The sequence below is a fragment of the Tympanuchus pallidicinctus genome, unplaced genomic scaffold (genome assembly GCF_026119805.1).
Source record: "Tympanuchus pallidicinctus isolate F22 unplaced genomic scaffold, pur_lepc_1.0 scaffold5, whole genome shotgun sequence".
Classification (NCBI taxonomy): domain Eukaryota; kingdom Metazoa; phylum Chordata; class Aves; order Galliformes; family Phasianidae; genus Tympanuchus; species Tympanuchus pallidicinctus.
This window is the reverse complement of record NW_026294769.1, coordinates 29,861,878-30,006,056: the sequence shown is the minus strand read 5'-3', so window position 1 is coordinate 30,006,056 and position 144,179 is coordinate 29,861,878. Positions and strand designations below refer to the sequence as shown.

The 144,179-nt window shown below is 40.0% G+C and overlaps 4 protein-coding genes and 2 long non-coding RNA genes across 7 annotated transcripts; 3 read left to right on the top strand and 3 right to left on the bottom strand.

The window, feature by feature from the left end:
- Positions 1-20,150: 20,150 nt before the first annotated feature.
- CLUL1 (clusterin like 1) lies at positions 20,151-32,671 on the top strand. The gene is made up of 9 exons (XM_052704385.1): positions 20,151-20,348; positions 21,282-21,391; positions 22,654-22,802; positions 24,370-24,537; positions 26,042-26,486; positions 27,361-27,498; positions 28,727-28,941; positions 30,086-30,256; positions 31,856-32,671. Exons 2-8 carry the CDS (start codon positions 21,289-21,291, stop codon positions 30,251-30,253), a joined length of 1,386 nt encoding a protein of 461 aa, XP_052560345.1. The 5' UTR covers positions 20,151-20,348; positions 21,282-21,288; the 3' UTR covers positions 30,254-30,256; positions 31,856-32,671.
- Positions 32,672-34,003: 1,332 nt separating this feature from the next.
- TYMS (thymidylate synthetase) lies at positions 34,004-42,329 on the top strand. Its single transcript, XM_052704384.1, has 7 exons — positions 34,004-34,418; positions 35,286-35,359; positions 36,529-36,703; positions 39,131-39,232; positions 40,421-40,596; positions 41,207-41,278; positions 42,177-42,329. The coding sequence occupies exons 1-7, from the start codon at positions 34,019-34,021 to the stop codon at positions 42,312-42,314; spliced, it is 1,137 nt and encodes a 378-aa protein (XP_052560344.1). The 5' UTR covers positions 34,004-34,018; the 3' UTR covers positions 42,315-42,329.
- Positions 42,330-44,842: 2,513 nt separating this feature from the next.
- On the bottom strand, positions 44,843-47,038 carry LOC128091414 (uncharacterized). 2 transcript variants are annotated; one of them, XR_008211395.1, is made up of 3 exons: positions 47,001-47,038; positions 46,446-46,562; positions 44,843-45,698 (listed from the first exon to the last, which is right to left on the bottom strand). It is a non-coding gene; the product is annotated as an uncharacterized LOC128091414 (long non-coding RNA). The 2 variants fall into 2 exon arrangements; XR_008211396.1 differs by lacking the exon at positions 46,446-46,562.
- A 6,285-nt stretch (positions 47,039-53,323) lies between these two features.
- YES1 (YES proto-oncogene 1, Src family tyrosine kinase) lies at positions 53,324-105,140 on the bottom strand. Its single transcript, XM_052703802.1, has 12 exons — positions 105,009-105,140; positions 69,479-69,751; positions 64,828-64,927; positions 63,804-63,902; positions 60,783-60,886; positions 60,271-60,420; positions 59,854-60,009; positions 59,399-59,578; positions 57,580-57,656; positions 57,084-57,237; positions 56,424-56,555; positions 53,324-55,626 (listed from the first exon to the last, which is right to left on the bottom strand). Exons 2-12 carry the CDS (start codon positions 69,741-69,743, stop codon positions 55,418-55,420), a joined length of 1,626 nt encoding a protein of 541 aa, XP_052559762.1. The 5' UTR covers positions 69,744-69,751; positions 105,009-105,140; the 3' UTR covers positions 53,324-55,417.
- Positions 87,387-138,026, top strand: LOC128091252 (translation initiation factor IF-2-like). Its single transcript, XM_052704305.1, has 5 exons — positions 87,387-87,478; positions 104,592-104,851; positions 105,134-105,489; positions 108,000-108,085; positions 136,878-138,026. The coding sequence occupies exons 1-5, from the start codon at positions 87,387-87,389 to the stop codon at positions 136,906-136,908; spliced, it is 825 nt and encodes a 274-aa protein (XP_052560265.1). The 3' UTR covers positions 136,909-138,026.
- On the bottom strand, positions 122,037-134,255 carry LOC128090971 (uncharacterized). The gene is made up of 4 exons (XR_008211176.1): positions 133,964-134,255; positions 132,796-132,886; positions 126,681-126,886; positions 122,037-125,341 (listed from the first exon to the last, which is right to left on the bottom strand). It is a non-coding gene; the product is annotated as an uncharacterized LOC128090971 (long non-coding RNA).
- Positions 138,027-144,179: the final 6,153 nt, after the last annotated feature.

The following is a 144,179-nucleotide window of genomic DNA, read 5'->3' as shown; positions in this document are numbered from 1 at the left end:
TGAATGTGTGTTGGGAAAATAACACCACTTTAGCATTTTTTTATAAGTCACTTTGATTCTCCTTTGTTATGCCAGAGATTTAATGTTTCTTTCGACATCGTAATGGCTGTTTTTGCAAGGACTGCCTGGGATGACAGAAAAGTGACCTCAGCAGTTCCCATTCTCACGCATGGAACTAAAAACTAACAGGTACCAAGCAGTTCTGACGTATCATAGGTGGGGAACAAGGAACTAGCGAAATCCCACAAAATTCTCACTGAGAAAAGGAAGCAAAGTTATCCAGAAACAACACCATTCAGTTTGGGACCAAAGCAAAGAGTAGCCTCTCGGATTTCTTTGGGAGGCCATCACTTGGGATCAGGTGTTCTATGGGCTGTGTGCTGCAGGCCAAGATTTTTTCCCAAGACGTGTGTGGGACTGCCTTTGCTTTCCTCAGTGGAAATATTGCCCAAAGGGCTGAACTTGCTTTTTCAAGGACACATGAGTGGGCAGGAGTGCTATTTCCCCTAAGAAAGTGGGTTATCTGTCAGCAAGAGAGCCATCTCTCTGCAAACAGTAGCTCTTTCATTGCAGAGCTACTTTGTGGAATCCTGTGGTTTCAGATGATTTCCACAGAAACCTCTAATGGTAAATTCAGCAGACAGTGCACTGATAATGCTCTTTGCTCAGAAATCCAAGCCTGAGCCTGGAGAACAGGTACTTTCCATTCCTTTTGCACAAGTTCTTACAGGGGCACTAGGATTAAACACTTATGACTTCCTTATGAGGTTACTCTGGTTAGAGATACAAGAAAAAGTACATTTTGCTTTTAGGAAAATGAATTCAAAAGTTTTCAGCCAAAATGCATTACTTCCATCATCCAAACTGATAGAAAGAAAACACATTTTAAAAATATGATGAAGAAAACAGCAAAGCAGGTGGCCTCAAACTCAGGGTTATGGAAAATCTGACAATGGGCAGAAATACCTTTATTTCTGGCATATCAGACTGTGTAAATTTTCCAATACCAGCTAACATGAATTGGATGTACTAAGCAATTTTTGTTGTACGGCAGCTAACATTGCAGGCAAAGCAGAGCAGGACAGGGCACTGCATATATTCTGAGTTACTTGAAGAAGAGCTAACAAGAAACCAGACAGCACAGTGATAGCATGCAGCCACTGTAGTGTGCTAGCAAAACCACACAAGCGCTGAGAAGTAGAATGGAGAAGAAAACATCTTGTTTGATGAAGGGAACAAGAAGAGATGGACAAGGACAATATGCTTACTTGTGTAATAGATTTCTGGTCTTATCTACAGCACTGCTCCTTCATGGGCAGGAGAGCAGCACGGTCTCTCACTCAGTGGGTGATATCATCGTTGCGGCCCAGCAACATTCAATATTGTACTAATAGCTCAAAGCATTTCATAAAGGCTATGGAAGGAGGACAACTCATGAATCCAGCTCCCAGTCCCAAGATTTCTCCTGGGAAGTCATGTTCCCCCATCACACCAAAGGTTCTGTCTTTGCCATACAGACGAGTGCAGTCTCTGTCAACTTGCAGGGATTAGCTCAGTTTTTAGTAGAGGAGCAGATCCCCTGGCAGTTCCCTGACAGTGAAACTGCCAGATGATTTACAGAGAACATTTGAGGAACACTCTGATTGCTGAGGCTATGAGGGGTGTCTTACAAAATCTGCTCTGGCAAGCATAGCCACATAACTGGATTCCTACTAAAACTGCCTCCAGTTCCATATGCAGATAGCACTTTCACACAGTTACAAAATGGAAGCTGACAGTGAATCTGTCGTTTTGACATCAGTGATGTAGCCACATCAGTGGCTACTAGGACAAAATGGATAAGAAATAGAAAAGGACTCAATTGATACGTAAGAATTAGAAAAAACACATGCTAAGATATAAATTTGGCATTTCTGGCAAATGTTCACATTTAAGTGGACTACTCATACTACTCTGGATAAATTGTGCTGTGAATAGAAGACAAAATTTCACTTTTTTCTTTTTTTTTTTTTTAACAATAAATCCATACTTAAAAGTATGTTAATCACTAAATGCTATTTAACTACCAGCAAACTTTACCGACAGAAGTGAAGTTTACATGTGTTCTTTTTGTGTGTGTGTGAAAAGCAACTGCTTTAAGTGCATTTAGTAGAATAAATGCAACACTTGGAGGACTCCCGATATAAATTTCTCTTTCACTTTGATCAGTGTTGAAATAAGTAGATTGTGAGCCTTTATCCTCTAATCTGGTCTTTGCTCTGACAACAGTGACAAATTGAGATGAATAAAAGATAAGCAAGCACTTTGTATGGCTATTTCTGTCCCAAATAACACTTGCTGGATTGCCACAGGGGTGTCCTTCGGACACAGGTATGTCTGAAGATCCTCAGGGCACAAAAGACAAGTGCACATTAATTGCTTACAGCCTTTGGGCAGAAGAAAAAGCATTTTCTTGATGAAGTTTCTGTCATAATGTCTCTACATTCATTTCTCTGAACAAAAAAGAGATATCTGTTAGTTCTGAAGATATGAAAGGAGGGAAGATCTCCCTTTAGCTGAAGTGAATGGAGAGAGAACTTTCCATTGCGGGCATAAAGCATGAAGCTTTCTCTGATTGAAATATTTCAGTTTTAGGCCTGAATGCTAAAAACTGGGGCAGAACCTTGTCCTGGCACTCCAAGCATGTGGCAGAATGAGGCACAGAGCTTCCATTTCTAGAACCACCTCCATTGTTCAAGAAAAATAGAAGGGGGCTCTGGGCACAGTCTAACATTGAAACAGCTAAAATTTTCAAAGGTCACACAGAGCATGATTTTTTTTATGATGGTTTCTTTGATAGATGTTCCATTCTGAATTTCACGAGTGTGTATGCTTCTTCAGTGACCAAAAAGCCTAACTCGCATATGTGAGAATTGAAGCCTTACTTGGATAGTACAGTGGTTATCATGTTTACAGAGAATAGAGTTAGGTGCGGTTTCAACGGCAGTAAGTCCTTCATTATCACAGTGACACACCTGGAAGGAAAGTGGAGAGCCCTTGCTACTTACCAACGTGATAGCACCACTTATTAATCCACTGTGCCCTCAAACATGCAGCTGTTTTAACATAAACACTTCAGACAGATGGGGCATTGTCATAAACGTTTTTTTCTGATTAATGATCCAGTAAATTATGTTAAAAATTATGTTAAAATTATGTTAAAAAAATTATGTTAAAAATATGCATCTGATGTCACCCAGGTCTCCACCTCTAGAAATGTACAGCTGTATTGTAATAAGAGATTATGCTATCTTATGGATGTTATGAGATTGCAGCAAGGGGCTATGGCTGTTCTGATTTTGGCTGGAACAGAGTTAACTTTTTGCTAGTAGCTGGTATGGTTCTGTGTTGTGGATTTAGGATGTGAATAATGTTAATAGCACACCAACAGTTGTTGCTGAGCAGTGCCCACACACCTGAGACCTTGGGCTGCTCGTTTCATCATAGAATCACAGAATCACAGAATCACAAGGTTGGAAACGACCTGCAAGATCATCTAGTCTAACCACCCTCCCATTCCTATTAGTGCCACAAGCTACTAAACCATCTCTCATATGAAGATGCAGCTCTCAGTTGCAGTTTGTTACTTGGCTGGTGGCTAAAAGCAAGGCCTAAACATCAGCCATTGTGTAAAGAGAAAAGGAGAAAACACAATACTTATGTTGTGTTTTTCTGGGCTAACGGTTCAGAGATAGAACCATTTTCCTAGGAAAGATGGAACGGGGGAAACTGCTGCTAGGTTCCCAAGGATTCAGCCCAGGCTTTTTCAGAACTAGAGCTGATAGCTGAGAGAAGGTATGCACAGAAATATCCACATTTCTGCTCCTTCGGGGAGCCACAGATAACACTTGTCAGTTAGACCTTGCGAGGAAGCTGTTACAGAAAGGAAAACTAAAGCCAAACGCTGTCAGTGGATGCCCACATCCTGACTTACTGTCTCTGCATGAGTCATTGTTGGATTAAATTATTTGTGTTATGAAATTGATGAATACTGATGGAATGTGAGTTCCAAGTAATTGATTCTATTTCGGAGGTAGCCAATTATTTGCATTTATTTAATCTGAAAATATAAAGTTTGATTTTACCTCTCTTTTCAAGGTTTTATCCTTCTCCTATGAAACTGACAGAAATCTATTTTTTTGCTGATTGTCTTAATTTCATTAGATTGCATTTAATGTCTGAGCTGAGATCATAATTTTCCAGATAAGTACATCATATAGGGTGAGCAGAGCACGTAGTTTGGATATATATATGATCATATTCCATGAGAACAACAGCATCACTTCAGGCTCTACCTGACCAAGCTACAACAAAGCAGCTGACATAGAACCATTGAATCCTCAGAGGATTGAATCCTCAGAATGGATCTTTAAAGGTCATCTGGTCCAACTCCCTTGCAGTGAACAGGGCCACCACAGCTACATCAGGTTGCTCAGAGCCCCCTTGAAAGTCTCCAGGGATGGGGCATTCATGCCATCTCTCAGCAACCCATTCCAGTACTTCACCACCCTCACAGTAAAAGACTTTCTTTATAACCTAAACATACCTTCTTATAGAAATCAGAAAAACAAAAAATATTCTTAAAAAAAAATAATCTCAGTTTCATGTGTACTTTGCTCAGCCAGGAAGAATTCTCCTCCCAAACTGAAGAAATAAAAATTAAATGAAAATTACTGTATTTTACTTTGGAAAGGTTCATCTGGTTTAACCTATTCTGTATGTGTATGTGCCTACCCCCAGTATTCCAGACAAAGATTAATGGAATAATGATGCTGCCTTCACTATTAATAGCATGAGTTCAGGCTGATTAGTCAAGCTTAACCTACTTGTTTTGACAAGGTCTTCAAGTTTACTTCAGTTTAAACAAGAATAGAAAGCTCCTTAATGATGTTTATTAAGTATGAAGCTATATTTTTCTGTATTGGCAGAGAGGAGAAATGAATAGCTCAAAGATGTCAAACAAACATTTTAAAGTGTGCTCCGTAGAATAAGTGACCCATCTGGTTTGTTTCTTTAGATTTAGTCAAAATACCTCATCCATGTAATAACAGGAAGAGATTTCAGCATCAAATTCCTTTGTTAGAAGGTGAGCAAGAAATATCGTTTTATGCATTTCTTAGTCAAAAGAATTAATCATAAGCATTATTTACTGGAAAGATTGACTTTACTATCAGAAAGCTCTAAGTTGCAGTTCTGTATAGTGAATACAAATTAATGTCGCTTGATCTTTAAGAAAAGAAGCCTAAACCTTAAATGCAAGTCCAGGTCAGATGCACACAAGATAATTAAGAATTGCAAGCTCTTTTAGTGACTGAATTTAATGTACTGACCAGATACTTTGGTTTCCACCAAATTTCCTAAGACCGCTTCTCTGCTATATCCTCCTCCTTCAGGCAGCAATAGCTATGGAGACAATTAAGCCCTTAGAGGAGGAATGTCACTGATGCAGATCAGGACAGGAGCCCTTTTATTTGATAATGCAGAACAGTGGGTAGTGGAGGGACACTTTCCCCTGGAGCTATGGCTTTTAAAACAAAACTACATGAGTTCCTGTGCAGTTTCTACAGCTGTTACTCATCTCCCCTAGGCTCATCACTCAATTAGCAAAAGTTTTCATAGAGAGTATCATGATGTTATATTTCATACCACACTTCCTCATGTGTGCTGCAGCTTATGTTGACCAGCACAACCTAGAACCAGTCCTAGGCTGTGTAGATTGTGCAGATGTATTAGGGTTTGGTGGAATGGCAAGCTGATGCTCACCTGTGTCTAATGTCAATCTGGAAACAGATAGCAGCCCAGTTCCAGAAACTGAAAGTGAAGACAGATCTGATAGCTTACATATTGCCCAAGCATCCTCATCTGCAATGAAAGCATTACTTATCAGTCTGAAAAGACACATAGCTCCATAACAATCCAATTCTCCACAGCCCTGAACCATCAGCCTGAAACTTACTTGCCCTGACTAATACCATCAACCTGGTGGAGTGGCAATGAGGAGCATGGAGGACTGGATCTGAGGTCTTATGTGATGGGCACAGGGCAGAGGGGGAGCTGTCTGTGCAGCCAACCACAGGCAATTCAGCTCCCTGGAGAAGCTTGCTGGAGACAGCCTGTAACATCTGGGTTGAGAAACAGCTGTGATTTGCTGATCCGCATAATTGAGATGCCTCCCTGGAATTCAGTGTCTCCAGAGGAAACTCAGCATCTGAGCAAACAAGACAACCAGGAAGGATGTGGGATTGAAATAGATGGGAGTCAGGTCTCCCCTCCCTCTAGCTGTGTGCTGAACGCTGTTCTTAGGTGCCTTGCTTCTTTGCAGGAGATTTATAACAGGCAGCCTCAGTGCTGCAGCCTCCTGGGATCACCATGTGGAAGTTAGTAGCTTATGACTAATCTTGTGTCTCTGGTCATGGTATTTGGGCTGACAGACACACATCCATCTCCCTGTCAGTGCAGAATTCTTGCCCAGGAAGCATTTCTTGCCTTTTGTCCAGTCTCTGTCTTCAGACACTGAGTTTTCCCTTTGGATTCTATTCCAGTCCAACAATACCAGGATGTTTTCCCCCACATTTTAAGTAACTTTTAATTACTTTGAAGTTTTTGTACTACTCCATACCACTCAGCTGCCCCCTCAGCTGCTGGCCCCCATGGCACTGTTCCAGCATTTCACTCCACACTCCTGTATCAAATGCTCATTTCTCCTGTTAAGAATTTTCTTGGAAAAGCCCATTTCTCTGGTCTCTATCAATATATATTCCTGAAGAAACTCTGTATGAAAGCTTTATATATGTATTTCCAATAAATAGCTTTCTTGACCTAAATGCAGCTTTGGGTAGTGAGGGGAATAGGAGAAAGAGGAGGCTGGGATCAGGGGAAAGGAAAGAAACAAGAGTGAAATATTTCACATTCCCCCAAAATCATGCAAATGTGCCTATTTCACCAGTAAGGGTGGGACTTAGCTGCCTTAACTGATAGCGTTTTGAAATGACAGGTGTAGTTTTTACAGTTTGGATACTGCTGAGAATAAAATGCTATTTCTAAAATATATCATACAGCAAAGGCATCATTTGCTGGAATTTTTTACAAAGACATTTTTATGTAGCAGCTAATTGCTTATTAAAACAATCTTCATCAATGACATTGACAGTGGGATTGAGTGCACCCTCAGCAAGTTTGCAGATGACACCAAGCTGTGGGGTGCACACTTTGACACACCGAAGGGATGGGATGCCATTTACAGGGACTTAGACAAGCTTGAGCAGTGGGTCCAGGTAAACCTCATGAGGTTCAAAAAATCCAAATGAACAATCTTGCACCTGGGTCGAGGCAATCCCCACTACCAATATAAACCGGGGTATTAAAGGATCAAGCACAGCTCTGCCAAAAAACATATGCATCTATGTCTCATTTTTCATTTAAGAATCTTGGCCTCACCTGAAATATGTAGATTCAGTGAAAAACCATGTATCCCCCCCTATACCATGGCTGTAGTACCAACAGCTCAGTCAGTAACAGCATATAATTAGTGCGTACAGCTAAATTATTTGATTCTAGAAAATATCTGCAAAAGAGGAATTCCCCTACATCTTCATTCTTTCATCAGTAGGGAACTGGTGGATGGCAAGCTGGACATAAGCCAGCAACGTGCACTTATAACCCAGAAAGTCAACCATTTTCTGGACTGCATCAAAAGAAGTGTGGCCAGCAGTGTGAGGAGGTGATTCTGCCCCTCTGCTCTGCGCTGGTGAGGCCTCACACGGAGTACTGCATCCAGATGTGGAGTCCTCAGTAAAGGAGAGACATGGAGCTGTTGGCATGCATCCAGAGGAGTGCCACAAAAATGATGCAAGAGATAGAACCACTTCCCTGTGAGGACAGGCTGAGAGAGCTGGGGCTCTTCAGCGTGGAGGAGAGAAGGCTCCCAGGCGACCTGACAGTGGCCTTTCAATATCTAAAGGGCAGCTAAAGGAAAGAAGGAGACAGACTCTTTAGCAGGGTCTGTGGTGACAGAACAAGAGGAAATGGTTTCAAGCTTAAAAAGGGAAGATTTAGGTTAGATATAAGGAAAAAGCATTTTACAGTGAGGGTGGTGAGGCATTGGAACAGGTTGGCCAGAGATGTGGTGGATGCCCCATCCTTGGAGACTTTCAAGGACAGGCTGGACCGGACCCTGGGCAACCTGATCTAGCTGTGTTCATTGCAGAGAAGACAGACTAGGTGGCCTTTAAAGGTTCCTTCCTACTTTAAGGATTTCGTGACTCTACAATCCTAATCTTTATATGCTTTATCATTTTTGGACTTGCCTGTGGGAATTTTGAACTACCAAGTAGAACGAAGTTGTATCTCCAGTTACCTTTGCCCCATGAAGTCCTGAGCATTTGTATTTTTAGGATGGAAAGTGCAGAATACAAATCTACCCACAAGAACACAAAACTATTACATGCAATTCTTCCCTCCTGTGGCTATGCCCAAAGACAATAATGTCACAAAGTTGCCTGGATGTTTCTGATTTCAGTTTGTAAAAGGTAGAATATTCCTTATTCCTCTATTAACACTCCTAAATATTTTATTTACATATAAATGGCAGCCACAGGAGCACTGTATTAACACTTATCTAATGACAAATGTGACTTTATAGGCAATTATGCATCAGTTCCTCATCCACTCTATATGCCTGCATAAACAAGAGTAGGAGAATTACACCTCAGTGCTTGTCAAAAAGCCTAACATTTAAACTAGGATCATCTCAATGCCATGAAAAATACAGAAGTCTTAAAAAGGTGATATTTTTGGGAGAAGTGCACAGTTAATTATTCCCTGCACTCAGTGTACGTCCTGGGTTTAAAGCTGCCATACTGAAACTTGCAGGAGTTCTGGCTTAAAACTGCAGCAAAACATTTCTGCTATGAACTGGTTCCTCACAGTTATACCAGCTGTGCTTCTGGCCCAGAACAAGAGCCTTTTTCTCATTTAAAACGCAGCCAATACTCATGTAAGAATGTGGGCTGATCTCAGTTTTGTTTTGGGAAATGGACAAACTGTGGTGAAACAGCTTTTCTCCAGTGGCTGAATTCTGCAAGGGCTTAGACCATGCTAAACTTCTCTCCCACAGGCAACTTTCAAAGCTTTTCACTTCAATGAACCTTTAATAGTAAGTGACATAAGAATATACCCTGAAGATATCTTTGATCGAGTATTCACACATTTAATTTCTGCAAAGGTGCTGTGACTGTGGTTGGTCACATAGGTACATGTATTTATCAGAAGCTGAGCTGCATTCTCTTTAAACTCCTGTTGACTTGGGCAGAAGCTGTATATTTAGCTGAAGTCTTGTTCACACACAGAGAAGTCAATAGGATTATTTTCAGGGACTTTTATGGTCCTTAATGGCCCTGGCCCAGGATAAGAGTTTATAGTCTTTGCAGCCAGAAAAAACTGAATGAGATCATCTGATTTGATATCTGGTTAATCACAGGACATGCAAGTTTTACACAGATATGCCAGTACTGCGAGAACATTCTTTTCCTCAGGATATAGGGAAGCCTTCAGCATGATGAGGAGGAGTGGAGGTGCCTTTCTCTCCATATTACCCTCACCCCATTGCCAGCAGGACTGCCAGGGAAGACTGCAAACACTGGCCAGCCTCCTCCTCTCACAGCGTGTGTGTGCTTCATGCAGTCTCAAAATAAGTACAATTGTAGTAGATTAAATCAAAAATACATGTAGCCCAGTACTACTTCCAAATGTAGCAGATGCTTTCAAAAAATGCAAAAAGCTGGGCAATATAAAATCATCCTTCTAATAATCAGTGGCTTAGGAATCTCTTGAACCAGGGGTTGGTGCTGGATCATCATACTGGAATAATCTGGTGGAGGGGTCTCTCCTCCAGGAGCTGCCTATTTTATTTTTTTTTTAACCCATTAATTTTGCTCCCAGAATCTATATTAATCCCCTTTTCCTTATAAGATATTATATCTCATTGGAAGAACTTTGGGGGTAAATCCGTTTCCTTCATATAAGCTGTCTCAATATTTTCCGCACAGCTATTAGGAAATTTCTCATTTCAAGGCTGGATTTTTCCAATTCTAACTTCCCGGAGCTAGATGTTATCAGACTTTCATCAGCACACTTGAAGCAGTGGATGGAAAACAGATTTTTCTCTTTCCCTTTCCCTATTGTACTGTATCCATCTTTAAGTAATAGCTACTCTGAATTTTAACATCCTGATCCAGAGGCGAGTGATTTACTTTAAGCGCATAAGCAATCCCATTGACTTCAGTGTAACTACTCTCTGGCTAAAAGTTAAATGTGTTTTTAAGTGCTCTGCTTGAATAGTATTTAAGTTCTCATTAATTCCTAATTCACTTTCATTCCTTGCTCATGATACTTGATCCCTGCAATGAGTTGGAAGCGCAGTGTTTAAGTAAATAGTTCAGCGTGGGATCACGTAAGTAGCTCACAACACAGCAATTTCCATTGTAGCCTTTTGTCTAGTACTAAAGGAATTCCGACCGATGGAGACCAAGGGCTCTTCTGATGTTATTTTCTCCGAGGAGCTAATGCTCTTCATTCTTGTTAATTCCCTCTGCTGCCTGGTTTATTTGTTCAGCAGTGCCCTAAACAAGAAAGGTTTTCTTCAAACAATAGTCTGCTTTGCACTCTGTTCTGTGTGTGGTTTACTGAATCCAGACCTAGAGAAAATGTGCTGGTCTTCAGCTGGTATGAATCAAAGCTGTTTGCAGAGATGAGGGAGATATGCTTATTTACATCAGCTAAGGATCTGACAAGCTGTCTACAGTATTAATATACAAATGCGTGCATTCGTGCACACATTAGGACCTAGGCAAATCAATAGACCTTCAGCAATGTGTTCTTAGGATATGAGACATTTTATTAGAAATGTAAAGGCAAAAGAAAGAAATGAAGGCTTATTTCTTCCTGAGGTCAAGTAGGAGAATATATAGTATGATACTATCTCCCATTGCTAATAGCAAAATACATCTGAGTAATGTTAACAACAAAGTCTCATGGGTGCTGCAGACCTCCTGGAGCTTTCTAGCACTTATGTTGTTTCAGATGAATCTGCTTTATTTCAGAATTTTTGATACTGTCCGTTCCTATGTCCTACATATACGTGACTAGAGATTCTGGCTCCCTTTGTAGGCAGCACGAAGTGGACACCAGCCAAATTAGGAAGTTAAATACTGCCTAGCTCATGGTTTCAATAATTTTCTTCTGTATCTCTCTGTTGACCAGATGCAGAGCTAAATCCCTTCTGTAAGGTGCACAGAAGTACATCTTAATGTACAGTACTTGCCCAGTACTCTGGACTTTTGTCAATATTCCGGAGTAAAATGTTTTTAATGCAATTGCCTGTTACTGATTTGCATACACTAGCTGTATTGCACGTAAAGGTGCAGTTCTTAAAGAACTAAAAAAAACTTGACTTGGGTGAACAAATGGTTATGTTTTAGTGTACAGTTTCCAGCTGGAACTAAGCACATTTTTTACTACCTCTTCAAATCTTACAAAAAATCTCAATGTAGATGGATAAAATTGCCTTCACAGGCAGAGGAGATACCTTAGTTTTCCAAAGCTCAGGAAAAAACGGTGAAGTATCTAGCATTAGCACTTTTGTGAGAAAATAATTATCTCCTGTGTAAATACATAAATAAGAATCTACAATTAACATCATTCCAGCAGCAGTAGAGACAGCATTTTCTCCATTGCGCTGAAAACCACAATGAGTCTATGCCCCATGATTATTTTTATGTCCTTTATATATAGGAAATAAAGTAAAAACATAGAATCATAGAATGGCTTGGGTTGGAAGGGACCTCAAGGATCACTGAATTCCAAAGCCCCCACCACAAGCAGGGTTGCAGGCTGCTAGACTGGCCCAGGACCCCGTGCAAGCTGGCTCTAAACACTTCCAGGGACAGGGCACAACCACAACCTCTCTGGGCAACATGTCCCAGCACCTCACCACTCTCTTAGTAAACAACTTTCCCTTGACATCCAATCTTAATTTCCTTTCCTTCAGTTTAAAACCATTCCCCCTTGTCCTATCACTACCTGCTCACATCAAAAGTTGATTTTCCCCAGTTTTATAAATTCCCATTAAATATTGGAAGGCCACAATGAAATCTCTCTTCAGCCTTCTGTTTTCCAAGCTGAACAAGACCAGTTCCTTCAGTCTGTCCTCATAGGAAGAGTACTTCAGCCCTTGGATCATCTTTGTCGCCCTCCGCTGGACCTTCTCCAAAAGCTCCACATCTTTTTTGTGTGGAGGGCTCCAGACTTAGAGTCTCACAAATGCAGAAGACAGGGGAACAATCACCTCTCTGCTCCTGCTGGCCATCCCTCTTCTGATGGAATCTGGGATACCATTGGCCTTTTAGGCTGCAAGTGCACACTGCTGGCTCATGTTAAGTTTTTCATCTACCAGGACCCCTAAGTCCTTCTCAGCAGAGCTACTCTCAAAGATTTCTTCTCCCCATTTGTATACATATCTGGAATTACCTCAACCCAGGTGCTAAACTCTCTGGAGAGCATCCCTTCTTTTTGCTGTATCAACCCTACCGGTTAGCTTGATGTTGTCAGCAAATATATGCACCTCAATTCCATCATCTATGTAATCAATGAAGATGTCAAAGAGTACTGGTCCCAACACAGAGCCCTGGGGGATGACACCTGCCACCAGCCTCCACCTGGACCTAGAGACATTGACCCAACCCCATGGCTGTGACCTTCCAACCAATTCCTTATCCAATGAGTAGTCCACATTTAAATCCGTATCCCTCCAATTCAGCAATAAGGATGCAGTGGGAGACCATGCCAAAGGCCTTGCAGAAGTTCGGGTAGATGATACCAGTTGCCTCAGGAACTGCATCATGAATCACAACTAGCCATTGTCAAGTAGTTAGGATGTCTGATACCATGCTGGATACTAATAAATGTATCTGACCCAAAATCTAAGTGAAAATCTAGCAAGACTTTGAATTGTTATGGTCTAATCCTGAAGTAAATTACTGCTTTAGGTTATGCTAAAAATGAGTTTTCCTTTATCTTTTATGACTTTAACACTTTGATTCAAGTTTTAAGAAAGATGATGGCTTAGATATGGTAGCTGCCATCTCAGCTAACCGCAGATGGTGCTAGGAAATGGTAGACAGGAACTTGTACAGCTTGAAATAATTCCTAACATCATTATGCTCTAAGTGTGAGTGCTCAGATTCTGCCAACTTCCATGCATGCCAGAAGTTACACATAGCGGACTATAAATCCAATTTTGGCTTATATTGGGTTTATATTATACAAATATAAACAGGAAATGAGAGAACAGCTGAGGCTGGAAGGGACCTCTCAAGATTATCTGGTCCAACCCCTGTGCAAGTAAGACCATTTAGAGGTGGTCGCCCGTGACCATATCCCATCAGATTTCAAATGCCTTCACAGATGTAGACTCCACAGCCTCTCTGGGTAACCTCTTTCAGTATTTGACTGCCCTCATGATTAAAAAAAAAAAGTTTTCTTGCATTCACTTTGCATTTAATGTGTTTAGTTTATGCCCAATGACTTTTGTTCCGTCACTGGCATCACTGAGTCTCACTCTTTTATCTGCATTCCCTGCATCAGGTATTTATCTGTAACTGGATCCCTATCAGCCTTCTCAAAGTTGAGGAGCCCCAGTTCTCCTGATATCTCCTCACATAGAAGATGCTCCTGTCCCTTAATAATATTTATGGCCCTGCACTGGATTTACTCCAGGGTCTCCATGTCTCTTGTACTGACGAGCCCAGAACTGGATCCTGCATTCCAGATGTGGCCTCACTAGTGCCAGTTAGGGAACAAAGATCAACTTCCTTGGCCTGCTGGCAATCCTGTTCTTAATATAGAACAGGATACCACTGGCAAAGACTTACAGACAAACCAGGTCAAGTTTAAGCTGTATGTCCTATCAATTAGATTAATGTGTCCCAGTTTTAGAGCCCTACGTCTAGGTTAGTCTGCTATGTCCAGTTTCCACTCGGGACAAAAAACAAGGTTTTCCAAAGTGTGACTCATCTAATTCTGAGGTCAAGGTCTACAGCAGATCAGCTGAATGGCAGCTCAGTAAAAAACTGCTGGCTCAAGTGCACACCTTACAAACTCAAATCCAGACTGGTAAGTCCCATATTCTTTTCCTAGTACTTACTATTTCACAGCACCTGCAAAAGTATTAAGAAAGTTGAAGCTCAGGCAAATATGAGGATTTACCTGAATGGTTTCATAATGGAGAAGAAAACAACAGAGAAAGTATTTTAAGGTTTGTGTGTTTGTCTTGTTATATCACATGTCCATCTTCATGGGCTTCATTTCCATTAATTGCAAATACTTATCTGTTGGTAGGGGATATGGAAATGTAATTAATTTCATGTATTTGCAATTAGAGGGACAGTTCTCTTCAGCGTCTTCCCTGATGTTTTGGTACTTTGGTTTTTCATGTCTTACCTCCATTTCCTTCCCTGCCTTTTTGTCTCACTGCTAATTCTCATTTGCTCAGAACTCAGTGTTTCTTCTTTATTTTCCTCCCATTTGTCAGGTCTCTGTAACTGATTTGTTGTTGTTTCTTTGTAGATCTTTAAAAGTTGTGAGTACTGAGGCAGCTGCATGGGGCAGTGTACTAGTTATATAAAAGGACAGCTGTAAAAACACGTGCAGTGACAATTAAGCAAGAACTGTTAGGAGCATGAAGTCATTAATTCTAATTGCAGCAAAGCTCTTCTTAAAAATTGTTTCTAATATCTGAAATGGTGAAAAAGCTCCTGGAAGCATTCCAGATTTACTTCCTCCATTTCTGTGCTACTGCAAATAAGGGGGCTGTGTTTGCCTTATTACTGACTGTATTGTGGAACTTTTATCTTCAGACATCCCTCTTTTGTCTTCTGATCTCTCAGGCACCTTTGCGGGCTCCACTTTAGATGCAGCAGAAGCAAAAAGTTAAGTTTCCAGCCAAAGCAACTCACCAAAGCAACTTCCACGTTCTTCACTGATTATTATTATAAAGGCTATACTGTGAATGCATTCAACAATCTTTTCAGGAAACCAGCATATTGGGGCAGTTAGCAGCATCTTCAAGAGTTCTTCAGCACCTCACAAACTGTTCACTCATTATTCAGCCATTAATGTCGTTAAAATCCAGAGTAGTTTCCAACAAGCAACCACTCTTTAACTAGCAGATACAGAGCTGAATGACAAAGATGCTTAAGCAAACCAGATGAAAATACACAAGAACCCTGCTCTTTTCAGTTGCAGGATGAAAGCTGATATATTACATGTCTGCATGCAATAAAACTTTTTTGTTTTAATGTTCCTAGGGAAGCTTGAAACTAAATCCTTGCAAAACATCTGGTTGAAAACTTCAGCATTTTCATATTAAATGCTTCCTGAAATCTGTTTGTGTAACTGTACCATGCAGATTTGCTTCACAGCTTTATAATAAATTGTTTCTAACTCATTTTGTTATCTTTGCACTGACTTTGATATCTCCTGCTGATAACATAACACCAGTAATAGTGCTACTCCAAGTTCAATAGTTAACTGATATCCCATGCACAAATCCTAAAGACAACCATATAATTTCTAGCTTTCAGCTTCGTACTTTCTTACGTTCAGTCCTAAAGCTTTCATTCTCTGTTCCTTAAAAGTATTTTAATCCTGTTACCCCATAGGTTTATCTCTCCAAATGTGGTGTTCAGTATCTTGTTACAACTTTGTTGGCACAATAGATCCCTGTGTAGTATCTTTGGATAAGACGTTAAGAAACTTTGCACACCTCTGTGAACAACAGATGGCACTTTACTGCTGGCATTTGGAGCTTTGTGTCAAAATCCTGGAGGGCCTGGGAAAGAAATCAGCAGCAAAGTGGAAGATTTTTTGAAACCAAATAATCTTCCTGAGTGACCACGGATAGGCAACCAAAGGGAAATCCGAAGAGACTCATGCATTCAAGGAATATTTGGACACTGTCAGACATTGAGTTTGGATTTTGGGTGGTGGATTTTGGCTCCTGTATGGAGCCGGGAATTGGACTCCATGATCCTTATGAGTCCCTTCCAAATTAGGATATTCTATGGTTCTATGATTTTAAAGCACACTAAACATTGTGAGGATGATTCCTCTGATCTCAAAAGCTGTAGCTTAGCAGTTCCAAATAAAGACATACTGAAGTGCAGCCATGTCCAACCTGCGGCCCAACTGGCAGTGTGGCTGGCCCTGCCTCACGCCGTCATGGCGGCAGCTCTTCCCGCCGTGCAGCCCAGCCCTCAACACCAACCTTGGTGTGCTGTGAGCCCCTTCTGTGTTGAAACCAGGGCACGGGGCGTTGTGCAGTGCCAGCCCAAGTCGTAGCCAGTAAGGTCATGAGCTTTGATACATTGGCTAAACACAGCCCTGTGAACAGCAAAACAGATGCAGCATGCTTTACATTTTCATAAAGAAATATGAGTTTTAAGATTGCAAAAAAAAAAAAAAAAGTAAGTTCTTTGGTTTATTTGTGACTCCACTTTCAGTTGACATAAATACATTACCTGCTAATTTTCACATCGAATGTACAGAGCTGCAATCAGATACAACTTAAAAGAAAATGTGACCGTGTCTCTCTACCAGACTTCTATGAGCCCCTTCTTACTAGAAAGAAATACTCCTCACTTCACAGCCAGACCTCGTTCATGTAACCACTTTTTGGCAGTACGTACATTTGCGAATCAACGATGACGTACAGAAAGAGTAAAATTTCATCAGAAATCTCTGATGAACACCTTGAGATCTCACTGCGGCTTGCAATCACTGCCACTGAACTGGACTGATGTGTTAGTTTCACAAAAACAAGGTTACGTACCTCATAAGTTCTATGGTTTTATTTCTCTCTTTTTTATATGTTTTAGTAAAAAGCACTAAAACTAAAGTAAGTTTTGTTACCTTCTATACATTAACCTTATTGTATGTTTAATGAGAGTTGATCAGAAAGTAATGCCTCCCATTTTATGATGTTTGCCCACAGTGTTAGAGGCAGATGTTGGTGTTACGGCAGTAGAGGTTGAATCTTCCCACCACCATTCCATTAAATGTTGTTGCCGTGTGACAGATGGTAGCAGAGGGGCAGTCTGACAGAATGGGGTCTGACATGGAAGTGCGTATGAAGCAAAGGCATGTCACTGAATTCTTCCATGCTGAAAAAGTGGCACCTACTGACATTCGTCAGCACCTACTGAACGTTCATAGAGTCCAACGAGTGGATGTGAGCATGGTGAGGCATGGACAGTGCATTTCAGCAGTGACCACAGCAACAGTGGATCACCTCCGCTGGTACAGATTTTTACAAGTGCACCATGCAGTCTCTTGTTCATTGCTGGCAAAAATGCATAGCTAATGGTGTTGACTATGTTAGAAAACAATGTTTGATAGCTGAGAATCCTGTTCAATCGGTGTCATTGTGCTCTTTGTATCTTTTGTTGTTTCCATGGAAATAAATGGGAGGCATTTCTTTTGAAGTGGCTTACATACATGTGCCCAAGACAAACCTTCTTCACTCAGTACGGCCCAGGCAAGCCAACAGTTTGGATACCCATGGCTTAACATGATGCAACAAGCTATGCACGCTGATTTCATGCCTTCAGCTGGTTTCACATTTGTTTTGAGTGCAGTGCAGAGCTCGAGCATGACTGATGGCATCTCAGGTGCTGCCTCTCTCCAAAGGCCTTTTATCCTAACTTTGGCTACTCAGGTAAAGATCAAAGGCAGACTGAGTACAAACTGAAGGAGGACTCCAATCACCTCTGAAATACACAGGGAAATAGAAGGCACTTAAGAGCTCCTGAAGTACTGGAAAGGATTAAAAACAAAACAAGAGAAAAATTTGAATTTCTATAGCCTCAAAAACCATACCAACTTTTAACAAAGTTTTGAGCCTGCTTTAGATTAGCCACGTAATTTGACAATAGGACTCCATTAAGTTTTAATTTCAATGGAAAGCAGTGGACCTAGTGGTGTGCTTACAAAAAAAAACTAGCTAAGATTTTGTACAACTGGAGACTATTTCATAAAAGTACCAAGAGATTTAGCACTGCATGACTCATAGGGTCTGTAAGTGCATCCACATATTCTCAGTCTGATCGTTATATGACTGGCCTGTCTCAGACATAGTAGAAAACAACTCTTCCAAACAGCAAATAATTGTATAAATATATAACTGGAACAAAACCCTACAGCTGAAGTACAACACAGGAAATTCCATTTCAACATATTTCTTGATTCTTAATCCTGCCAGGTGGAATGGATCAACAAAAAAGGGAGAAGTCACTGTACATTGTAAAAAATGTTATACATTTTTGGAGGTCATCCAGTAGGACAGAAGGAAACTCCAGAAATCAGCTGCAATTTCCATTGCTAGAGTTCAATTAGGTTCAAGTTTAGTGTCTATGTGAATCACTGCAATTATTCAGTTTGAATTTATTAGTGTCTTGCAAAAAGCCATTTTTTCCTGAAATCCATTCTCAAGTTATTTTCTTATTTTTTCCAATGTATACATATTAATTTCAGTAAGAATACAAGTGTACTGGAATAATAGTTGGGCAGGAGAGAAACACTCTTTCTAACATTTGCTCCTTCAGATTGTCTCCTGTATGAGAGCTGTTACAAGGCTACCTCATAATCTGCAACCACAGCAGTGAGCACTGCTTGTGAAAATCATCTGATTGTGAAAAAACAAACATGTCAGTACCATACTGTGGTGAAATGGCACACTATGGGTGATTGATCCATTAAAATTTAGAGGAAAATAAAATGTTAAGGGGAAACAGCTGAACACATCAGCTAACATTAAAATTGTAGGTATTCGTGACAACTCATTGCAAACCAGATTTAAAACATTAAAAGAAAATAGAGTGGATATTTGATATGTAACCTGATTTTTATTTTTTTAGACTTCTGCTTAATTAAGTTCAAAATTGAAATGAACTGGAAAAGATTTCCAGAGTGATCACTACTTGCAATTACATTTAAAGAACAGTGTTGAGTTCCAAAGTGCATTTCAAAGGTTAAATTTAAAAGATTAACTTTATCAGGCATACTAGCTATGGATAATTTTGTCCTCAGGTTGAAATTTCCTAAGTTCCTTTGTGTATTGTCACAAAAGGGATCTTGAAAGATTCTGTGTACTAAGGAATCTTGCTCAAGAATTCAGCAGCATTTCAGTGAACCATAAATTCATATATATTCCCCGTCATTTTCAGAAAGTGAGACAAATTCCTATAGCTCCAATTGGAATTTGTAATGCAAGCTGAGGACTTCCAGCTTCCATCAAGTGCTAATTGGTCATCCATTCTTCCTGATACACCTCCTGACCAAGTAGAACTAATCATGTTGGATCTTGATCATCAGTCATCAACTGACTCTTATGAACTATGAGGTAAATTTAAAAAAAGGGGGGTTATTTTAAAACTGATGTTACAGAGCATGAGCTGTAGACATTCCCTGTCTACTCTTCTGCTTTACTGGGGTAATATTGGTGAACATCACAGGTGGGATATAACCTGGTAACAATACTTGTGCATATTTTATATCAAGCATCTGCTATTACTTAAGCATTTCATTTCAAAACACTTAAGACTTTGTGCAGGTCAGGTCCCAGACATATTTCACACACATGGATTATCTGAAGAAAATCATTGAAGGGCAAGGCCCCGAAACGTGAACAAGTTTAATGATGTACAAAATGCCAAAATTTGCTTATCTTATTTCTGAGTCTACTTGCATGACAGCCTACACCTAAGTTTCCCAATTCTTTTGATTTCCTTCAGAAAAGAACCCTCAGAAGTTACATGAAAAAGGCCTTTCCGTAATCCAATGTTTCTTATAGCAAAATAAGCTACACTGAAGATTAAATGTTGGAAGCTACTTTTAGCCATGCTACTTGTAATATTTTCACTAAGAACATAAGCTGCAGATGCCTCCTAAGGTAAAAGGCAAGATGATGAAAGATCTGGAAAGACGAAAAGACTACCAAGATACAGCGTTTCATTACGTAATTCTATCCAGCGCTCCCCCTAGTGGCTTTACTCACACATCTGAGCATGAAGTCCCTTACGCACAAATACGCCCCAGCCTAATGACAGAATGTACCACTAATAGGATTAAATACCTTGTCATCAGATAAGTCGAACATGGCAAAATCCCTGTCACTCCCAGCAATTAGATCAGAGCACAGCCCCAGCGCTTCCCGACGCGGGCAGCAATTTTGCAGAAGAGGTGTTTCAGTATTAATGGTAAATATGTTGGTTTTTTACTTATCTTTTGTAGGGGGTTTGTTCCTTTGCAAAGTTGATCAATCTTTCACTATAAATGTAAGTTTACAATGTGCAAGTGACTAAATAAGTAAATCCAGGCTATAAATAAATGCAGGCTTTTAATTTACATATGCATTTGCAGCTGCTATATGCATCTTCAAGAAGGCTGCACTGGCTAGCAAAAAGGAACTTAAACACTGCATTCACTCAATGAGATGAAAACTATAAAGTGTAGTTGAATGGTTCCTAAAAAACAAATCTTTCTCATTAAACTGTTTCTGGGAGGGAAATAAAATAAATGGCATTTCTTCCCCTTATTTTGCAGGAGTTTCTTTTAATTTCTGATGTGTTTATTTTTAAGACTGATCTAATTGCCAGTTTCTTAGCACACCTATTACTGCCTTTGCTATGTTAAGTATTATCCTGGAGGACAATGCGTATTTGGAGATACGGATAGGAACAACATTCTAGAAATTTCCCTATTTAAATCTGGCAGCAGTGTTTAGCATAGAAACACTTGTAACATGAAATAACGATAAAAAGAGTAAAAGGATTTCATTATAGCACTGAGCATGTTTTGAAAGGTAAGAAAGAGAAAGAGTGAGCTCTATAAGCCTGCAGTTTTATTTATCTGTGTCCTGGTTCTATTACACCGCTGTGTAAACTCAGTAGAATGAATCTATTTAGACCTGTTTGGAATTAATCTATTAATAGAAACATAATGAATGAGGTCAGCTTCTTACTCATGTGTTTTCACTAGGAGTATCATTTAAGAGCATGTTATAGATCTGAGAAGTTACAGTTAGAGAAAAAAATAACAGGATTGTATTATACTTAGTAAAAACTGCACCTAGGCATTTGAGCACCATCAAGATGCTTACATTTAACTGTTTCAACTTGCTTCTTTAACAGAAAGAACATGAAGTCCTCTTGGTTATTTATAATACACTTGCTATGGCTGAATGGTCACCAGTGTGCACCGACCAGGCAGGAGGAAATGAACCTCCGGGAAAACCTGAAGAGTAAGTATGCAGAGGTGTGCTGGAAGCCTTCAGGCCCAGGTCTCCACCGAGGCTTGCTCTGGTTTGCTTTGCCTTCCACGCTCACTGGAGTCAAGAGGTTCTGTTTTTAAGTGTGGGCTGACTTTTGTGGAAGCAAAGTGTCCACGTGTGTGACTGGGAGATAACATCTGAAATGAGAAACTAGAGGGATTAACAGAGCCTCCCTTATAGAAACTGTTTGCAACATTTTAATAGGTTATTTGCTCCATCATAGATCATTAGAGTATAAATCAAACCTAACAATTAAACCACGTGATTTACATTTTATTATGCTAAGCTATAAAATGTAGTTAGTAGAAATAATTGCAATAGAATGACTTAATAAAGAAAAAAAACCCAGCTGTTATGCATGTACTCACCTTGAAGCATGGCTTTATTGTGTAGGTCAGAATCCCAGCAGGATCAGCCATGAAATATTCCTTAGCTTCAATGTATTTTAAAAATATTTCTGTGACAAATAGAATGCTAGGAGAGAGGAAGAAGGCTAAAGTAGAAGACATGAATGACACGTGCATGCAAGTAATGTGCACTTTAGTTGTTTTTATAGCCTCAGTAATATTCATAGCACTTTTGCAAAGAGAACAAGGGATTTGCACTCAGGCAGAGACTCGAGGTCCAATGTGAAGAACCACCTGCCTTTCACCAAAACTCTACGGCCATTATCTCACAGGAAGTCTAGAGATTATATTTTAGGAAAGTAGGTTGAAGACTCCTGTAATCCACATTTTCAAGCTGTTATGTGAAACTGTCACTGATTGATTTCAGATTAAGAATAACTATGTAGGTTATGTCACCAAGAAACTGATGAGCAATCCTAGGAGATTCCCAAAACCCAGGCTGAGGCCTTGAGCATCCTGCGCTCCTTGACCCTGCTCTCATCAACTCTTCTCTCAGCAAGGAGTTGAACTTTGTGATCTCCAGGGTTGCCTTCCAGTCTCAACTATTCTGGGGTTCAGAGATCAGAAATGGGATAGCTAAATACATAGACTGAGCTGCACACAGCTAATCACTGGACACGGCTCTGCGCCAGATTCTTATCTGATAGAAATTGTCTTGGCTCTGTTATTCAGCATTCACTATCCCATGAGTTGGCTCTGCATTCAGCATTCACTTCCCCATGAGTTGTAGGGAAACATAAAGCTGTTTCACTGTGTCATTAGAGAATAGTCATTTGTGCTAGTATTAAAATTGGATTAACTCGCTATATAATTTGGGTTTTTTAGCTTTATCTGAAGTTGGGGAGAAATACGTAGATGAAGAGGTAAAGAAAGCTTTGATTGGTATTAAGCACATGAAAATTATGATGGAAAGAAATGAAGATAAGCACATAGATCTGATGAAAACTTTGAAGAAGAGCAGTGAAGAAAAACAGGTAACAAGTGCATCTGTTTTCATTTGTCTGTTTGCTTCCTTGTTCTTAAAGTTGCACCTATTTTTAATCCAAGATGAAGCAGGTTGTACATAGATTTTAGTGCACCTTCTTGAAGAGGTAGAGTATGGGTAGACTCCCTTGGAGTCTCCCTTTTTCTGGGAAGAATGAAAACCACACTGTATGTACACTCTGAGGAGCAATCACATAGCAAAGCCAGGAGTAATAGGAAATCCCAGCTTCTGCTTTCCCTCCCTAGCAGAAGAAAAATCTTACAGCAGCTTTGTAAAAGTTCTCACTGCCTTTGTCCCTGAAGCAGGAGCTGGGCCAACAGACACCATTTTCTAGCCTTGATTCACATTTCTGAAAAAGTGAACATTGTTTTACTTTTTGCAGTTTCTTAAGAAAGAGTTTGAGTGTTTGCAGGAACATGGCATTCTAAGGCTCCAGTTCTCACTGAAGCTTTCAGTCTGCACTGACTATTAGTTCCAGTGAACTTAGAGGAAAATTCCATCTTGGCCCAGCTTGGAGATTAGTTTGAACTGTTCATATTATCAAATCTAAAAGCACATAGTAACTTGTTAACTTTAGGTACACTGGTACACTCCCATTATCCAGTCTGTTGTTGGTTCTTGCTGCATGAATTCATTTACCCAGAACTTATCCCCACAGTAAAAGTTTATGAAACCCTGAATAAGTATATTTAGAAAGATCAGAAATAATTAAACACAGACCATGAATATCACAATTACCAGCACTACCAAGGGCATTCTGACAGAAGTTTTCTTTTCTGTGAGACTTTTCTGTTCATGAAATACTGCCAGAAAGGAATACGACTGATGAATTAAAAGGTTTCTGCCATGCTTGGGAACAACTTGGAATATTGTTTGGAAACATAAAGTGTTAAAATATATTGCACTGGGAGAAAGAAATTAATGATGTGCAATCTACTTTTACTAAAAAGTTTTCTGTCTTTCCGTTGCCCAATCTGTTCTAAAATGCTTATTGCAATTGTTACTTATGCTTCTGCAGCAGAGGCAAGAAATCCCTTCCCTACAGCCTTTCCATTAGAATAATCCCCAAAAGATGGAGTTATGTACTTTTGAATACTTCTGCATTAGAGAAGGAATTTATGTATGGCAAGGACCTAAATTTGTGAAGTATCACAGGCCCTTGCAGAACAGAGCAGAGTAACAGAAAAGACTGTTTGGGGAACAGATGAATACTCAGTGTGGAGATAAAAGACTTGCATTGACTCCTGACCTTGTGAGAGCTTGAATGCTTTTTGCACAGAAAGCTTCATGGTTTTTTCACAGCCTCAACAATCCAGGTAGGCCGTAGAGATCTGTTTGGTTATGTAGGCTGCACTATGTTGTTGAGAGAACATCAGGAAGACTCCGTAAGGAAAAGCTTTTCAATTTTCAGTTCCTCCATATGTGATTGCAGCTGAGAAAACATCCTACCCCAGTAGTGAAGGATTAAATAACAAAAATGAGCAATCAGCTCTGGAATTAACATTCCCAATATTAACCTGAAAACTGCAATCAGCAGAATCTTTTTTCTTATTCAGGAAGCCTTGCGACTTATGGATGAAGTAAAGGAAAGATTAGAAGAAGAAGAAAGACAATGCCAAGTATCTTTGAAAAATCTATGGGATGAATGTGAATCTTGCTTAGAAAGTACCTGCATGCGATTCTATACGACTTGCAGACGTGGTTTATCAACATTTAGAAGCAAGGTAAGAAGAAATTTTGTATCTGGCAAGTGTTCTTGAATTTACCCAACAGTTTTAGAGAGAGCACAGCTTATGTTTGCAGTGGCCAGTCTGTCAGTGACATCAACTTACTAAAACTGATTGAATTTGGAAGGTCTGGAAATGCGAAGTAACCAGGCACAGCCTATAGTAAATTACATTTATTGAACACAGAGCTAAAACAAGTTCTGGGGCACCCTGTTGTGACACCGTGGACACTGATCATTTCCCTCCTGTGGAGTCTCACCAGATATACAGTGACGTATCTCACAGTAGGAGTTGCACTGCAATGCTCAATAGCTGTTTGGAAAAAATAATGCATAGACTATTTATGTTATGAACTGTTACTGTCTTTGACACTATTGATAACTTCCTCTGTGAGCTCAGTGTACAGGTATACATGTACACATGTATTTGGCACAGTGTTTCTTAACTCTTACCAGCTTTCTAATGCCGTAAAGCATGGCTCCACACAGCACTGCACCTGCTCAGTCAAAGGCACTGTGTCACAGCATGAAGCAGGGATGAGTAGCTGAGGTGTAGGGAACAGGAACTTCCCAGAGCTGAACTGTTGTTCAGTCTCTTCCATCATCAAATCATGGACTCAGAGACACTGTTTTATTGCTTTTAATGGGTTTCGGTTTGCAGAGGAATTTGAGCACTTGGCCATTGGTGAGACACAAGGGCGTTTATAGGTCACGGTGAGAACAATTGCCCTCTGTTCTCTACATGACACAAAACTACCACAGAAAAGTTTCCAAGATAAAGTCCAAACTGTTTGTTGGATAAAACCCAGAAGCCAGTACTAACTTTGAGCCTCAACAGACTGAACCAATTTTTCTCCAGATCAGATTTGTATCTAATGATTTAGACTAAATGAACTTTCACTAGCATCTTAAATTTCTTTGGAGAATATGCTGTGATTATGGTTATTGAAAGAGTCCCTTGTTTCTAGAGGTACTTGAAAAAAAATTTAGAGCTACTTCTCTGAGAGAAGAAAAACTGATAAGGCTGAGGGAGCCAGGCTTGTTCAGCCTGGAGAAGAGAAGGCTGAGGGGTGACCTCATTGCAGCATTTCAGTACCTAAAGGGAGCCTATAAACAGGAGGGGAATCAACTCTTTACAAGGGTAGATAACAGCAGTAAAAGGGGAAATGGTTTTAAGTTGAGGGAGGGAAAATATAGGTTGGATGTCAGGAGGAAGTTCTTTACCAAGAGAGTGGTGAAGAGCACACAGAGGCTGTGGATGCCCTGTCCCTGGAGGTGTTCAAGTGCAGGTTGGATGGGGCACTGGGCAGCCTGCTCTAGTATTAGATATGGAGGTTGGAGGCCCTGCCTGCCGTAGGGGGATTGGAGATTCATGATCCTTGAGGTCCCTTCCAATCCAAGCCATTCTATGATGCTATGATTCTATGATTCTTTGATTCTGTGATTCCATGACTCTGTGATTCTATAAACTACCAAGCAGCTGATCTCTTTCTTGTATGCAGGTTGAAGATTTTTTGAGGAAAATACCTCCACTTATTTTCCCTTTTCATGAAGATCAAGGAAAAGACATCCAGATTAATGAAAAGCCTGAGAAAGAGGATACTCAACTAGTAAAAATGGAAGACCTATTTAGCCAACTGTTATCAGACATGGGCTCAGTGTTTGACAGAAGTTTCATGTTTTTCAAGCAGATGCAAAAAGAATTTGACCAATCCTTTCAAACATATTTCATGTCTGATCTGGATTTGAGTGAATCCCCCAGCATGCCTGCTTTACCCGAGGCCACTACCAGAAATGATGGCTTACAGAAAGACTGGGGTATACCCGCCTTCCTGCAGACAGTCTTTGATTTCAGCAAGACAGTGTTTGAAGGTGTCAGTGAGGTGATTACTGAGGTATTCGATGAATACAGAGATAATAGAAGAGATTTGCCAGAACAAGCCAAAGGCAAGTGTTGGAAATAAAAATCAGCTGCGCTGTCAATGACATCAAACCTCTCAGGACAGCTGACTCAGGGCTAGTGGATCAGTCTGTGGTGCATTAATTTTACATCCTGTATGGGAGCTCTGGGGGCTTACTTGGTTAAATAGGCATGGGTTAAGCATAAATTCATTGGTTAAATTAAAAGGTAAAAATCATCTGGAAAACTCATAGAAATACTGCAGTGTGACTTGGGTGTCCTACACAGTCTGATTTTCATGGCATTGCTCTAAGTGTCTGCAGGAGTTTCTCAGGAGTTCCTGAATTCATAGCAGATGCAGGTTTTCAAAAGATTGACTGATAGGTCTGATATCAGCATTTGTCAGGAAGACTTGTATATCATATCATACTGACATGTCTCCAGCTCTAAAAATTCTGTGAGATGTCACAACATATCCCTGCCCTTGCCTGACAGCCGCAAGTCTTGCCCAAAGCTCCTGCAGCAATGTCATGTACCAGTCACATACAAACCAGCCAAGTGATTTTCCAGTAACCAGGAAAATTCTGGGCATAACTTTAGTATCAGGTGATAATTCTCAATGGGGGAAACAATCCTCAGTCAACATCTAGAATGCAAATAAGCTTTATCTTTCCTATCTTATTAATAAAAATAGAAATAAAAAATAATTGGCTGTCAGTGGGGAATACGCTACCATTTATAAGGGAATTATACAGTGACATGAATTCTTTGGAAGAAAACATGGTTTGCATCTTCTCCCAACCTCTGCTTTTGGAAGTTTAACTCCTATATTTTGCTTGGCACTCATATTAGGTAACAAACATGTATTTGTCAGGATGTTCAACTTAATGACAGTCTAAAAATACTGTAATTTCATCCTAGGTTCTGACAGGGGTGGCATGTTCTCGAAAATTGTGTCAGGACGTCAAAGGACTCTGTGCAAAGAGCTTCGAGAGAATTCCTCTGGATGCACACAGTTTCATGAGAGATGTCAGAAATGTCAAGACAATCTTTTGCATGGTAAATAGATATTTCTTGATGTATTTCTGCAGCGTGTTGGCCATTGGTTTGTACACCTTCAGGCTGTCACCTTCTACTGTGCTCTTTCCGTATTTATGGAATTAACATTCAGTCACAGACTTTTGACTGTGATTATAAATTCAAAACGTCCAGAAGATTTCAATTACCTTTCCCTGCTGTCTCCACACAGTGTCAGTATAACTCAGTTGTTAGCATACTGATGGAGATCCAAAGTTGTATACTCTATAACAAAATACCTATGGACATCGCTAGAGTTGCCATTCTCCAGCAGAGCAAGAGGTGAGGCAGCAATTGATCCTGCCTGGTGCAGAAGCGCCGAGCAGAAAGCGAGGAGAAGTCAACATTCCTGATGCTGGTTTCTCCTGCAGACAACATGGGCAGCTGGAAAAAATTCAGACTGCAATACCTAGAAATACTCTCAGGACTCCTGCTGTAGCATAACGTTACGGCTTATCCAGAGTTATTTATATCTTCAAAGTCACAGAAAACGCTTAAACTGAGATATCAGAGTATCTCCAGTGTGGCAGATGTTAATCATCCAGTGACATTTTGAAAAGAGTGTTGGACCATTTCCAACTCACTAAAATATCCTTTTGTCCACAGTTGTGTATTACACATAACAGTGTAGGACAAAGGGGAATGGTTTTAAACTAAAAGAGGGGAAATTGACATCAGATTTCAGGAGGAAAATTTTCACTGAGAGGGTGGTGAGATGCAGAAACGGACTGCCCAGAGAGGTTGTGGGCATCCCATCCCTGGAGGTGTTTAAGGCCAGGTTGTGTGGGGCCATGAGCAACCCGATCTAGTGCCCAATTTAGTGGGAGGTATCCCTGCCTGTGGCAGGGGGTTGGAACCGATGAACTTTGGGATCCCTTCCAACCCAAGCTATTCTATGATTCTTTAGCATGCTTGAAGATCTATTGCCAAGCAGCATGGTACAAACCTTAAAGAACTTAGCAAGTTGTAATACAGCAAATAGGATAATTAATCCATTCAGTCATTGCAAGCCTAAACGAAACCTACCAACATAGGTCAGTAAGAATTTGTTTGTTTTGTTTAGCATAGTTTAACCATGAACTCAGAAATATGACCCATTGCTAGACTTTTTTTGTAGTTTTCCTATATTTCTGTACTTCATATAGAGAAAAGCAAGTACAAGACATCTTGTTTTCTTATAAGCTTCACGTTGGCTGGTGTTTTTAAACAGATTGCCCAAATGTTCCTGAACTGCACATGAAGTTTGATGAAGCCTTTAAGCTGGTTAATCTCTCTGGTGAGCAGTACGAGCAGATTCTCCAGATGGTTCAGCGTCATACAGAAGACACTTCCTACTTGCTGAACAAAATGAAAGAAAGATTTGGGTGGGTGTCTGAGTTATCCAATATGACCATCGGACCAGAAAATATTTTCAATATAGTCAAGGTAAGGGTTACCTACTAAGGGGACCTATTGCACAGTACTGTCTTCCATCTAAGCCTTGCTCTTAGGTGTATTCTTGAGAACTGTGGATGTTCATATACATGTAAGTTTTGGTTTTACAAGATACAGTCCCTAATCATCTCATCTTGAATATACATTAATAATGTATTAATAATCCCTCAATGAGCTTAATAATCCTTCAGTGAGCTGAATCTCCAGAGATTAGAAACTATTTTCCTCTAAATCCTTTTAGTCAGGTGGATGGCTGACAGGCTAACCTAAATAATTGCTGAGAAGAGTAAATTGACACTAGCAGCTTTGACAGGCCTGCAATTACCTTCCTGGATAAATGTCACTGTACTAGCCAGCAATGCATCCTTACTGGATTGCTGAATATATAGCTACGTGTCTGTGTCTGTACCTATATATCACAAAGCTCAAAGAAAGCAAATGCTATGCAGGTTATTGCAGTGGAAGCTGCATATCATAAGCAGCAGCTGTCAATATGACTTGAAGTACATCATGATTATCTACATCTCACCCACATGAAGACATCCAAAGTAAATTAAATTGATTTTACTGGGCTGGGGACAAATTCTGTTCTCCCTTTCAACTCAGAAATCCAGTGCACTACTATTACTACATGACCTTTATGAAAATCCAGAAAACAAAACACAAGATCAGGAACAAGGGAATAGGCAATATTTAAGCATACTTTCCCAACCAAGTCTAAGCTATCTGCTCAGGAAAATAAAGCTACGGAACTAAGTCTGGTTTAGAAAAACACATAGGAATGCATAACTTCAGTCAAGCAAACCTCTTGAAATCAGTGAGAACAACTCACACACAGGTTTTCAGTACATGATCAGAAGCTTTTTGTAAATGTAGTTTATGGTTTAAATATTAACTTGCAGTTCTTAAGCTGGTCTTGCAGTGCCATATCACATCTTCCCACCACTTACAATAGTCTTTGGCATAAATTCGAGGCATCCACTGTCTTTTCATAAGAAAGTAATTTAAAGAAGGTAGACAAGATTAAAATACTTTTCTATCTAATTTTCCCTTACTAAATATGAAAGTAACCATAAACAAAACGGAAAGCACACAGCTATTTGTAGTGCTAATGTACTGATTTGCTCTCTTCAAGGTGGTACCTGGAGATGTTTCTGGAACAAACGAAACCGTGGTAGATGTGAATATTTTGACTTCACCTACTTTCACCATTAAAGTTCCTCCCCACTTAGACCCAAAGAGTGCAGAATTCATTGAATACGTAGCTGGAAAAGCACTGCAACTATATAAGCAGAATTTTTAAGTGGTAAGTTCATTTTCTCTCTTGTTTTACAGAGAATGCAGCTCTTCATAAGAGACGTTTACACTGCAATAAACATTAGTTGGAACAGGATTCTGTCATGCTATATTCAAGACTGTCTCTTTGGAAACAACACTTTGATTGAAAGACAAACACAAGTGTTACAGAAAACAAAAATAAATGCTCAGTGTTCTAGCCTGCAAAACACAGACATTATGATATTAAAAGACTTCACTTATTTAACTGTGAAAACCCTCAATCTTTAAGTAACATCTGGGATGAGGTAATTCAATGACAAATATTCCATCAGAAAAGAATTGCCTCACAACCACAATCCGGAGCTTTGGCATCAGATAGCATGTCTTTGCATTCATTAATCAAGTATAAAATGGAATTACCACTGCTCATCTTTTTTTCTCCTTTAATTTTAGGTTGTGTTTAATAGCATGTTCCATATTATTTTTGACAAAAAATGGGCTGCAATGTTGAATCAACATCATGATTTGAAAGAGCTGTTTTGCCTTAAAATTTTCACTTTATCAGTGCTCTACTCAGTGTAACATGTTAACGCTGCTAACAGAATCTGCAATTTGACTTGCAGGAGTGTTCACAGAAAGATCTTTCCCATGGCCTTCTAAATAATTTTGTAGGAAGGGCTCATGGAGATCCTTCTCCATGCTTAAGAGATTGGGGAGGGAAGAAACAGGCTGCAAGAATGAACAAATTTTGTATTCTCTAATCTCATGGAGAAACTCCAGGAAAGGTAGCAGAGTTCTTAAGTGGCATCATGTTGCTACTGGCATCACACTGCCATGGAGCTAGCCACAAAGTCCCAGCGAAGTCTCCAAGATGTGCAGCTCTGGTGGACTCCAATGCTCACAAACAGATCTTCTAGAGGACATTCTTGTCATTTTTTGTCATTCTTTTGATGAGAGATTCACAATTTTTCAACAGATGAGATAAATCTCTACCATCAGAGAGGCTGAGGTGGCCTACAGAATTTAGACAGAATATGATAAGCCTCACCATGAACTCTGATTTAGGTTTATGCTGGTGAAATTATATGAGTATTATACTCAAAACATATATTTTCCAATAGTTAGAAGCGTATAAAGTGAAATGCTCAGCATCATTTATGTACTGCTTTCCTTCAAAATTCTTTCTAACTTATACTTGGTATTGATAGCATATACTCTTTCAGATAATGTAAGGCTAAACTTCGTGGTCTAATGATGACAATATAAATTTCCTTAGTGTGATTATGATTTTTAGCCTCAATCTCTAGTGCAACACAACTTGTGTAGCCATCTCATGCCTGAGAAAGTGTGGTAGCACTTATCTCCAAATCGCAGTACCATTTTCTGTTCTGTTTGTGCAACAGATTTGGGCTATGTGGAAGCATGACAAAAGGAAAGAATAGGAACTCCGCAAGAAAAGAGGAAGATCTACAGGAAGGGAAAAAGAGAGAGAAAATCGTTTCAGTCTTTCTTATGTGTCATATACGTTTCCACAGCAGGATATTTGTACATTCCCCATATACAGATTTTTCCAAATCTTTCTATCAAAAAATAAAAAAAAATGATCATTTATTTTCTTTTCTCCTAGGAACGAAGATGTGGGAAATCTCAATCCCCGAACTCTCCTTAGGTGAAATACTCCTAAACTAAATGTTCAGCTATTTGTTAAATAACTACAGTTAAAATAGTTGCATATAAATAAAACTTTGCTTAATAAATACCGTGACATATGAGCTAGCAACCGATGACTGTAGCAATCTTTTAATTGAAATACAAATTCAAGCCCACTTTGAGAGACATTTATTTAAATAAAATGTTGTTTATGTTATGTATTAGGTGATCTTTGAGGAATCATGTATGGCTCCGGTTATGCAAAGATTTAAGGAAATAATTAGCTGTAAACATGCAAATAACTCCTATTTGCATACTTAAATTCAAGGCAAATTTTTAAGCCTTTTCAAAATTGTTCCCTAAAGATACTGCGTATTCAGCTAAGCCTGAAACAACCAGATTACCATATGCATATAGCATATTATTTTCCAATGAAAATGCCCCATTTCTTCTTCCAGTTGCTTTTGATGTTTGTAACACACATTAAATGACTTTTCTGAATATGCATAAATGAATAAGTCTTCTGCCTTTAGCACTTTTTACTTGCAGTTTGCCTTTGGAGCCATAATTAACAGGGAACCCTTTATCAGAAAAGATGTTTGTCTTTTCCTACATTGTTGTCTTTAGCTTGCATGGTATTTGCAAATTATATTCACTAAAACAGATACAGCTCTCAGAAGCAAAGCTCTAGGTGTTTTGGTTTTATTGGCTGTGATTGAACATTTTTGCACACATTTACATTCACCATTTCCAACTGTATCTTTGCAAAATAAAATGTATGCATTTCAAAATGTATAAAGCCACACAGGAGACAAAAGGGAAATGGCAATTTAATTGTTTTAAGTAGTGGAAATGATCCGTTTTCCTGTCTACAGGACAAATATATGGGAAAAAAAACGTTTTCTAGCATACAGTTCCTGTTCCTTCAACTTCTTTTATATTACGGAACACTAATCTTGAGAGATTAAGCAGCTGTAACTCCTGGAATCACACCTGTTGTTAGAAAGTCGGGCTCTATCTGAGAGATGTGCATACCTCAACCAAACACTTAACTACTAAGATCTCCTATTACAAAGAAATATTCAGAGAAGAGCTGGTCTGTTTTGGCCAACAGAGAGAATAAACCTCGTAAATCTTCAGATGACACTATATCAGGAACTGTGCAGAAAGCAAAATTCAGAACATAAAACTATGCTGAAAAACAGGCGAGATGAGTGGATACTGGCAAGGTGAAACTCAACTACAGCCAGCACTGAGTGTTGCCCTTAGAGAGAAGGTACAGCATAAAAGCAGCCCAAGAGGAGTGACACTGGAGGCCAACTTGAGTGGGGGCCTGGGATCCTCAGTTCAAGAAAGACAGGAAGCTTCTAAAGAGGGCCCAGGGGAAGGCTACAAAGATGATGAGGGGCCTTATGAGGAAAGGCTGAGAGACCTGGGGATGCCTAACCTGGAGAAGACAGAGAGGAACCTCATCACAGTTTATAAATATCTAATGGGGGGAGTCAAGTGAATGGGGCCAGGATCTTGTCCGTGATGTGCAGTGACGGGACAAGGGGCAATGGGCACAGACTAGAACACAGGAAGTTCCATAAAAACATGAAGAAGAACCTCTGTACTTTGTGGGTGATGCATTGGAACAGGCTGCCCAGAGGGGCTGTGGAGTCTCCTTCTCTGGAGATACTCAAGGCCCCCCTGGATGCTTTCCTGTGCAACCTACTGTGGGGAACCTGCTTTAGCAGAGGCTTGGGCTGGATGATCCCTTCCAACTCTTGTGATTCTGTGACTGATGAAGCAACATTCAGAATCTCTTGACTGGTTAGGCAGCCAAGTGGAAACTAGATTCTCCCATACTTATCTCAGAACCCCCCCTCCCCACAGCTGCATTTGCTGTCTGAAAATGTCAGCCTCACAGGAGAACCGGATGTGTTTTCTTCCAGTTTTGCTTGCACTGCCCTTAGCCCAAATAACGTTCACTTCAGGCATGTATTTTTACGAAGACAGGCTGCTACAAGCTCTGAGTGTAGGCTTTGAGAATCCTCTGTGTGCCAAGGACGCATTTAGCTAAACGTATGAGATGCACGATGTTAGCACGCACCTTTATAAATGTTAATACAATAGTTGCCGCTGCTATACCGCCCCAATGCCCTTGCAGCCCTCACACCTCGCCCACCGCGATGAGGACCAGACAACGGGCGGCCGCGGTCCCGCCCTGAGCAGAAGGCGGCGCGTAGGGCGCCTCCCGGATGGGGCGGGGAGAGGAGAGGGAGGCGGCAGCCCGCCCCTGCGTGCCTCTGCGCGGGAAGGAAGGGTTTTGGCGGGCTCGGCGGGCGGCAGGAACGCGCCCGGCCGCGCGGACCGCTCAGGTCGCCTCCCACCCGCCATGCCGGCCGCGGAGGAGCCGTCGAGCGGCCTGGAGGGCGGCGAGCCGCAGTACCTGCAGCAGGTCCGGCACATCCTGCAGCACGGCCACCGAAAGGAGGACCGCACGGGCACCGGCACCATCTCCGTCTTCGGCATGCAGGCGCGGTACAGTCTGAGAGGTCGGCATCTCCGGGACCCGCGGTCCCTCCGGCTGCAGGCTGCCCCGGGAGCTGCCCGCAGCCCCCTCAGCCCCTCCCGTGCTCGCCCCCGTTCTCTCTGAGAGGCGACTTCTCGCCCCGAGGCTCGGCCGCCATCTTCTGCCGCCCGGCTGCAGGGCTGCACGGAGCTGCACGGAGCGGGGCCGGCTCGGCGCCCCCCGCGATGTTTTCTGCATTGCGGGAAGAAGCAGGCGGTGGTTGTGGGTCTGGAGCCCGGCCCCGCTGCTCTCATCACTGATAAAGTAAGCAGGGGACCTCAGTGCAGGGAGAGCCGTCAGTGCGATAGATCCTTATAATATTACCTTAAGGCTCTGCTTCCCGTTGCGAATACATCTGCGGCCTTGTGTGCTGAACGCGTGTAGGTCCACACCTCCATCTAGCGCTGCAGTGCCCCTGTCAGTCTTGGTCCCAGTAAGAGCATGGCACGTCCCTTCCCAGCAGCAAACCTCTGTGTCAGACAGGGGCATTGCCTTCCGTGTGCTGAAAAATGTCAGTTATTTGGGCAGATGGGATCAGGCTCTTATAAGCAGTGCCTGGTGACAAAACAAGGGGCAGTGGGCACAAGCTGGGACACATGAAGTTCCATCTGAGAAAAACATGCATTAGTCTGAGGTTGACAGCGCTGGAACGAGCTGCCCAGAGGGGCTGCAGAGTCTCCTTCTCTGGAGATTTCGAACTGACCTGGGTGCTTTCCTGTGTAATCTACCGTAGGGAACCTTTAACTGGGGGTTGGAATAGGTGATCTCCAGATATCCCTTCTAACCCCTAGGATTATCTGTTTTCATCCCAACAAATCTGATCATCTCTGACACCTTGTAACTTTTTCAGATCAGTTCCCACTGCTGACAACAAAGAGAGTGTTCTGGAAAGGAGTGCTGGAGGAGCTGCTGTGGTTTATCAAGGTGCTGTATCTGGATGGCTCTATCAGTAGTAGGCCTGAGAATGGCATCAATCTGATGTGCTGGTGTGAGATGGGTTAAGGAATTTGATGTAAGTGCAGGTGCTTCTGTTCGTACAGCAGAGCAGCCCATGTGTACAAGATTGTTGTTTTCAAAACATTCCATGTATTTCAGTGAATACTATTGCATTGCTACAAATCAGAACATTTTTTACTTCTCTTTCTTTTTAAGGGAAACAGTCTGGTACAGGGAGAGCTTTTGCTGCAGTTAAAAAGAGAGTTTTGCTGCCTGATGGAGTCTTTTATTAGTGTTTACGTAAGAAATAATAAGAAATAATATTGTAATTTGCAAACAGTCTAATAATTTGCTTTTCAATAGGTAGGTAGCTTGTATTGATTTGAACAGAAGCAAGCAGTGAGGAAACACAGGTGCAGTAAGACTGAAGTAAACACTGGTCTATTAAGTAGTAAAAAATGACATCCAGTAGGGCTAATTGCAGCAGTTAAGAATACTAAAATTCTGTAGATAATATGTTGCAGTACAAGTGTTCCTTGAAATGTTAGCGATTACTTGAAATAGTAGCGATGTACTGATGTGGGAAAACCTAGACCAGGGCTTGCTAGACAGCAGGACTCACATACACAGATATTTTTTAAAGTATCTTTTTTTCAAAGATAAAAGACTGTGCACTCCCCAAACAGAACAGTTGTTATATTGGATTTTTGAGTGTGCTGTTTGGCACTCACTACAGAATTCAGTGAAACTTTTCTAGTTCATTTTGCCATGTTTTTCATTTTTGTCATGTTAACAAAAGGGACTTTAACTTCATTAGAAGTGGCTTGGGAAAGACACTGTCTAGGCCATACTTTGATTTTACGAGAGTAAAATCTTGTTCTCTGTAGATGTGTATGTGAAATTGTATACAGCAGGTGACCTTGAGACTGTACTTTTTGTGAGTTAAACAACAGCTTCGCACCTCAGGCTGAAGTCTGGTAAGGTATTTATAAGTTTTGTTCTGCCCAAGTGCGAGGGCAGCAACTAGTACATTAATCAGATTGTCCATCTTTTATGTTAAAAAAGGAGGAATATTGCTGAGTAGCAAAGCTTAATGCTTCTGCATCTAATCGTGTTCTGGGATTAGAAGGTAACTTCATACTGTCTGTATTTTGTAGGGTTCTACAAATGCCAAAGAGCTCTCTGCAAAAGGTGTGAAGATTTGGGATGCCAATGGATCACGTGAGTTCCTGGATAAGCAGGGGTTTTGCACCAGAGAAGAGGGGGACTTGGGACCAGTTTATGGTTTCCAGTGGAGGCACTTTGGAGCAGAATACAAAGACATGCACACAGGTAATCACATAAAAATGCAGCCTTGATTACTTAGTGGGATGACTGGAACCTCACTTCCAGAAGTCTGTGGGTGGGTTGTACTGTTAAAAGGACTGTTCACGCTGTGGAATGAAAACAAGAATGAATAATCTGGGAGTGAATTTTGCTTTATACTTTTAAATTAGCTGAATCTAATTATTGTGAAAAATTTAGCTTTGTATGTGATAGTTTAGTATTTATAGAACAGAGGAATCATACATAATGTATACGTTATTTTTGCTTTAATGTAGAGATGGTATGGTCACCAGTAGGTGGAGAGATGCATTTCTGTACTGCAGTCCAGAACCATAATCTAGCTCAGTGACAGCAGTGGAACAAAGGCTGCACTCTCTGAGTGCCAACAAAGGATGCTAATTCCACAATGAAGTAATGTTAATTCCATGATGCACTTGTGCTGGTAGGAAGTGGTGTTAGTTCTGTATGTTCATGGGACATTGTGGAAATTAAATCATAGAATCACAGAATGGCCTGGGTTGAAAAGGACCACAATGATCATCCAGTTTCAACCCCCTGCTGTGTGCAGGGTCACCAACCAGCAGACCAGGCTGCCCAGAGCCACATCCAGGCTGGCCTTGAATGCCTCCAGGGATGGGGCATCCACAACCTCCTTGGGCAACCTGTTCCAGTGCGTCACCACCCTCTGTGTGAAAAACTTCCTCCTAATATCCAACCTAAACCTCCCCTGTCTCAGTTTAAAACCATTCCTCCTTCTCCTATCACTATCCATCCTTGTAAACAGCCATTCCCCCTCCTGTTTATATGCTCCCTTCAAGTATTGGAAAGCCACAATGTGGTGAAGTTGTGGGGTTTTTGCGTTTTACAGTTAGAACAAAGCACGATGATACTATAGATAGAACAGCTGTAATGAACTACAGCATGATGCAGCTTCTATTATTTTCAGTGGAATTAATTCATTAAACTTACTTTGAAGTGTTTGGGTGGTTCTTTCTAAACCGTTGAAGGAGAGGATGTCAAAAACAAAACTTAGGACTGCCATTAAAAGAAAAGTAAAAAAAAAAAAATATATATATATATATATGTACATCTGGTAGAATACAATTTATTTTTTCCTCTTGTATTTTTTTGTCAATATGTTCTCAAAGTTGACATTAGTTACAGTTACTGTACTTACTATTGGCATATTGACTACTGGCAGAGTACAGTTTTACCCTACCATAAGTGGTGCAAACAGTGAACTAACAAATGTAAAAACTTAGTAAAACGTTTTAGCTTTCCTAACTTAAAAGATCTGAGTTACTCGTGTACTACAGAAAAATAAATGAGATAAATTTCCATTGCTAATGGATTTCATTATGTTGCGCTACTAATGCATGAATAATTAGCTTCAGGATCTAACAAAACCATTTGAAAAAGTTTCTGGCACAGTGCTGCTGGTATATTACCATGTTGTTTGCCAACCAGCTTGGGTCTCTCTCTGCAACTGTAATTTGGTGTTGGGTTGCAAGAAGAGTTATTAGAAAAAATTAGTTACCAGCCACGCTAATTCACTGGCATGAGTCAGAATAATGAATAACAACTAATGACTCTTTTTATGGTGGTATCCATTCTGCTGTTAATTCCAGTGAGATTCTCTATAATTGACATCGAGCCTAAAATCAGCCAGCAAGGGTCACTGGGTGAATTGTAATATCCTGTGCCTTCTGGCTCCGAGTGTTTTGGAAATTTAGTTTTCATAAATGACCTTGGTGAGTGCTAGATAGATGTATGTATTTACTTGTTAAAAGCTTTCTTCTTTTAAGCATTCAAAGAATGCATGGCATTCTGTGTTACTGGTCTGGATGTGATTTTTGAATTTTTTTTTGAGTAGGAGTACTATAGCACATAAATTTAAGCTGCAGACAAAGGCATGTACTACAGAAACAGGATGGGAGAATTACTTTAAAAAGCATGAATATGAGGTTTTCATTTCTGTTGCTCATTCCAATTCAGCTCTGTCCTTTTTAGGTATCATGAATGTCATCATTCATCGTCATAACGCGTTTTGTGCAATTAATATATTTGTATCACAACCTTTGTTTCCTGGGATGTAGTGTAAGTGCAGACTTCTAGTTTTTGATGCTTGGAAGAAGACTTTTTAGATAGGAATCGTCCCATTTCAGTGGATGCTAAAGGTAGTGGAAGCACTCAAAAGAGATAGTTGGACATATTGTAATACAGAAATGAGAACTTCACAAACCTTAGAGCAGCCAAAGAAAGACCAAGCATAACCTACGCTTGGTGAGTGCCAACAGATAAATTTAGTTGCCTTCAAAGTTTCAGTAAGATCTTCAGAGGCTGTCATTTGCTTTCCAGTGGGATGTGGGCTGGGCTTTAAAAATAGATAATGATTTGAATCTGACTTAGATCATATTTGGTATCTTTCTTCAGATTATTCCAACCAAGGAGTTGATCAGTTACAAAAAGTGATTGAGATGATCAAAACCAATCCAGATGACAGAAGAATCATCATGTGTGCTTGGAATCCCAAAGGTACTGAACCGTGCATAAAGGGAACATTATAAAGTATATAGACTGTATTCTAAGTACTGTGTCAGCATCAGTTCCATGTTACTGCATTTCCTTATTCTTTGTAAAACTAGCAGAAATGTAGGTCACCAAGTATAATTGGTCAGGGGTTGTCAGTTCTCCTCCTGCTTAATTCTTGTGCTCAAACCTCGAAACTTTTCAACTATTACTTCCAAGTTTTTATCTCCAGGTTAAAGTGAGGGATCTACATGGCTACCAGTGCCTTTTGACATACAGTCTCTGTTCAGAGACAGAAGTTACGTTAACAAGGTTAAAAAACAACAAAAATAAATATACCAAAGCAATGTTGTTGTTGTTGGATTTTCTTTTTTAGCCATATATTAAATAGTAAACTTAGAAAAAAACATAGAATTTGAGAACAGAAGTGTTATTTTTAGTGCAGTCCTTCTTCTTGGGCATACGTTAGCCTGTTCACTTTGAAGGATTATTTCTAAATAAGAGCTAGGGCTAGTGGTTGTTTTACTTTAGCAGCAGTAGATCCATACACCAAAAAAAAATAATAATCCCCCAACATTCTCCTTTAGTGTCTCTGAAAGGGGATTCCACATGCTGCTGCTGCTATTTTTAAGGCTAAATGTTCTCGCATATTGGGAGTGAGTTCAAGTTTTACTTAAACTAGCTGTAGGTTTACTGTCTTCACTTTAAGTGTAAACACTCTTATTTTATTTTCTGAATTTATTTACCAATGATTAGTCAGTTTTAAATCTCAACAAGCAATAAAGTTACATTGCAGTGAGAAATGTGTAAGGTAAAGCGGCTGTAAGTTGCTTTAGGATGCATGCTTAATTTTGCTCTCAAAGTCTTCCTTTAGGGAAATAAATTGGCTCCCCTAGGTGAGTAAGGCTAAACTGCTGTGCAGCATTATGGCAGAAATCTGTTCTATAGAATATCTGTTTATGACTTTTCTGATCAAAAAGCCCAGGAGACAGCTGGTCATGACCCGCTCTTAATTGCTTAGGCAGCAGGTGCTCTCTTGTCTAAAGAGAAGCAGCAACAGAATGATGGCCGTATCAAGCTGCACTACCTCCTGTATCTCGCTGTGTTTGTTCAGTTTTTGCATTTTCTAAGTTTCTGACACTAATGTGGTTTTATTTCTTCCCCCCTCCCTTCTTCCTGTATTGTAATTCTTAGATATTTCTCTGATGGCCTTGCCACCTTGCCATGCTCTTTGCCAGTTCTATGTTCTAAATGGCGAACTGTCTTGTCAACTGTATCAGAGGTCTGGAGATATGGGACTAGGAGTGCCTTTCAATATTGCCAGCTATTCACTGCTCACATACATGATAGCCCATGTCACAGGGCTGAAGGTAGGCTGTTTAATCATTTTATTTGAGACTGTCTGAAGAGTGAGGGATTAAAAGACTCCAGTGTCATATTCAGGACAAACTGAAATCGTAGAATCACAAGGTTGGAAAGAACCTACAGGATCATCTAGTCCAACCACCCTCTTGTTACCATTGCTACCACAAGCCACTAAACCATGAAATGAATGTACTGTTCAGGATCTTGTGTGTGTGTGTATATATATATATATATATATATATATATATATATATATATATATATATATACGTATATATATATATATAAAAAAAACTACATTGTTTAGGAATTGCTAAGTCACAGAACTTGCAAGCCTGCAAATTGTATGTGGATGCTCTTGAAGCGCTTTGGAGTTTATCTTGTTGCTGACACCTCTGCTTCCACAATGTACATTGTTCAGCAGTGGCTAAAGATGCTAGTTTGAAACAGCTTGAGCAAGTAATACATATGAGATGTGAAACAAAGCTGGATACCACTGCTACATCTGTTTGCAATGGATGAGCTATCTAGTGATCATGGATGATCAACTACTGACTGAGATCAGTAGTATTTGTTCAGTCACTGTAGCTATCATGTATTCTCCTTCCTTTTCAGCCTGGAGAATTCATACACACCTTAGGAGATGCTCACATATATCTGAATCACGTGGAGCCTCTAAAAGTTCAAGTAAGTACTCATTTTGTGTTCTTATACTTTATTTTCCACAGTGCTCATCAAATACCAAATTGTCTCAATATTGTACGTACTGTTTTCCAGATGCTAATTTGCATGGCTTTTTTTTTTTTCTTCCCCATTTCTGCCCTAAAAATTGCATTTCCTGAACTGGTCTTTAACCTATGTAGAATTTGTATTTATTCTTGTTTGTAACAAACATGACTGAAATGAACATCTGTATGCGACTCCAGATCAAAATGGACTATTCTAGAACTAAGTTAAAGATCTTGAGTCCATACCCCTATTTTTGACTTTGTCATTACAGAATTTTAGAAAATCATTCTGCCCAAGAGGATAAACACAATAAAATGTCTTTTTAGGTATATCAGGAAACGATAATTTCATCAATTCAAATTAGTTACTCAGTTTCCTTGGATAAGGCCGTATTTTCTTCAGGAAATAATTTAGTGCAGGAGAAGAAAATAAGAATTTTAGTTGGATTGAGTATCCTCACCATTCATAGAGCTCAAAACCACCTCAGGAAGTAGCTATTGGATTGGGCCCTAATGTTCCTGTGAGAAATTGCAGCGCATTTGATGCACGTCTTCATCAGAATTTCCAATTTAGTTTTGTCTGGAAGGAATCTAATTTGCATCCACTAGAATAGCTCTGCAAACTCATACTGCTCACAGTGCAGTTGGATGCTGCTGCACTCAGTCAAAATACTAAAGTAGATTATGTCAAATTGTATTGTAATAATTTTTTTTTAATGCTTTCTTGGGAAAGAAGGAGAATCTACGTGGGGAAACCTGAATTTAGATTAATGAGATCTAATTTATAACATAAAGTCCTTGTCTCTTAAGTATGTATTACTTTTGTGCAATTAACCTAGGACATGCTTTTATTTTAGCTTCAAAGGGAGCCCAGACCTTTACCTAAACTCAAAATCCTTCGTAAGGTTGAAGACATCAGTGACTTTAAGGCAGAAGACTTTCAGATTGAAGATTATAACCCTCATCCACCTATTAAGATGGAGATGGCTGTTTAATGCTATTAAACATCTTCTATTAATATGGAAATCTACTTAAGCTACTTTGCTTCCTTTGTTCTTAAATTTACAGAGTTTTTTAAATATAGTTCTAAAGGCATATGCTTTAGTATTGAAAAATAGACCAATGTTTTCTTCATTACTAAGTTGTAAGAACAAATATGTAGGCATGGAATTTACTGCTGTTTTTTCTATCTGCTATGAAGCAGAGTAGAATTCCTGGCTTCTGCTTATCGGACAATGAATTTGGATTATTTATTCCTCTCTAAATAATGCATTTAGTATGCAAGTGTTGTTTGGGAGATACTTTTCTACTGGTTATTTCATTTGACTGTGGCTGTTTCAGTTACTATTCAGCTATTATTTCTGAGCTGTATTTGCTTACATGCTTTATTTAGGACCGAAAAAAAGAGCCTTTATGTACAACAGAAGATTCTTTCATAGAGGTCCTTAAAATAATTTGTTTAATAAAACTTTATTTTTTAAAAAAATCTTTTGGAATCCATGTTTAATTTTAATATGCTTGCAGTAAATAAGAGTTGGAAAGCAAAGGGGCTACAGGAGAGCTAGGGAGGGACTTGGTGTAATGGCATGGAGTGACAGGACAGGGGAAATTGGCTTTAAAGTAGAAGAAGGTAGATTTAGAGTAGATATTAGGAAGAAATTCTTTACTGTGAGTGTGGTGAGACACTGGAACTGGTTGCACAGTGAGGTTGTGGATACCCCCTCCCTGAATAGGGCTGTGAGCAACTTGGTCTAGAGGGAGGTGTCCCTGCCTACAGCAGGGAGGTTGGAACTAGATGATGTTAAGGGTCCAATTCAAACCATTCTGATTCTAGGATTATGTTTGAGCAATCCAATACACGCTACCATGGGCAAGAATTTCCTGTATGTCCTTACATAGAACAGTCAACTTCTACTATTAAACTAGTTGCATCTTTCTACCCTTATTTCCTACTGAAACTATGTTCAGGATATTAATACTAATCATTGTGTTTTGATTTCCAGCTAGTAGGACTAAACCTAAATTATTGCTGTTTTTTCTCTGATGTAGCCCAACCAATTCCAGAAAGAGGATATCATTGCCTTTTTAAGTGCATCAAATGTAAGCAAGCCACTGCTTCTCAGAGAGGTTCTCCTTATTTCTTAGTCTTTCTTGAACAGAGATGAGCAGACCATACATGTTATTCCAGCTGAGGTCAACCTAGAAACATGAAAGGATCAAGCTGATTTTTTTCTGAGGCTGCTTAGTGTGGGTGCTCAGTAACCAACTTAAACAAACTTGGGCCTTTGCCTTCTTTCAAATTGCTGAACTCAGAGATTCATTCAAGCAGTTACTTGTTACTGTGCCTAAAAGCCATGTCACATGCTCTTCCCTGTACATTTTGTTCCAACCCTAATAGTCTTACATTTAGAAGTAATCTAGTTAGGCTATTCAAGACCATCTCCATTAGTTAGGATGTCACCCATCTCGTATCATGACCATACTCTTGTAAGTTAGCAACTGTTGAGCATATTTACAGTCCTCCTAAAGTACAGGGAAACAGAGTAAGTTGCAAGTTCACTTAACCGTGCTGTCCACACTTAGCAAGTTAAGTTCCTTCTGCTGGAAACCAATTTATGCAACACTTCAGATAAGATGCAATCTGCAGGGTGTTCTAGCAAGCGTAGCCAGAGGGAATGCATAACAAAATGACTAATGGCTTGAGTGAAGTGAATGAGTCTCAGTGAAATGAACCAGTACAGGAGAAGAAAGAATTAAAGAGTAGTCCAACTGGAAAAAAAAAATATAAATCTTAAGTACTACCTTTGTGAAAATGGTGTATTCTTGCGTATGTATGTACATACACAGCATGCTTTAACGCAGTAACAGACCAGTATACATCTGGAAGAGCTACAGCTTTTCTGTGAAGGAATCAACTGAAATATCACCTTTATCAGGACAGTTTACTACCGATAGCAGTTGCTGAAATGATACACACACTTTTGAGTCCAAGGTAGTTTATGCTGCTCCAGAGATGAAAAATATGTAAGGTAGAAATGTTTTACTATGCAGCAGGCTTGATTGAGAATAAAAACGTAAGCACACTTTAAATTAATAAGCATTAGACTTCTATATTTTCAGGCCAAGAAAATGAATATTCAAAGAATCTGAATACATAGACTTAAACATGAGGTACTCAAAGGATTTACAGGGCGTGAAGCTCGTTCAGTTCTGGCAAACAGGACTGGTATGACTGAAGGCTGTATTTAGAACACTGGTGTAGACAAAACACAGGACACTGCTAGATCTTTTGGGAATCCCTGAAAGGAACCCAAAGGCCTTTTGAGAGAAGGATGTGTTCTTACACTTAATTCCTGATAAATAAGCTTCCTACCCCTCGTGTTTTCTATCTGCTGACTTAAAGAGTTCTTCAGGTGGCACTGAAAATCTGTTCACTACAAGCTCTGTGCATCCACAGCATTTCTGAGTCCTTGCCATTTGCCCTGTTGACTGCTACTCATTCTACCTCAGAATCTGGCCCTTTTTCCATTCTTGTCATTCATTCTCTGAATGCATCCTTCTGTAATTTCTTCCCCCTTTCTTGGCCTTACTGTAATAGCTGCAAGAATATTATCTAGTCAGATGAGGGGTCAAAAAAGAAGAAACTCTCTTGTCAGCCATCAAAATCCACACTTAACTTCCCTTTGGCCCACAGTGACAACAAGACACGCATGCTGGGAACACCAAATAGCCGCATCCTTTTAAAAGGGAAAAAAAATAGCCACCTCACAGTCAGTTCTTACAGCTGTGTTTTGTACAGTCAGCATGCTTTCAGGATTTCTGGATGCTGAGTTATCATCGAGTGTCATCAATTGCTGGACTCATTAATGGAAACCAGCACTCTCAGCATGAGGGCAAATAGGAACTGAAAACAAAACAGTGCAATGTGTGGATTTACTTAAGTGAAGAACATGAGAGGAATGACTAAAAGGTAAAGATGAACAGCATTCCTATCCTTTCATATTCTAACACAACTCCTGAAAACTGTCAAAGCAGTTTCTGCTGGAGAAAAAGTGCCCAAGGCCAAAAGGTCAAAAGCCTTTTGGTGCAGCCCTATAGTACGACATGAAACAAACAAAAATTACTGCACTGCATACAAGCTTATGCTTACAAATCACAGGCATGACAGCTGAAGAAACTAAACAGGCCAAGTTGGAAAGTAGGGAGAAATAGATTTTCTTACTACTGCTGCATTTTGAAGAACCTTATTCTGGATCTTGTTGCTGATCAGCGGCATAGACAAGGTTTCATTCACTCTTCCCTGCCTGCAGCTGACAATCTGAAGATAACTGAAGGCTCTAGCTTGTAGAAGCTCTTTAAAATATCACTCTATTGTAGATCTGCAAGGGAAAAAAATAACAAGGTCTGAAGTCTCCCAAATTAACACATTACAAGAACTGCTAAAAGAGCTGCTGGCAACTGATAACAAAACATTTGTACGGTATCCCTTCTGTGTGGTTCAGTGAAGCCAAGTTATTTTATTACTCAATTTAAATGAAAGAGAGTGCGAGTATTTGGATGAAACAACATTCAAGGATGTTATGGATCCTTGAAAGAGCCACATTATGCTTGTAAGCTATTAAGAGAGCTATAAGTGACACAAGTGGATGAAATGAGCTAGTCACACATAAAAAAAAAAATACATCTGTGCATGTGGGCATAGTGTTTAGAAATTAGTGCCCCTTTACTGGATGCTGAACTGCACAAGTGAAAAGTGAAGTGGAAATGGTTCCTCCATTCAAGGACAGGGGGCTTAGCCCAAGCAAATAAGACTGACTTTGCACTGAAGATTATATAAACGCTCACACAGCTCTGCCAAGTAATGCCTCACACATTCCTCAAAATCTTTGTAAGATTTGCTCCTTTAGGAGCCAGTTCAACCCCCTCCCATCACTCAACATCCACGTTCCCATTCCAGGACTGCAGATGCAGTGAGGCCTGGGCTGTCAGCCCTCCTTCAGCATGCTAAGCACTGCGCAGCTCTGGGACGTGATTGAACAGCTATCCGGATTTTGAGACAGCCAAAGTGATTGCTCTGCAGAAAATCACTCTTGCACTTGGATAAGAGTCAGGCTTCAATTTCTAACCGTGCTGCAGAATATCCTGCCTGGAGCTTGGCTAAGTTGCTGTCACTTCAGGCTTCACATTCATTTCCCAAGGTTTGTAGTACTGATAATACTATTCCTTCTATTCACAGGGGAGTCCTATGGACAAACAACAAACACATCATTTGCAGGTGTTACAGTGAAAAGAAGAAAAAGATAATAGAAACCATCAATTAAAATCAATACTCAGGACTAGCATTTAGTTTATAAATCTCAGCTATATTAAAACTCAAGCCCTTCCTACTAGACCTTCCCCCTGAATTCACTGCCTTATCTACTTGTAGAGAATACTGACAGTGAGAAGCACAATGAAATATGCTGATGGTAGGACTTGGAATCAGAAATGGGCAGCAGGGAAGCTACACAAATACAATCACTTTGATTCCAGTTGTCATAGAGAACTGAGGGTTGGTTAAATCACACTGTTGAGCTGTTCTCATGAAGAAGCAAAAGTACGTCTGACTGGTTCTTGGTGATACCAGGCAAAGTACTAGCAACAAAGCCAATTGTTATACACAGAAAAAAAGTCAAACTCACCCCACTGGCAAAAGCACTCTCTGGTTATAAAGCACTCTCTGGTTATACAGCACTCCTCAGGAAGCAACCTAGGACTAAGAAACACCCCCCCCTCCAGTGGCTGCCCTTATATGAGCCCAGCATGCCTCCACCATGGGTCCACCCTTTCTGGGCACATGGAGAGCACAGGTGCTAACAATCTGCCTTTGCTTCCCTGGTTTAGGGATTCCCCTTCACCAGGTGCTCAATCACCAGCTCAAGCCCTGACCTAACAGTTTCCCTACTCTGCAGATTTAATGTCAAGACTTGGCAAGAAGATGGCTGCAGTAAAAAAGCATTTACTTGAGCTTGAAGTCTGCTGTTCTGAAAGGTACCAGCCTGACTGTTGGCACTTCACTATTAGTGATATAGTGTGATACAGTTATTACATTTATTAGTTTTGGTCTTTGAACTCATTGAAGTATTTAATGTGAAAAGTGTTCAAGTGTAGCTGATGACAGAGACTCCAACACAAATGCTGGCAAGGAGTTTCCTTGAGGGAAAGGGAAGGCTATTTACGACCTTATAAAGCTGCACAGATGCCACCCAAGTGTGCTGCAAGGAGCAGCCAGCCCTCACTGCACCCTGACCGGGACACAGCATGCCATCTTTCTTCCAGCTCTCCATCTTTGAAGTGGCTGCCAGCACGGCAGAGCTGGCCGCAGGGGATGTGTGCCCATTCTCCATCCCATTCTGCAGTCAGAGGAGCTGACATGGTGAGCTCTGAGACCAGCACCAAGTGGCCTAGCCTTTCTGAGCAAAACCTGCTTGGGGTAGAGGCCAAATGGCTGATGGGGTGATGTGGAGGCTGGGCTCTGCATCTGCAGTGAGCATGAGCTGAGTATAGTGCACTGAGTTTATGAGCACATAGCAAAGAGACCTCCATTTCTACCCGATACCCAGTTCTCAGTACTCACATTCTCTGGGTATATCCCAAGGAATAGACAGGATTGCAACACTCTGCCTTACTGGGAGAATTAGTTAAATGACACTGGACATGGTTATCACCTCCCAAAACCTACTTGCAAAGTTACATTTCTACTCAGTCCAGGAAAGCTTCTCAGTGTTGAGGAGCTAGCAGTGAGAACTGACCACTGGCTGTCAGCATTTCTGTGTCTCTCACACCGTTTAAAACCTTGCTTTTGTCAGACCAAGCATTCAGACCCATTTCACCTGTTAGGACAGTGCAGGCAACGTAGGGTACTGTCTGGGCCGGATTTCAGTGCTTCAGCTTCTGCTTCTTCTGAAGCATTTGTGTTAAATGGCCCACCAAAGGCTGCTCCTTGGAGAAACTGAAAGAGTACAGGCTTTTTAACCTCTTTCTTTTTTTTTCTTTTTTCTTGAAAGCCATAATTTTGATCAAATGGATCAATTTTGCTGAATTAGCCCTCTGTCTTCTCCTCAGTTATTTCACTGTAAGAGAATTGCAAATCAGAAATATCCTTGGAAGCAGCAGAGAACAGCACAATCTCCTTGCTAATCCACCACAAACAGCCTTACAGCAAAAAGTCACCAGTACATGGTGAACTACATGGCTGACTGCGCTCCTGGGACACAAGGAAATGCTGGCATTCACCACGCTCTATCTCACACGGCCCCTTCCCATTCTCTAGGGCCTGTGGAGTAATGGTTCTTATCAGGTGCAGTTCTGCTTTAGCTCACCCCCTTTTCCCAAGCAGGCAGTTTTGGAAAGTTTCTGTTGGAGAGCAAGCGAATATACCAAGTGACACTGAAGAAGAATTTCTTCTCGCTCTGTGGATTTCATCTTTATGGCTGCCTCTCCAGCCTAAGTCCCTCAGACTGGTGTTGCATTCCGGAGCTGCTCCCACCTGAACTGATGAAACAGTTCAAGAACGAGGAAGAGGGAGGGTACCAAGGTCCTCCTTTGAAGGACAGATGGCTCTCCATGACTTCTATTAGCACATCAGTGGTATATCTGAAATTTGTGTCACATTGGTTTAAGGATGATGAATAAAATAAAAAAAGCACAGCATAATAGAAACGTATTAAAACAGATGAAGTGAGGCTCGCCACTTGAGGCACAGCTATTAGTCTTTTCCCTTTACCCTTGATCCAGCAGGGAGCCAAGGCAGAATAGCTCTTCTGTCCCAGCTATCAGCCTGTGATGTGCTGCCAAACATAGACTCATAGAATCATTAAGATTGGAAAAGACCTCCAATATCATCTAGTTCAGTCATCAACTCTTCCCGACCATGCCCACTGACCACGTCCCTCAGTGCCACATCCACACAGTTCTTCAACACTTCCAGAGACAGTGGTTCTACCACCTTCCTGGGCAGCCTGTGCCACTGCCCAACCACTCTTTCGGAGAAGAAATTTCTCCTAATATCCAACCTGAACCACCCCTGGTACAACTTGAGGTCATTTCTTCATGTCCTGTTGCAGCCACCTGGGAACAGAGGCTGACCCCCACCTCACCACAACCTCCTTTCAGGTCAATTGTAGAGAGAGATAAGGTCTCCCCTTAGCCTCCTCCTCTTCAAACTGAACAATCCCAGTTCTCTCAGTTGCTCCTCACAGCTTTGCTGCCCTTCTCTGAACATGCTCCAGGGCTTTCTTGTAGTGAGGGTCCCAAAACACAGTACTTGAGATGCAGCCTCATTAGTGCTCTTTGTGTGATTCTGGGCAAGTCACATCAACAGCCAGTGCCTCTTTGTTTGCATTGTGGGGAGAATACCCCACCCACATGCCCTGGGTGCAGTGAAGGCTGTCTTACCGAGGCTGATGTCCTGTAGCTTTCTCAGCAGGCTGCAGCAAGCTCATCTCACTCATGAAGACCAAAGGGCGTTCAGCATCTTATATCACTGGGTCTGGAGCAGAAAGTAACAAACCAGAGACGTGCAAACTCGCATCTGAGGGTGACTAAGAATAATGACGAATCCTTGAAGAAGCTTAAAATAATAGAGTATGTACTTGGCAGATTACTAATTAGTATACATATATGTATATATATATTTCTATAAGAAAGAATTACAGATGTAAACTAAGAGAGGAAAAGCCTTATTACCAGGTCACAGTTTTGAGGGTGAACATCTGATGGCTTGGAGGTTTTTGACATATGCAGCAGTGACAGTGAAACACTAGACTGAGCAGCAAAGGAGGAATTGCTCATTTCCATGGTCTGGGGCACCCACTTCTGCTTCAGAAGTGCAGCTGCAAACAGGGCAGGGAATGAACAACTGCCTGGAGGAAGAGCTCTGTATAAACAAAGCTGATGCTTACATAAGCAAGAACACTCAGTATTTAGAAAACCCATTCAACTCTGATCATACTTAAATGGCTGGTGCTATTCTGACAACAGCAGCACACAGATTATACTTAGCCTATTAGTGGTCTAATTACTATAATCTTAAACTCAGTGTAGCTAATGAACTTTGGTATCAAATGAAAAAAAAAACAACTCTCCTTTGCAAATGACAATCCATCAGTCCATTGATAAATACAGCAAGGTGAAATATACAGATTTAAGGTAGTGCCCTTAACAAACAGCAACAAATATAAATGCTGTAAACCATTTCTATTGCTCTTGCAGTCCTTTAGCTTAAGGGAAAGAATGCCCACGCTGGACACAAGCCAGTTTGAATCATTCCTCAGTGCTTCCGAACACCCAAAGCCGATAAGCATGAACAGCCACCAAGGCACTGGATGACTGTCAAAACGTGAATGAGTGTGGGGACACCAAGCAAAGGGTGAGTGCAGCCCCTGCTGAGGTTCAGGAAAAAACAAGTTGTGAGCAAGCACAGGATGGATTTTCAGGAGTCCATCCATCAGCATGTACATACCAGTAACTGCAAGAGACTTGGAGGCTGGGCAGCAGGGCACAAAGGGGCGAAGGGCTCCCACAGAGAGGGGATTTTGATGAAGAAGAATGCTTTCACAGCAGCTCGCTGCAGTGCTGGTGCATGACTGATTCACCAGGAATGCTGCACTCAGGTTTCCCTTTTAAACCTGCAGCCTGCTCTTCGGGCCCCACTGAGTTTAATGGGGTAACTGGCTCCTCTCCATTAGGAAGCACAAATTGAAAGCAACACAAGGGCCAATTTCTCTGTACTAAAACAAAATACTTGAAGGAGATGGACCATGTTTTGCAAAAGTATGCAGTGCTGGGAATACTTTGATCTCCTCAATAAAGTGGTTATTACAATTTTTAAAAAATCTGACTTAAAAGAGAATGTTAAAATTAACCAACATGCTGTGCACAAGCAGCAAATACTTGTATTCAAAACTGACATGGGAAATTTGTTCAGAGTGGATTCACTGAAGGACCTATGGGGAATGCCAGAATGAACTCCAGTAGATTCCTGGGCACTGTGCACCAAATGCAGAGGAAGGAAACCTAATCTAGACAACTCATACATACACAGGGAAAGAGACACCAAGTTAAGCCAGAGTGCAATCGCTCAGGCCAAACTCCAGCAGCAAGCAGCCCTGTCAACTCAGGATTCAGACACCAGCACCTCTCTGCACCATTTTTTCCTATGAAACGCTTCAGGCTTATTCTGGAAAATGCTGCTCTTTTTATACAGGGACTCCCTAACCAACACCAAGAGCTGCAAGGAAGCAGGCACAGTGAGCTGAGCAGACACAACCACCACAGAAAACAGAAACACTTGGTGTTAGCTTTTCTCCATTTCCACTGTGCAGGGGGAGAAGCAGCTCTTCAGTGCCTTGTGTGGCAGTTCTAATCCTTTCCAAAGCGTAAGGAGAAGAGATGACACCTGCAGTGTCATACCTCTGCTCTCTGACTTTTCTGCACAGCTGCCGCGAGGCCTACAAGGCAACGGCAGTCTTGCTCTCATTCCTGCTCTTTTAGACATTCACTCTCATATCTACTGCACAGTGCAAAAGCTAGGCAGACAGATATCCATCCAGACCTGCCTGCATGATAATTTGAGCCACTGCTTGCAAGAGAATACTCTGTTTAAGAAGAGAGCGCTCTTGGGGTTTCAACCCAACACAGCTGTGTGATTCCACAGCAGTCTTGTGTGCTGGGGGGGAGGGGGGGGAAGCTGTCACAAACACCTGCAGCATCTTCCCAAAAGGAAAATGAAAATAATGAAATAAATAAAACCCAAGGATTTTATTGGATTAAACAGATAAACACAAATAACAAGAGCAGGGACTCACTACGTTTAGTTTGTATTCACTTTCCACGTTTCAGGTTTCTCAGTACGGTGTAGATAGTGCACTTCAGAACAGAGAGCATTCTTATAGATGGCTGTGGGTAAGGCAGCATTCTGCCTGGGAGGCTCCAGGAGACTTTCTTTGTTTAAGGTCCTTTTTCTCAGGTTAATGATCAGTGGTAAGAGATAGTCACAGCCCCAGAGAGATGACAATTCAGTGGGAAGGATAAGAACACATCAGGTTCTTTTCATTTTATCTAAACAGTAGAATCATAGACGTTTTTATGTTTGGAAGTTTACTCAAAAATATGAAAATATTCTGACAACACTACAGTTTGAAAGAATGAATGACAGAAACAACCTGCAGGCCTCTCACAAAGAGCAGACGTGGTAATGGTGGGATGGACAACAGGGAGATTACCAGAAATTACACGATTGTTACCATTAAAAGTAGAAAACATCAATTACATTACAGGACATACTTAAAGTACAGTACATGTTGCGGGTCATAGAATCTGTAAAAATGTTCTTAGTGCTCTGTTACGAGTCGTTAGTGAAACAAAACCAGCCGCCGACAACACAGCTGCCTCATCTATAGTGGCACTGCTCATGAACTTCAGGATCTGTGATCCCAGTTGTACTGGCCTTTAAGACAGGTAACATTCAATGAAGTTGAGATAAAACACCAGCTACCACAAGAACAGATTTAGAAAATTCCCTGAAAGAATTGTGCAGAAGCCACCAGAGGCTGCCAACAGCAGATAAAAGAGGAAGGGAAGGCCCCTGCCCCACAGCCCAGCTGCCAGTTGGGAGCCCACTCTCTCTACTGAGAACCCCAAGCCTGTCTGTCCATCCAGCTGTTAAAAGAGACTCAAAATAAGTCTAGACAAAATTATTCTAGCCAATTCCTGCCAAGGACTTCTGAACTGCTCTGGAAAATATCTCCCCTTTGACACCAATAGTTTATAACACATCACGAAGTCAGCATCTTTAAAGTACACTGGAACAGTTTACAGTGGATAAAAATACATCCCAAAGTCAACAAGACAGCTACAGCTTCTAAGTTCAGTCTCCCCTTTTATTCCACTCCTTTTCCCCTCAATATGAAGACCACTCTACTTTTGTTCCCCCTTGTGTCTCTTCCCCTCCCAAATAAGCAGATGCAATCAAGGAGAAATTTATTTTGAACCAATTCTGCAAAACAGTTCAACAATGCCATACTTTATAAAAATACTTAGTTACATAATTAAACTTATTACTATTTATATAAAAAGTGTGAATGTGAATTTTAAATTCTGTTAGGGTAAGAACCACATCATCAAGATCTTCTGGTGAAACAAATAAATTTTCATAAACATACAAACTCTTTTGGAGAAGTCTTATAATACACAACCATTTACAATGAACACGTTCATTAAGTTAGTGTTTTATTCCTTTACTATACAAGTGTTATTACAATGAACTGTTCCATTCTGTAATTAAAATCCAAACAATGCCAATGTCATTTTTGGCATTTTTTGTTATAGCTGTATTAATACATAAACTCACATGATTGTGTTACTTATTTTAAAATACTTAGAAAAATTAAAATTCCATCATATATATTTTTTTAAATTTTTGTTGGTTTTTTTTGTGGGTTTTTTGTTTCTTTGTTTTGTTTTTCTTACATAAAGCCCTTTTAAAATTTGATAACCACAGATGTATAGGTGATGAGTGATGATGACAGAAAATGGAAAATGATGGCACTGTTCTTACAAAGATCTGTTTGGTAGCTGGATTCAACTGAGTACAAACTCATGAAAAATGATAGGTTTAGTACCAGAACTATATCATCAGCTTTTCTGAAAATCATTTGTTGGATAGCTTTACAATGCTAATATGAATTCAAACCTGACAGCTGTGTAAGAGTTTAGTGTTTCAAAATTAAAGTATATAAGCTCAATCAGAAATTCAAAAACGTCATGCAAATTGCTGAATAAAAGACATGATGTTATTGCTTGATATGTCAGTAGCCAAAGAAAATAAATTTGGATGTAGTGTGAGCTGGGCCAACTGCCAGCAAATTTCCACGTCACTATATCTGGACAACATTAAATATATTTTCTCCCTTTAGTTTTTAAGTTTTCACATTTTCTTTTGTTTATTTTTAGTTAAATAATTCTGGGGGCGTAAGAGGGAAGAGCAACTGTGTCTAGGGTGTCTTAATAGTCAAGAAAAGCAAAAGTGCAATCAAATCCCTGAACTAGTGACATCTAACATTTGTGGCACCCACCCTTACTAACACACGAGCCACATACAACAGTACCAAATCTGTCTCTGCAAAAGGACTAAGAAGTGTCCATTTACCACCTCCAGCCTAGCTCTCAAGGTGAGCTTTGTTCAGGTAGTCTTCCCACTTAAGAGCTCACTGTAGGATAGGAACTTAGAATTTTTAAAGGATTTCCTCCCCTGATTGTATCACATAGTTTCAAGTTCAAATATCACCATACTTTATCACATAATTTTATAAAATATTACCTCATTTTCTAGTTACCTTCATTACTCTTAATTAGCTACGCAGAAAGAGAAAAAGAAAAATCTCTCATGCTACTTTCCAGTTATATTAATACAAGTATTAACACAGTGTGTTACGCTCTCTAATTTCACTATTGAGGTGTACCATTCAGATCAAGATCGTCACTCACCATTCCAATTTCTTTTTTAACCTGCCTACCCAAATTCAGACCATGCAAGAGGAAGCTTAAAGATCAAGACTATGCATCAAATATGGTGGTACCATATTTGGGCATGGGGAGGGGGGACATAATTTTGGACATAGGAAATTTTATAGAACTGGAATGGAATTGCTTGGTCCCACAAAGTTCTTTTGCTTTAAAAACGTCCTCCCTCAAGATCACTTCCAGACAATTCCCTCTTTCAGAAGATGATTAAATGTTGGACAAATAAAATATATGAAACATTTTTTTTCCTGCTACCGTTCACACCAACACTCATTTTACTACCTCACATTTTCAGTAAGCTTCCTTTGGACCCTGAAATAAGTCGGGAAATAGGAAATAAAGACATGTCATTGGTAAATTAGGTTATAACACTTGAAAAGTGGTCTTGTGCAACTGTATTATGAAATTCCAGTTTGCCATTAAGAGCATGCAAAGTAGCGAAGATTTTCTTTCCTTTGATTCCTTACAGACGTCAGGAATTCTTTGCAAGTCTTTTACATTTGGCAGATTTGTGCATGTTATATAGACTGTTGGCTTATAAATTGTCCCCAGGCTGGTACTGTGGTTCTGTAGCAGTAAAGTAGTCCTCCAGGAAAGACTGTATATATTCAAATGTTGGTCTCTCATCAGGGTCTTTCTTCCAACATAGTTTCATTAACTCATGGAGGGATTCTGGGCAGCCCTGTGGGCAAGGCATCCTATATCCACGTTCCACTTGTTCCAGAACTTCCCGATTCACCATTCCTAATAAAAAGAAAGCATGTTAGCTTCGAATGACATTAAACAAAGAACAGATAAACAGAAAGCTTTTCCAAGTCTTCCTCTACCCCTCCTCCACCACAATGTTGTTCATGATGTGCATGTGACTCTACCACATCAGCACTTTATAAAGAATGAATTTTTTTAAATCTTGGTTTAAACACATTTTCTAAAAATCATTTCACCGTGCTGATAATTCCTTACTCCTTGTTTCTTGTTCATTTTTATAGTTACTAATATGTTTTATTATAGAACATTTACCAGTGCCTTGGGCCCATTCTTTCAAAAAGGAAGACTTAAGCACAAATACCTTCTGTCTCCCTTGGGTTCTATTCAATTTGAAACAAGGCCAAGAAAAAGGCATTATATGCCTAGCAGGACTGCCTTATAATTCTATTCATGGCAAAATATCCAGTAGATCACGTTGCATACTTCTAGTTTCAAAAACTGGTCTGGTACGTTCACTCTGGGATGCTTACTGGAAAATGTATGAAGTGAGATTTTCAAGAACAGATAGATAGGAAAACATAAGATCACCCACTAATCTTAAAAGAACTACCAGTCATATTCACAAATGCTATAATTTTAAAATACTTTAAAAATCATTGTAACAGTTAATCTGTAAATCAAACAAGTACTTTGAGAACAAAGGAAGCAGTGAAGTGTGACCAGGTTTTTATCTCTGCTAATCTACTGTGGGCTCTGGATGGAAGTAAGAAAAGTACAAAAGGTAATTTCAGAAGCACAGAATACCACAAAGAGAAGAAAAAATTTCCTCTTACCTGGATATGGTACTCTCCCCTTTGTTACCAGCTCGGTCAGTAAAATTCCAAATGACCACACATCTGACTTGATTGTAAACCGACCATACAATGCTGCTTCTGGAGCAGTCCATTTAATTGGAAATTTAGCTCCTGCAAACATTAAAAAGACAGATATCTGACTTCACGGGTGATTTGCTTACACTTTAAAATATTTTAAATAAAAGAGTGCACTCAAAGTATTTTTTACAGTTTTCTTTGTTGGCCAAATTCAAGGTGGTTAAGTATTTCAGTATTTCAAATGGGAAATCAAACTTGAGCAGTCTATAATTTTTGGAAGCAGGTAAGACCTCTGAGATTCGTAAACACGTTTCAAAATGTGGGGTAATTTTCAGAAAGCAATGGAGATCTGTTCTGGAACTGCAGTTCTCTTCAAACTATAGTAAAGTTTTTATCTGAAAAAAATAATTTTAAATGTTTTTTGAAAAATCTGACAATTTACTTAAAACAGTAAAAATTCACAAAAACCTGCATTTAGGCAGAATGACATCCAAAAACAGCTGCAAAAGCACATGTAATCTTTATCCATGCATACACAGTATAATGACCTGCTAAATGTAATTGTTCTAAATAATTTTAAGGCAACTGGACTTACCTAATCAGTAAATAAATTGGTCTTACCTTGCCTTGCAGTGTACTCATTGTCCTCTATTAACCTTGCTAGACCAAAGTCTGCTATTTTACACACAAGATTGTCTCCTACAAGAATGTTAGCTGCCCGGAGATCCCTGTGGATGTAGTTCATTCTTTCAATGTAAGCCATGCCATCAGCAATCTTAAAAATAAAGTTTTATTACAGTTACTTCTCATGACTGTGCACATTTATCCCAAGCATTAAGCTATATCCTTTTATTTTAGTTCCATTCTCACTGTGTAAGTACAGGAAGTAGAGCATAGCAAGAACTTGCTGCTCTAACAGCAAGCCAGACAGGTGCTTATCTAAATTCTAAGTTTTGTAATTTGTTGAAAAGAAATCACCAAGTTACAACAGAAGATGTAAGAAAGAACAGCATACAATAGCTGGAGTGTTCAATATTTAACCTTAGTTGATATCTGATACAGCTTTAAGTCTTCTCTCTAAGTACAAAACACAGTTTTCTTGTCTTCTATGCAGTACCTGAGCAGCCATGTCCACCAGCTGTGGGAGTTTTAAGAACTTCCCTTCTCCTTCTTTCAGGAAGTCTAGTAAGCTGCCTGTAAAAGACACAATTCAGTGAAAAAACTACAGAAGAGCACACATTAACCTCACCTGAAAACACAAACTTGAGGGTTTTTTTTCTCCACTAGACATTACAGTTAATGCATTCAGCTTCCAATACCTGAGTTGGAAAAGCCCTCATTTTCCAGAACACAACTCAGTGATTATACCCCTAGTCAACTGTGCCCTGGTACTCAGTGCAAGTTTTAGCCAGGCATTTTGGTATTCATTTTATTAATTCAGATTACTGAACACTAATAAAGCAAACTGCCATTTAATAACTATTTGCCTGAAGATTTTGCCTAATATTCCAGGCATCCTAGTTGATTTTTTTTCCCCATGATAATTAAACAAACAACAGAAAAAAAAAAACCAAACCCACCCTCGTAGTTAAATTCCAATTTAGTTAAATTCCAATTCCAGCTCCAATTATATACAAGATAAATGATTCTGAAACTGGTATTATTTTGATGCTTCTTCTTCCATATACAGGAGAAAACGAAAGTATTTTCCATTCCTTACAACATGCTACCTTCTCCCATTTTCAGAATGAAACAGAATGATGCCCACAAAATTACATTAGTTACATTAGAAATGAATTCCAAGGATTTGTGCTTGTTTTAAAACAACAATTTTCACAAGTATGTTAAAATCTCATCTCTGACAACAGAAGCTTTCAATGCTATTTCAAATGTATGGTTTAAAGAAACATGTAACTACTTCACCATTTCTTTCATTCTGCTTTTATAACGTCCCTAGAAAGCAATTGTTTATCTTGACTGTCTTGCCAAAACCTGATTTCTGAACGATGAAAACTGATTTTGCACAGCTGCTAAAGATCCAGCAAAGAGATTGGCTACTGTTATTTAGGAATAACAACACAGAAGTAACCTTAAAGATTTTCTATTTCTCTCTCTGTTTTAAAGCTTACAAAACATTCAAAAAATATATATCCATTCAAACATGGAAAAAAAATTACCCAAGCAAGATATCTGTAGTGGAATAATGAATGCAAGTTGTTACTCTCTTGGGTTTTGGCATTATTCCTATTTCCTACCAGGATAGCAAGATTTCTCTGAGGTAAAGAGAAATTGACATTTTTCACAAACTGGAAGAAATGATTTAAGAATCTGCTTCTTCTTAATACTAATATGCTTATACAGTTTATTTCCATATTCAGCCTAAATCTCTTAAGTCTCCATATCAGGAGCCGGAGGAAGGAAAAAAGAGCAAGGGAAGAAGGATGAAGGACTGAAATCAAGGAGATATAAAGGCTAGATTCTGCTATTTTTAAAAGCCAACCTTAAAAAAAAAATATTATAGAAAATAAAACCAAAGTGAATAAACAAAGAAAGAAAACCACAAGCAACTGGTTCTGTGGTCATGAGCACAACCTATCTACAAGGCAAGCATATTAGTTATAATGGTATTCCCAGCTATATCACCCAATTTAAATGTACCAGGCACTATTCACTAAAAACAAAGGGAAAAAAAAAATCAACCATGAACTTGGAAGATTAGCAAGGGTGACACAGATGTGCAAAAAAAATCATGTCTCCACCCATGATCTAAATCAGAACTGCTTCAAGTAGGTCAACCGTTGCTCATTTTAATTTAATCAGAATTATCACTTATACTTCAGCTTCCTTAAACTTAACATTAATTAAACATATCATTTGTTGCTGTGATCTTAAATAATCTTTTGAACGTAATATCTTTAGACCATTCTGTCACACACCTTTTGTCATGAATTCAGTGACTATGTAGATTGGTTCCTCAGAAACAACGGCATACAGTGGAACAAGCTTGTCATGTCGTAATTTCTTCATGATCTGAGCCTCCTGAAGGAAAGCTTCAGGCATCATTGTACCGGGCTTAAGTGTCTTAATTGCTACTTTTGTGGTTCCATTCCAGGTTCCTAGAGAAGCAAATAAAATGTTATTCCCCACTATAAAATCAGAGATTTTCTGCTAAAAGTTTTTTTCTTTTTTTCCCCTTCTGTTTTGTTAAGTAACAGAATAATCTTAGATCGTTAACTACGTTGAACTACAATGAACATCATTCAAATACGTGTATGTGTAATTGGCATTCTTTTTTCCTTTGGTTGTTTATGAGATCATATTTAAAGACTCTGAAAATTACTTACTGGAAATACTATTAAAACCATTCACAGAGATAACATTAAGCTCTTACCCATCCACACTTCACCAAAACATCCTTGGCCCAACTTAACTTCCAGCCTCAAAGACTCTCTAGGAATTTCCCAGGCATCTTTTGCTAGTCCCTGTGTTTGTGGTTTCACTGTGGGACAAACAGTTGTCAGCTTATGACACAGTCCATCAGCATGTTCTGGAAAATGGAAAATATAAGCTTCAGAGATAAACAACGGTAATGCTACAGCAAAAGCAACATCCTCATGTTGATAAAAGAACTATTGTATTTACTGTTAATCAAAATTAAAAAAAAGTTTAGAATAGTCAATTTGAAAAGCAGCCTACACATGACGTTTTTATTCCTCATCATATGCAAATCAATATATTGATATCTCAAATATGCATATGCGTATCTCATCATATGCATATCTCAAATCAAATTAGAATTTAGGCTTACCTCTGTAGTGCTTCACCAACTTCTGTAGAGATTCAAATTGTGCTCTGGTTGTGATATAGTATCCACCATTGTCAAGTTTTCTGATTTTGTAGTGTTTCACATTATCACCTCTGACCTCATCCCAGTCACGTATGGAAAGGGAGTAAGCACCTAGAAAACAAGTCATATGTGCTGCTTTACAAAAAAATTAGAAGCACAGAATCGTAGAACCATACAATAGGTTGGTTTGGAAAGCACCTTAAAGCCCACCCAGTCCCACCCCGTGCCATGGGCAGGGCTGCCCCCCAGCAGTTCAGCTGCCCAGGGCCCCATCCAACCTGGCCTTGAGTGCCTGCAGGGATGGGGCACCACAGCTTACATGGGCAGCTGTGCCAATGCCTCACCTACACAAACAACACACTCTCCCCAGTGTTTTTATATATGTACATATAATGTAACAGATATAAAAATGACCATCCTGTTCACCTTTGCAGGGGTGGGAGAGGAAGAAGAAGAGACAGTGATACACGTACCTTTAGTGGTTTCGCTCTCTCTTACTAAGAAAATACCACGCTGGTTCCCAGGATTTAAAAGTAGTCTTTCTGCATCTTTCCTGCCCATTTTACCAAAATACCACCTAGAAGAAGTCAAAGAAAATACATCTAAATAAAAGCTGCCTACACTTTGATAGTCACGTAAAGAGAAGATCTGGAAGTCTCAAGCACTGACTAGATTACTAATATTACAAAGCAGTTACAGATCAACAAAAGTAATGACATCCATATAATCAGGAGATTAAGATGACCTATTTCTACATGACTAATTTCTATTGCTAGCAAAATACTTAAGAGGCTTCTGTCTGCAAATATTTTGTATGGTTCAATAATAAGCATCAACAGCATTTATTACTGGAAGGAACACTGTCCTTGTGGTAAAGAAACTAATAGGTCAAGCTAAATCAGATGACAATGAAATTCTATTGGTAGTATTCTCAAAACACTGCAGCAGTCCAAAATGCTTTCTTTAAGAAATTTCAGCCATATGTTGAAGAACATACGTATTTAATATAGAGGAGGTGTGTGGCAGTATCATGCAATTACAGGTTCATTCAGACTGGAAGAGTGTCTGGGAGGTCTCTTGTCCAGCCTCTCACTACAGGCAGGGCAGCTGTGAGATCAGACCTGGATGTTGGGTGTCATCCAGTCCCCTTAAAAACCCTCAAGGATGGATCCTGCACAATGTCCAGGCCCTGTGACTCTGCTAGGCTGCCCATCCTCAAGGTGAAAGGCTTTTTCTTACTTCGTTGGATCCTCCTGTTCTAACTTCAGCTGTGCCTCATCCTTCAGTAGAGGGAGCACTTTTTTCTGACATTCATGTAGAAACACTCCTATGGCAGTGAACGCACTTTTCTCCATCTTTGTTGCATCATTCTAATATTGAAAAATACACGGATGTTTTAACACACCTGCTGTTTTTCTTGCCTAAGTTCTTTCAGAAAAAGGATTTCTCCTACATCCTTGAAGATCTGACCAACAGGCAGCATAAATCATTTTAACATCCAGACTTTGTAATAACACATTTTCTAAATATATTTTGATTGCATGCCTTTGAAGTAATAGAATGGTGTAAAGTGTAAATTTCCAACATTTTAATTTGGGACTGTTGTAGCATCAAGCAGATCCGGCACTGTAAGCGTTGGAAAGTTGGCAAAAACGTAGGTAAGAAGGGATCATTTTGCTGACATGTAATCAGAATGGCCTCTGTGATCACTTAGAGATTTTAAACTTATTTTTACATTTGTGTTTTCAGTTTGACTGCTGAAGTTGACCTGCAAATTTAGAATTGGTCGTGAAAGGATACACACACCTGAGACAACTTGGACGTAACATTTAGTCTTACTAAAGCAAACCTGAACCCCAGTAATTACTTCACATGAAAATGTCTCTTCTCAACACTATGTCAATTTACAAATTATATTGTAAAGTGTTATTATATAAAATAAAATAATAGCAGGATTAACTTGTTCTTTTATGAGCTTTTAACATTTATACTATAGCAGCATTCAAAAACCATAAGGATAGTATGGATCCTATCTCAAGCAGTATATAATTTGCAACATAAACATCTTCAGGCTTAGGAAAGACCACTTAAAGAAAATCCTGGTAACTTAAAGCTGTATACTGCTTTTTTATTTGCAACTCCAGCTGTAATTACAACAAAATCTATAAATACAATCAAAGCTAAGGGCTATCAAATGAGTTCTAAAGCAAATGAACTATATTTCAGATAGCGAGGCAATACTAAATAAAATTAGCATTGGTTCTTTAAAATAATGTCAGCTTTAAAAAGCTTTCTTGTTTTTTGCCCCTCACTCTCACCTCCATCCATGACATAAACCTATGACAAACCCCAACCACTCGGTCTCTCCTTAGCAGCAATACTCTGTGCAGAAGCACTGCATTCTTACTTTGCAAAGGGCCACCATTTCCATTTTAACACCACTGTAGCCAGAATGATGATATATTTTTATTGCATAGTTTAAGACGATAATAACAATAATTTTATGTATATATAGATATATATATATAAACTTCAATTATAAAAACAGCTGAAATGCAAGGGCCTGCATTGTATATAATAAATAACAGCAAGCCTTTGACACAATCATTTTTAAATGACAAAGGACCAGGTGAGAGCAGCAACAACATGCAATGTTCTCAGCTTGAAATTCAGGAAATATCCTGGAAATTGGGCAGTTTTCCCAGAAGTGCAGTAGGAAACACAGAAGTGCCCAGATAACATGTCAGGGAATTGCTTATTGGCAGAACCATGTCTGTGTATCACATCAAGAGCTGCAGAGCTTCACATTGGTAGTAGAGTAAACACAATTATTCCCTTGAAACAAGGATCATCTGAAAGTTATATTCCAACTCATTATTCTTAAAATAACTTCAATTCTGTAAGCTCTTGGGGGTTTTTGTTTTTAAATAAATGTGGGATTTATTGGTACCCAAATTAATGCAATTTTCCCAACTTATGATTGTTCTTGACGTCCCTAACCATTTTGTCAATAGGAAGCCTTTATAGATGAATAGATTAGCAATAGCTGTCAATATGAATGTTACTTCTATAATGTGACATTGGGCACTACCAGAGATACAGCTGATTTTGAGTTAGGTTTTAACAAACAAAAATACAGATAAAAGCCTAGACTTGAGGATGTGCGAACTCTTAATTAAAAGATCACGCATTTTTGCTCTTAATGAAATATAGAACACGTCTCCCAGTTCTCATCTTCATTACTGCACTGTTCCATCCTTTCTCCTTTAGCTACACGTTGCAAGCAAGCATAAAACATTCGCAGAAGCATCTACCTCACATCCACTAACAATTATACCTTTGACAACACCCACATAGCCTTCCTATCCTTTAATTAGTGGCATAATCCCACTACACCTTTAAATGCTGCGTGCAGTAACTGAAGTGAATGTTCTTACAGGGCACTAAATGCAGAATGGATAATAAGAACAGATTGACAGGATGCAATGTCTTACTCTTCCGCTTGAATGGAGTCTGCAGGAGCTACATAATTGCTTGGGATGTAGCCTGTTTTTCCTGTAGCAATGGATCTTGCTTCCCACCAGTCACCTTCCCTGCAATGTAAGATCAGTTACATTTTCCACACATGAACAATACATCAGTCCTGAACTGCTGAAGCATCTTCACATGTCGTATTTTAATTGAGAAGGCAATGATTATAATTTGTGCTGCAGCTGAATATATTTTTCTTTTCACTATAAACAATGTGAGTGCCTTGCCTTTTACAGGAATTTTTATTTTAAAGGTTTTTTTTTTTGATGTTTAATGTAGGATAAATAAACAAATATATGTTATATATATATAATATTTTATATATATATATATAAAATGCAAACTTGCAGCAAAACATTTTATGGCAGAGACGTATAACAGACTTTCCAGTTCTCTAGTCTTAATCTACCTCAGTCCTACCATTTTGCCTGTATGCTGACAGTAAGCAACACACAAAGCAGGAAGTGAGCTAATAAAATTAGAGAACTGGGTGAGTGAAAACTGCTCCATCTACGTATTAGAGTATTTACATCAGCTTTTGGCTGTGCTAAGAAGTCTTCAAGGTGAAAAAACACTTTCCTCTTTTCCAGGCTTCTATAAATCAGGCTATAAGATCAGAATAGCGCTGCAATTAAACTAGAAAATCAAACATGCATCCCTGATGGATGTGGAAGCCCATAACACACAGAACCTGATAGACTGTGCTTTTCCCCTCTGCTCTGCTTCACTGTAGAAGGGAATGAAAGGATGCAGCTTTGGGATTCCCCAGCCACTACATCTTGACATCTGCCCCCAAACATGACCTCAGCCCAAAAGCATCATCTAACCAGTATCACTATTTCAGCCCCCATCTGTGTTGAGTCTCTCATTTAAGAAAAAAATTCCAATCACTCTTTACTGAAACATGACACTTAAATTTCAAGAAGTGCCAAGGATCTATTTATTCCCAACAACACCCTAGAGAAGTTTGTCAACGAGAACACTTACGTGTTGTTTATTATCTGGAACCGTTCACCTTTCTTAAATGAAAGGTCATCTGTAGTTCTAGCTTCATAATCGTATAAGGCCACAAATACAGTAACACCACCTTGAAAAAGAAAGTAAAAACAAAAAGATATAGCATTAATGCTGCAGAACTTGAATTAAGGACTTCTCTGTGAAAACAACTCGTCAATTTTAATTCAGAAGCAACTGAAGGCTTCGAGTTCCATCTCATTCTGGCAGCTGTGATCAATAACCAGCTCATTCCTCAAAATTAAGGAAAGTCTATAAGCAAAAAGTGCTAAAAAGTATATTATTTCCACAGCAAAGAAAGTATTTAGATATATCATTAGAAGTACACTAACGATTAGAGCACTTACAGAGAGACATTTGCAGAACACATTGACATTAGAAAAAAAAAGTAATCTTCTTAAGAAATTCAATGAAGAAATCACTAAAGCCTACATTTGCTGAAAATCAGTCAGTGCATTCTTCCATAAAACAATGATTAAGTTCTATACGTTGTTCTGAAAGCAATGTCTCCTATTTATTTTCATGGAAATGACAACAGATACAAAGAGCACAATAACACTATTTGTTTGAGCAAATTCTCAACTACAAAACTATTTTCGAAAGTTGCCACCATTAGCTGTGTGTTCATACCAGTGAAAAACAAAAGCCTGCATGCCATTCTCATAAAAATCTGCATGGCCATCCTGAACATGGCTTGTCTTTCATTTTGCTGTTGTCACTGCTGAAATGCACCATCCACAGCCTCACTGTGCTCACATTCACTGGTTGGTCTCCATAAATGCTAAGCAAGTGTTGATGAATGTCAGCAGGTACAATTTTTTTTTAATTTTATTTATTTTTTTTTTTGCACAGAGGAATTCAATCCCACACCTTTGCTTCATACACACTTCCATGTCAGACCCCATTCTGTCAGACTGCCCCTCTGCTGCCATCTGCACGCGGCAACAACATCTAATGGAATGGTGGTGGGAAGATTCAACCTCTGCTGCCATACCATCAACATTCACCTCTGATGATGTTGGCCAGCATCATAAAATAGGAGACACTGCTTTCAGAACAGCTCTTGCATTTCACAGGACAAGCAGCTGTTCTCCACCAACTGTAAGGAATTTACTTCCCCTACCCCACTTCAGGCTCAGGGCACTGACTGTGACCCAAGGACAAGACAAGTCTGTACGAGCAGGCAGGCTCCTTCATTTACTGTAGAAACATTTTCTATGCTTGAAAGAGCTGATTACTTAATAAACTTGGGCTAAAGGAAGCAAAAATGCTATTTTACAGTGTAGTGGGCATTTAGAAAGTCTAATGATAATTCAAGTAATAAAATAATTAATTTAAGTGTAACATTACATTTCTAACACACATATGTATGTAGCAGGACACACAGGAACATGCTGTGTCTAACCTTAGACAATATAGCTAATGCGAGGATGATCAGAAAGGAGGAATACAATACATGATGAGTATTGTCTATACCTAGTATTATTGTACAATGGATGCTTTCATTTAAATATTTTTGTTTGATATAGAGATTCCTGTGCTCACATTGTATCAGTAGGCCATAAATGGCAATGAATCTACAGTTCCTCTAGGAAAATCAAAACAACAACAAAAAATAATATATAATAAATATATATATAATATATATATATAATATATATTATATTATATATATATATATATAATATATATTATATAATATATATATAATAATAATCTATACTGAAGTATGATTTACAAATTGAAAATTAGTTAAAACATCTCCCAGAAGTTAAGAGTACTGAAGTTAAAAATCAAGAGTTTTTCCAATTATTGCCCACATTATTGTACTACTGCATTATTTTGATGACAAACTGTCACTCGGTGAAAGAAAATTGTGGCAGTACGTATCATTTTCACACAATCTGAAACTGAATGTTAAAGAAATAAAACATCCCCTGAGAATTCTTCTGCAGATCAGTACTCTCAAGTCACAACATTACAAAAGCTTATAGATCTTTATCAAACTGCTGGGAGACTCCAAAAACTTCAAAACAAACTGCACAGTATCTGGAAAGATACTGATATAGAAACAAGAGAAATATCCATTTCTACTGAAAGTATAGCACTAATCAGAGTAATGAAACAAAGCATTCAGATGCAAATCATGAGATAAGAAAATTATCGTTAATTATAAGCGTTTACTATTTTTAAAGAAATAATTTATAAAGCTAGTATACAATACTTCAGAAGTTTTGACTTCAACACTTCAGGTACCATACAAATCATTCTCATGCAGAAGTGTTATTTATTCTGTAGCACAGAATAATAAAATACTTTAGGTGAACAGCATCAGCATAGAATATTTTAAACAAGGAGATACAACTCAAGTGATTTTTGAAGTCTTTTGTGGATGTTTTTTTTTTGTGTGTGTGAATTACCAATCTAGTTGTTAAAACTACCTGGGGTCAAAACTCTACTCCTTGAAGGGGATCCTCTCATTAGGGCAGAATTTTCATTCTTTAATCAAGGACCAGCTTTGGAGAGAGCTTTCCTTTGCTGTTGTGTATGAGGACTAGAGAGCAATAGTGAAAACACAGCTTCAAATAAGTCAAACTTTCTGTTCTCACATATTTAGTGAAGTGTCTTACTATTCTCTGAATTTGTAATGTCTGATGACAAAAGAATGTACAGTACAGGAGCAGAGTGAATTTCACTCGGATTTCTTTTCCAGTTCTGCTCCAGAGGATTAAAGGTGGCCCAACTCTTTTTCATCCTTACTAGGAGCTAAGATGACAACGTTTTGTAAGACATCGCTGACAAGCCCATCTCTTTTATTTTGTCTCGCAAAACAAAGGGCCTCAGATCCTGACTCAGTGTTTACTTGTGACAAACACTGAAAGCTTACAGCCAGATGAAGTTTGTCATTTAATCCGTTCAAAAAAAACCAAGCAACCCTCATTGATCTGAAAATGAGAAGTGGATTTATTGAACAACTGTTGGTACATTTTTATTTAAAGAGAAAAATGTGTGTTTGAGGACAAATGGCTTTCTGGTCTTACAAAGCAAGGAGGAATAATTACATAAGCAGTATCTTTTTACCTGACCATAAAATGATGGGGGCAAGTCAGTCTGCCCAAATCCACACCTACGAGGTTCAAGACCTATCTTTCCACGAGAAATCTCTCCTACTGACTCTGAGCCAAGATACAATATTCTTAATGACTAGGATGAACAAAGACCAGCAAGCAATCAGCCCTTCTGATCGTGGCAGAAAAGGATTTACAGTAGCTGGGGGCTGGCATTCCTGGTGTCTGGTAATACCCATGAGGGCCTGAATGTACTGCAGGTGATTCCCACGTGAACAAAGAACCCAATCTTACAAGAGGCAATACACAGAGGTTTCTTAGATGAGATGAAGATTTCTGTAAGCACACGAAACTTTACTTGGTAGAGCTAGTGAGTAAAAAGAAAGGCTGCCACCACTTCACTTATGCATGTGTTCATCCAATATTGGGTTTCAGATGGGGTTACAAATTTGAGCTGGAATAGACACTCATTTTCACTATTTGTTTTTTACTGAATTTCCAAAAAGGGAGCATGAGGTAATCGGTACGTGACAGTTTGTTTTCCTGTATTTCTCAGTGTCAAGGCCACAGCAGATTTTTATAGACCTCAAATTTGTTGTGTTGAAAAGCTTTAATATAAAAAGCTTTTAAATGCCATTGTAGTGAAGTAAACATTTAAACAGTGTAACTGTGCTAACACTAGAGTTTTGTGGGAAAACTAGAAGGAGACTGATAACAGAATTATTTGCCACATTTTGTGAAGTGTCTGTACAAGGCTTCTGTTCTCTCTTCTGAACCTCCCAAATAAAAGAAAATCAGTTTCCTCTCAAAAAGATCCAGCAAAAGTAAGTGAACTGCTGAGATCAGCCATGTGCACAACAACAATCTTTGATTTTTATTTTTTTTTTAATGTTTTAAGGTAATTATGGAAAGGCACATTTATGACATCAAATACGTATATTGCTTTAAAATGCTGTATCTTCAGTCTACACATCAGCCAAGACTTTCTCTGCATCTTGTAAATTCTACTTTTTTCAACTTAGCTTTTAATATGACCACCAACAGATAGAAATCTGCTCTTTTATTTAACACATCCTGTTCATATATTAAAGTATACAGCACATACTGAATATCCTGATTGACTTTGTAACTGAACAGATTCCACACTGCCTTAATGCAAATAACTCACAGCTAATAAAAAGACTCAGATTAAATCACACTATGAGTTTCCTGAATTTGTGTTACAGCCATTATTCCATGTACATCCCTTCAAGAACATAGAATTTATAACAATTTTGACATCTACTCCCATTATCACCTCTAACATGTCCAACACCTCTGTGCTATGGTCCTAAAAAAAAAAAGCCCCGACGCTCCATTCACTAGTCAGTATGGGCTGAATTATTATGTCAGCAGAAAAGATACTGAAAATCAGAAAGTCCTAAAAGGCAATTTATTTTAAATTTCCACTTGTGTGGCAAGGGGTAGTAGTATTCTTTTCATTTTCTTATTTTTAAATATGGCTATGAAGCTTACAAATAAATAATAATACAAGAAGAATTTTATGTAATACTCACCTGTTAAAGTACTAGGATATGGACTTGGCACAGCTGAAAATGAAGATGATGCTCCTCCAAAGGGTGTCATTCCCGAGGGCCCTCCAAAAGGAGTCATAGAATGACTGTTAAAATTAACTGCTGATCCCTTTATTGCCGGTGACTGTGTTGCTTGGCTGGAGTCTGACCCGTAATGGCTGACATGGGAACTAATAGGTTCTGGAGTGTTATCAGTCCTGTATTTCATGGCTGGACCTTTATCTTCTTTGCTTTTAATGCACCCCATGGTTGCTTCTGTGAAAATGAGAAGAAAAACTGAGTTCATCTGGATGCTTCATCTTTTGATAGTTAACACAGAAGATTCCCTGCCGCAATTGCTCAAAATGCTGATTAATTACTGTAAAAAAAACAAAAAAAACAAAAAAACCCCAAACTTCTACTAATTGCTGCTGCACACAGATTACAAATCTTGGTGAAAAAGTCTTCTAGAAGAAGACCTAAGCTATTCCCAGACTAGAGAGGATGCCATTATTTTTTCCTACTACAACACACACAATGTATTTGGATTATTCTTCCATCCATTCCATCTCCTTGCTGAACATGGTAAACAAATAAACAGGCAAAAAATAGACAGTTGGGAAACAGAGGAGGAAAAGGCACTGAAAACTTCTCCACCAGGGAAGTTGGGAAAGACCAACTGAACAGAGGTGACAAGTACAGAGCCACGTAAGCCATGATGTGAAGGAAACAAGTGGAGCATCTCTGCTTGCTTTTTTAAGCAATGAAGTCCTGTGCTGTGGATGGCGTTACAACTATGGATATCTTTAAAGATAGATGTAGGGAAGCCTCCAACTATTTCCAGCTTCCCTTAATGCAACTCACAAATGAACCCGTAATAATCATTGCTGCAGGACAGGATTAAGTTCCAGAGTTGAAACAAAATTAGAAGAATGTTTACAATAGTAATTACAACATCCAGGAGCTTAGAAACTGAACTGCACTCTGAATGGTGACAACTTACAGTCCTGACAGCCCAAGATGGCCACGAACTTCCATTACAGGCAGACCGTGAGAGCTGTTTACTGCAGGGACACCTCTTACCTGCTGACAGCCATCAGAGAGGAGACAGTCACAAGCAATTATAATTACCACATCTTAAGAAGTCACCACCTGTCACTTATCAAGTGGTGACAACTGATAGCAGGCATTTTCTAGCTTGCTTCAGCTGGGAAACAAATCAGAACAAGAAAAGGAGCTTGTGTCAGATGTAAAACTAGCCTGACATGAAAATTCCTAAATTCTTATGGGGAAAAAAGAACCAAAAAACACCCCAAACCCTACTTTTACTTCAGCATCTCCATACTATTTCAACAATTACAATAGCAGTTCCAGGATTCTTTAACTACAAGTTAGAAAAACTGTTTCCCATTGCAAATCAACTTCCCCCTTCCCCCCCCTTTCAGTTCTCTCTTATTTTGTTCACTATTAGATACAGAAATCTAGGACAAATTAAATCTCACTAAATGAATACTGTCTTAATACAGCCACAAAGAGAAAACTTAGTTTTTCAATCTGAAAGTTTTCTAATTTCCTCTGTTTAACAATCACAATATTAAAGATAATTTCCTTAAGGGCCTCAAATCAGAGTTCCTGGAAAGAAGAACATCCACAGCTGTTGATGTACCATACAATAGTTAAAATTAAGAATAATCATTTGTCTTTTCAGTCCCTTGTACTATAATGCCCAAAAGACAATTACTGGTGTGGAAACAGGAAGCGACAAAATCAAGTGAACTGCATTTTTACAAATTGCATCGCAGAGAAAGCACACCTTATTCAGTCGTTTACTAGTTCTGATGTTGTTATTGGCAACTTATTCTATCAACAACTCATCACAATCAACAGGATTCAAATACACATGTGAGGAATGCACCCTGTCTACATAGAATCATTAAGGTTGGAAAATATCTCTAAGATCACACATAGGGTCCAACCGTCAACCCATCACCACTAATATCACCCACTAATCATGTCCCTCAGTGCCACATCCACACGGTTCTTGAACACCTCCAGGGATGCTGACTCCACCACTCCCTGGGCAGCCTGTGCTGATGCCTCCAAAATCCTTTGGAGAAGAGGTTTTTCCTAATATCCAGCCTAAACATCCCCTGGTACAACTTGAGGCCATTACCTCTTGTCCTATCACTGTTACCTGGGAGAAAAAGCCTTACAATCTGTAGTAAAAATGCTAGCTATTGATTGTCAATGCAAGTGGATCAAACACACAAAACGCGTCGTTTTCCACCGCAAAAACAGATGCTCTAACTTGAAGCACAACTTTCTGTCCACTTCACTGCTTTTTGTCAACTCTTGTCTTACTTTGAGGCCTACTTCTTCGATTCTCTTTAAACAACTGCAGTCAAAGTTTCGTTATGAATACAAGTCCAAAAACCTTTGGGAAAATATGTTTGCTAACAGTAGTGATTCCCTACCTTTGGTTAAAAATTAAGCATCATGAGTGATTCAAAAGTACTTATGTTAATAAGCAGATTAGAAGGAAAAAGTAAGAACATTCAACCATTTTCACCACAAACACTTTTCCTCTCTCATTTCTGGTATTTGGTTAACTTGTAACAGACTGATAAGACTTCAAGATTAAAAACAACAAGATAGAAACAATTTTACCAGTCCCATGGTAATTGACAACGCCAGCAGATTATGCAATTATAATTAATATCACCTGTTATGTGGCTAGCAGCAAAAAGTTTCCATTGATGAACTTCACTGCAGTAAAAAGTCCTTATTGAAGGCCTGAATTCATTCTGGAGAAATACAGTTTGCCTCTCTTTCCCTTGCTTCTCCCCTCCCCAGCTATTTCACTGTTAAGGTAATCTTCTTTCTGGGGTTAAAGAGATTAACAGCAGAGATTCAATCAGCTCTTCAAGGAGACAGACATTCAGAAATAAGCATACAAAAATTTAAACGTTCTTCTACTTTGATAATTGCATACCCACAAAACAAAACTGCAGAAGCAAAACACTTGGCTTTTGAAAGTCAAAAACATAGGTGGAAAATTTTGATAAACACTGTTTGAATTTAAGTGTAGGAAGGACAGGGAAGATGACACAAGGGTGAGTAGCAGGGAAGAGAAAAATGACTGCCCACAATATGGGAAGAAAAAAAAAAGTTATTACTGTTTAGTCCTGCAATATATTACTGGATCAAAGAAAATATCCTAAGCAGCTGGTAGCGATGCTGGATTTGGTTATTGCGGTACTGCATTTGTTATTAAAAATTACTGAAATAACTGAACTAACTGAAATAACTTAAAACTATTTCCATTACTCTTTGTCTGGTCAGCAACAAAACATTAAAGAATCACATTCTGCCATAGCATTTCTGAAGCACCAGACTCTTTTTAGAAACAGACATAAAGATGAGAAGTTCTTGTTGGCCTTGCAGAATTCAGTCCACTGACTGAAACAAGTGCTGACTGAAGAATCCACAAGTCCATTCCCTTTAGTTAAATCATTCTAGATCATAGAATAACTTCAGTAGCTTATTCTTCCTTTGAAACAAATACTTTCCTGTTGACGGTGATTAGTGTGCCAGCATGTTTGGTGGGGTGGTAAGGAGTTGGCTGGAGGACTATAAGGAAGCCACACTCCAAATGGCAGGAGTAAAACCACAGATATCTTTCAATGCTTTCTAGATAGACGCAATCCTGTGGTAGAACATTTTCAAGAGGCAGTAGCTAAAGTGACTACTGGAAGGATGGATGAAGGTTAGCAGGATGTGCATAAAAATCAACAGAACAATAAGCACACTCAAGAAAGAAATTGTCATCAAACGAGCGCTTAGGGACATTATTTTGACTTGTGACATTTGGAGAAGTCATACAAAGGGCAAAAGTTCATCATGGTTCAGTACTCTACAAACCCTGCAGACAGTAACACAGGCACCTTCAGAAGCACTCTATCAAACAGAGCTACAAGAGTCAGTGCTGCCCTCTTATTCTTCCAACTTAGTTTTAGAGCAGAGTGCTAGATCGTATGGAAAACACTGTTCAATGCATCAAGAAGTATGGCTTCCAAGGTTTTTTTTCCCCCGCTTTCATTTCAGAAAGATATTTACCCAGCCTGAGATAAGTGAGCTTTTCCTCAAGAGACGTGGTACCTTAAGGTACTGACAAACCATTCCCTTGGGGCGTATGTAGCCTGGTCCATCTCTTCCACAGGCTTTGGTACCACGTGGGAATCCACTCCTCTATCAAATGTCTTTGCTCTTTAAGGTTGATAGATATGGAAGTTACTTATTCACTGGTTCCTTGTGACACCGTTTCTCAGAGCACTTCAAGGAAGGTCTCTCAATGGCACGAAGGAGCACCACATGGATAATGAACCAACAACGCAACAGCCAGCATTCTTGCACAGCAGTCTGATACGCCTCAGAACTGCGTGTTCTTCCCACTTTCCCATATTATACCCATTGGAATCAGGGGTTTGAGGGACAGAGATTAGGCTCAGAAACCTTGAAGTCCTTATGCTGGGAGAGCCTCATGTTTCCTTCACTTATTGTCACTGATTTAATAACAAAAACTCCACTAGGAAAAAAAAAAACCGATCAACATCAAAAACAGCAACAAAAAAACAATCTTCCTCTTAGGGCCAAACTGAAGGCATTCTGATCTCTCTCTTTTATTATGATCCATCACTTACTTCCTCAGATATCTTCTGGATATTTCACCACAGTGTAAAACAGCTGCACAGAGAGGTTCTAATGTGCCACAAAGGAAAAGATGCTCTAGAGAGTTGTTCTTTCTCTACTAAATCAGGTACTAAACGCAAGTAAAATAACTTCCTAGAAGAATAAAGCAAGACTGCAATTTTCTTTTTGCCTAAAACCAACAATCCTATGCTATATAATCTGAAAAAGAATTTGAGACTCACAAACCAAAAAACTGAAGATTTCACTGCTACTTTATTTCTCAGCATTATCAACAAAGTTTCTACCCATAAAAGTAGCATCTTCAGCACTGAAGTGTGAAAAATGTTTTGCAGAAAAAGGTCCTCATATTTCAAACAGTTCTGATTTGAAGTTATTAAAATTTCATGCTGTAATGACTACAAGATATTCTGTAGAAAGTTCACTAATGGATCCATTAGCTAACAGCTGACTATTTGCTTAAACAAGTGCAGAGCTGACTCTGTATGTCACTGGAGACACTCAACCTATACTGGCTTTTTGTACGCCAGGCAAACAATGCAGGGCATTCACCAGACAGGTGGTTTCAGATGGTAGTATCTAAAACTCATTAATTAGAAATGACATAGACTGAAAGAAATGAAGATAACAGAAAAATAAGCTTCTGGTCAATACTATAGCATCTAACAAATTCCTTTAATCTTTAAAAAGATTCTCTGGTATGAAAATGTTTTTTTTTTTTTTTTTTTTTTTTAAATACAAAACAATTCACTGGGTTGGTAAAGGAAAATGAACTAAAAAATGACTCAAACTCTCTTGTGTCCTTTGCACAGTATATACAGTTTTCATTCCCAAATTATGTGCTTCTTATCATGCAATAGTTTATCTTTTATGAGCTGTCATAACTTCCAATATTTCCTTATTTCACAACCTATGACATTTCAAAAAATGATGTACCACTGGATTCAGTTTTATAATTAGCAATAACATTAGCATAACGAGACCTTAGAGAGTCTGTATGATTATGCATTTAAAGTGCAACTGACATGACCTTGTAATTAATGATCTTATAAGATGCGAAAAGTGAAGATAAAGGAAGAAGTATAAAAAAAGACACTGAAGCAAGGACTTAGGTTATTTGAAATTCAATGTTTGCCATGCTTCTAAGTGCAATTCTACCCAGAAAAATAACTATTAGACCTTAGGCTGCTCACATGCTAAAATATGTTTAAAGAAATATTATCCTTTATCACCATTATAATTTGAATTTTTTTTAATCCTAATGCCTCTACAGATCAAATCCTGCTTTCTATGGTGCCTGTAAATACATATTTATAAATGAAAAATTCTGTGGCTCCCATGGTAATCCTTTTGATTTCACAGAAGCAGAACAAACCACAGCCAGCAGAACCAATAGAGCAATGGAAGACACTGCATGGAGAAAAAAAACAGTGCGCAGAAGATTGCTTTTATAAAAAAAAATTTCAGAGAGCTTAAAGGTGTTGCAAGCACTACATTTTTCTGTTCTAACTCCTGCTTTTCACAGAAAACAGATTTTTAAATTTACACTAAGTTAATGATTGAGTCTGACTGATCCTTCTATTAGAGGACCAAGCTGACAAGATCATTACACCTCTACTCAGAAGGAACACCAGATCTCAAAACACTACTAAGAAATTCGGTACAAACAGGAATTACATAAGAAAGAATAAGATCCTCCAATCTTCCACATCCTTCCAGGATTTCTTAACATGTCTGTCATGAAAGACAAAAAATATGATGGAAATGTGTTTCCTCTGAGGCTTGACTGTGTTAGAGGTGGGAGACTTACCCAGATATATCAGACTTTCAACACACTATCAGCGAAGGACACTGAGGGTTTCCAGTCCTCTTATTTGAATGGTCTCAGACAAAGGTTTCTTGTTAGAAGCAACATCTACTGTTGCTCCTGAACAGAGAGGCAGGAGATGGAGCTGCTCCAAAGGGCAGTACCACGCTCATCTCAAAGCATGCCACGCTCTGTCATCCAACTGCAAGGCCCCATGAGGTGTTTGGTTCACAGAGGTAAAACAAAAACAAAAAAACAAACACAACTGCAATGAAAAATTCTAATGAACAAAATGGAAATTTGGATTGTCAGTGATGTAATGCCCAGAAAGACATAAGCAGTCTCAGCTTTCTCCCATCACACCTGTTTTGTCTGGATTAAACATGTAGGATTTTTCCCACTCCCTGCATACTTGGGACAGTGAAATCTGTAGAGGTGGTCTCTCCTTTTAAGGAAAGGCAAAAGTTTCAGGAACATGAAGGAGAAAATAATCTTGTCATGCATGACACATAGCCTGCTCTGCAAGACACATACTCATAGGATGGTGTTTACTTATAATTATTGTTTTGCCTACATTAGCTGAGATATCCTACGTTTACTTTGACCACTTGTTGTACAGAAAGGAAAGGTGGCTTCTCCAATCAAACCAATACATGCTCAAGAAAAGCAGACTGGAGGTGGAAGACAACAAGCCTACGTAACTTTTAATGACTTCTCTAACCAAAGATGATTTAATTCAGTATCCTGTCTTCAGCACCGGCCTCAGCCTCAACCAAGAGCTCCTCATTCACCACAAGCCTGGGCAATGGCTCTGACAACAAAGTTGGCCGTCTTCCTATAGGAAGAGTAACTAGTGCCAGATGCTTTGGAAGAAGACAGCAGCAGGATATGCACAGCCTGAAACGCCCCAGCCTCCACTGACCCACTCAGGAATTCCAGAGACTAAAAGTCCTGCAGGTGTGAACAAGATAATGAATATAACCTAATATATGTTATGTTGATGAAAAACATGGATAAGATTTCCATTCCAGCATGTCTTTGCTTGAAATACTTTAAACTGCCTGGTTAAACAGGAATAACCATATCCAAGAAAACATTATTACAGTGATGATATAGATTTAAACACAACTTTCTGTTTTGGACAAGATTTCTAAAACCCCCTAAGAGTGTGCCGCGGCTAAGAACTGGACTTAGTTTGAAGCACCTCAGCATGGATTCTCATCTAAATTGCTTGTGCACCTGATGAAGCACATGTCCATCACCAATCTTCTTGCCCTCTACTTGCAAGCTGTCCACCTCGGATGCAAGGAAACAGCACGAAAGAAAGGAGGTGCTGGGACGAAAACCAGACAGAAATACCCAGTAGCTCAAACCCACTTTTACAGGGCACAGTCTAGCTGGGGCAACTGAATGAGCCAGAAGAAGCTGCTCAGAAACTTCAGAGCATATCAGAGAAAAAAAAGAGTCACATTTAAGTGTTTAAATTTCATTTAATAAACCTACAAATCGCTGAACATAATTAGAAATATAAACTTTCTTAAAATAATATTTTATCCTCAGTTTTTAGTGAAGTCAGCTTAGCTCATATCCAGAAAGAGTAAAAAATATGTATTTTTTTAATACAGCCAACAAAAAATCTGCCAACCTAAGACAGATGATGCAAAATGGATACACAACACTGACAGATTAATTTTCTTTATTCCAATGGTCCAGATCACAAGGGAGAGATTAACTAAAATATCAGAACTGCAAAAGCAATTTTACGTGCTGAAATATATCATACGTGCACGCAAAGCTATATTTAAACGTAGAGTTACAATGTCAAGCCTTACAATCTGAAGCCTTTAGCACACGAAGAGATTTTCTCTGACAACAGACTGCACCAGACTAAACAACCAATACATCGTCTAGACAGCATTACTGCTGCTCCATTGTCTCGAACATTTAAGCGTACAGCCAATAAATAAATTAAAGTAGAAAAGGACAATTCAGTGCAATAGCTATTTATGCTTCGCAATTTGTAAATAATTACAATTTGTAATTAATTGGAATTATCTTGAAAACAGAAAGCCCGATATACTCAAGAAGTGTGCCCAAAAGATTGTGTCAGATTATAGTGCAATGCATGTCACAACTTGTCAAGCTATCCGTTCTATTTCAGACAGGATTTCTGAACTGATTTATAAATAGATTTTCATCTTATTTGGAGAAGAACAAAAAGAATGCCTGGTATCACACAATGCTTCTAGATATACCATTTCTCACCATTCTATTTAAGCATAATATCTCAAATAAAGATGCCTCCAGAAGATATTTCAAAAGCAACTCTTAAATGTTGTTTACTAACATAATTGTTCTGTTTTCAGCAAGAAGCAGGCAAAATGCTTTCCCAAGGGACATCTGCGTTGGAGAACAAGCAAAGAAAAAGTTATGAACTACAACTATTTGCAGTGCTTTTGTTCTGACAAATTCTATGAAAATGTAAATATCTTTTTTTTTCATAGATTAATTATGAAATAGATATGAAAAACAGGCCACAAAATTTGCAAGCTCACACAGTTCATTATTAGCAAGAGTCAAGCTACAATATCATTTAGTCACTATTAGTCAACTTAAAATGTTAAAGAAAAGAACAGTCATGGCAACGTAAAATTAAACAGCAAAAAAAAAAAAAAAATGCTATAACATATGACCATAACATCTATCCAAATTATAAGCAGTAATCGTGCTAAGGAATCACATGGAACAGATTTAGATAATTTGGTGTGTGACTGAAACATACCTACTTTGCAGAAATGAATTGTCAAGCTACCATTAGCCAAATATCACTCTAAGATGAAAGTAAATTCCCCTTTATTCTCAGGCTACTTTATCCTTGCTAACACAATGGACATGATTAGCATCTTAACAAAAATCAGTGATTAGAGTATTTAAATCCAATTACTGATAAAATGTTGCAGCTCACTTATTGAAAAACCATATGCCCATATCTCCTTCAGCAATTAGTTCTTTGCTGAACAACAGGAATCTCAGTAAGCCAGCTGGAAAACATCAACCTTTTGACTAAAACAAGAAGTCAAACTATGTATAAACAGTTAAAACCACACACTTATGCTGCTCTTCATGATTCAATAGCTTCTGTTTTCCTTTGCACATAAAATACAAGTGAAGAGTACCATTATACCGTAAAGGAATTCACAACTAAACAACAACAAAAAGAGTAAGATGACACCTGCTAAATAATATCCTCATAAAAAGGGAATGATGTTTTAACTAAACAAGAATTATAACCTTAATATCTATTGTTACTGCTGTTCTACTACTTTCTGCACTGACAGATATAATAGTTGTCATAGGAAAAGAAGACCAGAAGAAATTATCTTAATTAGCTAGTCAGGCATCTTGCAAAATAGAGGCCATAGAGTTGTCCTAAATTAATTTCTCTTTTTCTGTCTTTTTGAAAGTATACACATGCTCAAATTCATTCCATTTTAAAATGACTGGCTAATCAAAGTCCACCCACACTGGACAAGTCCTGAGTTTTAAATACAGTAATCACTAAAATACGTGCCTCCTATTTGCTCTGCATTTGACTCACGACACACCTTTTTCCTGAGAGCCCCATCACCACTGAGTTCCCTCTGTATGAGCGGAACTGGGCACCCTACTCTGGGTGGCCCTGCTTGAGCAGTGGTTGGAGCAGATGGATCCTGAGGTCCCTTCTCAGCTCAGGCACGGTTGTGTGTAGTTCACAGCTGCAACCTCTCCTCTGCTAAGTGCAATGTAGTCTCACTTGAATGCATTCACCCGTCAATCTCATCTTCTCCAAGTCCCTGCATTTATTTCAGTATCTCCCTTTAACAGGCATCACCAAGCATGGAGATGGCACTCTGGGTAGGGAATATTCTTCTTAATCCTTCAGTGAGAATGGAGTATTTATTTCAGCTGAAGTAACTGTCCCTTACAGTTCTCGGGGATATCTCAGCATTGCTCCACAGCAGAAACTTCCTCATCTTGAGAAGAGCCTTCATCGCTCTTACCAAAGGTATATTGTACTCTGGTGGATTAAACGGCCACAAACAGACTCTCAACTAATCCAGATTATTCTAATCATGGAGCTGTGAGACAGATTTAGAAAAATCATTCACTCATCCAAAAGCAAAGGCAACAGGACACGGTAGAGTGAGCCTTACCATCATCCTACCCAGGGCTTTGTACACGTATCTTCAATACTTCACTGCCACACTCAGAACCACTCTACAAGCAGTTGGCACTGTTTTACAATGTGCTCGGGGCTCAGGCATGCAGCAGTTCTACTTCCTGAGCTTCTGCAGGAGGAAGACAACTATGCTGCACCTCAGTGCATTTCGTTCTGAATGTGGGCACTCCACAAACAATGAGGGCTGCTCGGAAAGTAATGCCTCCTATTTCAAGATGTTGGTCCCTGACATCACAGGCAGATGGTGGTATGGCAATAGAGGCTGGACCTTCTGCCAATATTCCATTACATTTTGTTCTGTGTTACAGACGGCAGAAGAGAGGCAGTCTGACAAAATGGCGCCTGACAGAGAAGTGCGTATGAAGCAAAAGTGTGTCACTGAATTTGCCCATGAGGGAAAAGTGGCACCCACTGACATTCATTGACACTTTCTGTTTGTTTGTAAAGACCAACCAGCGGATGTGAGCGCAGTGAGGCAGCGAGTCATGCATTCAGCTGTGGTGACAGCGACACTGGATCACCTCTGCTGGTACAGGTTCTACGAATGCAGCATGCAGGCTCCTGTTCATTGCTGGCAAAAATGTAGAGCTAGCGGTAGCAACCATAGAAAAATAGTGTTTTGTGGCAGAGAATTTTCTCTATCAAATATTGTTATCGTGCTCTTTGTATTGTTTGTATTTTCCATGGAAATAAATGGGAGATGTTACTTTCAGAGTGACCTACATACTTGTGAGCCTGCTACCAAAATGATCTTAATTCTCTGCTTTCAAAAGCAATGTGATATTTTCCTCTCATTTCATGCTGATTCTTTTGCCTAAGAAATCAAAACACTCAACTCTTTCCAGCTCCAGAGTAGCAATTAGAGTGGCATGTATGGGATTTAACAAGCCTGCAATGATGGCATGTAATGGAAAACCACAGAGTATTCATTTCCCATTTCTTGTTGGCTTTTAGATAGATCTGCTGATTTTTCCCTTATAACTCATTAAGTGACTTTAAAAAAAGAAAGAAAGAAAGAAAAGAAGGCAAACTTTTTCTGAGGAGCATTTCCTACGGTGGGAAATTTTACCAAAATATAACTAAAAAAAAAACCCACCTGTTGAAGTCTTCAGGAGTACTCTAAGGATACACTACAGAATACATAGTTTCTGTTCATCCCTTTAAAGAGTTTTCCACATGAGGCCAGAGGTGTGTCCTCTAATTTAGCATTTTCCAGCTCAGATTAGTAATTACCATGCAGACAGCAAAATCCAAGTATGAGCTGCCCAGCAACATGCACAACATGTTATCAGTCGCTGGTTTCTAAAGTGAACAAAGCTGGTAACTTGGTAAGTCAGCTGCTGAGCACAAAAGAGGAATAGATGAGAGAGTGATGAGGACACTGAACAGGTACAGTGGGAGTGAGATGGGTTCTCATTAGAAGAGGAGCCAGAAAGAATATTAGTAACCAACAAATACAGAAAAGAGGAAAATAAAAGGTTTGTTTTGAGGTATTTCAGTCAGGTGAATACTGTTCACCTACAATAAGGTACACTGCAGCACAAGGATATCCTTAAATTTTTATCAGTAGATTCAGATAGATAAACTGTTCTAAACAAGCAACCAAAATGCCTTCACCTTTTCGTATTCTCAGTCATACTGGTATCTTGTTTTTAGAAGCACATGATTTATATGTCAATATTAACTTCTGGCTAAATAACTGCTATTCAGTAGAAAATTTTCTCACCCCTAAGCAGCAAATAGAGCTTTTATTAATACTCTTTTGACTCAGAGTAGAACCAGAGGAATGGCCAAACTTTCATTTTAATGAAATGCCAAATTTTGAAACACTGATGGGTGGGGGGAAGATGACCAGGATTCGGTACAAATATAAGTACACGTGCCAAACAGCTTGTTCCTTGTAACTTCCAGCAGCTATTTAAATTTTGGTCCCAGGTCAGAAAGGTTTAAATTCTGAGTAACAGTAAAGGAAACTAACAACATTTAAAAAGAACGAATGCTGCTTAAAATAGAAAGATTGTGATGACAGAACTCTTAATCTTCATACACAAGCAGCATGCTTAAAAGAGCTGAAATACGCATCTCACAGCAGTTGAGAAGCTCCAACTGAAAATTTCAGTAAAACTGAGTGTGCATTAAGTAAGAAAACACAAGCATTTAAAATATATATATTTTTTCATATTCACAGAAAACATGAGTTAGAGAAGGAGACCTAATTTCATGTCCTTCCTCAGGGGTGGTGGGGAAGATATTTTAAGTCCCTTTATGTGGTTTTTCTATCCATTTCAGTGTTCCAGTACTTGCACTAATGTAAACTCGTGGCTTACAAATACTCAAATCGTCTAAACATCAGAAATGCCTCAAGTCCTCACCCAGTTTTATGAGCTCTAGACTTCTCTGTAATCCCTCAAGCAGAGTGAATGCAATGCTATCATCCCACAGGTTAGGTGTGAGAATCAATTCTGTATATTTTTAAACAGTTTTCTAGACTGAACAATAAATGAGTCTGCTGAAAAGCAAGTTCTGTTATTTGGAGCTCAGTCCCAGAATCCACTGCTACTCAGCGTAATAGCAACACTGATAACCCCGCAGCTGAGCAGAAGTAGTGCCTTCAGCTACCAGAGAAAGGTTGTTATAGATCAATGGCAAGGACTGTAAGATCTACTCTGCACAGCTCTAAAACCCAAATACTCTGTTACAAAATGAACAAACGAACAAAAACAACCCAGACGGGAATCATTTCCTTGAAACTGTCCAAAGGGAAGGAGCAAGTAGCGCTTTCTATTTCTACCAAATGCTGGTTGTAACCCAGCATGAGGAACAAATATTGCCCCCAAGTGAAGCCCCAGTCAATATCAGGTGGAAATCTCAGTGGTTGCTCCTTACTTCATGAGGAGTCTACACAGAATCTGTACATCTCCCAGCTTCCCTATTCTGAACCATACTAACCTTTCAGATCTGTTTCCATCTGAGCTCTTTCCCCGGGTTTGTATTCGCTGCTTTAAAATTGAGAAGGAAATCTGAGGAATGCACATTTATCTACATGCATTACCTGAGAGTTTGAGTTGTCTTCTTCTACCAAACTACTTTCCTAGAACACTAAGGCTGATAGAGAAAATGAAAAATAGTAACATTAATGTAAGGACAAATACATCAAAACAATCTTGACATAACTCTTCAATATACAGCTGAATGTAAGTGTAATGAATAGGATACAAGAGCAGAAGTGTACACTAACAACAAGATTGTAATAATTCATCTCCTCCTCAGATATAATGATAGTGACTAGCAGTAGGACTTGATCATTCTGATCAAGAAGATAAAGTTGCCACAAATTATGACATAAAAAGAATTTCCAAAAAGAAATACAACTAAAAGGAGATAGCTGCCAAAAGGCATCGAGATCTATAAATAAAAAAAAAATGGGGTGGGGAAGAAGAGATGGGAGGGGATTGAGAGTTTTCAAGCATGACAGAGCAAGTAAGCATTGCATAGTATTAAAAGTTCTTTAAAAGGATGCAGGCCATTCTGAGTGTCAACTTCATACAGACAGAAACAAAACTCAAGGTGTCTTCATGCCTCTTTCAGTACAGAACCTCTGCAGGCTACAACACCTGTGCAAGGGCTTCCTGTGCAACTAACACAGAGACACAGGCTGCTCCAGAGGAAGAGCTCCTCTAAAGACATCTGAAGAGTCTTTTTTGTCCGTCTTAAACAAAATTTACAGCATTTAAAAAATTGTCTTTTATACCTCGCTCTTCTCATCGTGTTGGTCAAAAAAACTCAGAAAACCAACCAAACCAGTTGGCAATAAGACTACTCAGATTGCCTAATTTTATGTACCTAATTCTGCAAAGCTATGTGAATATACCCTTCTCTTTAACTTTCAAATCTGCAGTAAAAGCACAGCAGCTCCAAATAACACAAAATATGAACCTGGATACAGAGTTTTAAATATCTGAAAACTAATTCATGGGAGAAAACAAGAGATTCATAAAGCAGTCAAGATAGTCTTTTTATTAACGCCTTAGCTTAAACAAAAGACATTTCTACTCATCAGTGGATTTCAGGTGGATTTCATCTTCCCAATTTAGATATATAGCTTAGGATGAGATGAATCATGCAATGAAAGTGCTTATTTCTCTCCACTCCAAAGAGAGCCTACAGAAGGAGCTCACGCTCAGGCAGCTAAAGCTGGCACGCACCAAGCTGCCTCCTGATAGCTAATGCTGAAGTTCATGTTGCATAGTATGCTTAATGGGTACCATCTGCTACTGAATTAAAGAATTAGGCTAGAAAACTTTTCTTTCAAAAAGGGGAGAAGCAGCACTGAATCAGCACATAGGATTACCATTAGCTTAAGTTATATGTAAAAACCTTAGCAGTCACCACTATTTTGCCTTCACACAATGGGCAGAGAACTATTCATAGAAAAATAAGCGTTTCATTCAAATAAAAACCCCACACATCTGGTACAAACATCTGCTGAATACACAATAATTATTTTAAGATACTGCAGTCACATACAGAAACCTATTCAGAAGACAGTATCTTCATAAAAATACACATAACTGGATGAATATGCATTACTAAGATTATTAACTATCTAAACTCAGCCTGAACTTCAAGAATTTTTCTAAGGCAAACAGGGACTTGAGATTCAAAATCAGTAATGTAGTAGCAAGGTATACTATTAAACCAAAATAATTAATTAAGATTGAACCAAACAGTAAAAATCATCTTCAAGTTGTGCAGCTGCCACATCAATAAAAGGAAAAAGACAGCTAGTTTAAATAGCAGTCTCTTGTTTCAAATAGGACAAATCTTCTCAAATGCAGTACTTCTATCCAGCACAAAGTATGTCTTCTTAATATTACTCCTCCATTTACAAGTGGAGAGCTCTCTCTAGTCACTGCAGAAACAAAGAAGTATATTTTTCATCAATAAACTGGTCACATACAACACAGAGACACAAGGGTGCTGAGTATGTCTGTGGGAAGGAATAGAGATATAAAAACACTGCAAAGGAGTCTGCAAGGAAAGCAGGAACAGCCAGCCTATGGACAGCCCAGGCCATGAATTTATCAGTACCCACTCAGAAATGCCTCTTTCCTAAAACACCTCTTTCCTTAAAGGCCCCTATTGCATGGAATGCAAGACAGATGTGACTAGAAGAACATCCCTTATATGACCTAAAAAATATCCTGCAGCAGTAACAGGACAAAGTCATACAAAATTAATCCTTGATCTGACAAGTACTGCCCTGCCCTGAATATTCTGATAGTAAATACAAGGTAACACAAAGAGAAGTACATGTAGCCTGTGATCCTAAAACTACCATAAATAGGTAGGTACCCCATTTTTTGGCTAAAGTTTGAGTGCTACCAGTAGAAAAGGATTCAGTAAACAGAAATTTAATAATAATAAATGAATTCTGCTTAATATAATATTAAAAGATCAAGCTTTACAACAAAGGAATGCTTGTACAGTGCATGAGCAAAAGGTCCATTCAAATCCCCTGTCAAAGTAGCCAACACTGATACCTAGAGAAGCATGTAAAAACACAAAAATACATAACAGTACCTCCCTGCAATACTCCCCGAGCTTCCAACAGTTTGCAGAAGTAGGATACAAGAAGCAGGTATTTGTATTTGACGATTTTCCTTCTGTGAAATGGCAGTTTCCCTTGATACTGATTTTCAATGTTTAGCCTCCTGAAATTCCTGAGGCAAGAAATTCTATAGCTTAATTACACGTTCTGTTGAGAACCACCTCCTTTTGTCTGTTTTCAATTCATCAGCTGCTAGTTTCATTAGATACCTCTTAGTGTGAGTGCATTAAAAAAAGATGGTGAATAAACATTTCCTATTTATGCCTCCTTTGCTAGTGATCATTTTACAGCATTCTGCTACACCATTTTTCAGCCACCACTTCGCCCAAAAGAATTCATGCTGCTCCTCTTACAGAAATTGCTTCCAATTGTTTTCATATTTGCTCTTCCTTAAATTCTTCCTTAAAACTTCAACATTATTCTTTCTGAAATTATGTTTAATTTCAGTTTTAGCTTTTTTTTTTTTTTTTTTTTTTTAATTAAGTGAAATAGGGGTGAGTGGGCAGAACTACATAAAATAATTCAGGTTTGGTTTTTTGTCAAAGTATAACCATTAGTCTCCCTTCCTAAATATTTCTAATCTTTGGCTGTTTTTGACATCAGTGCTGAGAGGCAAGAGTCAGTTTTGATCTCATCTTTTTAAATGTGAAGGTAAGTTTGCTCCTCCCTTCCTCCAGTATGTACCACACTAAGCTACCAATGGGAAACAATTTCTGCCATTTTAAAGTCCAGTCACTGAGCATTATTAAGTCCTTACAGTCTGCCCATCTCATGCAGCACTCTCTGCTCAATCTCATTAACACAGTGCACTGTGATGGAAGGGATCACTGGAGTAAAAGAAGGGACAAAGTCTATCAGTGATGCCTCTTCAGTTCTAACAGGAGTGTCTGTCAAGGTGGACATACAAGGAAGAGATCAGTGGTCCTGACACTATGTAAGTGACCGCACAGCAGTCTCTGTATCTACCTATCAGTAAACTGTGAGCTCACCTTTCTCCTATACCTTTATCAATGTGAACGCTCCCTGTTAGCATAATCATGGAGAATTGTTTCTTATGACCCCTCTCTATTTACCCCAACTCTCCATTTTTTTTTTTTATACTTTAGTCATTAATTTAAATGTATTAAGTTCTTTTCCCAAATCCAATGGCTGCCTGGTTTCTTCAAAGTTCTTTGGAGGGGGTACTTGTCAAGTAACTGTTGGAAACCCAAATAAGCTATTACCGTCAGCTTTTACTTCTTCATGTGTTTGCTGATACCTTCAAAAAACTCCAAAGAGATAACAAAGCGACATCCTCTCATAGCAGACTCTTCACTCTTTCTCAATAAATCATGTTTATCCATGTTGTCTTCACTATTACTTCTACTGATTTACTTGGAACAGGTTTCAAGCTTAGTGATTCTTAGTTCCTCACATCTCTCCTGAAGCCTGTTTAAACTAACCAAACAAAAATCAGTGTTACATACAGACTAAGACAGAACAGATCATGCATAACAGAATCTGTATCTTAACTACATTACATAGCTGTCAACACAGATTTGAAAATGACCTGCTGGAGAGGAGCTCTATGGAGAAGGGCCTGAGTGTGCTGATGGACGGCAGGGTGGCAGTGAGACAGCACTGTGCCCTTGTGACCAAGAAGGCCAACAATATCCTGAGGTAAATAAACAAGAGCGTAGCCAGCAGGTCAAGGGAGGTGAACCTCCCCCTCTGCTCTGCCCTGCTGAGGTCACATCTGGAGTGCTGTGTCCAGTTCTGGACACAAGAAAGACTGAGAGCTCCTAGAAGGAGTCCAGTGGAGGCCAACAAAGATGTTTAGGGGCCTGGAGCACCTCCCTTATAAGGAAAGGCTGAGAGAAGACTTGACTGAGGTGGGATGTTAGCAATGCTTACAAATACCAAAGGGTGAGGGTCAAGTGGATGGGGCCAGGTTCTTTTCAGTGGTTTCCAGGAACTTCCTTCAGATCAAGGGGCAATGCCACAAACTGGAACAAAGGATGATCCATGTGAACACAAGAGAAAACTACGAGGGTGATAAAGCATTGAACAGGTTCCCCAGAGAGGTTGTGGAGACTCCTTCGTTGGAGATATTCAAGATTCACCTGTATGCTTTCCTGTGTAATCTACTCCACCTTTAGCAGGCGGGTTGGAATAGATGATTCCCAGAGGTCTCTTCCAACTCCTAAGATTGTGTGACTGTGTGATTCTTTGTTGCTTCCTATGCACAGTACAGAGGTTCCTGGTTTGTTTGCAGTTCAGAAAGATAGACTTCTAGGGTGCTAAGAGTAAATGCAAGCCTCTAGAAACAGATGCAAAAGTTTTTATTTTCCTTAGCCAGTTCAAGCAGTGTCCTTCAAAAGATTGGTACATGATAAAAATTTTGGTACACGATAAAGATTTACTTTAACAGTAATACTACAAAGATTTAATTGTATCAAAAGGATTCTCTCATCTTCTCCGTCTGCAAATTATAGGTCCATAAATACATCCCGCTGTGCAGTAGTAGCTATTCAACTGTTTTACAGTTGTTGCAATTATCAGAAAATGCAAATGAGCTAGTGAAAATGCAGTTATTCATTTGTAAATGAGATACTGCTCAAAGGGAAGTTTAACTTTTAACATATTACTGGAAGACTGGAATTGAAAACTGCAGAAATTATAACCAAAGACTAGGCAACACGAGAGAAGGACTACAAGTCAGCTTTTAATATACACAAGTATTTTTATCCTCACCGATTTTACAAGGTTTCTAAATTTCCCTCTAAATTTCATGTTGAATTTCACTCAGTTTTTCTTCAGCTTAGTGTTGATCATTATTTTCTACTCATAAGTCCAAAAAGAATTGAAAGCAAATCTCATCATACTGAACTGATCAGTTGCCTTTCCTTGATGCAAGCTCTAAGGCTTCACTGGGTCTGCCTGTGGCAAGTTTCACTGTGATCACGTTTTTACTGATAAATACAACGATGTATATAAATCCACATACAGCAGTTTCAGTCTGAGTCTGCCCTCAGCTTTCTCTCTGTATTTTTTATTGGTTAACAGAAGTTTGCAATTTTAGCACCAACAGAACAGTCTGGATTCAGGATGTTTAGTCAAGCATATGGAGGAAAACAGGCAAACAAACAAAACCCTTTTTCACCATGGTAAAGAGATCATTGGAACAAATGCACAATGCACAGTCCAAGTTTTTACAGCATTTAAAAACAAACCACTATCACGGATGTTGAAATATCATCTTTCCAAACATAAGATGAAAACATTTCCCTGACCTGTGCCAACCTGGGTTCATGAGGGAATACTCATTTTAATGAGTGACAATGTTACCAACATAGTTGACCAAGAGAAGGCTGCTGATGTAATCTGGATTTCAGCAAAGCTTTCCATACTGCTTCTCACAGCATCCCAAAGGGTTACACTGGGGTAAATGGGGTTATGTTAGGCTGGCAGCCAGTCACTAGTGGAGATCCACAAGGTTGCATTCTAGGGCCACTTCTCATTATCATCTTCATCAGTGACATGGATGCAGGCCTTGGAGGTATACTGTGGAAGTCTGCAGACCTTACTAAATTGAGAGGAGCTACTGATTTCCTCAAACATAGAGAGACCCTGCAGAGTGATCTTGACACATGAAAGCACATCACCAATTGCACCAAAAGCACCAAACGCACAACCACCAGTGCTAGATTCTATACCTAGGACAAAGCAATCCTTGACCTATGTAAAGACTGACTGGAGGACAAGAGGTTGGACAGCAGCCCTGCAGAAAGGGATTTGGGTTTCTGGTTGACAGCAAGTTGAATCTGAGTCAGCAGTGTGCCTCAGCAGCCAAAAGGGCCAACTGTACCCCAGGGTCCATCGGATCCAGCACTGCCACCAGGCAACAGGTGGGGTTACCCCATAGTGTTCTGTGCTGTGTGGCCTCATCTTGAGCACTGCATGCAAGTCTAGGTGCCACAATATAAGGACATAGAACTAGCAGAGTATTTAAAGGAGAGCTACGAAGACAGTAAAGGGTCAGAAGGACACAATATGTGCAGAGTGGCTGCGGTCCCTGGGTTTGCTCAGCCCAGAGCAGAGGAGGCTGACGGGTGGCCTCACAGGGAGCAGAGGGGCAGCATTGAGCTCTGCTCTCTGGTGACAGCGACAGGACCTGAGGGAACAGCATGGAACTGCGACAGGGGAGGGTCACATTGGGAGTTAGAAAGAAGTTCTTAACTAGTGGGCAGTGAGCATGAAACAGGCTGCCCAGGGCTGTGGTCATGGTTCCAAGCTGCTGAAGTTCAAGGAGTAATTGGACAATGGCCTGAATTTTGGGTGGTCCTGTGTGGAGCTAGATGCCAGACTCCATGATCCTTGTGAGCCCCTTTCATTGCAGATCATTCTATGATTTTATATCTTAAAAGCCTCTGGTGCTGCTCAGCCTTTCAATCAGCTCCAGCTGTGCTCTCACCAACACTAAGAAAGGGGGAAGGACCACCTCTCTCAATCTGCACTCAATAGTTTGCCTAATGCAGCCAACAACAGTATTAGACTTCTCTGCTGCAAGCATATGGCAGATATTCATGTGTGTCCTGATGTGCACCAAGATCGCCAGGTCCTTTTCTGCAGAACAGCTTTATAGGTGGGTGGCCCTCGGCACAGACAGGTGCCTGGGGTTGTTCCTCCCCATGTACAGGACTACACATGAGGCTCCTGTCAGATCATTTCTCCAGACTGACAAGGGCCTTCCAAAAGACAGAATAACCCTTTGGTCTATGAACCATTCCCATTCCAGTTTTGTGTTCTCTGCAGTTGTGCTGAGGGTGCACATGTTTGATCACCCAGGTCAGTAGCGAAGGTGGTAAACAGCACTGACCCTGTTTTTGAGCCCTAGAGTATACCATTAGTGATTGAACTGCAGCTGGACTTTACATCACTGATAACAACCCACCAAGCATTTCAGCCGGTTTCTAGTCCCCCATGCTGTCCACTTGTATGTAACTTTTCAGTCTGTCTATGATGATTATACGGGAAACAGTGCTGAAAACCCCACAAAAGTTGAGATGACATTCACACTGCTGCCATAATCCACCAAGCCATCACAGAATCATAGAATCACTCAGCTTGGAAAAGTCAAACCACAACCTAACCATGCTACCCTAACTAACAACCCTCCACTAAACAATGTCTGTGAACACCACATCCAAACGGTTTCTAAACACATCTAGGGATGGTGACTCAACTGGATCCCTGGGGAGACTATTCCAGGGATCCATCACACCACAGAAGGTGGATTAAGCATGATTTCTCCTTTATGAATCCATGCTATGCCAACAATGCCTAACCAGCTACTAGTCCTTCACACTTGGAAATTATTCTAGCTTCTGTTCTTCATCTTTTCCAAAATAAATATTTCTGTATCTATAGAAACACACATAGTTACTAGCAGCTACTAATGGGTATAATAACTGGGATGTACTTAAAGCAACTAAGAATCTCAAGTCACTCCTTAAACAAACTACTTATTCCAGCTACACACTGAAACAACAGGGCTTCTTTTTTCTCTGACAAGTGGATCTAAACTTGTAGTAACATTGTTGCAGCTGTAGCGACTGAATGAACTCAGAGAAGAAACAAAAATACTCTCCTCAACATCCCAAACATGCCTAACTGTTGGGAAAAGTCAAGTTTATCAGGCATATGTCTGACAACCAGGCCTTTTAAGAATTTTTCTCACCTTTAAATAAAGCACTTTGTTAAACACATCCTCCCTAGTTTTATTCCCACATTCTGTCAAGTTCCTGACAGTAGTAGTTCCTGTTCTCAGATTCCTTGGGCTCCCAAAAATAGAGACATGAGGAACTGTAGGGAGTACCTTCTCTGTGTTTTTTCCTTAACTTCTTTTAACTTCTGTCTTCCCTGCAGACTGCACTGTTATGACACACACTGTGTTAAAAGGTGCCTTCAATAAAAATAGGGTTTTGCATTGAACACCCTTTCTTGCCCAATACATATACCCAGAAAGTACACATCCCTTCAACCACTAAAAATTCATCAAAAACCTTTGGCCAGCAAAGAGGTGATACAGTATTCCAAAAACCTAACCAATTTTAAAGGTTTCCACATACTGGATAAAATGGGAAATGCGTGGCTAAATGGTACATCAGCCTTGCAAGCCTTACAGCAATGTGTGGGTGCCCAACTTTTTGCCTTGCCTGAATCACACTGAGTGGAGAGGAATTGTTTTGGACAGCATACATGTAGGTTGTTCCAGAAGTAATGCCTCCCATTTTTTCCAAGGGAAATACAATCACTAGAAATAACACAATAACGCTATTTAATAGAGCAAATTCTTTGCCATAAAACACTATTCTTCTACGTAGTCACCACCATTAGTTCCGTACTTCACCAGCAATGAACAAGAGTCTGCATGCTGCACTCATAAAAATCTATACTAGTGGAGATGATTCACTGTTGCAGTTGTTACTGCTGAAAAGCCTCACCATACTCACAGCCACTGGTTGGTCTCTAGAAATGTATTGATGAAAGTAAATAGGTGCCATTTTTTCCTCATGGAAGAATTCAGTGACACAACTTTGCTTCCATATGCACTTCCATGTCAGATGCTCTTTCATCTCATGTCAGATTCTGTCAGACTGCCCCTCTGCTGCCATCTGTCACTCAGCAACAACATGTAATGGGATATTGGTGGGAAGGTGTATGGGAACTGCTGAATCACAGCCTGAACCTCTGACTGATCACCTGAGGCAAGCAATGAGTCAGCCACAGGCACACAGGTGAAGGCAATTCACCTGGGCTGCCGGAAGGGATGGAGCCTGGCTCCGCCTCTCCTAGACCCACTGACTACTAGCTGACTACTAGTAGGGAAGGATCTCTTCTGGAGATCCCTCCTGTCAAGTTTTGCAGCAAGCCCAGGATAGTGGTAAGCTTTCTATCTATTCTCTTTTTGTTATTATAATCTGCTTTGCCAAACTCTCTTGTTTATTTCATAATTATAACATCTTTATATTCATTGAATATACAGAAGATGCAGTTTCTACTACCCTACCGCTAACATCTTCCTTGACGTTGTGAGCCAGCGTCATAAAATGGGAGGCATTACCTTCAGAGGAGCCTCTGTGAAATACATACTGTAGTAAATGTATAGAAAATAACAAATCCTATATTATTTTTTAACTGTTTATTGAAACATAAAAAGCAGCAAAACCATAAAACTTGTGGGATACATGACCTTGCTTCTGTGAAACTAATGCATCACTCTGGTTTGATGGCAGTGACTGCAATTTGTAGTGAGCTCTCAAGGTATACATCAGATTTCTGATGAAATTTTTCTCCTCCTGTGCTTCACCCTTGCAAAGTTGCTCACAAATGGATATACTGCCCAAAAGCAGTGACATGAATGAGGCATGGCTGTGAAGTGAGAGGTATTTCTTTCTGAAGACTAGTAGAGAGACACTGTCACATTTTTTTGATTGCAACTCTACACATATCATCTGAAAGTTGGCAGGTAATGCATTTATGCCAAATGAAAATGAAGTCACAAATAAGCCAAAAAATGATATATTTTTTTTTTGCAATTTTGAAATGCATTCTCAAATTCCTTTATCAAATTGGAAAGTACAGCTGAATACTTTTTGCTGTTCACAGGGCTGCATTTAGTGAAGCAAAGCTCATAACCTTACTGGCCATGACTTGGGCTGGCACAGCACTGCCCCCCATGCCCTGATTTCAGCCCAAATGGGACTCGCAGCACATTGAGGTTTGGTTGGTGCTTAAGGCTAGGCTGCTCAGTGGGAAGAGCTGCTGCTATGATGGGGCTGGGCACTGCCAGCTGGGCTGGGCTGCAGCTGATTGGACATGCCTGCAGTAATGGCAGGCTGCAGTTGTGGTTTTATACCATATTACACATCTGACTAAGTGCTTCAAACACAAGCTGTGGCATAACACTGAACTAGAAGAGCAGATTACAACATGAATCCTGGCTTCTTTCAACAATTTAGTGATGTACTGCCAAAAAAAAAAAAAAAAAGTCAATTTTAAAAGCCATGTTGTACACTTGGCCAGGGCATGTCTACTATGCTTCTGATAGACCAAGGATGATTGCCTAACAATAGTTTCTAGGATATTAATAGTCGTTGCAGTGAGCTGGTTGACTAAAATATTTTAAACAAATTTGGACGCATTCCCAATAAGATTATAACAATTTCCAGGCAGCTGTAACCTTAGGCCAACACTAGTTGACAGCATCCATTTAAAAACTCTTTCACACTTGTGCAAAGTTAAATCAACTTGGCACTCTTTCTGGTAGCCAATTGTCTCCTTAAAGTATGAGCCCTATTCATTCCATTGAATTGCTGCATTAAGGGGACAGTTGGCTGGCATGGGGAGGTTTGGGCTGATTGACAATGTGCTTTAGTCACAAAGAAGTTGCAGCAAGAGTTTCTAAAAACCAAAAAGCAGTTAAGACTGTGAATAAATGAAGCTAGTTGAAGACGACAAAAGTACAGGATGTTTCCGGGAAGAAGCTGGTGGTTCAATAAACTTCCTATCTATGACTAATCCTAAAGCTCCTTTTCTCTCTTGCTTTGTAAATTTAGTACCTCAAACACTCCAGTGAATTTCTGTTTATCACTTAACTCCACACCAGCTAAATATTGCAACAGCGGTTAGGATTTGTGGAATTTTTATTTTTGCAGAGCAGCAAAAGCTTAAATAGGTAAGATCTGCATTCATCCCATTGATGGGATTTTATTTTGCATGTGAAATGTTAATAAAAGAACGTTGAAGAGCATTTAAATACTCATTCTAAGGAGATTACAATGTTCCAACCATTCTTTCCTTTGTGAAGCTTCAAAGACACAATACAAGAAAGCCATAGAGTGCTTGGGCCAAAACAGTCCCGGAGACTGTTGAATTTATTCATGATCCCAAGAGATACTAGAAGCATTGAAAGAAGAATTTGATACACTAAATTGACATATGATACATTTTACAAGTGTAACACGGATTACATAAGTAATCACTATATTTGAGTTGAATTATCAACTGATGATACTTCCTTCCCTGTGTACGCAATGCAGATACCATTGCGAAAAGCGCAAAAAAAAAAAAAAAAAAAAAAAAAAAAAAAAGCCAAAGACGCTGCTGTCTGCTATAGAAGTCCACGAATTACTCAGAATACCCCTGACACAGACTCGTATTCAGCCCAGCTTTTGGTGTAAATGAATTTCCTTCTCCCCATCTATCCCAGCAAGACCCCCAGAAGCGCCCGCAACCTGGTGCTGCAGCAACAGGAAGCAAGTGAAAATAAACTAAGCCCCCCCAAGTATTTACAACTTGCAATAAAAAGCACATCGAATTTAAATTGTATGTAGTTACTGAAAAGGCAGAGAGCTTAAACATTTGCTAACGGAGAAGTGCTCGAGTTTTCTCCTCCTGATTCCCACATAATGCACGCAAAATACTTCATAAACAAGTTCTGGCCTTCAGGTGCTAAAGCATTAGTGCTGTAAAGTATTGGTAGTCGAAAGTAAGTGACGTTTTAAACTGTTCAACCATACTATTTAACCGGAAAAACGTAAAAACCTCTTTGCTTCAACTGCTAAATCAGCCTAGTTGTTTGAGACAGCAGATCCTATTTCACTGCTTGTAAAGGAAGGCCACACTTCTCTGCCTTCATTTTACACTCCAGCGAAGTCTACCCTCAATACACTTGCCTCCACTTACCCCTATGGACAATTTGGTCCTTTTATGTAAAGCTAATCCAGCTCACCTTGAAGTCAAGAGGAATTCTGCACTTGACTTCAATGTGGAAAGAGATCAGGCCCTAAAACAGCAAAACTAAGATTATCTGTGGATGAAAAACAGATTCAGATTTCTCTACTACCTAAATACCAAACAAACAAACAAACAAAAAAAAACTCACCCAAACACACAATTGATTCAATGAACAATTCAACAATGGAAAAAAAAAAAAGTCATATTTCTATTTCGGTTTAAAGCTTATGAAAAGTTACTTAACACTGCAAAATTTGAAAAAAATTCCATTTGAATTTCTAACAGCAGAACGGTACCTTTTAATGCACCCTGCCTTGTCTTTCTAGTTTCACAGGAACTGATTAAAAAAACCTAAATCCATCAAGTCTAAGAACTAGATTAAGAGAAGCAACAGATTAACTGCATGGTTTCCAAGCTACAATAACTCATGCAACAGTAATGCTTAGAACTTTCCCCACTTCCCATCAGTACAGTTTGGGTTTCCTTAAAAATCTCCACACTGTCATTAGTCCACTGGCTCAAAAGTTTTGGCAGGTTACTCCATCAGTCTGAATGATTTGATTCAGACTATTTCAATTATTTGGTCACCTGTGTACACTACACAGCATCTAATGCAGTAATGTTAACTTTTGAGTATTCATGTAAGAGCAAAAGGAAAGTATAATTGATGTGTACAGACAAATTCAGTCAGATACTAGCTGACTACACACTGAAAAGTTACCTCTCTGATCGCATTTATTTTTTACTTTTTTTTAAAAGAATTTAAAGTAGACAAATACATATATTTAACTATAACATATATTTATAGTGACTTCACTGATAAGAGAAATAATGGTAAATTTACGGTTAGGAAAATCAATATTAAAACCAACTTTTTTTTCCAAGTTATATTAGCTGCCAAGATCTTAAGCAAATTCAAGCTAGGCAGAGTTCATTTGTAACCACACTGAAGTAGAATTTGAATACCTACATACCGTAACTAAAATATTTTATTACAAACGTACAGGATTTCCACTCAAATTAATATTATAAAATATTGGTTCACTAAAATCTGAGATACTTTTAGTCAATACATAATCAAAAGAGGAGTGATTTTTGTTTATATTTTCAAAGAAAAAGAACTTAAGTATTAGAACCATTCATTCTCACATTTTAGAGTCTTTGGTGAGCAAAAATGGTTAACAAAGTAAAGCTAACATTCCTTTTTGTAAATAAATCCATAAAATCTAATATGTTTGCCATTTACAATGATCACCTTCTACAACCTTATCTGAAAGTTAACATACTTGTAACTTGCACATTAAAATATAACACAAGTTATTTATGAGAATTTCAAGCACAATTTCCATTCAAATGCCATTAAACATAAAATGGGAAGAAAAAACCTATTTTGTGAGTAAACTGGAATTTCACTGCTTAACAAATCTGTACATACCTTAAAGGAGCCTCTAGGACATTTTATTATTGCATTAAACAACACACACAGAAAATCCATGCCACTGGCAAAAAGCTAGCAAGATTAGCACCAACCCTAGCATGTTGTTACAGTTTACATATTTCACTGACTAGGAAGACTCAACCTCATTCTCTGGGAAAAGAACTAAGAAGCAGAAGTCTAAAACTAAGCTAAAGTAATTATTTAAAATAACCATACACAATCAAGATGTCATGTTTGTTAACAGAAGTCAGTTTACATATTGCCCTGTATTAGTTTGGACATGGTTTTACCAGGTACACACCCAATGTAAATAGTATTCAGATGGTATATCAGACTTAGGCTAGAGATAGAACAAATGTAATCCAACAGTGCTAGCTTTGTACAAACAAGTCTCACATTCCTCAGGAAGTTTTCATCTATAAACTACCACTTCTCTCTTTTTTTTGTGTATCATAATAGCCTGAACCAATTAGCTCTATGGCAGGTCTACAGCACGAGCTAAGAAATACTTCCTAAAATGAAAAAGGATCTTGATATCTTTAGCAAATTATATAATATATATAATTATTCAGCAAGCTATTTTTAAAGTGATAAGAGTAACCTGAATCACTATGATTTATGAATTGTGTTCTAAGTGCAGAGCTGTATTTAAAATACAGTATGGAACTGTACTTAAAAAAAAAAAAAGTATGCCTAGCCATACTACCATTGCATCATAGCCTCTATTGCTCTAAACATGAGTCAGTGTTTCATTTGTCTTATTTCAGGAGTTAAGAATTCAGTTAAAAAACTCAGAATGAAAAAAAAAATAAATCCATTCTCTTATTTTTCCCACCACTCAGAATATGAATACAACTCCCCCTTACATTTCAGGCTTGGAAAAACGTGGCTGCTGTGAAAAGCAATTTTACTCAGGACGATTTCCACTGACAAGCAGTAAAAGCTCAGAAATTGTCTTGGTTTTCCCTACTCTTTCTTTCATCTGCATTTTTTTCCCAGAAGTAACAACATTTTACCTTATATCATATACATTCCCAATTAGAGTATTTAATTTTACCATGAAGAAAGAATTAAATATGGGTGTTTACAATGAGAGCAATATATTTCTCTTTCTCTCTCCAATACATGTTTTTCAGTTAGGTACAGATGATCTGATCTAGTTAGACAAATCCCTTTCTCTCTTTGCTTTCAGGACTTTCTAATTGTATTAATACACAATCTACCTAGAATGTATAGGGGGGATAGAGAGGAATAAAAAACAAACAAAACAAGCAGAAAGCATACATCACATGTTTCAGAAACCAGAAAGAACACATGTGCTTTAAAATACCACTGCTGGAAGAAAACCTGAATACTCTGTATTTGAAATAGGCAGAATCTGAACCATCATCTGGTGTCGAAAGAACCTTCTGAAATTTTCCCCTTTAACTGAAGTTCCAAAACTTTTATTTGAGACATTATTATTTCTCAGATCAGGATAAATTCTCAATAATAATAATAATAATGATATTTTTGGTTTAGTTGGTCTTCTGGTCTGATTCACAGCAGCTATTCTTTCAGTAGGCTTTACTGAGTATGAGCATCAAAGAGGAAAAGCACTGTTAAGATTTAAGGTAAGAATAAACCACCACAAAACCCAACAAATCCAAGCCTTCCATTGTCACGCACTATAGGACAGCCTTCTTAACAGTGATGCAGAACTCACCTTGGTTTGTCATTACACAAAGTAGAGAATGGCCTTCATTATACAGATGTTGCTTAAGCCTTACTTAAATTAGCATTAGGAAACAAAACAATCTGTTTTTTCATTTGTCACTTAAACATTGCAAGACTTCATATTTAGTGAAATTATCCAGAGGCATATAAGATGCACTTTCTGCTTTGTTATAGCACCAAAGTAAGTCTGCACCTACGAAGAAAAGTGAACTACTTGAAATGAAATCAGAGCTAAGCAGAAATAATGAATGCTGTATATCGTTAAAAACAAGCCAACAAACAAAACTTTAACCAGAAGTAGTAAAACATTTTGCCCACGCATTCTGTTTTCTGCTCAAAAAATTAAGAGAAAAGAGAGATGAAACATTCACTGCCATATACTTTCTTCCCATTCCCTCTCACCTTAATTTAGTCATTATGTGTATACAAAAAACACATCTTTAAGGAATGTTAGAATTTGAAGTTTGCTACAAGGTTTGGTGCAAATTTTTCATTTTTAGGCTGTACAAAACAGCCTAGGTTTGGAGATCACCCTGAATATATTTCAGACCCGCGTTTCATGATCCTTAATTCTGTTTCTCACACACTAACCTAGAGAAACTTTGCTCTGAAACACAGTAAATTTTGTCTTTAATATGCTCCCATTTGGTAAGCACTAAGATAAGGTTTTAATCCCAAACTGCAGACATTCAGAAAAATAGTAATCAGAATCAAAGTGAAGAAAGGAGACACAAGAAACCTGAAAAATACAATAATAACTTTACTGATTTATAGTTTATACTACATAGTTATCCTTTACTTATATATGCTTACTGTAGTTATACTTCACTTATAGTTTTTACTTTATAGTAAAAAACAGACCTTGTTTATCTTCAGATCTCCTTTCTCAACTACACAACAGCTTTTCGAAACTAACATTTTTTGGCTAATCTGTGGAAAAAACAAACACCAACAAGAAACAGGCAAAAGTATCTTTTGAATACCAGAACATTGCCTATACATTAATTTTGTATTCATTTTTCAGTGAAGCTTGTTTTGAACAGAGAGTTAAGTATTTCTCCGTTCTGATGCACACATCAGTAACTAACACCTACTGAAATAACACCTAGGAATCAGCCCAGAAGACCACCTAAACCAAATAATCAGAAGTCCATCACCAGTCTCCACAGCCCAAGACAGCAAACAGTATAGGCCATATGAATCAAGAAAGCCTGCACCACAGAGAGCATCGCCAGCAACTTCCAATTTCTGGACACTGGGGTAGATTCTGACAAAAGAGAATAGTTGTGTTGAACAAATGGGTTGGCAAAGGCAATCAGAAATTCAAAGAGTACAGAGAAATACAGAAAGGTAGAGCAATCTGTACACAAGAGCTTGGGAGGCTTCTTATTTATTATTGCTTTGTGGTTACTTGTGTAGGTTGCGATCTTAGTTTCCAATAAAACGTTCTTGAAAAGCAAGAGACTGCTACATGTTATTCAGGCTTATTTTTTCCAACTCCAAGCATAAACATTAATTTTGTTATCTAACCATGCTTAAAAATAGCTTATTAACAAAGAATTGTTCAGTATTAATTTGTTTTATGTCTTCACCTGGCTGACTGCCAAAACAGTATAAAACTGCACAACTGCAATACACAAGAGATTCAGAGCACCCTCTAATTACTCTTTAAATACCCTCACAAAAGCACTGTCTTTTCCTACAACTTGAGAGGGTGAAGAAATTTTTGAAACCTTTAGCATAGGTCTGTATTTAATTCCCGACAGTGCACTTCACAAGCACAAAGTAGAAGCATCAGAAGGTCTGCTGAACTAAAGATAAGCATTCGGAGCTGGACTGAACATAAGCATGTCCTCTGCTACTACCACTGTTTTGCTGTGGGGCCACTGATCCTGGCAAGCATACCTGAGACCTGAATGCATTTATGCTCTGTCATTCACACCACAAGTAAAACACTTGTACTGTCTCCTTTTTACAAGATTAGGAGGTGCTTTGGGCACATGCGAACAAAGGACATGAACCCCACTGAAGTCTTCCAATATGAAGACTGACTTTAAATATCACATTAACACCACAAAACTGGAAGTTTCCCCAAAAACACGATAAAGGCCCTGACCTACACAGATTGACTCATGCAAGTGTATTTACTCAACAACTTCACTGTCAATGGAAGCAAATTAAGTCATCTACTTTTCTAAGCCTAGCTTACCTCAACCTAAAATCTGAACAGAAAGGATGGCTCAAATCTTCTGAAGAATCTTTTAACTTCTTCAGGCTTCTCTAGACTTCTGGTGTGAAGAAAACCACAGAAACATGCATCTTAAGCCACAGAAGTTTCACTTCCTCCTGAAGTACCCATTTGAACCGCAACCTATCTGAAGTTCAGTAGCACCATCAGAATCCAAGACTTACGTCAACATTTGAGATGCTAATAGATACCAGTATTGATTACATCTTACACAATACTACTAAAATAGCATTAGTCCTACAAAACCAAAAGATAAAATAGAGTCAGGACCAGCCAAAAACATCATCTAATTCCACATGCAGCATCCTAGAGTACTCAAGGAGCTGAAAAAAAGATAATGTCAGTCTGAGGTTTTAGCGGTCATTACTTCTCCTGCACTCTCCTGCTATCCTACGCCATTACCTAAGACTACAGCCAAGAAAAAAATCAAAACAAAACCCCACCCTCAGTGATAATGGTCAACACAGCCCACACTCTGCTCACTGAGGATCCCTACTGCAGCACCCTGCTTGGCTGCAGGGCTCAGGCAAAAGCCAAGAGGGAAAGTCCTCAGCTCAGGGACACATTGCCGCTGAGCACAGCTTTGGTTTATTGGCCTCCAAGAAGAGTGAGATGCGGTGCATCACATCTGCCTGAAGTGACAACAGACAGGGATGCTTGGTATTTCCATTTCTATTTCCAGCTATCCTTCACATTTAAAGAATATGTACTTAAACCTGAAGAGAACAAAACTCATGCACAAGTAATAAGTTTTGCTCACTTTAACACTACAATCACTACAATTTCTATCTCCAATCTTGAAATCAGCCATGTGTGTTAACTTTACCCAAGGATGCAGTCCCTCTCACTTCTGTAACTTGCCTCGGTGCTGATTCCTGCTTTGAAGCATTGGCACTACTGAGAACAAATCCTGTTCCCATAGGTAGAAATGGCAGTAAGAATGACCTCCTAAAAACTAAAATTAAACCTGTCCTACAGTTAGCTGACAGCATTTTCTCAATGATACATTTTCCCCTTCAGCATACAATGCCAATTTCACCAGTTTGCTACAATAATCTGGGAACTGATAACATGATCTGGAACCCTATAGCTCTAAATCATTGCTTCCAGTGCAGCCCAAGATTGCAGTGCTTGAGAGAAGTTACCATATGGTAACTGTAAAGCAGTTTGTATTCAAGAAGTATTATTTTTTTTTTAAAGTGGCTGCTACATCATAAAATCCATCACTGTAAAACAGCACCCCACTAGTTCTTCAAGGACAAAAACTAAAAGAAATGCAGAGAATGAGCTATCTTCTCATAGCCCAAGATCGTTCCTCCAGGTAAAAATTAAGCCCCATTTTTTTGTTTTAGAAACTACATTTCTCTCTCAGCACTGATTCTATTCTGTCAACTATCAGAGGACTTCAGTGCTAGAAGCACAATACCTCTCAGAAGGGTTTCTCAGAAGCCCTATGCATGCCCTATACCAATGTCAGTTTTAAAATTAACATAAAGGTAGCTTACTCAAACTGTGTTCAAAGAAGGAAAGAAAAGTTTGATCCACATAGTGGATAAAGATGAAAGAATGCGTTTCTTTTAGCTAATGGTCTGAACATGAGGAATTATATGTGAAAACATACTGCTTTTGTCCACAGGCAGAGCGCACAGGAAAGTAAAACTGTGCAGCTCCCATGTTCTTAAAGCAAACTTTGGCCACATGAACTGACATGAGCCACAACATGGACATGCACATCCCTGTCATGTGACAACAGGCATTTATCAGTGAATACAGTTTCTTCTGGAGTTGCAGGAAGTACATCAGTCTCAGAATAAAGAATATTCCTCCAGAGAGGATGAGTATTGATAAAAATCTAAATTATATGTTGCAATTTTCTGAGAAACAATTCTGTTGCACAGTGTGCAGCACACCAAAGATTTATTAAGTATGATTTTATGATATTTCTCTATTTCAAATAAACTGGCAATTCCAATACACTTTTAATATCATTCAATTGTTTCATTTACTATCTAGCAGTTCCCTGGATACATTAAAAACAAATCAATCAATAAAAAACCCTCTTCATATCATGAAATATAGATCAGAGCTACCTGGGGCTCACTCTCATTCCAAAGCTAGCTCTCCAGATTCCAAATAACAATACCAGGATCCAAAAATTAGAAAGTTTTTAATAAGTGCACAAGTAGCCCTGTGAGCAGCAAAACCAGGGAAGTCTGACTTCCTGCATCAATCTCCAGCTTGACAGAAATGATTATGTGAACTCTCCGTTGTGCAGATTAAGAGCTCTTTCCTACCTAACTTCCTTAATTTTAGAAATTTCATAGAAATATTCCACCTGGGAGACCTCTGCTGCCAAATGTGTTTGAGATTGGCTGACAGCTGGAAGACTTACATACGACAAGCACGCAGATGTTGTGGTTGCACTTGAGCTCCTCTTCCTGAGGAAATAAAGCTAACAAAACCCGTGGAATAAAATAATCATAGGGAAGTACTGCTACCAACCAAAGCCGCAATCTCACGTTTGTATCATGTTTTTTTGTCCTTTGAAATCCACCACAGTCCCTCTCAGCACCACTCCCACTGTTCGTGCCACAAAGATAGCTTATCCTTAGATTAACCCTTGCACTCCAGCTGCGCAGAGCACCCAGATTCACATGCATGTTCAGTAAGAACATCCTAGAGCTAAATTTACAAACGTGCATAGGAAACACCGGTGTAAGTGTGAGGCTTTCCTGCTCAACCTACTGTAGGGAACCTGCTTTAGCAGGGGGTTGGACCCAGTGATTTTCAGAGGTGCCTTCCAATCCTATGATTCTGTATTCTGTTTTGTCAGCTTGAAAGGAACAATTCTTACACTTATATCAAGTCTGCAGTAACACTGAGTTATGGCAATGCTGTACATCACACACTGCAAATGTAACCAACAACACAACTTAATTGTAAACCCCTCTTCCTAGTCATACCTTTCAAAAATGAAAGAGAAGGCTCCAAAGTAAGCTTTTTTTTATCTTGCTTTCTTGACTAAAGGTCAATTTTGCTTGCAAAACTTTACTGAAATTTCATTCAGCTGTCTATGAACTATTAAGAGAAATACAACACACTTCCCTTGGCAACACGCTCTACGTTCTAAACCACTTGGGGACCATTCCGCCCATTTAAGTGCATTCAAATATGTTTTTAACTAATGCTACCCTCTGCTTTGGCTCAAATGCAGCAGGTAGGCCTGGAAAAACTTCCTCAACTTCTGCGAGGGTCAGACACGTTCACACCCCACTTACTCCCGATACAAAGTGGCACATACGTGCCACATCAGGCATCTGGAAGGTCCCATCTTGAAACAAACGCAATAAATCCACGTTCTTCAAGCCGTGCAAGAGAGAGAAAGAAAACGAGCAGCCGTCCTCCTGCACATAACTTCACACGCAGAAAGTTGTTGCACTGCAGGAATCGGGCTTTACATCAATTGTATTTTTTTTTTTTTTTTTTTTTTTTTCCTAAATCGCCAGGAACACGACGGGGACTGACGAAGTGTTATGATGGCACATTTAAATTAATGACTCAGAAATTTAAAGCAGTCGGGTTCCTGCTAGGTGGAGCGATACCGAGTCGAGCACCGAGCGAAAAACAGCAGATAACGACACACGCGCGGCCGAGCGAGAGCCGAGGCGGGAACGCGTTTCCTGCGCTCCGTCCCTCCGCCCCAGCGCCGCTCCAGCAGCGCCCGGAGCCGGCGCGGCCATCGCCGGTCGGGGCGGCGCGCAGCCATCCCCGACGCTCCGAGCCCCCCGCGGGGCCGGGCAGAAAGTTGCGGAGAAAGTTTGCGCGAAGGGGCCGAGGTCCCCACCCGGGGGTGGGGGCGAGGCGGGCGGCCCCGAGGGGAGAGGCCGGGGGCGGGCGCGGGCGGCCGGGGCCTAGCGCTCAGCCGGGCGCCGCCGCCGCCGCCATCGAGGCCGCCTCTCCCGCGGGGCGGGGGAGGTGGGGGGACGGGGCCGCGGCCGGGTGCTCACCTGCCCGTCCTCAGTGGCGCGGGTGGGAGAAGGAGGGGGAGAGGGAAGGAAGCGGGGCCCCCCCCGCACCTCCCGGAGCCGCGGCGACCCGGGGAGGGAAGGGGGGGAGGAGGGGAAGGGAGGAGGGAAAAGGAGCAGGAGGAGGGAGCCGGGCGCTCCGGTGCGTGCGAGGAGCCGGAGCCTGGCGGCGGGAGGAGGAGACTCCCCGCCCCTACGGCCGGGCTCTCCGGCGGGCACCTCCGGCCCCTCCTCCGCCGCGCTCCGCCTCGCCCCGCTGCCCGCGGGCGCCCGGGTGAGGCGCGGCGAAGCTCCCCGCCCGATCAGAGGCCGCGGGGAGGAGCCGGGCGGACCCCTCCTCGGCGGCGCCGCGCACCGAGCCAACATGGTGGCGGCCGCGGCCGCGAGGGGCAGCCCACGATCGGGGCCTTTCGGGGAGATTTGCCAGAGCCCGGCTGCCTTCCCCCTGCTTGACGCCTTTCAGGTGTGTGACTTCAGCTCTGAGCTCTTCCGCCTGCCGTGGGAAAGGTGTGGAGAAATTACTCTTCTCCCGCAGAGCGGGGGATGTCCAGGCTTGGTGTGTGTTGTGGGTTTGAGTCAGACAGGTACATCCCGTTGGTCTCAGTGCCAGAGGTCAGCGTCGCGTGTTTGAAAAAGAAAAGTTGGGTTTGTGTCGATGGACTTCAAGATAAAGGTCCTTCAAATGCAGTTACAGTCTTCTGAGGTCATCTTTTAGAAGTTAGGCCAAGTAAACAAGACATCCGGGCTGGTTCACCTGGACTTGGGTATCTGAGGTTGCATACTAAGAAATTTTTCAGCTCAGAAGGAGTGGTGAAGCATTGGAACGGGCTGCCCAGGCAGGCAGTGGAGTCACCGTCTCTGGAGGTGTTTGAGAAATGTGTAAAAGTGGCAATGAGTGACATGGTTAGCAGGCATGGTGGGGAAGGGTTGATGGTTACATGTTCTTAGTGGTCTTTTCTAGCCTTAATGATATGGAGTGACTGCAGGAAGGACTGAGAGAAAAACACTCCAAGGAACCCAGATTATTAAAGTTTACACAGTCAGATTGGTGGCTGTCATTCAGAATTTGCTTAGTTTTCAGTTCATTAATAGCTAGATTTATGTCTCTTGCACCTTTATTTGGTGTGAAGACTGACTGATAATTGTATTGGTCTGTAATGAGAATCTAATACAATGTGTACTTAATCTTTACAACAATCAAGCAGGAGGTCCCATTTCTAGGCAATGATGGAGAGTAAAACCGTTTGTCTTTTAGCTGAAGTCAGATTGCTTTTACAAGATCATAAATACACTAGATAGTTAACAGAAGATATATATGTATATAAAATAATAATGCAAAGGTGTTTCAAGTTGTGATGCTCCTTACCATAAATCATACTCATGAAATCCTTTTAGAGTAGTGGAGTTTATCATTTTCCTGTCCTGTTAGGAGCCTATATCACATTATTACAGAATTTATTTTTAATTTAGAAATCAACAACAAGTTTTACAAATTGAGCTGGGTGATGAATTATTTAACCAAGGAGCAGTCAGAGCTCTGGGTCTGGTCAGTGCTTCGCAGCACAGTTTGGGCTTGCAGTAGTCCTCCAAGCCTACAGGGTTGACCTCCAGTATTCCTTGTGTTTTCCTTTCCTGTATGTGGGCAAACACTGTTGGACAGTTAAGTTTACAGCAGAACAGTAAAACTTGGGTGTCTGAAAAGTAGACTGATAATAAGCATATTATTATCATTGTGTTTTTGTGTTACTCATTTTTCTTTAAGAAATGTAGCAGCTTTGGGCTTAAGCTGTATGATTAGAGGCATATTGGCTCTTGCCAGCTGTCAGTGTAACTCAATGCCTAGTTTTCAGGCCTGAAGTAGATGGGATTTTTCTCAGCATCTGGCTGTGCCCACGTAATATCTAAAGGTTCCCTGGGATTCTCAGTCTATTCTAGCTCTCTGATTGGTTTCTCTTCCAAAGACCAATATAGAGAGTGTGTTGGACTTCTAAAAGACCCAGCAGTTATCTGCAGCCTTCTCTTGCTCTTGTCTGTGCATTTATTCTACTGACTGTCCAGTTGTACCACCACAAATAGTACTAAGGCTGCACTGGTGATCAACTTCTGTTGATAATTAATTGCAGAATTATAGGGGTTGGAAGGGATGTCTAGAGATCATCTATTCCAACCCTTCTGCTAAAGCAGGTTTCCTAGAGTGGATGATTACACAGGAAAGAATCCAACTGGGTATTCAATGCCTCCAGAGAAGGAGACTTCACAACCTCTTTGGGCAGTTTTGTTCCAGTGCTCTATCACCCTCACAGTAAAGAAATACCTCCTATTTGCATGGAACTTCCTGTGTTCCAGTTTGTGCTTGTTGCCCCTCTTTCTCAAGGGAGTGGCATGCTTAATTTCAAGCCCCATGTGATTTAAATAGTACATCAGTTTGGGAGAAGGCGTGATGGCCACTCTGCTAGCTGGCAACAATCTCATCACACGGATGGGAAAGAATGAATTAGAACCTGGAGTTGTGGAGGCCAGGCATGCTTTCACTGCAGCGAAAAAGCTGGCTACTTCTTAAATTCTCTTGCACGTGTTCCTGACAGTCTCAGCCTTCCTTGTTTTTATAAGGCCATGTCAAATAAGTGATTTAAACCTATCAAGCTGCTGGTCGCTCTGTTTATGCCTGTGCTGAAGAGGATTTGGGATTGTCATTGCCACCTTCTGCCTGTGAGTCAGCCTGCAGCCTGTTGCCACATTTCACCTAGGTAAAGCTCTGTTATACTACTGCTCTGCTGCTACTGAGTGGGCTCTAAAATCTGCTGCAGTGCTGTATGTGTCATAAGCCATAAAGGTTGGGCTTAGCCCTTGCTGTTCATTCAGGAGAGCAGCTGTAGCTGGCACAAATCTCAGCTGAGAGTCAGCTAAGGCCAGGCTTTTGGGAATTTCACTTCCTTTTTACTGGCTTAAATGAATGTTTTTGACTTTGTACAGGACAAGGAAGGAGGAGCTGCACTCATCTGCTGTAGCATGTGTGGAATACAGCGTGAGGTGCTGCTGCTGTGCTTTGCTGCTACCAGGTACAGGGTACCCATTTCTTGACGAGTCTTCAGGCAAGATCAGCATCTGTGAACTCATCAGCTGCATTGCATTTCTGGTATTCCAGGAAAAATGCTGCTGTTAAGGTTGGCATTAACATAATCACAAAGCTTATGTGTAATATCCTAAATGTAGACTGTGAAAATTGTTACATATTTGAATTGATTCCTAAAGAAGGTGATCATTTATATTTATGCAATTCTAAATGCACTTTCGTTTTTGGTTCAAATTACGCAGTGATTGATAGGATAAAGAACTTACTATGCGAAAGGAAGTATTTTTAGTGGGAACACAGGTATAAGAGCAGAAAGAAGGAAGGAACAGGAATAGAGGAGAGCAGTCTGGGATATTTCAGGCACTGATGTGGGTGTGATTTGTGATTGAGGAACACAGGACTTGTATCCTGAGACTTGAGGAAAGCAGAACTTCTATCCTGAGATTTTGCAGGAGGTGGGCATGGGTTTTCTGGAGAGCTCTAACAGTGTGTGCTGATGGTTAATGTATGGTACACATTGTAGGCATTTAGAAACTTGGAAACATTGAGACATTCTTGAAAATAATTGGTGTGATTGTTTTCCAGTAAATCAGAATAAAAAAAGTACTGGAATGGTTCATGGCCCCTTGCAAACGACTTTTAAAAGATACCCTTACTTACATTCATCCTTTCATTTTGAGAAATAAGTGGTAGTCAAGGTCTCATCTTATTTTCAGAAGTGTGGAAAATATTGGCCTTTTATAGAAGCATCTTCCAAAATTCGTGGGCTAAATTCCCATTGCTTAGTGTGCTGTGTGATCAAATTATAATAAGCAGTTCTTCTTGGAATGGGTTAGTATTCATTACATGTTTATTTTTAAGTGCTTTGATAAATATTTTTGTTTTGTCATGTTAATTTCTTTGAGTGAAGCTATTAATAAAATCATTGATTTTTAGAAGTCAAACATTTTACTTGTGTATGATGCAAATTACGTCTGAATCCAGTAGTTCAGTGAAGAAGCAGTGTTAAGTCACCAGGTGGTGGATCTGTCATTTTTTTCTTACTCTGAAGCAAAAATTCTATTTAAACTTTGTGTTAAACTTCTATAGGTTTTCTTCAGAAATGCCCTATTTTGCTATAAAATCATTCTACTTCTCCAAATGTCCAGGATCCATGTGTTTGATACTGACTTCTATCTGAAACATTAAGTATTCCATTCTTACTCAAATGCAAATAGCATTTCCCTGTGATCTCATGAAACATGACTAACTACTTGTATGTCATACTTTTAGCAAGTGTGTGGAGGCTTTAAAAAACACAGCATTGATTCAAACATTATTTGGGAAATCATTTAAAGTTACTTCTGAATGCATGCTATTACTCTATCTTGGAAAATGCCATGCTTCTAAACCTGTTGCTATTTACGTTTGTGTCACATCCACTTATATCAGACATGCTGGATTACATTGTATAATGAAAGCCGTATTGCTGTACTCTAATCTTTATCTCTTTATATCCGATCTGCTTTGAATTGCACATGAGTATTGTTTATGGTTACTTAAAATAACTATTGCTTTTATTTCAAGGGCAGTGTTATGTATGGTGAACATTTAACACTCAGCCCTACTATGGCAGCAGCTACAGATCCTGTATCCTTGGTTCCAGCATGAAAGCGGGAAGATCCAGAGATCTTTCATTTAAGTTTCACATTTGAAAAATCTGAAGCTTGTGAAATTGTAGATGTAAAGAAAATTGTAATGCAATTCTTGAACCACTGTTCTCTTTTGAGGGGTTTGGAACTTACGCTCTCTTCCTCACAAAGCAGGTCGCACACTCTTGCTCAGATGGGAAAGGAACAAACAGCAAGAGAGAAAGAAATACGTGTTAAAGCTGACCTGAACTACTTTTGGTTTTGACATCAGTGCTTGAGTCATTCAGAGCCTTTAACAGACTTCTCACTTCACTTACCAGCCTGTGTAACGGAACAGTTTCCGCTGACTTTGGGACATTTGCACGTCTGCATATTGGTTATACTTATTAAATTATTGTCGCACATTGTGCTGACTGCCTAAGACAGCACTGTGGAAGAAACTCTTAATATTATCAGATGAAAAATCCAAGTGAATACAACATTTAGAGAGAGCTGTTGGGGATTCTGCTCCGGATTCAATTATTTCCCAGCGCAAACTGACTTTTGGCTGTTGAATATCACAGAGCTTTTATATGTGACCTCCTAGGTAAAGTGGAGCAGAATTGAGCAACTTCCTTTTTACAAAGGCAATTATGCACATTGTCTTATTATAGCCCCTGAGACCAGCTTTCCTATGGAGCTTCTTCCCCACCATCGCATCATCCCTGCTGTATTCCTGTTTTCTCCTCCTCCTCATGACTAGCCGGTACTTCCTCTGCTCTTAGTGTGGTCCATTTCTCTGAGCTCTACCACTAACTGAAGATGGACAACTTCTTCAGGCCTGTAACAGTGCCCTTTGTTGTGTGTTAATCCTTAATAGATCTGAATTTTCCATGCTGGGTTCTTATTATGGCCCTAATGTTTCGAGGATAATTGTCTGGGCACCGGAAAGCCTTCCCTTTCATTTAGATGAATGTGTTGATGTTTATTAATTAGGGAATAGTTCCAGGAACAAAATCATTCCACAGTCTATGATGCCAGACAAGAGTGGAGCTTTGATCAGGATGGGGCTGCTCGCTGTCATGTTCATCATTGCAGGTGAACACAAACACTGTGCACCATCTAGAGATCTCGGAATCAGATGCATTGTTTTTTTTCTTGGCAAGCCCTGCATCTTTGTTGTTTATCCTCTGTCTTCTGTTTTCTGATCACTGTTCCTTCAGCTGGAGGTTGCAGTCTCCTCATATCTGTAGGCATAACTGCAACTATCATTTTTTTCCTGTACTTTTACAGTTCTGCCAACACGATCACAGCCAGTTTGAGTCTCCTAACAGTTTTCTAAAAGCTGAGATTTGGTTGTTACAACTTTGCTGGGGAATGGCATATATACGGTTGTGCTCACTTCTATGAGGAAAGAGGTTACCACATGTGGAGGAGACTGATGTCACCTTACTTAACCTCAGCTGCAGCCAGAACTTTCTGAATTTTCCTACAATTCAGACTCTAGAAAACCCCAGTGTGATTGTGGTAATATAGAAGAGACAGAAGTGGTGGGAAGGAGGGAGAAAACAATGGCTATGATTTCCTGATGTGTGTCTCTTGGTCCTGCATGGATCTTTTCTAGCCTTACTTCAGGTAAATACCCCTTTGTTCCTTTCTTCCTACCTGCTCAGCTTTGCTGAAGCAGTTGCAGCCCTTTTTTTCTTCCCTAAGGGTGAACAGAGCGTCAGGAGTGAGCCGGCCCAGGTAACAAGAGCTGGAGAAGAGGCACTTATGGTAAACTCACTGTTAAAATGTAAACAATAAACAACAGCGTGGTAAGAGGTGGAAGAAGCCTGGGTTTACCGAAAGCAGCCTTGCCACTAGATAATGCTTTTTAATATTACTGGTAACAGTTCTTCAACTTCTTCAGTTTCTTGTGCTGAGGTTGTTCCTGCAATCATCTACTTCACTGCTGGGACACTTACACTGTGAAATCTGCTGTTCTCTCTTGTTAAAAGAAAGTAATTTTGCCAGTGAACCTACAGAGAAGCACCTCAGCCTCCAGACTGGGAGCAGTCATTTGAGATTTTGCAAATCTCCCATGCTGATGTCAGGGATATGCCTTTTGTGGTATCTCATAATAATACACCCACATTTGACCTAGTGGTGAGTAAGTCTCTGCACAGCCTCACTTTGCATGTAGGGGCTTAGCTCATCTATGCTGAGTTCTCCCCAGACTATCTGCATATCCTCCCACAAGCCCTGCTTGCCAAGCAGCCTGGAGATGCTCTGCTCCAAGGCTTCAAAGGCGAAGCCAGCATTTCTTTGCAATTAGGTAGAAATGTACAGCTGGGATGGACCTCCCACTGCGCAACAATCATTGTGGGAAAGTATCAGTGGCCTTTCCCTTCTCCATGCCTGGCTTAAAAAGAACAGAAAATACAAGAATGAATAAATGAGGAAGGCTCTGCTTCCATGTTGCTCTTGTTCTGCAGGCTGCTTCTTTGTCCTGCTCTGTCATCAGCATGCTTCTTGAAGAGCTGGCTCTCAAGTGGGGAAACAAGCAGAGCAAAACCCGTACCGAACCCCCTGCACAAATGTTTATGCTGGGAATTCGTCATAGCTTTTTGGAACATCTAATGTTCGTATTCTTCAAAAGGCAGGAAAAAACTGCTACATTCAGCAGAAAACTCTCTATATACCATGAGCTTAGAACGGAAAGTTATAAAAATGCCAGATTTTAATTCTTTTTTTTTTTTAGACTGGAGAGCTTGTATCAACATGTGTTTCTCTGAATTTTGAGAGAATTCTCTGAATTCTCTTAAAAAAAATGGAGCTGACAGGTATTCCTTTATTTCCTTTAAGTCTGTAATTAATTGATCCTGTTGGCTTGGAGAACTGCAGAACTGTGATGGGAATACAAAAATCTTCGATTTAAAAAAAAAATCTTACTTCACTATTTCCTTTCAGTCCCTACATTTCTTTAAGTAGTCTGTAGCAGCCAAATAATGTCATGTAACAGATATTTCATTGTTCATAGAATAAACTGTAATTATATGATAAAAGAATGCATTTGTCATTCACATAATGGGACAAAATTAATAATGTGGAGACAAATACAGTTAAAGAAAATAAGAGAAATACTAACTCAAAATACGTAGCACTAAAGCTTACATTAATGTTGCTTCCTTCTGCTTGTTTTTCCTTTCATTTTTGGTTAAAAAGGGATTTTCCAAAGCATGGAAATTTGCTTATGCTATTCCTGGTTATTTGAAAACAGAGTGTATGAAAATCAGAATGTCTGTTCCATATTTTTGCTTTTGTTTTCTAATTGGGAAGAATAATAAAACATGGAAAGCTCAAAAATATTTGGGTTTTGAAATGTGGGCTTGGGGCTTCTTTGATGGATCATCCTAACACAGCTAGAAGGGACTCTATTGTTCTTTATGGAAAATATAATCCATCCAGGGACCCCAGATGACAAGGAAAATGAGGGGCCTAAACCATGACAAACTCCTGATGAGTAATGACAAACCATCCTGAAGCAAAACATTTTGATTTGCTTGGACAGTTCAAAACATTTTGGATTCTCTTTTATTTTCCCATAGGGACATTACATTGTTTTGGCATAACCAACTTTTTCCTGTGGAAAAAAATAATGCAGAAACCACTTTTCAGCTAAAAAACATGAACAGAAAATTCTGGAGCAGCAATAAAGAGATGTCAAGCCAGAACCGTGCACATTTGAAAACATTCTCCCCAGAGAAAATTAGGAATACTCCAATCTGGCAATGAGAATTTTATATCATCTCCATATTTTACACTAGTATAAAGGTAAATATATTTCATAGACAGTGAACGTAACGTGATGAAATCCATGTGGCATGGCTTGATACATTTCAACACATTTAAAATATGATGTTTCACAGAGACCTTCAAAAACTGTTTCTTTCAAAAATGTAGAAGTCTTGTGGAAAACTTAGGCCTTTGAAATGAAAAACTACACTTGAGACTTCACAAATGTGAACTTTTTAAAAAACTGACCACTGCTTTTGAAAAAAATAAAAGTCTACAAAGCAAAAGCTTCAGCTTTTAACTTTAAAACATAGCTAAAGCTAAACACATTTACAGCTAAATTTGGGATCCCACTCGTGGGATCATGTGCACCCTCAGCAAAATTTGCAGATGACACCAAGCTGAGTGGTGCAGTTAACATGCTAGAAGGAAGGGATGCCATCCAGATGGAGCTGAACAGGCTTGAGTGGTGGGCTCATTCCAACCTCATAATGTTCAGTGAGGCCAGGTGCAAGGTCCTGCTCCTGTGTAGGGGCAATCCCAAGCACAAATACAGGCTGGGCAGAGAATGGCTTGAAAGAATTCCTGACGAAAAGGATTTGGGGATATCGGTTGATGAGTCTCAACATGAGCTGGCAATGTGCACTTGCAGCCCAGGAGGCCAACTGTATCAAGAGAAGGATGACCAGTAGGTCAAGGGAGGTGATTCTGCAACGCAACTCATGAGAACCCATTCTGGGGACCCAAACACAAGAGGGACATCGAGCTGTTGGATTGAATCCAGAGGAGTGCCACAAAATTGATCAGAGAGCTATAGCACTTTCCCTATGGGGACAGGCTGAGAGAACTGGGGCTCTTCAGGCCTGGAGAAAGTCCCAGGAGGACCTTATTAGTGGCCTGCAAGAAAGCTGGAAAAGCACTTTTTTTTAAGGGTGTGTAGCAGCAGGACAAGGGAAATGGTCTTAAACTGCAAGAGGATAGGTTTAGAGTAGATATTAGGAAGACATTCTTTACTGTGAGAGTGGTGAGACACTGGAACATTTTGCCCAATGAGGTTGTGGGTGCTGCATCCCTGGAAGCATTCAAGGCCAGGCTGGATGGGACCATCAGCAACCTGGTCTAGAGTGATGTGTCCCTACCTATAGCAGGGGGGTTGGAACCAGATGATCTTAAAGGTCCCTTCAAACACCAACCATTCTGTGATGTTTCTATTAAGTTTTTAGAAAAATTCTTTGTTATTTGTTACTCAGACACATACTGCTAAGTTCAGTTCTGAAAAAAAGGGACACACAACCTTTTTAAAGCAAAGCATGAGGTTTCGGGTTCTCTTCCTGAAGTCTTAAGTCAGTGGTAGTTAGGTAAATTGCCAGGCCATCACATAGGCAACTGGAGGCAGCAAATTCTAAGAGAAGGCCATTGTCTTTCTAGAACTGGCAGCCACCTCAGTGTCTGTATTTCAGGACAACTTCTCTGCTAAATGTGGCAAAGTTTCCCTGGCTTCTTCTGTATCAAAGCATGTTTCATCCTGGCAGTGGTATGCACAGGACAAGGCCTGTTGTTTTCCACAACTCAAGTTAATCACATGCTTTGCCTAGGGTAATAAACAGATAACTCGCTGAGTATAAAAACAGAAGTGACCATCAGAGCAGCCAGTTGAGTTCTGAATATTGTCACCACTCAGATTTCACCCATGAGTGAATCCTGACCCAACTGTCCCATGCAGATCAGAACTCATTGAGAGTTGGGGAGTCCCTGGCTTTGGGTGGTGTAGGCTGAAGGGAATGGCAAGCCCAAAGAGCAGAGGAACGGATAGGCTCAGGAATCTGCCTGCTATTTGTCGACAACTGCTTGTTGGCACATGGATCATGTATCAGCTATATTGTACAATCACTTGTCTGGTTCTTCAGGCATGCATCATTTTTTTGTTCTTTGTGTGCAGAGCTTTTGAACTGGGCTTCTAGTTCCCCCATGGCAAGTCTGTTGGGTGCTTTCATTCCAGGAGCCATTGTAACATAAACAAGCCTTGCTAATCAGACATGAAAGAGAATCCTGACAATTCTGGGCTTTATCACATCCAGCTGTTGAAACCTGTGGTCACTGCAGACTCGTGCTGGTAAACGCAGAAAATGCTCTACTTGGTTTGTGATGTTTCTGACAATGACTGTGAAGTCAAATTAAAAAGGACAAGTGCAGTTCATAGCTGAGTGCTTCAATTTGGAGCACTTGTGAGTCTTCACTCGGACTAATAGTGATTTCAGAGGTACATTAACTGTATTAGTTTTTTTTAAGCCATCATCACCTGACAAACAAGTGTTTATTAATACATTCAGTATTTCAATACAACTTTCCTCGCCTTTTGCTGTTCTCGAGGAGATTTATTTTTTCTACGATTGCTTTTATTAGTCATTTTGGTGGGCGGTCACCCATTTGTAACCTGTGGTCGGCTCCAGACTTAACAAAATGCAACTGCACCCTCTTGTGGTAGCCAACGAATGGATTGTTTGGGTTTCATGGTTTATTTTTTTCTGAACAAGAGAAATAAAAACAAATAACAGAAGTGTCCTGAGGCCACACAGCAGCAAAGCTTCCTGGAGAACTTCAAAAACGAAGCTGCAGTATAGGAATGTTGGAGCTCTGGCAGGCTTTGAAGACAAACTCCTATGGGGAAGACGTTCAAAGGCACTGTGGGAGACCTTTGTGCTCTTTGTTTTTGTGGGGATTCCTATCATAATACATTCTTCAAGAAAAGCAGAGTTGGTATGGCTATATGCATAGGAATGGTACATTTACAACTAAGTCTAAGGACAATAATTCAGTATTAGTATCTAGCATTGACTTGAAAATTAGTTTTTGTTCATTATCTATATGTAAAAATCCATAAACTATCTGTTCTTGTAAAGTTCTTGCACACAAATATACTTGTGAAAAGTGTAGGTTATGCTGTACATTAAAGGTTCAACTTTTGAATACTTGTAAATCTCAACATGTCATTGTTTTTGTGACTCCTATGAGCACTTAAAGTGAGCGCATTTACATTCATGAATGCATTTATACACTGATGTCAGAGGTGCAGTGGCAAGAACTCCTTCAACTCATGAAGCAAGTGCATTGGCATGTCTGTCTTCCACAGGGAATCAGAGAGAGATTAATTCAATATTTCCCTTGCTTAAGATTTTTAAAAATTGTATACACATTGGAATGTGAATGTTATGTGGAGCAGTTGAGGGAACTGGAATTCTTCAATCTGGAAAAGAGGAGGCTCAGGAGAGATGTTTTTGCTGTCTACAACTCTCTAAAAGGAGGCTGCGGTACAATGGAGGTTGGCCTCTTCTCCTGTATAGCTAGAGGTAGAACAAGAGGGAACGGCCTGAAGTTGTGCCAGGGGAGGTTCAGGTTGGATATTAGGGAAACTGTCTTCTCAGAAAGAGTGGTGATGCACTGGCACAGGCTGCCCAGGGAAGTGATGGAGTCACTGTCCCTGGAGGTGTTCAAGAACTGTGTGGATGTGGCTCTGAGGGACATGGGTTAATGGACATGGTGGGGTTGGGCTTTCGATGGACTGGATCACCTTAGTGGCTTTTCCAAACTTAACAATTCTATGATTCATTTTCCTGCCAAAGAACCTCAAGCAATTTCTATGAAATACAGGTATATATTTTTGGAAATAATCCTTCATGTCCTCCATAAGCACAGACAGTCGCTAAAAATAAGGAAAACAATACCAATAAAAAAACCAAGTATTTCTGAAAACATCACTTTCCACAAATAAATGTTACATAAAGAATAGTGAAAAACTGGTATAATTTTAACTGAATAAATATCCAAATGAATTATGCTGCCCTTAATGCCATTTCTAATGAAGCACAAGGCTAGTCTTTCACAGAGCACAGAATTAACACAGAGCCTGCTGTAGTGCCAACTACAAATCTGAAAGAATTTGTCTTAATATACTAATAGTTAGTTTATGTGTAATGTATATATAAAACAGAGCTGTTACACAGCAATGTGACACAGCAATCTGCTCTATGCAGAATGTAGTGAGGTGAGCTGGTCTGTCCCTTTCTGCCTGGACTTGTTCAGCATGTGCTACAGAGCTCTGCGCACAGCTGGGCAGGGTGGTAGACTTCAAGGTGTCGGTCTGGAAGTCACATTTAGGGAATTGTGGGCAGATATTCACATTTCCTTACACATGATGGAGTTGCTTGCCTTTCTGAAATTCCTCCACAACCATTATGTTATTAAAAATTCATATTTCTCCTTGTTTCTGTCATGTTTTTCTCTGTACCTTAAAAGGCCACCCCCCATCCTCAGTTCTACCTGTTTCTGCTGTCAGCAGTATGGGAGTTTACACTATTTTTATGCCTTCCAGCTGTCTGCCCTTGCCCTGCATGCTGTCCTTTTGTGTGCCCATGACAGACAGCTATTGCTGTGGGTTTTGTACCCCAGCCAGCTCTGTTCAACTTGAGCTGTCACAAAGCAAACAAACAGGCCCAGTGCTCTCCTGACTGTTGACACTACCATTTTGCTATGTCTTTCCACAGGGCATGCAAGAGTGCAGGTGGATGGGCAAAAGGAGGAGCAAGGCCTCTCCTATACGAGAAGGCTGTCTCCTGGATCTCAAGGTGGATTGCTTTGTGCCTCCAAAAGCAGCAGGGCTCCCAGTCATGTGAGTTTGCTTCTTCACCAGGATGAGTGTGGATGTGAAGTTTATGCAGCTGCATCTCTCTTTAAAGCTAATTACATCACAACAAGTGCTTTGGCTCCAATCCTACACAGCCCTGCCCAGAGCCTGAACCAGCCTGCTTGCTTTTCCTGGGTGCCTGCCACAGAGGTTACCTCCCTGCTGAGATCCCAGTCCTCTGCAGCCCAGGCTTCTTCCAAGTTCACATACCTAGAGCTCACCACTGTGGCTATGCCTCATGTCTCTGCATGAGTTCAACTGGTTTTTCCTATGGGGAAAGGAGCACGTCCAGTCTCCTTTAAAATAAACACAGCTGAAATCCAACATTCAACTACCAATGACATCTCTTTTGTGGCTAATAAATAATGAAAACTCATGTTCAACAGTAGCATTGAACCCTCCTTGACATTAAGCAGACAGTGGTTACCAGCCCATTGGATTCTAACTCTGGTAGTTACCATCACAGAACTCAGACAGTAGAACTTAACAATTTATTTATATATTTTCCAAAGTTAATGGGAAATTGAATCGCATGTGCCCATCTTCCTAAGCATTCTGTGTTACATTTCCTTTTAACAATGATTCATGATTGATAAGTATCATAAATAAATAATAAATTGCATAATGCATGTTGCATAGAGGAATGCAGTCATCCATGCACTTATACAACATTTTGCTGACTTGGTTTGGTATTTATAGAAAATGTAAGATGCCCTTCCAAGTTGTTTAACAAACACTTCAAGAATAGAAATCTGCAAAAATGCTTTGAGCAGTAATAATACTGAATAGTAAACTTTAGAGGTATATATTCAAGTTCACCTGAAAACTACAAGTCTGTGTATTACACTGCAGAATACTTTTGCCTTGTTATCACCTGTCCATGACATGGTTGACTTACAGAGATAAATAGCAGACAGACACATAAAAGAGAAGAGCCCTTTAGCATCTTTAATTTGGGAGTCAGAAGAAGCCTATTGCTGGGAAATGTGCTCTGAGAAGTACCAGAGTACGGGGCTTGTGATGGAGAAGCAACAATTTCAACTCCAGCCTTGGGATTTACACAGCAGGACACCACACCTATCAGCTGCTCATTTTTCAGGGCTCCTTCCTCTCAGAACTTGCTGGCTGGGAAAGCAGTAAGGTAACAGCTTTGACAATGATTTCAGGAGGAAATTTCAGACATCTCTGCAGTTCTGTTGATCTGGTATGGGTCCGGTAGTGCAGGAATCAGGGTTTTCCTCCTGCCTCCCTCTCGGGTTTCCTTCAGCACTATGATTTCTCTTGTTAATGTGTAGGATTTGATTAGCATTACTAATTAGTATTACTTTTTTTTGCATGCCTTTTTGCTTCACAAGCTGCAATTTTAAATTATAAATATAAACTGGACAATGTACTTAAAAGAGTGCATCTTTTAATAAAACAGACCATTTCAAAAACACATTTTAAAAACTCGTTGCTGGTTTCTTCCAGGGTAAGCAAATTGCTGAGAACAAAAGTAAATGTTTTCTCAGAAGATTTCTAAAGATTTGTCCAGTTTCTTTAAAAAATCTCCCAAACACTGAGCTGCAAAGCTACCAGTAAATGTTCAGGTATTCAATTTTTAAACTGAAGTGCATTAAATTATTGAATACAAGATTTTTTAGATGGAAAGTTGAAGAAACAAGTATTCTCATGCATGCTGACTAGCTCCAACGTCAAAGTGGGCAATTCAGTTACAAGTTACAGTCAATTACTTTTCTGAAAGGAGAAACTACGCTGGAAACAAAGCAGACCAAGGGCAAGCCGGCTCTTTAATGCAGCATTAGCACACGGATGAAGAAACACATTAGCTGAAACACTGGCTACATGCTGAGGGCCTGGTTGTATGCAAAAGCAAGCAATGGGAGCAGACTGCATTCAGCACCCAGCTACCATGGACACAGACAATGGCGAGTACTGGACTGGGGCAAAAATAACTAATAAAAGAAGAGCTAAATGCTCTCTGTGTTCTCGCAAACTTACTTAAGCCTGCTCTTGAAATTTGTCAGTCTTCAAAATGTTGTAGTTCAAGGAAATTCTTGTTTCTGCGCAACTTTTCTTTTGTACGGGGTGAATCAGTTATTTTTGTTGGGCAGGAGTAAAAGGAGTTGAACCTTGCTGCCAAGATTGCATGCTGTGCAATGCATACACCTCCTCAGAATGCAGTCATTTGCTATTTCCATGGTTTTCATGAGACATCTGGTGGTCAAAAAGCGAAATCGCAGAGCATGCAGAGACCTGCTTGTGTGAAGAATGGAGTCTTGTCCTGCAAGGTCTGTGAAGGCTAGTGAATAGAATTAAATCCAGCTAGTGACCGAACACGAATGGTCTTCCCCAGTGGTCAGTCTGGGGCTGATCCTTTTTAAGGATCTTTATTGATGACCTGCATGAGAGGATTGAATGCACATTCAGTAAGTTTACAGATAACACCAAGTTTGGGGGAAATGTTGATCTTTCTAGGTGTAGGATGGATCTGGACAAGCTGGGTAGCTGGGCTGAGTCCAAGCGGATGAAGCTCAACAAGACAAAACGTTGAGTCATGCACTTTGGCCACAAAAGCCACAGGCAGTGCTACAAGCCTGGGGCAGAATGGCTGATAAACTGTGTAGAGGAAAAGGACCTGGGGATGTCACTTGGCTGAAAATGAGCCAGCAGTGTGCCCAGAGGGCCATTGGCATCCTGGCTTGTATCAAAAATTGGGCAGTCAGCAGGAATAGAGAGGTGATTTTCCCTCTGTACTCAGCACTGGTATGGCTGTCCCTGAAGTGCTGTATTCAGTTTTGGGCCCTTCACTACAACAAAGACATTGAAGTCCTGGAGCGTGTCCAGAGAGAGGCAACAAAGGGAAAAGAAATGAAGCTGATAAAGGGTCTGAAGCACAAGTCTTATGTGGTGTGTTTGAGGGAACTGAGATTGTTCAGTCTGGGAAAGAAGAGACTCAGGAGAGACCTTATTTCTCTCTACAACTGCTTGAAAGGAGGTTGTGGTGAGGTGGAGGTTGGCCTCTTCTCCTGTGTAGCTAGCAGTAGAACAAGAGGGAATGGCCTCTAGTTGTGCCAGGGGAGGTTCAGGTTGGATATTAGGGAAAAATTTCTTCATTGAAAGAGTAGTGAGGCATTGGAACAGGCTGCCCAGGGAAGCAGTAGGCTCACGGTCCCTGGAGGTGTCCAGGAAATATGTGGATGTGACACTCAGAGACATAGGTGTGTGGGCATGATGATAACGGGCTGATTGTTGGACTTGTTGAACTTAGTGTTTTTTTCCAACCTTAATGATTTTATGATTCTATGATTCTGTGAAGGAATCAGCCTGCCAGTGCCTCCCAATCATTTAATTTTATTTTTACTGCTAGGGAATAAGTGAAATAAAAGCTGTCCATCTGTCTAAAATATATTAATGAACTAGGGCAGACTACCTGCATTGGGCCAGGAAGAAGCTTCGAGGCTATGGAGGCAGCAAAGGGACATTTTCAGCCTTCTGTGTAGGGAGGACCTCTACCCAGCTGATTCCCAGTTGAGGTGATGCCTCGCTCATGCCATCTTGCATTCTATCTTTAGTATGGAGTACAGGTGCAGTGTTCTGCAGAGCATGGGAAGTGAAACACAATGAGAAAGCGTGCATTCATATTTCACTTCAGTACTGTGCAGTTTTTCATGTAACACTTTCCTCCTGAAGATGGACACCACTCAGCCAATTCTCCTGAATCTCATGAACAACTGTTTTTGTAGTGCTAGTACCAGATACAGTAGGACACTGAGAAAACCCATTTAATATATATTTTTTTAATAGATTAAAAAAAAAACAACCAACAACAGAACATAAGAAAAAGGAAAAAGGAAGGTATGAACACCACAGGGAAGCAGAAAGCAGAAATGTTTTAAGCATTTTTATGAGTTGCTATAAGTATCTGTCTCTTTGATTATAATTAAAATTATTACAAAATTATATAATAGCATTTCTCAGCTGACCTGGTCTTTCACTGTGGCAGGTGCCATTAAGATACACACAGAAAATGACAGTACTTGTTTCAAAGAGACTATCAGCTTAGAGACAAAAATAAATGAGAAAAATAAGTGGATTGTGGAGGGGTGATGGGAGACATTGCAACAGTAATATGACGATGGGTGCAATTCTAAACTTCACCATACACCATATTGTGCTATTAAAAAACCTTGTGAGAAATCGGAGAAATAATGAGAGTCCATGCTAGGTGCATCGGGAACAAAACAAGTAGCAAAAGGTAAATCCTAGGTAACAAAGTATTAGCTGACTACAGAAGCCATTCAGTAGAAGCTATCTCAGGCCAAGCATTCTAGTAATGAGACCTTATAGCAACCATTTTCCCCCAAGCTGCTGTTATCCACCTGATAATCTGATTCTTGCAAGTGTGCAGTGAGAAAAATCATGGCCTTCCAGACCCCTTAAAGTAACAGTTCATTAATGGAGCCTTTCAAGAGATGGAAATTCCATTCGGCAATGGAATGGACACTTGTTCTCATCAGCAACGGCAGCAGCAGAAACTTCCCGAATTCTATGCAGAAAAGTATTTCATAAAGGATTAGTGTCAGGTCGACCTGGATATTTCATTTTGAAATGTGGCCATTTTAGATTTTGTAGTAAATCATAAAATTAAATGGAAAAATTAAATTGAAAAATTAAATGCAATTTATGGAAATTAAATGGGAAAAAAAAAAAAAAAGTATGTGTAAAAATGTTTCCAGATGTGTCAACTTCTCTTTTTGTTCCCCTTTGTTGAAGGAAATTACTGAGGAAATTATGCCATTTTGTGTATGTGTCAATGGTAATGAACGTGGATTCTCTATTCCAACATTGTTTTCCCAATAAGCTCTATTAACTAGCTCTCACTGGTCTTCCAGAGCCAGATTTTGTCCCCTTCCTTGAAAACTGAAACAATTATTCTTGGCCCAGCAGCATACAACTGTAACACACTGGCTCAAAAGAGCAAAAGAGAACAGCCCTTCTGCAGCTGAATGCAAGATACTCATGTGGGAGCCAGTGCATCTCTTACAAGATCTCCTGTTGGAGTGAGGCTGACGAAATGGCACAGATATGGATGGATCCATCTAATCTCCTTGGAGCATGCTGTGCTGGATAAATCTGATGATATAAAGCTTTACTGTATTTGCCTCTATTGTTTGCTGAAACAGTTGGGAATAGCTGATGTGGTAGAAAAGCCCTTACAAACGAAAATTTGTTTCTTCTGCAATGTTCCTTGGGATATGGGCTCCAGCAGAGAATGAACCAAGACCTGAAGGCTTTTCTTTAAGTGTTGGCCATGGTCATCCTCCTAACCATAGAAATGGATGGTCTAATACATCAGGAAGGCATTTTCATCCTTCATTCTTATCTACCCAATCAGACAGACCCACATCAACATTGACTCTTCTAAGGATTCCTTCCAACCACGAGAAGGGAATTCCCGTGTTTCAGAAATGTGTGCTTGTGCTCTAAAATGTCACACGCATCAGCACAGAACAGTCACAGTATGTTGTTCTGATGTAAAAACCGAGGAGTAGCTCTGTGCCATTGCTGTTGCTGCTAGAACTGAGCACACGAGAAACATGAAAGCGGCAGGCCTGACATTACAAACTTCTTTCTTTCCTTCCTCTTCCTGGTTTTGTTTGTGTAGAATATGTATGATTTTTCAGTATATAATTTTCTTTGTTAAGTGAAATAGTCTCTGGAGCAGTGAAATTGTCCCTTAATCTTCTACAGGAAACACTATGAATAGAGCAAAAAAGATGCATAAAATCCATATTTCATTTGCAAAAATAATGTATCGCTTAAAAAAACTTGGTTTATGACATCAGCAAAAGGAATAGAGAAACACAGTACTCCATGTAAAATGGTATTATAACCAGTGCAATTTAAGTATTCATACTGCAGTTAATTGCCTCAGGGCAAGCCTGGATTCAGTCTAAGCAAGAAAGCAGGTTTACAGCTGTGTTGCTACACTGATTCAAAAATCTGTAATATGGGTATGGTTTTGGATTTAGGGCATTTTGCCTCAATATTCTAGGCTGCTACTGTCTTCACTAAGCTATATCAGGCCTCTTAGTTTCTGTGCTATGCAGCTATATGGATGTAAGTTAAGTATTTAAGACAAATATCACAGAGTAATTAAGTGGGATAACAATGCCCCCTTTTTCATGGTAGTAATTAACAGATAAATTAGTATTTTGTAACTATTTATATGCTACAATACTGACTGAACTTTGCTTCTGAGCAGGCATTGGTGAGAATGCTAAGCCTGATCAGACAACATGCTCATCTCTTCCTCTTGCCTGTAAGGGGAGTGTAGCCAAGATCAGTGTGGAAGGCTTGGACACTGTCTGCTCTGATATTTCCCATCTTCCTTGGTAACAACACTGTAGTTTTTTGTTAAATCTGCTTGGCAATTGATTCTGAGCATATTTGCCTCCAGGCCTCTGCAGGAAGTTTGGCACCAGCTTTCGTGTTATCCAGCCTTGAAGTTGCACTGGACTCCGTTTATATCTGAGTGATAAGTCAAAAATGCTAATAATATGTAAATGAAGAATTTAGTTGTCATCCACAGAGGGCAATTATGTATTACCCCATGTACCAGAGCATCACAGCGAAAGGATGGAACAGGCAGCTGTTCCGGTTTGAGAAAAGTGTTGAACTTTGAAATTCCAGTCACTAAAGATCTCTTTGAAATAAGATGAAGAGGGGAAAAAAAAAAAAAGCTCGTAGACCAGCCTAGAATAGACACTTGATTAGGCACAACTCCTAATTAAGCTGTGGAACTTGTTTCACATATCTAATGGAAATCAAAGGTATGAAACTGTTCAAAATGCAATCAGACATATTCACAAGGAAAAGTCAAACAAGGACAGAACATCAGAATAAGGATACACTTATTATCTCAGTGATTCCTTAAGACGCAGACACCCGAAAGCTATAAGTATATGAGGAGAAAGCATCAATATAGATGTGCCATGTTCTGGGTGATCTTTCCCAAGCTTCTGCTAGCACCTGCTGGTAGAGGTAGGCAAGCAGGTTTAACGAAACGCTGCTCTGAGACAATACAGCAATTTTATACTCTTCGGTCCCCATCTCTTTTTACAACATTGAGGCCCTGTTGTCCCCGGAACTTCAGTCTGAATATCCTATGCTATATGTGGGTACAGAAAAGAACCAAGTTAATTATTGATTTTTTGTCTGAAAAATGGATTATTGATAGACTAACTTCTGGTAATACGGTATAAGTAGATTTGATCCCCGCAGATCAATTGCTGTTTTCAGGAACCAAATACCACATGTGACATAAAAGCATTCCCACAGGAAATCTATTCTTCTCTTCCCAAATGTCATTATCTAAAAGTGGATAAAGATTATTTGCATAGAGAACTTGAAGAAGATATTTTTCAGCTATTAGAATGCCACTGGGATTATCACATTCAGAAGCGATGATTTCTCCTTCCTTTTATTTTTCTGTTAAATGGATGAAAAATTCAGCCTATCACTCTGGATGTTACTTCATTTTTCCTTTTTTTGCGGGTAAGAGTCAGCAATTTTTTCTGTTTTTCGCAGTTTTGTTATAATGCAAAAGTATGAAAGACAATCATTCTTTTAGGAGTGGGAAAAACAAAACATGTTTTTGTTCTTTTTTTTTTGTTTGCTTTTTTTGTTTTGGACTGCTACCGGAGTCATGCTGAAGAAAACATATATGTTTTGATACCATGTAAGAAATATGGATATAATTCGTAACTCTATAGTGTAAAAAAGAAATACTTTGCTCTTAGCAGTCATAGAAACAGAAATCATTGAAATCAAATGTGGTAAGGACCTCAGTAATTCATCTAATCTAATCTTTTGGTGAAAGGCATCAAATGTATCTCAGACGATGGCAAAGATGTTTGTCAAATGATTCCTAAATGCCTCAAAAGAAGGAGATCCCTCAGCATTTCTCTGCGTCTTGACAAAAGACTCATCATTCTCCCATAGAAAGTCCTCTGTGTACCTCACTTTGCTAATCCTTGGTGTCCAGTTCTGCTGTGGCCTTGCTGGGGCAGGGGATAATGGCCCCATGGCTGACATGAGGGCCTGGGACCTGAGCAGACTGAGGGGAGCCCCAGTGGCTGAGAAAGAACCTGGGGCAGGGATAGGCAGTATTGAAGATGTATCAGGGCTGGGAGACTTCAAGCTTTCCCATCTCTACAGCATGATCAGCTGTTTGTGTTTCTGGTGCTAAAAGATGGTGGATGAAGTAGGCTTGCTCTGAGGTTTTTAAGACTGGTATGGTTCTCTGCCACAAAGGACACACTTTTACCTTTGTTTTGTGAGATGGAAAGCTCGGTTTTACCAAGAGAGGAAGCACTGTCCCTTTTGGTGCAGTTACCAATGAATCAATCCAACCTTGAAGATCGTTAGGATCACTTGTTCAAAAACTCTTTGTATGGGTCACAAGATATTGAAAGGTGAAAAATGTCATGCTGATAGAATATACTTACAGCCATATCTTGTCTGAGGAAAGTCAACATTCAGTAGTGTGAAAAGCCCAAGCAGCATTTGGAAATGGATTGACAGCATGTGTCAATATGTAATGTCCTCCTGCCCTCTGATATGGGTCTGAGTCACAGTCCTTCTTTTGCCATTAAAACAGGCAGATGGAAGTTGTTGTGATTGCTCCATGGAGAGCATTTCCAAAAACTTGGTTCTGAAATTTCCAAAAAGGTACAAATCAGGGTGAGGCACTGTGCTGTCAGCTATTTTTTTGCTCTCATCTCTGCCTTTTTTAATCAAAATGAACTGGGAATTGTCTAAACTCCAAGATTGTTGTTCACATTTACTTGAAAATAAATATATTGCCTTTAGAGACTATTATATGTCTGCAAAGAAGATGTTTTTTTTCTGATACAAAAAAGCAATTTACCAGAATAAGATTTTCTTTTTTTCCTGGAACTGTGGTACTTAATCATTTCTAAGCAAATGTGGGAAAGAACTGTCGTATGTCCTTTGCTTTGTAAAGAACCATTAAGCTTTGGACCTATTAGCTTGTGTTTGGAGGTTTCATTTAACGGTCTTTGTAGTTATATAATGAAATATTTATTGAAAAAGAAGCAACAGTTAAATCTCTTCCATCAGTAAACAAGCATCTCCTTCATCTTGTGAAAATGGAGGATAGACTGATCTGCAGTTAGACTACAGCGGGTACACGTGCTTGCTGAACACATCTTGTCTGAAGAGTGGAACATCTGCTCTCAGATTTCCTCTAGGAATTCGTCTTTTAAGCTATTACAGTTTTACTTTCTGCCAAGGATTTTGTTTACCACTCTCACATGTTCAAATTTGCTAACCTGTGGTCCATCCAAACTGTATGACAGTAACTATGGGATCTAAAAGATTCTGTATGTAGAATTCAGTCTTAAAGTTTGCAAGCATCTGTTTTCCCATAAGTTTGTGCACAGCTTGCATAAGGAGTTCTCTTGTGCCTTTGCTTGTTAGACACATGAAGAATTCATTTGCTTGTAGTTTCTGGTTTCCTTTTAGGCACTTTTATTTCATGATTATTTACAATTTTATATATTACTTTCATTTTTATATTACCTGATGGTGCTGCAATATTTTATAGGGTTTTACTGTTCAATTAATATAAAACAGTTAGATTTAGAATAATACTAACTTCTGGCAGTTCAGATGCTTAGGAGAGTCCCAGAGGCTTTCTGTGCATGCCAACATCAAATTATTTCTATAATAATGGGTAATGATTTATCTTTTCTACATGCTGCTTTTTCTTTAGGTCGTTGGACAAATTGGTTTCCAGCGAGTTATTAAGAGAGTGATTATCAAAAGGATTCAGTTCTCATCTACAAGAAAATAATGATTTTCAAGACCTTAGAAACTTACCTTTGCAGTGTGTTATACCACATTTTCAAGCAAACCTGACACCTGATGCTGGGTCCTTAAAAACTTGAATACCTTTTCTGATGCCTAAATTGGAAGTGGGTATTGCTATGAGTCTGTTCATACACACCTTTTATGTGATATTAAGTTCCCAAATTACAATCTGTAGTCCTGGATGAAAGATAATGTACAATGTTAAACACATTCAAAATAAGTTCTGGATTCCATACAAATATATTTTCCCATACATGGGAATCACCTACAGCTCTGAGAGTCTAAGTCTGTATTTCATCTGATGGATTTCTCACACAAAAATTAATAGACATGGAAAGGGAATCTATTGTGCAGACTCCAAGGCTGACAACATACCTGCTTCAACCTGATCTCTAAAAACACTGTCCTTTCTGTTGTAGCTTCTTCTCAGTGTTGCCAATCTCAATGTTTTTCTTGTTTGGTAAAGTACAGGAAACGAAAATTCAGTATGAAAATTTAGGAAGAAGTGGATAGAACCATAAAACTAGTGTTCATTTGGTGAGCCATCCCACCACATGAGTCCATGATTCTTGCAGTAATTAACAACTGTAACCTTCTACCTGTTCCTCTTTACTGATCTCAGAGGAAAGATGACCTTCAGAAGCCAAGGAACTAAACTTGGTTATTAAGAATGTCAGGTCTTGGTTTTGTATTTAAACTTTTCCCCAGCAACTGGGGCAATATCTATCTGTCACATTGAAGGTATTATTTGTAAAAGAAATAATAAAAAAGCCCCTCAAAAATTCATCAATAAATTCCATTTACATGCTTTCCAAGAATTTATCAAATTCTCTGTATTCTCAGTTTGTATCAGTATGTCAAAACCCAGCATTATTACAGCTTTAGAATCCCAAATTTGTCTACCAAAGGGAATAACCAAAGATTCAGACGTGGTTTTCCCATCCTAATTGTAGAAGCCTGTAGGCACACCACTAATGGAGCTTTCCCAGTTCTGCTCTTTTGTGAGATGCTGAAAGCACTAGCTATGGGATTCAAACCAGAAAGCTTAGATTCAGTTACAGTAAAAAAGCAATAACCTTATGTATATAGTCTGAAACTCACAATCAGTGGTTACGTCGGACAAACCTGGCTAATTAATGTATTAAATGCACCAAGAGCGTGACCTACTCTGTCTCCATCCATCTTAGAATCATGGAATCATAGAACCATTTGAGTTGAAAGAGACAATTAAAGATCACCTAGTCCAACTCCCCTGCAAAGAAAGAAGAAACATCTTAATTTCAAAACGCTGTTTGGAAGGAACAGGGCATGAAAGTTGAGGGATCGAAGCATCTGAACCAGAGAACCTCCTGGACCCTCTAGGGAAGCATAGTGCAGCAGCACCAAGCTTCTCTCTCCTCTGTGCCTACACAGAAAATTGCCACCACTGCTGCTTTTGATATCTAAGGACTTCGTTTGGACTTTTTAGTTAACACACCTTGGCTGACACATTAAAAGCATGAAATGTAAGAAGAAAATCCAGCTCATTTCTTTTTCTTTGTTAATGTTTTAGAACCCTGAAGCAGATTTCAAATTGCCTGTAAGTGAGAACTGGGAGCTATTCTTTTATAAATGAGCATGGAGTAAAACACTGATGTGATCTGTCCTCATGTTGAACAGAGAAATCTGCTTGCTGAGTTGTTTTCTTTTCCTTTCTCTCAGTATATTCCACACCTGTCACTAATGAAATTAGCTGCAAAAGGAAATGATGTTTCTGATCTCTGAAGCATGGTATACAGAGAAAAATCTTTTGAAGGAGAGTGTACTGCATTGCCAACTCTTCCTCCTCTCCTATCGTGTTTAAAAACAGCTGATTTCAAACTCAATCTTCAGTCTCTGAACACTCACTTAACCAGGAGAACAGGAAAATGGTGACTTGTATAATGACATTCATTGTTTTGTCTGCATTCGTTAAATAAGATTCCTGTAAATGTTCTCATTCATCAGAAATTTGCAAATTGAAAGGAAGAACCAGTTATACTGCAGCTTCATAACAGTTATTTAATTTCCTGATCTGCTCACTGCTGAGTCTGATCTCTCATTTTGCTCACCACCCACCAGCTGTGCTCCGGGTATAGCCATCCAGAAGAAAGGCCATTCGGCTCCCAAACCTGGCTTCGTAAGTCAATTAACTGCATTTTTTTGTCTTGGCCAAAACACCACATGGTGCAGCTCTGAAATGAATGATGAGGAGCTGGGCAAAAGTAATTTGGAATAGCATTCATCCACCTGTACTTAGTGAGGGACCTCCGGAATCTCCAAAAATAAACCATCAGATAGTGGAGTGATATCAAGCATTTATAACGGCATAAAGGCAAGCGTTGAGAAGAAATTGTAGATGCTGTCATTCATGAATCCGCAAATGTGTTTTCTTCCTAATTTTACCCGTATGCAGCTGCATATTCTTCCTAATTAATGAATTGCCCTCAGGTTACTCACCCAGACAGATCTAATCTGTCTCTGTCCAAAATGACTACGCTCTGTCCCATATTAAAGATGCAAAAGGCCACAAATTACTTTCTTCGTCCTCCCAATGAGAAAATAGCTGCTTGCTGAATAGCATTCTCTCCATGTGGCATTCAGGATGATTTCATCAGTTCATGGCTTCGAAGCTCTGAGTACAAATGAAGTAAAACATCTACTGCTAAAAGTTTCTCAGGTCAGATTCCTGTTCAACAGGAGAAACATTCACTTCAGGTTTCAGCTTATAATAAAGCCATGAATGCAATGAAATGTGTAAATATACATTCTTTCATCTTTAAAGCACTTTGTAAATATTAACCTATCTTTCCTGGGAATAGTTTCCAAGTGAAGTCACATGATAAAGATGAAAATTCAACATATTGTGACAGAAAAGTATTTTTTTCCAAACCTTGTAATGAAATACGTTGTGGAATTAGCATATAAGGTGAAATATAGATAAGTGTGTGTCATCTTTAATGCTAATTGCCCTCCACTGTCGCTACAAGAATAAGGATGTAAGCAAATTTATTGTGAATTTTACTGCTCCTTTCTTACATAAATTGATAATGTTACCTCCTGAAGGCCTTCAGGGGGAGGATACAAGCTGGTAGATGAAAGACAAAATCACCTTATGCTCTGCTGTTTGGTATGAAATAGAGCATCAACAGTACTCAGTACTCTAAGAATTGGAACTGATAGTGCTGAATGTGAATTCCCCGCAGAAGTGCAAGCAACAGAAACAGTTACTTACTGAAGCTGAAGGGAAAGAATGTCCATTCAGCTTGAGTTCTGGCTCCAGTGTGAACACTACAAGTAGCCAACACTACACTAATACTGTGGCAGTTAATCTCTAGTTTGCATTTGCCATTGAGAGCAAGCTTTATTAAACCCCCTGATCTTCTTATGTACATATGAAAATAAATAGAAACAAACATACAAAAAACAGGTAGATACTGCAAAACTCTGTGATAAAAGAGAAGAAGGCAGAAGTAGAGATGTCATATTCATCTCACAATTTGAGACCGATATTACTGCATTTTTTTTTTCCCCATACAGGGCCAGCAATCTCTCTTGTGCCTACAGTTTCCCATTCATCTCTATCCTCTCTGTTCAGATTGTGAAGTCTTTGGATGACAGCCGCTTCAAGCAGGTGCACACAGTGCCTGGTACAATACACTGCCTGTACTAGCCAGTACGTTGTGGTTTGATCATAATGTGAATTAAAAAAAAAAGAGGAGGAACACTGAAAAACTCTCTGTCACTGCGAGAAGCTAATACTGGAAGAACATTTTATGTTCATCCTTAATTTCAGAGTAAAATAAGTGAGAAATGTGAATGAAACAAACTCATCACCTAACTATTTAGAATGCATAAAAGCTTTTCTGGTTTCAGAAGTTTGCTTTTCAAATATCCTTTGATCAAATCATGTATGCAAGATTTAACTAGAACTTCTTAAAAATAGAACAGAAAAGAATGAGTTCTGGTGAACGGTACTTTGAGAATACATGTGGTTTTTGCATTAGAAATAAAATTTGCCTGCTTGGAAGAAACACAAGTAACTGCAGTTTTCCAATTTCCCACCATTTTCCTACTTTTTTTGTAAAAGGTTCCTTGAAAATCACAAACTTCACAGCTGGCATGCTGGTAGCTTTGCTTTTTTATCCAGCTTGATTGGCAATTCTTACCTGTCATGCCAGTAAGCCGTCCTGTACACTGGTTATCAGTGTATATATCTGCTTTTCTAATTATGTTTGGATTTCTGAGAAATAGCTACAGTGTAAAGAATTTTGAACATCAAGCAGTCACCCACATTTAGGACAGTGCAATCAACCCCCTGGGAAGATAATAAAGGAAAGCCTGATTGCTAGTGGCAATAGGTTTTTTTTTTCCAGGTCACTGCACAGGGTGAGGCCTAGAAGGTGGATATTTTCCATTTTGCTTCTTTTTCTACTCATTAAAAAGGCCAGTTTAGTCATGTCCTTATTTTAGACTTTTCCACATGATCCATAGTTAATGCTCTTCAGATGCAGAAAGTTCTATATGGATCCTTTATATTACTCAAAGATTAGTATGTTGCAGTTCCAGTACAGCTCTTCAGGGTTTGCACTACACTACGATAAAGGAATTTTTCTTCTTTTTTGGACATGTTATTTTAATCCTTTAGAAGAAAAAAATGGAGTTGATTTTATTATTATGGATTTTGAGTTTTTTAAGACTATGTCTTACTGGAGAGCGTCCAGAGTGGGCCATGAAAAGGATCCAAGGGCTGGAGCACCTCTCCTATGAAGACAAGTTGAAAGAACTGGGCTTCTTCAGCCTGGAAAACAGAAGGAGACCTCATTGTGATTTTCCAATATTTAAAGGGAATTTATAAACAGGAGGGAAATTAACCTTTTACTTGAATAGACAGAGACAGAACAAGCAGGAATGGTTTTAAAGTAAAGGAAGGGAGATTTAGTTTGGTTGTCAGGGGGAAGTTCTTTACTGAGTGGTGAGGTGCTGGAACAGGTTGCCCAGAGATGTTGTGGATGCCTCATGCCTGGAGGCGTTTAAGGCCAGGTTGAATGGGGCCCTGTGTGATCTGATCTAGTACTTCATCTAGTGGCTAGGAGGATGTTCTTGTTCTTTAGTGATTGCCTTTGAGTTTATAACATCAGGTCAGAACATAAAAACCCTTTGAGGATCAGTTATTGTGTATCACTGCAAAGTAATCATTATTGACTGGTATCGGAGTTGACAGTCAGCTTGAGCTCCAAAATCTTTATGAATTGAATTGGTTCTCAACATCTGAAATTTTGGTTTTAGAAGCTATCCTAGCAGGTTTGTTATCTTCGACTGCCAAGGTATTGACGCAGGCTATATATTGCCCTCTTGTTAGAGATTAAAAACTCTTTGCAAAGCATCAACTGACCCAAGTTTTATCACTTGCATGATTATTTCTGGAAGCAGGATATATGGGTGCAGGGTGACTAATTTTTAGTTACTAACATCTTTGATTCTTCCTATCAAACGATCATAAAAAGCTTCTTAAATATAAAATAAGCTGGAGGTTGATACTATTCCGAACCAGTGGGCCCTTCGTGCTATAAAACCAGTTTCTCCCAGTACAAATCCTGTAGCACACAACTTCTCGGTAGTACCAGCAGCAACATCTTCTAGATTTTTCATTCTTAACTGCATGCTGCAGTGGCCAGAGCTGTAAGTCATCTCCAAACTATGGAAATCTGGTCATTTATAGACTAATTGGCTATTTTGACTTGCAAATTCCTGTGCTGAAATTGCTCTATAGGAAGCATTTATACAAGCTTTACATTAATAAGATGATCAGAATGAGAGCCAAGGGAGCTGTGGAGACAGAGCTGAGTGCCCACTCCTTCTAAGAAAAATGACTTACCTAATTGCAGAGGGATGAAAGATGTGAAATCAGTGCCATGTCCATATGTTCTCCCAGAGAAGGCTATGACAGCAGTGTACTTGAAGTATATGAGAGGGACTGGTTCCTCTGTGTGTGGCAACTTGCCTCTTGGTATTCTCAAAAGCAGAGGAATATCAGAGAAAAATCAGCTTTGTGCATCTTATCAGCCAGCAGCATACAATGGTACCTGTGGATAAAGGGTAAAGGAGAAGAGGAAGAAAATATTAGAGAGAGATGTAAACCTTTGGTGGTGTAACCCAGACCATGAGCCAATGGGTGCCAAAGGGACTTGTACTTCTCTTGATATCTCTGGTAAATTTCCCTATGGCAATTTCATACCAGTACCGAGGCAAAGACCGATTTGAGTACCTATTTTCTGAAGGATATGTTTACAAATTGTCTTGAAATTGTTAAGGGAATAAAACTCACGACATGTTTTCTTACTCATGCAATTACGGAGTGCATCTCCCTGAAGCCTGAGAGTAGACCACATCTAGAAAACCAAAAAAATAAAACTAAGAAGTGTCTTCCAGAGTTTGAAGCCTCAAATACTTTTATAGGCAACGGCTGTCAATGTTTGCTTTTGTGTTGACAGAATCCTTTTAAAAGGTTTTGCGGTGTGAAAAGCTGCTTTCTGTGGGTTTTCATAATGCACCAGGACAGAACAAGAAAATGTTTTTCTCACCATGGCTGGCCATGGAGCTGGCCGGGAACATTGTGTACCTGATCTGGGAGGCGATTTCCCGCACGGGCCTAGGGCAGAGCTGCAGGATGGGAGCCTGTGGATGTACCCTCATGTGGGGATGTGACTTTGAGATGCTCTTCTGGGTGACTCAGATCCCTTAATGTGCTGAAGGAGGTACCTAGGGAGAGGGCTTGCAGCTGCCATAAAATGAGGGATAGGCTGCCCCATAGCTTGCAGGAGGTAAAGTGCTTTCATTATGAAGGCCTGGAGCAGAAGGAAGGATGGCATCGCCCTGTGCCAGCTGTAATCTAGCAGCCACAAGGTGGCACGAAGGCTTTGTGCTTTCTTGATGAAGCATATGCCATCAGGTAGCAGCTGGCTGCCTGCTCCCACTGTGTGCCAATCCCCCTAGTCTGCAGAGCTGCTAGCAGGGGCTGTGAGGGCTTCTGTTCCTTATGCGAAAACAATCTCTTTCTGTCTTATAGGGTCAGTGGTGTCTGAAGAGTAAACACAGTGCAACACCTAAAGCAAACACTCACCTGGCTGCAACAGGTCTTGTGCAGCAGGGATGCGAGAGCCCAAATGAGCAGCAGACATTCCCTTTGCAGCTCTCCTAATATTGCTGCTTTCTACCTGATGTATAGCAGATACAATAAAGTGTGGAAAAGCACTGACACGGGAGGTTGCAGCTGCCTTTTCAAACAGGTTGCCCAAACAGGTGGTGGGTGCCCTATCCCTGGAAACACTCAGGGTTAGGGTGGACGGGGCTCTGAGCTATCTGACAGAACTGTAGGTGTCCCTGTTCATTACAGGGGAGTTGGACTGGATGGCTTTTAAGGACCCCTTGTGATTCAAATGATTCTATGATCCTGCATTGAAACATAGGTGAGACTGTGGTGGGAGACTTGGCAAATAAAGCTAACCTTGGAGCATGTGTCATACTCGGGTCATACGTGATGACTGTGACAGCAGGTTTTGGCTGCTGGGGGTGGACAGGACAGGATGGGATGGGGTGGATGGATGGATGCATCTTGTACTGCTGCAGAGTCCGCTGAGGTGAAATTGAGTCATGAGGATGTGGTAGAGTGAGAGGGAATCTGAGGCTGGGTTATTAAAAAGTGTATCATGGGGCTTCTTTGAAGTGCATTTATGCAAACTTTACTGTACTCTGTGTAATATTGTTTCTGTTGGAGCCAGAGTTTTCCCTGTAACACAGTTTTCAGTGCATTGCTTGAACATTGTTTACAGGTCTCCATCAGAGATGCAGTTTCTGCTGTCCCCCTGAGAGAAGAGTTCTTATCCCTGGGTAGTTTTCCTAAAGGTCATGTGAGAGTGTAAGACAATGTGAAGTGAAAAGTTCATATACCTGTTGCCATGCAGATTCTGCTAGCAGCTAAGTCCCAAGAATTCAACAGTCCCATTTGTTACATTTACGTATTTACAACTTGCTGCGTTTCTAACCAGGACTCGAGGCCACACAAGGATGTTAGCAGCGAGCAACAGTCTGGGGATGCAGCACTCAGAGGCTGTGAGTCAAAGCAACTGCAAATGCTTCTTTGCTCACAGGTCTCCAAGGAATTAGGCAGCTGCACCCGGCTGCACTTTGCTCCTTTCATAAGAACTTCACAAGAAAGAAACCCATAGCCCCCTCACACTTTTCCTATTTCTTGCTAGTTAAAAAAAAAAAAAAAAAAAAAAAAAGAGTTTTAATATCTCTGTGACCTTTCAGTTTTATATTGTCTAACTGGAGCAGAGAAGCTATTTTCTTCTTGATGATGAGCTTCCCTTTCACTGCAGGCTCATTTAAGCTTAGGACTAATGTAGCACAGCACAGAATACCACAAGGATTTGAGGTTTTGTACTGCTGTTACTTGTTAACCATTCCTAAGTTTTCATGACCACGAATCATGCATTCTTGGGTGCTATTTATAGAAATAGAAAAGAATGATCATGAGAAAGTGTTAACTTAAACCAAATACAAGCGTTGAAAACAGGAGGAATCAATGGACGTTTCTTTTCTCTTCACATCTTAATAGCAGGTTTATGCGTTTAGTCTGTGGATCTGTGCTTGGGAACTTTTGTCATCTTCTAATGTGCTGACATTACCTGGTGCTGTGTTCCAGAACAGCAGTGCAAATGATTTTTCATTAAGAAAAATATGAGGAAAACTCGTGATTCAGCTCTCCCTACTGCTTCTTCTTCCCCCAGGAAAATCAAGGAAGGACATCAACTATATTGAGCGTAATGACTAATAGTGCTGTTCACTAATCAACGCTGGAAGATGGGGAAAGATTCCTTCTGGAGCACAGCTTTTGCTCAGTTGCAAAGTCTCCTTTGATTACCTTGTTCTCTGAGGATGAGCAACGTGGAGTTAATTATTTTTAGTTTAATTCAAGGTTATTAATCATCTTCAAGCTAACAACAACTACAGAAAATCACCAATGCTTCCTGTCTTTCACCATAGATTTTCTGGTTTGGATGTATAGTTTTCTTTGCCATTGTAAATGATGCTTCTTTCTACCCAGACTGGTGGAGGCCACACTCACTCAGAGACAACCATTTTGGAGGGTGAAATGGAATTCATTTTTACTGAAATCACTCTTAAAGAAGCTGAATGTTGTACTTCTCGAAATCCTTGGCAGAACCCATCAGTGGATATTTACCTTACAGATTAATGGCACTGAGTGTTTGGAGGCAAGAGGAGGTGAAACCCCTGAGTAGCAAACCCACACTGTTGTCAAAAATGTGGAGTTCTCTGATGTCACTGAAGTCACCAGGAGTGTTGCCTTTGACGTCAGTGGGATCAGGTATTTATTTTAGAGCCATTCTGCCTTTTAGCTATGTGCTCCCAAGAAGGCACTGAACTTGCTCTGTTTCATGCTGTCCTGGGTAAAATAAATAGATTAGGTATATAAATGCGTGCCTTTTAAGAGCATTGTGAAATTAGCAGTAATGCTTTTGGATGAAAGTTGCAACATAATTGTAGAATACTTTATAATGATGAAGAACCGATAGAATTCGTGTGTGCACGTCATCAGCAAATTGCAGATTGCCTTTTCTCCAAACTCTGTGATGTGGGGATATTTTTCCCTTTCATAAACAGAACTTAAAACCCATATTCCTATATTTACCTTGTATTTCAAGCTTTCGGGGTAATATGAAAACATTCTACACTGAGAATATGAAGAAAGAAATGGAAGATACGGAAGTGAGCAGTACAGAAAAAGCAGTCCCTAGTCCAGCACAGAGCTGGCAGAACTGATCTGAGGAGTTACAATCAGTAGATATATTCAGAACAGAGTTACTTTCTTCCCATAGATGAGAAATTTGAATAAATCATGTTATTGACAACAGTTTTATTTTGTCTGGAATGAATATACATACATTTTTCCAATAAGATAAATGAAACATATTCCCTTAGAGTCCTTATTAAAAACAGCAAAACCAAAATCTAAACAATCTTAAATGGTTATCATTAGGAAATGAGATAAGGCTATTTCTGTAATTCTGTGTTCTTACTTCTTGTCTTTTGTGTCACAGAGCAAATTCTTGTCACTCCTACATTTTAAATCAGAGAAGCTAACAAAAGATGCTTATCCAGTGGTAAAACATTCACTTTGTACCACTGAAACAAGAACAGTGCATATATTTTAGGGAGATCACAAATCTTGCTGAGGCTTAGAAGAAAGCTGTTTTCAACATGGAGTGAAATATCTGAGAGAAACACCCCCAAATTATATTAAATTAACTCCTTTTTCTAAAAGCCCATAGGATTCAAATGCGAAGTCAATAATATACTTACACTTGGTAGCAAGAAAGCCCCAGGAAAAGGAATTACACTACAGTGCAAAAATCATATTAAAGTTTCAGGATTTTAAACATATCCAGACAGTAATGCAGTTTATTATTTCAGCCACAGTGGTTACTGTGGACAAATCCCATTTCCTCTGGAGAGTCAAAACAGATTGGAGGATTGACAGAGAAAGTTTAGTCCTGCAATGTCCTGGCAACCTCTGGTTGTGTTGAGCTCTGTAATCTGCTGTGAAATACAAACAGGACCAAAAGCAACAGTATTTGCATAATGAGCCCAACAGACGCGTACTGGGAATTAAGAAATCACATAGGAGTTTCTGCAGACAGCCCTCATTCCTAGTGAGAAAGGTCAATAAATCTTGCCCAGTTCTGTCTGAAGTCAGTGAGAGCCCTTCCTGTGGCATTACAAGGGTCAGAGACTGATTTTTGACATTACAAGAGGCCATTACTAACATCTCATCTGACCTTTGCATAAGGCAGGCCAAGGAATTTTGCTCAATAGCTCAAGATATTTCAGAAAGACAGCAAGCCTGACTTTAAAGATTTTTTGAGTAATGGAGATTGTAATCCAATTTTGTATAAATGATTAATTGCCTCAGTATTACAGAAATGCATTTTATTAGAGGATAGAGATGGATCAAGGCTGTAATCACACACAAAAGAACATCTTGATGCTTTCTTTAAGTATAAAAGATAAGAATAACTTATTTTTCTTTAGGCTAAGTAGACCCAATTACTTTACTGATGCTAGATGAATATAAATAACCTTAAAAAGCATGATGCTGCCTTGCAATGATAGTTCTTAGACGCTAAGCGTCCCCCAGTATGTTGTAGGGTTGTGGGGGTGTTCCTGCTGTTTGGTTATGGTGTGTTTTGGGATCTGGGAAGCCCAGAAATCAAGTCTAAAGGCAACTGGGTGCCGAGATAATCACCAGCGTTCCATGGCCAGAGATGTGGCTATTGGTGCAAGGCACAAGGAGAGCTGCATATGGAGGAACTCAGCCTGTAACCTAGCTGGGTGCAACACTGTGTGGGTGTCCTGATGCTTCCCACAGGCCAGCTGCAGCAGCCGCCCAAGCATGTGCTGTCTGCAGGCCCTGGTGTCTGTCTATCCTGCCTGGGCACCGTGGGGTGCACAGAGTGCCTAGGGAGGTCTTATATTCCTTTCTCACTCTCCTTAATGAGACAGCTTTTGTGAGTCTGTCAGTGCAATATGCTGCTCTGACACCAGGCTCTGTGTCACCAGCCTCTGCCATCTTCAGAGAGGTTAATTGGAATTATTGAGTGATGTTTGGCCCTGGTGGGCTGAGCTCCACTGCAGTGGGATCGGTCCTCACCCCCTCTCTTATGGGTTCATCCCTCCCCTCCCACCCCAGGCTGCCCCACACAATCCCTTTAGGGACTGGGCTCTCCACCTGGGACTGCACTGCCAGGATCTGGCACTCCTCTAGCACCAGCACCACCAGATTGGTGTTTTGTAATAGGCTGCATGCTGTTTTGTAATAGGAAAATATAGATGATTCTATTTATTCTCCCTGGCTCCTGCAACACTAAGAAATGTTCTAATTCATTATTAATTTGTTCCAACTATTTCTGGTAATTCTAAACTATGAATAACCTTAGCGATGCCATTAGTGATACCTCAAAACTACAGACGTGTTTTAGTTTCTGGACATGGGTATGAGGCAGCGCCTCTGACCTTAAAGGTGTTCCCTAAACCCTAGCACATTTGGGTACATAACTGGTACTTGTCATTCACACTGGGTTACAGTGTTGTGACAAACAACCTGGAGCACAGAGAAATCGTGGCTAGTATTTGTCTGGTGTAAATGATCGTAGCTCAGCAGCTCAGCTCTGTGAAAGTTTGCTTATTCCATCTATTTATGGATTTATTCTCCCCTGAACACAAATGGAAATAAGGGTGGGAACAGGCCTGGGTCTGCTGCCAGCACTAGAGGCTGTTGTTCCTCCCATGGGCTGCCGTCAAGGCCTGCAATGACAATCTGCAAGTTGTTGGTGTTAGCATAGAGGAGGGGCCCATAGAACATTACATCTCCAAAAGGTGACTTTTTGGTCTTGTTTGCCTTTCATAATTTATTTCTCTACTGTTCAAATGATTGATCGAAGAACAGTTCTTAAAAAGGATCCAGGAAAATGATATTTTTATTCTCTTGTGAAATACAAATTTATCCAGATGAAAAAATGGGAGATTATAAATACATCTATTGGTCTTCCAAGGAAATTAGCTGCCACATGTGTGGCATAGTGGCACCCCCTTGTTAGTTGCAGTTAGGCTTTCCATTAATCTAGAAAGTGCTCTCCCTGCCTTTGTGTTTTGATAGGAATGACTCCTCCTTTGCATCTCTTATTTCACTGTATGGGGGTAAAAACACCCGTCACACTGGGCTGAGCACTGAGCTCCTGTGTAGGCAGGCTGGCAGGGTGCTGCTGAGCCTCTGCCTTTGTCACCATTGAGCTCTGAGCAGGGACAAGAGCAGGGTGACTGCACCTTGTATGCCCACACTGCCTGCCTGAGGAATGCTGCAGTGCCTCATCACTTCAGAAAGGGAGAAAAAATCAGTCCTTTTTCTCTGAATGTGCTTGAGAATGGCCTTCAAGCTTTTGCTTGGAAAAAGAGTTAAGGTCATAAAAGACAGCAAGGAATTATTGGAAAAGTCCTCCAAAAGAATTTGCTGTGGGATGCAATTGTCTAGCACTTATGAAGAGTCACCTGTGAAGAATGGTATGGAACCAGTCTGCAAGAGAGGCCTCTGGGTCAGGCCAATGCATTTCATAGAATCATAGAATCAGTAAGGCTGGAAAAGACCTCTATGATTATCTGCTCCAATACTCCACCTATCACCAATATTGCCCACGAAACCATGTCTTTCGGTGCCACATCTACATGTTCCTTCCCCTTCTGGGATTTTAGGCTAAATTTCTGCCTCAGATCCTTCCTTTTTCAACAGGTCTCTAGAGCTACAGCCCAAATGCTGATCCTGCTTGTTGCACTCTGCTTATCTGTAGCTTGTACCTCCACTCCAGGATGTCCCCAAGTGGATGAAAACTCTGGGTAACAGCTTTGCTCTTTGAGCTGATGCAGACTGGAACAGGTTGCTCAAGGAGGTTGTGGATGCCCCATCCCTGGAGGCATTCAGGGCCAGGCTGGATGTGGCTCTGGGCAGCCTGGTCTGCTGGTTGGCCACCCTGCACATAGCAGAGGGTTGAAAGTGGGTGATCATTGCTGTGCCTTTCAACCCACGCCATTCTATGATTCTGTGATTCTATGAAAGGTAAAAACAAGAAGTTGATAAATCCATAGAGGTGTGCCTGAGAGAGAGAGCTAGTAGGGCTCTTTGCTTCAGATAAAGAAATACTCATTCCTTTATACAATGGAGGAAAAATGTATAACCTTTCATAAGATTACATAGTCCAGTTCCATCAGTCTTCCATGTTCCTTATAGAAAAACAGGGACATACAGAGAGAACGTGAGCAGAGTGGCTGCACCTCCAACAGGTGTGTGTGAGATGTCATCTGCCTTTATGGATCAATATAGTTCCTGACAGTTTGATAGATTGCACTTGGACATATTTTTTAATATGCATAAATATGAAAAAAAAAAAAAAAGACGTTTTCTGAATAGCAGAAAAGGTGCCCATCGTGGTAGGTGATGCAATGTTACATCACATACTTTACAGCAGTTAGTCCCAGTCAGGCTTAACAAGGCTCAGAGGCTGCAAGCACCACCGTAAATACCTTCAGAATGTTAATGCTTTAGTTAATAAAGCAGATCTTTAAAACAGTGTAGTCAGGTAAATTAGAAGGCCTAATTTAAGCTAATGGGAAGAAGATGAAGGAAATTCTGCCAGTAAAAAAACTACTTTTCTTTGGATCCTGCCTTAGGAATTTGCTTTGGAGACAAGCATTGGGAACGTGAAATCTCTCCCAGCCTTGAATTACAGAGCTACCTAGAAAAGTACTTCAACGTGGAGGCCAGATTTAAACCTTTACTTATTCAGCCTGAGTGGTGGTCGTGCCATAGGCATATCTGCACTGCACACACGCGGAGTGCGCTATGATGCGATGAGCATTTTATTGGCATGAATCACCTGCAACTTACTCACTTGCCCTAAACCAGGGTCTGTTCACCACAGACACCATCCCGGCGTCACTCAGAAACACAGGAACACCACAGGAATAATTAAAAAAAAAAACCACCAAACTCAAACAACAAACCCACAAGCCCTAAACCAACCCAAACCCAACCACCCCCAAGCCTGACACCCCCTGCGCAGCAGCCCTCACGCCGAGGGCCAGGACTTCCCGGCTCCCCCTCCCCAGCCCCCCGACGGGGCTCTCCGAGTTCTCCCGACGGCGGCGGCGGCCGCGTGGTGGCGCCCTCCGCTCACGGACTCCGTTCCGCGTTGGCTCCGCTCCCGCGCAGCTCCCGCCGCCGGGGAAGCCCCTGCGATGGAGCGGCCCCGCAGCGCGGCCCACGCCCGTTCCGTCCCGTCCCTCTTGGTGCGGAGCGGGGCCCGACGAACAGCGCGCTGCCGTCCGTCCGCAGCCATTTCGAGGGGAATCATTCATCGGTTCTAAATTTCCTTTATCTCCGGAAAATCTCGCAAGAGTAAACGACCGTAATAGCAGTGTAATTGTCTGCTGTGTTTTTTGTTGCCGTTGTTTTTGAGAAATCGATCCGGGCTCCAATAACTCATCGCGGCGCGTTACACCAAAAAGAAAAAAAAGCCAGAAACAAAACAAAACAAAACAAGACAAAATCCAAACCAACAACAACAAAAAAAAAAAACCCAAACACAAGAACAAAACAACCCATTCCAATAAGGAAACAGGAGAACGAAATTATTGCCGCTTCCTGAACTCTCTGCTTATGATCCCAATAATTAAAATGTGCGGTAATGGCTCTTGCAACCTCGATCTCCGGGGGTAATTCTCGGAAATGAATGGAGGGGGCGCGGAGGGGGCCGAGAGCCGCAGGATGCGCTTAGAGCTCCGCGGGGACGCGGCTGGGACGCGGAGCGAGGATTTCCCTCCCGCAAAGCAACTTTTGCGGTGCGGTTTCCGAACTGCTGCCTTCCCCCGGGGAAGTGTGTGGGGGGTGAGAACAACACTGAGAATCCTCCAATAGAAAAAAAAATAAATACATAAGGGAAGGGGGGGGGAATAATAATAAAAAGACCCTCCCCGCCTCCAAAGCCCGGTGGGAATGGGGTCCCCTGTGGGGGCCTCAATGCCTGCGCCGGGGCGCGGAGCAGGGCCGCGGGGAAACCTCCGTGCCAGCCGCACCGCACCGCCCTCCTCCGCCCTTCCCACCAGTGGGTTTTTACATTATTAGTATTTCTTTTTCTTAGTATTTTTTTTTTTTTTTTTTTTTTTTTTCGGAGGGGGGGGGAGTGGGGGTGAAGCGTGAGCTGGTGTTTATGAGAAGCCCTATGACTCCCTTTCAGCTCATCCTGGAGGACGACACCGAGCTGTGTTCCTTGAGGAATTGGGGTGGTGACGTCTTTTCTGATACCCGATTATTACGTGACTGGGGGAGAAAGAAAAAAAAAAAAAAAGCAAAAGAAAAAAAAAAAAAAAGCATTTGATTCATGAATAAAAATCCGTCCGCCGCCACGGGGGCAACAGCCAATATTGCCCGTCCTCCTCCGAGGGAGCGAATGTTGACGGAGAGG

What these genes read in the sequence shown, in the direction of transcription:
- CLUL1 (XM_052704385.1), top strand. Translation starts at nt 21,289, where the DNA reads ATGAAGTCCTCTTGGTTATTTATAATACACTTGCTATGGCTGAATGGT. An exon ending in TCAAGACAATCTTTTGCATG is followed by an intron (nt 27,499 to 28,726) that starts GTAAATAGATAT and finishes GTTTTTAAACAG; the next exon opens with ATTGCCCAAATGTTCCTGAA. An exon ending in ATATTTTCAATATAGTCAAG is followed by an intron (nt 28,942 to 30,085) that starts GTAAGGGTTACC and finishes GCTCTCTTCAAG; the next exon opens with GTGGTACCTGGAGATGTTTC.
- YES1 (XM_052703802.1), bottom strand. Translation starts at nt 69,743, where the DNA reads ATGGGGTGCATTAAAAGCAAAGAAGATAAAGGTCCAGCCATGAAATAC. An exon ending in GACTCCATTCAAGCGGAAGA is followed by an intron (nt 60,887 to 63,803) that starts GTAAGACATTGC and finishes GACTTCTTCTAG; the next exon opens with GTGGTATTTTGGTAAAATGG. An exon ending in GTTGGTGAAGCACTACAGAG is followed by an intron (nt 60,010 to 60,270) that starts GTAAGCCTAAAT and finishes TCCATTTTCCAG; the next exon opens with AACATGCTGATGGACTGTGT.
- TYMS (XM_052704384.1), top strand. Translation starts at nt 34,019, where the DNA reads ATGCCCTTGCAGCCCTCACACCTCGCCCACCGCGATGAGGACCAGACA. An exon ending in GTGTGCTTGGAATCCCAAAG is followed by an intron (nt 39,233 to 40,420) that starts GTACTGAACCGT and finishes TGTAATTCTTAG; the next exon opens with ATATTTCTCTGATGGCCTTG. An exon ending in CCCATGTCACAGGGCTGAAG is followed by an intron (nt 40,597 to 41,206) that starts GTAGGCTGTTTA and finishes CTTCCTTTTCAG; the next exon opens with CCTGGAGAATTCATACACAC.
- LOC128091252 (XM_052704305.1), top strand. Translation starts at nt 87,387, where the DNA reads ATGGAGAAGGGCCTGAGTGTGCTGATGGACGGCAGGGTGGCAGTGAGA. An exon ending in AAGGCCAACAATATCCTGAG is followed by an intron (nt 87,479 to 104,591) that starts GTAAATAAACAA and finishes GGTTCCTGCTAG; the next exon opens with GTGGAGCGATACCGAGTCGA. An exon ending in GCCGAGGTCCCCACCCGGGG is followed by an intron (nt 104,852 to 105,133) that starts GTGGGGGCGAGG and finishes GGAAGGGAGGAG; the next exon opens with GGAAAAGGAGCAGGAGGAGG.